The 144,179-nt window shown below is 40.9% G+C and overlaps 1 protein-coding gene and 1 non-coding gene across 6 annotated transcripts; one reads left to right on the top strand and one right to left on the bottom strand.

Annotated features, from left to right (window-relative positions):
* Positions 1-48,411: 48,411 nt before the first annotated feature.
* CLINT1 (clathrin interactor 1) lies at positions 48,412-124,942 on the top strand. 5 transcript variants are annotated; one of them, XM_021939915.2, is made up of 13 exons: positions 48,412-48,652; positions 90,165-90,269; positions 90,881-90,977; positions 93,393-93,501; positions 94,462-94,626; positions 98,278-98,455; positions 101,944-102,190; positions 103,999-104,068; positions 113,051-113,125; positions 116,070-116,362; positions 117,446-117,475; positions 118,565-118,715; positions 120,095-124,942. In XM_021939915.2, the coding sequence occupies exons 1-13, from the start codon at positions 48,612-48,614 to the stop codon at positions 120,439-120,441; spliced, it is 1,908 nt and encodes a 635-aa protein (XP_021795607.1). In that variant the 5' UTR covers positions 48,412-48,611; the 3' UTR covers positions 120,442-124,942. The 5 variants fall into 5 exon arrangements, with proteins under 5 accessions (XP_021795607.1, XP_021795608.1, XP_021795606.1 ...); XM_021939916.2 differs by lacking the exon at positions 117,446-117,475 and having other exon boundaries at positions 116,076-116,362; XM_021939914.2 differs by lacking the exon at positions 117,446-117,475 and having other exon boundaries at positions 116,076-116,362; positions 118,511-118,715.
* LOC116275062 lies at positions 98,883-98,989 on the bottom strand. Its single transcript, XR_004184034.1, has one exon. It is a non-coding gene; the product is annotated as a U6 spliceosomal RNA (small nuclear RNA).
* Positions 124,943-144,179: the final 19,237 nt, after the last annotated feature.

Below are 144,179 nucleotides of genomic sequence, written 5' to 3'. Positions count from 1 at the left end.
AGCAAGCTAGTTAGTGCCACTGCATTTCAGTCTGGGTGACAGAACAAGACCTTGTCTCTAAAATAAAAAATAAAGACAGTTGATAAAGCCCTGGATAATGACAGGAGAGATGGAATTCAGTCATTAGATTCAAGAGAACCACAGATGTACTACCTGCTGTGAGGGTGAAATAGGGGAAACACCTAAGGTTGCATAGCTGGTGAGTAGCAGAGGGAGAGTAAAGCAAAGCTTAGCCGGGTGTGGTGGCACGCACCTGTAATCCCAGCTACTTGGGAGGCTGAGGCAGGAGAATTGCTTGAACTTGGGAGACGGAGGTTGCAGTGAGCCGAGATTGTGCCATTGCACTGCAGCCTAGGCAACAAGAGCGAAACTCTATCTCTAAAATAAATAAAATAAAATAATAAAGCAGGCCGGGCGCGGTGGCTCAAGCCTGTAATCCCAGCACTTTGGGAGGCTGAGACGGGCGGATCACGAGGTCAGGAGTTTGAGACCATCCTGGCTAACACGGTGAAACCCCGTCTCTACTAAAAAATACAAAAAGCTAGCTGGGCGAGGTGGCTGGTGCCTGTAGTCCCAGCTACTCGGGAGGCTGAGGCAGGAGAATGGTGTAAACCCGGGAGGTGGAGCTTGCAGTGAGCTGAGATCCGGCCACTGCACTCCAGCTCGGGCGACAGAGCAAGACTCCGTCTCAAATAATAATAATAATAATAATAATTAAGCAAAATCTTCTACATCCCAATCTGATATCACTGCCATTCCTCTTCTGGGTGCAGTATTTTAAGTTCAGGGATTTCTCCATCCCTCTCCTATCAGTTGCAGTGTTCCCTTGGCCATTGTCTGAATCTGTCACCCGGAAACAGACACACCAAGGCCATTCTAAGACATAAACCTCATGGAGATATAAAGTTCAGTTTATCACAGCTAACAGTCAGAGACCTAATGCCTTTAGAGATAAGGAAATAACAATAAACACTAATAACTAGCATGTCTACCTGGTGCGGCTTGGAGAATCATTAACCATTGTTAGATAAACAAATCTTGGCTGTTACCCACCTAGATCTATGCTTCTCAGGGTTGTTTATGTGAGAAGCAGCTCAGTTGCAAATCAACACCTGTCATTAGGAGCATCCATTCTTTGACTTTCAATTTGGGCCTCGTATTTGAGGCCAGTTTGTTCACTCTGCCCACAGCATCTTAATCCTTTGGCACCTCCTCCCAGCCAGCCAGCTGTGCACCTCCGTTCAATTTCAACTGCTCTACTGAACGACTTCTCCAGAGTTCTTCACAGTGAATCACATGTTTGCCAAATAAATATTGCCTGTGTTCTATCTGATCATTGCAAACACACCTTCCAAATCAGATTAAATCTACCTAATTGATTTTACACATCATGATGACAAACAAAAACTACTTCTGTTTATAGTAGAAATTTGTACCTCCACCTTAACTGCACAGCACTTTTCTGTAAAGTGGCTCAAAACACTTCGTGAACATTATTTCACTTAATATTACACCTTTGGAGCTAGGCACGAGCCAGATTTCACTACTCCTTTTTATTCAGGTCCAGTGTGTTAACTGATTTGCAAAGCTGGCCTCAGTAATTCCACCCAGCCCGAGTATATACACAGGCAGAATTTGTTTCCCCACCTCTTGAATCTGGCTTGGCCTCATCACCTGCTTGAAGCAATAGAATACGGCATAAGTGACATTGGGCAACTCAATAGGCTTTGCAGCTTCTGGTGTGGCTCCTCTGGAGCTGCTGCTGTGTTAATTAATGAGAACCTGCCAGACATCAATAACAGCCTGTCAAGCCGGCCTTCTGGAAAATTAAGTAAGAATGTGCCTGCTAAGCACCCGGCACATAGTAGGTGTTAGTTGCTTGCCTCACTTTCTGTAGCAATCATTTTTATCTAGAGAAGGCTGGAACTAAATTAATAACTTTTGTATATTTTTTTAAAGAGTAAGAGAATAGTTTTTTCCTTTTCTTTGCTCAGAAATTTAGAACCTGGTGTGATGATGGCCAGTTGAAGTGTGTCAAATATGATTACCATCTGAAGGACAGCAGCAGGGTTCTTCAAAAACCCTCTGCCCCTTACTGGGAGAAAGGGTTCACTTTGTAATACATTCGCAAGCAATGAGAACAGAGAGTACTTTGAGTTCTGAATACTAAGTATAGTTCAAAAATTCAACTCATTGGAAAGGAGAAAGGAAAATCACAGGTTTTACAACAAAGTCACTTTTCAGGTTCTCAGAATCACTTGAAAAGACCTATTTTACTGTTTGCCTGCCAAACTCGAGTTTTTTGTCCTATGGCTGCTAACCACATAGGTCTCCATGGGTCACCAGGGCCTCAGAAGCAGAGGGACTGTGTTGCCTTAGCAGGAAAAACCAGTCAAGCTGGTGGAGGGCAGTGCAGCAGGTGGCAACTTGCTCCCTCCTTGGAGTTTTTTGAGGCTTACAAGGAGAAACGGGTGTGATAGGTGGATGGGGTCGTGCAAAGGGTGCGGTGACATTCTCTTGTGAAGACTGGGTGTGTGACAGTAGCAGCAGCAGAGTTGATAACAGCCAAAAGTCTGGATAGCCATTAATAGAAACAGATATGGTGCCTGCTAAAACATCCGGACCACCATCAGGAAATGCAATCATCCAGGCTCAGCAGCCTTTCAAAGGCACCCAACCGAGACTCTCCTTTGTGTGTTCCATTCTCTGGGACCCTGCCAGTACATAGGGTACTCTCGGTACTAGGGACTGAGCGTAGACAAAGAAGGAAGTGACAAAGTCGGTAACACCCACAATCAGGTGTTTCAGCTAGGGCAGTGGGGTGGGGAAGGTTACTCCTATGCCAGTTTTCTTTGGCATATGACTAGGAGCTTGCCAATACTTGCACTATAATTTATAAATTGAAGTCTATATGAAAGTTACTTTAATGAGTAGGTGACTCAATACTTCAGGTTTGAGCAAGGTCATATGCTTTTATTTATTTATTTATTTATTTATTTGAGACAGAGTTTCACTCTTGTCGCCCAGGCTGGAGTGCAGTGGCACCATCTCGGCTCACTGCAACCTCCGCCTCCCGGGTTCAAGCGATTCTCCTGTCTCTGCCTCCCGAGTGGCTGGGATTACAGGCACAAGCCACCATGCCCAGGTAATTTTCGTATTTTTTACTAGAGATGGAGTTTCACCATGTTGGCCAGGCTGGTCTTGAACTCCTGACCTCAGGTGATTCACTTGCCTCGGCCTCCCAAATTGCTGGGATTACAGGTGTGAGCCATCACACCTGGCTCTTTTTTTTTTTTCAGATGGAGTTTCGCTTTTGTTGCCCAGGCTGGAGTGCAATGGCAGGATCTCGGCTCACTGCCATCTCCGTCTCCCAGGTTCAAGCGATTCTCTTGCCTCAGCCTCCCAAAGAGTTGGGACTGCAAGCTCCCACCACCATGCCCAGATAATTATTGTATTTTTAGTAGAGACAGGTTTTCACCATGTTGGCCAGGCTGGTCACGAACTCCTGACCTCAAATGATCTGCCCACTTCAGCCTCCCAAAGTGCTGGGATTACAGGTGGGAGCCACCGTGCCCGGCCCATGTTTTTATTTTTCTAAATCCACCTTACAGCCCCACACACTGAGGTCAGTGAGAATTGCTACCATGCTAATTGCTACCATGTCTGTGACTTTCTCTTTGAGCATGGGTGCTGATGCAGTCCGGGAGAAATGGAAGCGAGAGTTCTAGTCATCTGTCCCTCACTGTCATTACTATCACCACTGCTCCTTCTAACTCACACACCACGGTTGAGAGCTGCTCCCTCCATGTCTTGGTGCTGGCTGCTCTGTGTTCTCCTTCAGCCTTCCTCTCCCTAGTTCCTAGGCCACAGGAGCCACAACATTTTTCCCAAGTGTGCCATCTACACCACTGCCCTCTAGCCAAGGGACTGAAATGCTCTGTATGAGAAGCAGCCTAGATTTCGAACACCCTACAAAGAAATGCACTATCTCTATCCCTTCCCAGTATCTAGGAACAGACTTCAATACAGCCTTCCTCCTCTCATCTGCAAAATGAAGAAAATTGTTGGCCAGGCGCAGTGGCTCATGTCTGTAATCCCAACACTTTGGGAGGCGGAGGTAGACAAATCACTTGAAGCCAGGAGATCGAGACCAGCTTGGCCAATGGTGAAACCCTGTATCTACTAAAAATATAAAAATTAGCCAGGCATGGTGGCATGCACCTATAATCCCAGCTACTTGGGAGGCTGAGGCACAAGAATCGCTTGAACCCAGGAGGCAGAAGTTGCAATGAGCTGAGATTGTCCCACTGCACTTCAGCCTGGGTGACAGAGCAAAGCCGTTTCAAAAAATAAAAGAAAGTCTCACACCTATAATCCCAGCACTTTGGGAGGCTGAGGCAGGTGGATCACGAGGTCAGGAGTTCAAGATCAGCCTGACTAACCTGACCATCTCTACTAAAAATACAAAAATTAGCCAGGCATTGTGGCATGCGCCTGTTATCCCAGCTACTCAGGAGGCTGAGGCAGGCGAATCACTTGAACCCAGGAGGCGGAGGTTGCAGTGAGCCAAGATCACGCCACTGCACTCCAGCCTGGGTGACAGAGCAAGACTCTGTCTCAAAAAAAAAAAAAGAAAAAGAAAGTTGTTGGCCAGGCGTGGTGGGTCACACCTGTAATCCCAGCACTTTGGGAGGCTGAGGCAGGCAGATCACCTGAGGTCAGGAGTTCAAGACCAGCCTGACCAACATGGTGAAACCCATCTCTACTAAAAATACAAAAATCAGTCGGGCGTGATGGCACATGCCTGTAATCCCAGCTACTATGGAGGCTGAGGCAGGAGAATCACTTGAACCTGGGAGGCAGAGGTTGCAGTGAGCCAAGATCACGCCATTGCACTCCAACCTGGGCAATAGAGTGAGACTCTGTCTCAAAAAAAAAAAAAAAAAAACACCCAAAAAAGTTGTCGGCCGGGCGCGGTGGCTCAAGCCTGTAATCCCAGCACTTTGGGAGGCCGAGACGGGCGGATCACAAGGTCAGGAGATCGAGACCATCCTGGCGAACCCGGTGAAACCCCGTCTCTACTAAAAAACAAAAAAATAAGCCGGGCGAGGTGGCGGGCGCCTGTAGTCCCAGCTACTCGGGAGGCTGAGGCAGGAGAATGGCGTAAACCCGGGAGGCGGAGCTTGCAGTGAGCTGAGATCCGGCCACTGCACTCCAGCCTGGGTGATAGAGCGAGACCCCGTCAAAAAAAAAAAAAAAAAAACACCCAAAAAAGTTGTCAATGTGTCATGCACCTATGGAGCAGAGAACCCAAAACTCAAGGTTGCCTGCCCTACCTTAGAAATGGAAAATTTACCTATTCGTGCCTTGGTCCTGATTCTACCACAACGAGTAAAGCAAAGCAAAGCATAGGTTAAATAATTATTGACAGTCTGCCAGTCTGCCAGATACAGAAACATGGCTGTCTCTCCCTCCTTCCATATATTTGTCTGTTCTCACATCCCTATAACGACATATCCAAGACTGGGTAATTTTTAAAGAAGAGAGATTTAATTGGCTCACAGTTCAGTATGGCTGGGGAGGCCTCAGGAAACTTACAGTCAGTGCAGAAGGCAAAAGAGAAGCAAGCACCTTCTTCACAAGGCAGCAGGAGGGAGAATGAATGCAGGAGGAACTATTAATGCCAAACAGTTATAAAACCATCAGATCTCATGAGAATTCACCTGGTATCAGGAGAACAGCATGGGGGAAACTGCCCCCCGTGATTCAATTTCCTCCACCTGGTCTCTCCCTTGACGCGTGGGGATTATGGGGCTTACAATTCAAGATGAGATTTTGGGTAGGGACACAGCTAAACCATATCATCCCACTTTTGGTAAATAACAGTAAATCTTTGTTGATAGGCATAGAAATGCAAAGTCGCTTACACAAGTTGTTCATGCTTTCTTTGCCCATGCCAACATGGCCTCTAAAATAGTAAATTCTCAAGGAATCACCATCACGTTTACTTTTTAGTATAATTACAATATGATACAAAGATAGGCTGTTGTTTATAATAACTAGTAACTATCATCATCATCTTATATTACCATTTATTGAGAGCCTATTTTGCAGTAAGCATTGTATCAAGATCTGTGCATGCGTTACCTTATTTATTCTCAACAACCCATCGAAGTAGGCATTTTTATCCCCATTTCCCAGTTGTAGACATACAATTCAGAGAGATTAAATTGCTCAAGATCATTAGCTAATATGTAAAAGAACTGGGGTCAAGAACATGTTGTCTGGCCAGCACAGTGGCTCATGCCTACAATCTGAGCACTTTGGGAGGCCAAGGCAGGTGGATCACCTGAGGTCATGAGTTCAAGACCAGCCTGGCCAACCTGGTGAAACCCCATTTCTACTAATAATTACAAAAATTAGCCAGGTGTGGTGGCAAAAATTACTAGTAATTACAAAAATAATTACAACAATTAGCCAGGTGTGGTGGCAAAAATTACTAGTAATTACAAAAATAATTACAAAAATTAGCTGAGCATGGTGGCACACACCTGTAATCCCAGCTACTCTGGAGGCTGAGGCAGGAGAATCACTTGATCCCAGGGAGGGGGAGGTGGCAGTGAACCAAGATCACGCCATTGCACTCCAGCCTGGGTAACAAGAGCAAAATTCCATCTTAAAAAAAAAAACATGTCTGATTCCAAAGCCCAAGCTTGGAACTTCTATGATACATAACACAGTCTTCCTGCCACATATAGGAGGTATCCAAATGTTCCTTACTAGGACCTAAGGGATCTAGCCCCTCCCGACCTCTGCAGACTATGTACTGTCACACATCATAGATGAGGTCCATCAAAGAACTTACAATGCCCTGAACATGCCCTGCTGTTTTACACCTCAGAGCCTTAGCATGTAGAGTCCCTCCACCATGATCACCTGCTCCCTACCCCTTTTGCTATGCAAATTATTCCCCTCACACAAATCAGCTGAGCCACGAGCTTCCCTAGGAAAGCTCCCCAATCCTTTCCCCAGGCTGCGTTTGTGTCCTCACTCTGTGGCCCCCTTGTACCCTAGGCATTCTTCAGTCATTGTCCTTACCACATTTTATTGTAGCATTATATTTCTTGTTTATTTATCTGTCCTCCTAGACTTTGAGAGCCTTCAAACACAAAATCACACACACACACATATATACATATACATATATATATAATCTCCAGCCCTTAGTATATCAAATGCATCACTATTACATGTTATCTACTCAATAAATACTTGCTGACTTGCATTACCGATGATGTGAAATATGTTTCCAATGTTTATGCTTATCTAAAAGTATCATCCACTGCTTTCAAACCATAGGTAAAAATGGTCACCATTTGACTTAACCAATATTTACTACCAAGTCACTAAGGGAGCAAGAAGGACACTTAGAGAAAATTTAGTTGATGAAGTATATAGATGAAAAACTTTGGATTGGGAAGCAAGGATCGGAGTTCAAGTCCCTCTTGGCTACTTTCCTGCTCAGGCAAACCTCCTGGTCTCTCCATGCTTTCTCTGGTTGGTTCATCTGTGAAACAGGGTTCATCATGTCTTTTCTACTACAAATGTTTAGTGTGAAGTTCGATTGAGATGATGTTTATGGATATTCTTTGCATACTGAAAACGTTATAAAAATAAATTTTTTTTCTTTTTGCTTTTCATAGAGTCTGGGACATAGTAAATGTTCAATAATTGCCATTAATATAAATTTATGATTATACTCTTCATTTCCTGGTTGAGCTACTGGAGAGCTGATTAAGTAACTTGCTTAAGATTCCTTATAACCATAAGACCCCAATTAGCAAAAATTTTAATTTTTTTTTTTTTAGAGATGGGGTCTTACTATGTTGGCCAGTTTGGTCTTGAACTCCTGGCCTCAACCCATCATCCCATCTTGGCTTCCCAAAGTGCTAGGATTATAGGCATGAGCCACCATGCCCAGCCTTAAGCAAAAGCTTTTAATCCCCAGCACCAAACACAATGCCTGGCTCATGGTAGGTGCCCCATGAGTGTTTGTGGAAGGAAGAAAGCGATGGAGGGAAGAAAGAATATCATACATCTGGGAGTGATCGAAAGCCCAGGGTGCTGATTTCCTTGTCATAGGTTTTTCCTATGATCTCTGCATTTGGTGCTGTAGGTCAGCGGTTCTCAAAGTACGGTCCTGAAGCAGCAGCAGCAGCATCACTTGGAAATTTGTTAGAGATGCAAATTCCAAGGCCTCACTCCAGATCTATTGAATCAGAAACTCTGGGGTGGAGCCCAGCAAGCAATATGTATTTTAATCAGACCCTAGTTGATTCTGATGAATGCAAAAGTTTGACAATTTTGCAGGAGGAGAAACTCTTCATTCTCTGCTTATATTTGATAATAAATGGACAGAAAAAATGTGAACTTATTAATAGCTTTTAAATAATTTATTACAAAAACCTAAAATATGTTAATTAGATTGTCATTTCCTGCTAACCCAAACGTTTATGATACAAGGGGGATACATTTCTGTAAAGATTGCCTCAATAATGCAGTATATTTTTGGTTAAAAAATAATATTTACTGAATTGTTTCCTAGGGATAGAAGACTACATTACATGTTCATTGCTAATAATATGGATAATACTAGAAATGTTAATGATACTTATATTGTGTGTACTATGTGCCTGGCACACTATTTTAGCACTTTTCCTGTTTTGTTTTTTTTGTGTGTGTTTTTTTTTTAGACTGAGTCTCACTCTATCATCCAGGCTGGAGTGATGTGGCACAATCTCAGCTCACTGCAACCTCTGCCTCCCGGGTTCCAGCAATTCTCATGTCTCAGCCTCCCAAGTAGGATTACAGGTGCCCACCAGCTGTCTAATTTTTGTATTTTTAGCAGAGATGGGGTTTCAGCATGCTGCCCAGGCTGGTCTCAAACTCCTTGACCTCAGGTGATCTGCCCACCTGGGCCTCCCAAAGTGCTGGGATTACAGGCATGAGCCACCACGCCTGGCCAGTTTTTCTGTTTGTTTGTTTGTTTGTTTGTTTGTTTTTTGAGACGGAGTCTGGCTCAGTCGCCCAGGCTGGAGTGCAGTGGTGCGATCTCGGCTCACTGCAAGCTCCGCCTCCCGGGTTCACACCATTCTCCTGCCTCAGCTGGGACTACAGGTGCCTGCTGCCACGCCCGGCTAATTTTTTGCATTTTTAGTAGAGACGGGGTTTCACCATGTTAGCCAGGATGGTCTCGATCTCCTGACCTCGTGATCTGCCCACCTCGGCCTCCCAAAGTGCTGGGATTACAGGCGTGAGCCACTGCGCCCGGCCTCAGTTTTTCTGTTTTAACTAACTTATTACTCAAAACAATTCCAGAAGGTGGGTACAATTTTTTTTTTTTTAGACAGAATTTCCCTTGTTGCCCAGGCTGGAGTGCAATGGCGTGATCTCGGCTCACTGCAACCTCCTCTCCCGAGTTCAAGAGATTCTCCTGCCCCAACCTCCTGAGTAGCTGGGATTACAGTCAGGCACCACCATACCTGGCTAATTTTGTATTTGTAGTAGAGATGGGGTTTCTCCATGTTGGTCAGGCTGATCTCGAACTCCTGACCTCAGGTGATCTGCCTGTCTCGGCCTCCCAAAATGCTGGGATTACAGGCAAAAGCCACCATGACTGGCCATGGTAGGTACAATTTTTGTCATCCCCATTGTGCAGAGAGGAAATTGAGGTATGTAGAGGTTATGAAATTTGAAAAAGGTCACAGAGCCAGCAAATGGTAGAACCAAGATTTGTATCCATGCAGGTCAGCTCCAGAGTCCTAAAGATAAACACTGATTACTATTATTTATGGAAAATTTATATTTTTTTCATGTTGGTAAATATATACATATATAAACTATACACTGGTAATTATTTTTATTTTCAATTTATTTATTTTAGGATGGGCATGGTGCCTCACACCTATAATCCCAGCACTTTGGGAGGTTAAGGCAGGGGGACTGCTTGAGCCCAGGAGTTCAAGACCAGCCTGGGCAATATAGCGAGACCCCCATCTCTAGCCATCCCCCTAAAAAACACACACACACAATGTATTTATTTTAGCGACAGGGTCTCATTCTGTCACCTAGGCTGGAGTGCAATCACATGATCATAGCTCGCTGCAGCCTCCAACTTCTGGGCTTAAATGGTGCTCCTACCTCAGCCTCATGCGTAGCTGGGACTACAGACATGCACCACCACACCCAGCTAATTTTTAAAATGTTTTGCAGAAACGCAGTCTCACTATGCTTCCTGAGCTGGTTTCAAACTCCTGGGCTCAAGTGATCCTCCAGCCTCAGCCTCCCAGAATGTTATGATTACAGGCGTGAACCACAGCACCTGGTCCACATGTAAATAATTTTTATACGGTTTTTACATTTTTACATATTTCTAACAAATATATTTATTTTTTATTATTTATTTGTATGATTTATTTATTTATTTATTTATTTATTTATTGAGACAGAGTCGCCCTCTGTCACCCAGGCTGGAGTGTGGTAGAACGATCTCAGCTCACTGCAACCTCCGCCTCCGGAGTTCAAGCAATTCTTCTGCCTCAGCCTCCCGAGTAGCTGGGACTACAGGCGAGTGCCACCATGCCTGGCTAATTTTTGTATTTTTAGTAGAGACGAGGTTTCACCATATTGTCCAGGATGGTCTTGAACTCCTGACCTCGTGATCCGCCTGTCTCGGCCTCCCAAAGTGCTGGGATTATAGGCGTGAGCCACTGAGCCCAGCTATTTATAATTTTAAAAAGGAAATTGAATCATATGCTGCTGTAACCTAATTCTTTTATTTAATAATATAAGCCCATTCTAATATTATTGCAACTCTAAAATAATTGTAATAGCTCTAATGAATTCTCTTCTAATTTATTTAATCAGTTCTCTATTCAGATCATATTTAATTTTTTGCTTGGCAAATACCACCGTAATGAATATCTCTAAACTTAAAGTGTGCTTATTATGCACTTCATTTTTTTTTTTTTAATTTTACTTTAAGTTCTAGGATGCACGCGCAGAACATGCAGGTTTGGTACGTAGGTATACATGTGCCAAAGGTATACCTATACCTAAATAGGTGTTTGCTGCACCTATCAACCCATCATCTAGGTTTTAAGCCCCGCATGCATTAGGTATCTGTCCTAATGCTCTCCCTCCCCGTGCCCTCCACCCACTTTGCGCTTCATTTTTTGTTTTTGTTTTTGTTTCTGTTTTGAGACGGAGTTTCACTTTTGTCACCCAGGCTGGAGTGCAATGGCGTGATCTCGGCTCACTGCAGCCTTCACCTCCGGGGTTCAAGCAATTGTCCTGCCTCAGTCTCCCTAGTAGCTGGGATTACAGGCACCTACCACCACACCCAGCTAATTTTTTTGTATATTTAGTAGAGACGGGGTTTCACCATGTTGGCCAGGCTGGTCTCCAACTCCTGACCTCACGTAATCCACCCACGTCAGCTTCCCAAAGTGCTGGGATTACAGGTGTGAGCCACCACACCCGGCCTCATTTTTTAAACTCTCCATCATTTCTTAATATGGGCCAGCCAGACTCGATGGCTCATGCCTGTAATCCCAGCACTTCGGGAGGCTGAGGCAGGATGATCACATGAGGCCAGGAGTTTGACAACAGCCTGGGCCATGCAGGGAGAACCCATCTCTAAAAATTTTATTTTTTTTAATTAGCTGGGGATGCTGGCATGCACCTGTAGTCCTAGCTACTTGGGAGGCTGAGGCGGGAGGATTGTTTGAGCCTGGAAGGTCAAGACATCAGTGAGCCGTGATTGTGCACTGCACTCTAGCCTGGGCAACAGAACAAGACCTCATCTAGAAAAATAAAAATAAAAAAAATAAAAGCCCACACAAGTAATGAAAAGGAATTCTTTCCAGATAGAACATGCAGGGTATAAACTTTCTCACTTCAATACTTTATGACAACGAAACCAAATTATACCCCACTGCCCAACAGCAGTGCTATCTTATAATTACACAGGTCATTTAAAAATGCTTTGACAATTTTATTAGCTTCATATTAAGGAAACCACTGGTACTATATTATCAGAGATTCAGAGATGTAGCAATGGAAGAACTGACTAGCAATAAAATGTCAAAATATTTATGAAGGAAAGCAAAAGCTCTCCTTGAATGCAGATTCATCTCATGGGCTAGACAGTATCTAGAACATTGCAAATGTCCTGTGAGTGAATGACTATCCAGGCCCAGATAAACAGATAAAAGATAAACAGGTAAATGACTATTCAGGCCCAGAGAAACAGATAAAAATGTGAGGGAAACCAGGGAAAGGGAGAAAAAGGCTCTTTTCTAACTTTGCTGAAAAAGGCTATTCATTCCATTGTGGCAAATAACTTGAATGTGATTCACATATTAACACTAGAGAGAAGAAATAGCAGAGTAATTTATTTGTACACTACCACATTCCTGAAGCAGCCTTCCAGGTGCCTTAGCATGTTTGGATCTGGCCTGTGTGTCTCCTAAATACATCTCCTGGAGAACTTAGTGGAAACCAAAATGTCTACGCCAAATTGGAGGGGCCCATGATGTCCGCAGTAAACTAAAAACAATAGGATCTCTGTGTCCATACCCATCACAGTGGGAAGCAGAGGTGTGACTCTAATACTCCAGACCCAACCAGAGTGTCAGTGCTTGGAAAAATGTTTGAGGGAGGAGATGGGTTGGTGGTGCCAAAAATTTCAAGCAACGCCCTCTTTCTCTGTGTGCTGTGTATATGGGGAATCTGGAAAATGACCCACCCAACAACTCCGAAAGCCAAAAGACACTACAGTACATAAGTGGGGTCTTATATTCTGCATCGATGTTATACACGAAATTGGAGAAGAAAAAAATAATTGTTAAAATAGATGTATACTCCTGGGAGCAACCAGGTCCTTTTAAGTCAGGATCTAAGGAGAATTCTTGCCGTAATTATCTCATTCCCTTTCTTGCCAAAAGAAGATTTCATATTGCAGAGACAGGTTCTTCTGGCATAACTAATCCTTCTGGATTCTGTAACTAAACTGAAAGGCATTTAAGTTGACTTAAATGCTTGAGAAGCCTAAGGTGCTGAAGTTGAAAGGACTTTAAGGCTTAAAAAATCTTATTCTAGTATTTCTCAGTCGAGGAGATTAAGGCCCAAAGAGATGAAGTGATTTTCCAGAATCTCCAGAGCAAGTTAGTGGCAAAGCCAGGACAGGGGCCACAGTCTCGGATTCTCACTCCTGCCCTCCAGCCATCCCTGTCTAGTGAATGGCACTGCCTAGACCTGCTGTCCCATGTCTGTGGCCTCATCTGCAGTAAAATTGTCTCCTTCAGACATTAGCCAACAAATATTATTTTACTCAAATGCTGCTAAATTCTTTAATTGAATTTAATTTATTTAGTTTTTGTAAAGACAAGGTCTCACTATATTGCCCAGGTATTGCTGGTATTGCAGGTATTTTGCTGGTCTCCAATCCCTGGGCTCAAGGGATGCTCCTGCTCGGCCTCTGAAAGTGCTGAGATTACAGGCATGAGCTACCATGCCCAGCTTTAATTGCTTTCCATTCCTTTAGTTAACATGTATTTTGCTGGGCACTCTCTACCTGTCAATATTCTAAACACAGGTAAGAAAGTAATTAGCAAGATAGGTGCTTGCCTTCAGGGAGGAGAGGGTGAAGGTCAGGGGGAGAACAGCCTTGAAGCAAGAAACACACATACAAGATAAATTCAAGTAGTGCTGGATGCTGTGAAGGCAATACAACAGCATGATGTAGCAAGGAGTGTGTGGATTTAAGAAGGCCACTTTAAGGAGGGCGGTCAAGAAAGGATTCTCCGGGCAGGTGACATTTGAGGTAAAACTTGAAATATGAGTAGGAGTTTGACAATCAATGATCTATGTGAAAATTATTTCAAGCAGGAAAGAAAATAAGTGCAAAATCCCTGAGGCAGCAGTTCCTGTTCCAGGTAAGACCGTGTAAGCACATTCCATCCTGTCTCTCCCCATGAATGTAACTATAAAACCTAGGCAGAAAGCATGGAGCTTTCTTAATTTAAGCACCAGAAGGCAGATTGGAGAAGACCATAACCTGAAATACCACTGAACCAGCTGTGGATTTCCCTTTTTTTTTGTTGTTCTGATTTCAAGACATCCTGATGGCCAGAGTTGGGCACTGGGCACTCAGAGGCAGGAGAGCCCCTCTAGTTTCAGCTTCAGGAGAGAGAAAGGAATGCCTAATGCTAAGTAGAATTAAGATTCTTCTTTTCATGACTGGGCGCAGTGGCTGATATCTGTAATCCCAGCACTTTCAAAGGCCAAGGTGGGTGGATCATGAGGGCAGGAGTTCAGGACCAGCTAGCTAACATGGTGAAACCCTGTCTCTACTAAAAATACGAAAATTAGCCGGGTGAGGTGGCACGCACTTGTAATCCCAGCTACTTGGGATGCTGAGGCAGGAGGATCACTTGAGCCCAGGAGGCATAGGTTGTAGTGAGCTGAGATTGTTCCACTGCCCTCCAGCCTGGATGACACAGCGAGACTCCGTCTCAAAAAAAAAAAAAAAAAAAAAGAGATTTGTCTTTTCTTTTCTCTGTTCTCTCATATGCCAGCCCAAGGCAACCCGATGGTCACAACAGTTGCAATGATAGCCACAGTAACAGCAGCAGAGGCGCCCGGGGCCTAACCTTCTGAAGAGGTGAACCGTCCTCTCCAATCAGAGGGGCTGTAGTCCCAACAACGTGGGGAGAACACCCGCTGCTTTTGTTTCTCTTGCTGTGCTCCCACCACCTGGTCTGCGAGGACAATAGCACAGTTGCAGGAAGTACACAGCTGAGTGTTGTTCTAAAGGCCTAAGGACTGAACAGGATGGCAGCAGGGACCTGAGAGGCCTGGAGATCACAGAAAGGAGCAGCCAGGAAAGGCGTCCACCACAGTTGTTAATGATGGACCCCAGTTTGCTGATCATTCACAAAGAAAGAGCTAAATATAGAGAAAAGACCAACCCTATAGCAAAATAGATGAGAGACAAGAACACAGGTTATAAAAAAGAGAAATGTGAATGACTTTTAAACACATGAAAAAATCAATCTTGCTCATAAGGAGAGAAATGTGGTGTGAAGCCATGATAAGATACCATTTCTCATCTATTGGATGGCCAAAAAAAATCCAAAAGATTGATAACATGTTCTGTGGTGGCATTCTGAAAGAGATCTTTTCATTTGTCGATGGCAGGAAGGCAAAAGGGTACAATTCCTATAGAAGATAATTGGCAAGATTTGTAAGTTTCCTTTGCAGCTGGGTGTGGTGGTTCACACCTGTAACCTAGCACTTTGGGAGGGCAAGGTGGGCAGATCAATTGTGACCAGAAATTTGAGACCATTCTGGCCAAAATGATGAAACCCTGTCTCTACTAAAAATACAAAAATTAGCTGGACACGGTAAAACCCCATCTTTACTAAAAATAAAAGAATTAGCTGGGCATGGTGGCACATGCCTGTAGTCCCAGCTATTCAGGAGGCTGAGGCACAAGAATCTCTTGAACCTGGGAGGGACTCCAGCCTGGGTAACAGGGTGAGACTCAAAAAAAAAAAAAAAAAAAAGTTTTTTCCTTTGCATTTTTTCTTTGACCCAGAAACCCAAGTATCTGTCCCCAAAATACACTTACAGAAATATGAAAAGCTGCACATATACTATGCTAAGTATAAGCTGGCATTAATAAGAATAGCAAAAGACTGGAAACTGTATAAACTTGACTGAATAAATAATAGCACATGCCTGCAATGGAGTTGTAAAAATGCTGTGAAGTGATATCTAAGGTATAACAACGAATGAGAAAGCAAAGCAGAGACAAATATTTTAATAAGCTACTGTTTAGATACATATGCACTTGGCAGGGCGTGGTGGATCATGCCTGTAATCCCAGCACTTTGAAAGGCCAAGATGGGCAGATCACCTGAGGTCAGAAGCTCAAGACTAGCCTGGCCAGCATGGTGAAACCTCATCTCTACTAAAAATACAAAAATTAGCTGAGTGCGGTGGCACATGTCTGTAATCCTAGTTACTTTGGAGGCTGAGACAGGAGAATCACTTTAATCTGGGAGGTGGAAGTTGCAGTGAGATGAGATCACACCTTTGCACTCCAGCCTGGGCAACAAGAGTGAAACTGTCTCAAAAAAAAAAAAAAAAAAAAAAAGATATACTTGCAAATATGTACGTACTTGTAAGTATTTTACATGAACCTACACACACATGTGTATAATATGCTTATATATATTTGAAACAGAGTTTTACTCATTGAGGAAGAAGGGATAAGTTTTACTCATTGAGGTAGAAGGGATAAGGTGAGAAACTAGTCTTCTTAATATAACTTATTTCATAGATTTGACTTTCAACCGTATTGTTTAAGTGATTAGCTAATAAATATAGAAGTACTCCCTTTTATTTCACAAAACTATTAGTTTACAAAAACTAACAGCACTTTGAAAGGAATTATTTCACATGGCTTTAGTAATCTGACTACATATCCCAGTGGAATATCTCAAAGGAGAGAAAAAACTACAAAAATAATCTTAAACTATTTTCAGTAATTACATTGTTAGGAGTAATTTTGCTATTATTATTCTGAAGCTGTTATGCTCATTGTAGGATAAAGCAAGTATGTCATTTTTGTTTGTTTGTTTTCTGGGTTTAAAAAAATTTTTTTTGCTCTGTCGTCTAGGCTGGAGTTCAGTGGCTTGATCATAGTTCACTGCAACCTCCACCTCTCAGGCTCAAATGATTTTCCCATCTCAGCCACCCAAGTAGCTGCCACTACAGGTGTGCACCACCATACCCAGCTAATTTTTGTATGTTTTGTAGAGAAGGAGTCTTGTCATGTTACCCAGGCTAGTCTCGAACTCCTGTGCTCAAGCGATCCTCCCCGTTCAGGCTCCAAAAGTGCTGAGATTACAGGTGTGAGCCACTGTGCCCAGCCATAAGCCACTGTTAATATTAAGAATCAAGATTTTCAGAATAGGAGAAAAAAATACAAATAAAAAATCAAAGAATTAATACCCTGTAATGATAAATTTTGAATTATTACAAACTCTTGCCTTTCCTCTTAAAAATAAAAAGTATTTCCAAGCTCCGTCAATGAAAAAGTCCCAGAAGTAATACTAAACCCAATGGAAATGAGCACTGCTAATACTCAGATTGTGGCATTTAAATACGATTTCCTTAGAGAAATTTTTGACTCAGCCGGGTGTGGTGGCTCATACCTGTAATTCCAGCACTTTGGGAGGCTGAGGGGGGCGGATCACCCGAGGTCAGTAGTTTGAGACCAGCCTGGCCAACATGGTGAAACTCCCACTAAAAATACAAAAATTAAGGCCAGACGCTGTGGCTCATGCCTGTAATCCCAGCACTTTGGGAGGCCGAGGCAGGAGGGTTACCTGAGGTCAGGAGTTTGAGACCAGCCTGGGCAACATAGTGAAATCCCAGCTACTCGGGAGGCTGAGGCAAGAGAATTGCTTGAACCTGGGAGGCAGAGGTTGCAGTGAGCCAAGATGGTGCCACTGCACTCTAGCCTGGGCAACAGAGTGAGATTCCATCTCAAAAAAAAAAAAAACAAACAAACAAAATGAAAACAAAAATTAGCCAGGTGTGGCAGTGTGCACCTGTAGTCCCAGCTACTCAGGAGGCTGAGGCAGAAGAATTGCTTGAACCTGGGGGGCGGAGATTGCAGCGAGCCAAGATTGCACCATTGCACCATTGCACTCCAGCTTGCACAAAAGAGCAAGAATCTGTCTCAAGAAAAAAAAAGAAGATTGACTAATGTTGGGGCCTGCCCAAAATGAAGATAAGCCTGGATATCATGTTGTAATAAAAAGCAAGGAAGCCATATATATATATATGTTGCTGTTGTTTGTTTGTTTGTTTGTTTTGAGACAGAGTTTCACTCTTGTTGCCCAGGTTGGAGTGAAATAGTGAGATCTAGGCTCACCGAAACCTCTGTCTCCTAGGTTCAAGCGATTCTCCCGCCTCAGCCTCCCAAGCAGCTGGGATTACAGGCATGTGCTACCAAGCCCAGCTAATTTTGCATTTTTACCAGAGACAGGGTTTCTGCATGTTGGTCAGGTTGGTCTTGAACTCCTGACCTCAGGTGATCCACCCATCTCAGCCTCCCAAAGTGCTGGGATTACAGGCGTGAGCCACCCGCCCGGTCTAAGGAAGCAGTATTAAAGAAGACTTGTGTTGTATCAGAAGGACTTAGCAGCTATGGTGAAAAATCTCCCATGGCAAAAACTGGGATAATGTAAATATCAAAAAGAGCAATAACTAATTGATTGAAACAGGTCAAATGTATTAAACATCATGAGTTCATTTAAAAAAAAAAAAAACAACACTACTCACTTTTGAAAGATACTAGGGAACCAACTCATTATTCTGAATACCTGTAAATAGACAGAATCAAGTATTTATCCTTGTTCTCAGAATTTCTAAATAATTGATGATGGAAAAAATCATCTTTAGAAAAGAATTCCAGTTAAAAGATATGAAAAGGAATGATAGATTTAGAGCATGACCGGCCGGGCATAGTGGCTGATGCCTGTGGTCCCAGCACTTTGGGAGGCTGAGGCAGGCCAATCACTGGAGCCCAGGAGTTTAAGACCAGCCTGGCCAGCACGGCAAAACTCCATCTCTATCAAAAATAAAAAAATTAGCCAGGGACCGTGGCATGTGCCTGTAGTCCCAGCTACTCCAGAGGCTGAGGTGGGAGAATCGCTTGAGTCCAAAAGGCAGAGGTTGCAGTGAGCTGAGATCAGGCCACTGCACTCCAGCCTGGGTAACAGAGTGAGACTTTGTCTCAAAAAATGTATATTATAATAATAATAATAGAATTAGAACCTGACCACTTTTGCAAACTCCAAATGAGATAATGGATCTAGGAAACAATGATCAATGGCAGCTAATATTACCATAGAAAGAGACATCCCACACTACGTGCCTCCTAATGGACATTCCCATCACCACCTGTACTAGTTTCTAGGGCTGCTGTAACACAGTGCCACAGACTGGGTGGCTTAAACAACAGAAATTCATTTTCTCCAGTTCTAGACGCTAAAAGTCCAAGATCAAGGCACAGGCAGGGTTGATTTCTTCTGAGGCCTCTGCCCTTGGCTTACAGATGGTCATCTTCTCTCTGTGTCTTCATGCGGCCTTTCCTTTGTAACTGTCTATGTCCAGATTTCCTCTTCTGAAAAGCACACCAGTCATATGGGAGTAGGACCTATCCTAATGACTACATTTTAATCAAATTACCTCTTAAAAAACCTCATCTTCAAATACAGTCACAGTCCAAGGTACTGTGGGATAGAACCTCTACATATGAATTTTGCAGGGGTACAACTCAGCCCATAACACCACCCACAAAATAGTCTTGTCAAAAACTAGAATGTGAGGCCGGGTGCGGTGGCTCAGGCCTGTAATCCTAGCACTTTGGGAGGCCGAGGTGGGTGGATCATGAAGTCAAGGAGGTTTCAAGACCAACCTAGCCAACATGAAGTAGAAATCCCGTCTCTACTAAAAATACAAAGTTAGCCGGGGTGTGGTGGTGGGTGCCTGTGCACCAGCTAGTCAGGAGGCTGGGGGCAGGAGAATCACTTTGAACCCAGGAAGTAGGAGGTTGCAATGGGCCAAGATCCCTCCAGCCTGGATGGCAGAGCAAGCCTCTCATCTCAAAAATAAAATAAAATAAAAAGAAAACTAGAGATAAGGAGGCGGGCATAGTGAAACATCTGCACCATAATCAACACTGGGAGAGCTTCAAGACGACAATTACCTAAAGATCAAGAGGTGCAGAGACCAGCATGGCCAACATGGTGAAACCCCTCTCTACAAAATACAAAGAGTGGCCAGGCATAGTAGGCTGGTGGTATTCAGCTGCTCAGGGAGACTGGGGCTGGAATCAGGGGCACGGGGGTGGGAGGTTGCAGTGAGCCAAGACTGTGCAATAGCACTCTGTGCAGGTGGCTTGGGAGTAGGATTCTGTCAAAAAAGCAAACAAACAAAACCCGGGTGTCAGTCGTCAGGCGTTTCTCCAGGAACTAAATGCCAGTTTACAGAGGAATATAGAGAGAAAACATGTTAAAACAACACAAAGGAATGCAATCAACAAATTCAAATTTGAGAGAAGGAGAAACTTTTCCATAAACAATTGACCTTTCTATAAAAAAATGAAACGCTACAAGGACAGAAAAAAAGGCAGGCAGTGGCTCCGCCTATAATCAACACTTGCTTAGGCAGAGAAGCCCGGATGGATCCATAAGAATAAAATTTGAGACCAGCCACAGCCAGCATGGTGAAACCCGTCTCTACTAAAATACAAAATTAGCTGGACTTGAGTCATGCATGCCTATAATCAGTTGCTCTGGGCTGGGGCCAAGAGAATGGCAGACCCAGGGAGGTGGAGTTGCGGTGAGGCCAGGGTCACTTCCCACACCTCCAACAAGTAGTAAAGGGGTCCCAGAGCTGTAAGAGAAGAACAAGAAAGAAGCGCGCTTGCGCCGCCGCAAAGATCGGAAAAGATCTCGATCGAAAAGATCAAACGCTCAGATCCTCGATCAGATCGATCATCATAATCTCTTGGGGCCAGTGAATTGGATCCATGAGGTCTGGGAGATCTGAGGACCATCCCATATTTGTCAGCATGGTGAGCCATCTCTACTAAAATACAAGAAGAAGAAAAACTAGCGAGGCATTAGTGGTGAGCATCCTGTAGTCCCAGCTTCCTTTCAGGAGGCTAGAGAGCAGAAGAATAGCCCTGAACCTGGGAAGTAGACTTACAGTAAAAGAGCCGAGATCCAGCGCCACTGCCTCCAGCCTGGGTGACTTACCATTATGAACTCAAATCTCAAAGCTCATCACTTTTGAACAGATTTTTAAGGTATAATTTCTCTTGCCTTGGGCTAGAGGTCACAATGGAGTGTGATCTCGGCTGACCTCCCTTTCCGCCTCCCCAAGGCCAGCGATCCTGCCTGTGCCCAAAATGCTGGGATGCCACCACCAGCAGTGAGTTGCTCTGTGCAGAGCTGCAAATTACAATAGACATCAGGCTTGCTGCAGCCTTGCCTCGGGTTCAAAGCAGTTCTTCTGCTCAGCCTCCGGTGGCTGGGATTACGGGCATCGCCACTATGGATAATTCTTTTTGCGTTTTTTTAGTGGGGGTGGGGTTTCTCCATGTGGTCAGGCTGGTGTGAACTCCCTGGACATCGGATTTGGTCAGCCTTGGCCGGTATCTGGGGAGTTGGCGGGTTGCAGTAAAACCCACTTCCACCCGGAAAAACAAATACTTTTTAAAAAGATACGCTATGAGACAATTGGGAAATCTGAGCGTTAACCGATTCTGAATTGTTTTACAATACTAAGGAATTATTGTTATTTTTAGATTGATAATGGCATTGTGGTTATGTTTTTTAAACCAGTCGTGGTCTTTTAGAGATACATATTGATACATTTACATGGATGATTTGATGTCTGGAATCTATTTCAAAGTAATTCAGTACGGGAGGAGACAGAGGGAGTATAGGTGAAATAAAAGCAGCAATGAGTCAGTGGTTGTATCTGGGTGATGGGTACCTCGGGGTCTGTTATACCATTCTCTCTACCTTTATGTTTATGTAAAATTTTCCACGATAAAATGGTTATAAATGAATGAATGAATAAATGAACAGAAGGATAGATGGATGATTATGTCATGCATCCCTTTGGGCAAAGGCAAAAACATTGAGATGAAAATAGGGAAGACTAATGTACTAAAGGAGCAAAATTGGAAATAAAGCATGGCTAACAAGTAATAGAAGTTACCCTTTGTAGAGAACCAGCGAGGTTCCAGGGCGGGCCCTAGGCAACATTATCCGTCTATATTTATAGTTAAAAATCTCTATTGCATTTCATTTTTATAACTTTCCTGGAGCAGGGGAAAATGGGTCATCCACATTTTACATATAGGAAATCTAAGACTCAGATGCCTAAAACTACAAGCTGGTGAGGACCTGAGATAGACCAGCACCCAAGATTTTGGTCTACAACGTGTATGTCCTTTCCCTTACCCCTTTCTGCATCTGGAGCCCAAAAAAGAATGAAATAATGGCAGATCCTTGAGTCAAGAGACAGCCTCAATCTGGAAAAAAACCTTCAGTTTTCTTTCTTTGTTTTAGTAGCTTACTTTGCCTTGTCTTCTGTTAGTGCTTTATTTATTTATTTATTTAATTTTTTATTTATTTGAGGCGGGGTCTCATTCTATCACCCAGGTTGGAGTGGAGTAGTCTGATCTCCACTCACTGCAACCTCTGCCTCCCAGGCTCAAGCAATCCTCACATCTCAGTCTCCCAACGAGTAGCTGGGTCCACAGGTGTGAGCCTCTCGACTCACTGCTACCTTCACCTCACCTCCTAGGTTCAAGTGATCCTCGTACCTCAGCCTCCTGAATAGCTGGGATAATAGGCATGCACCACCACAACTGGCTAATTTTTTGGGGTATATTTTGTAGAGACTGGGTTTGGCCATGTTGCCTAGGCTCGTCTTGAACTCCTGAGTTCAAGCTATCTGCCCACCTCAACCTCCCAAAGTCCTGGGATTACAAGTGTGAGCCCTGGCCGGTGCTCTTTATTTTTGAAAGACAAAAAACAAAAACAAAAACAAAAAACAACAAACAAACAAAAAAACCCACTTAAGAATGGCCCTCATCCAATAGAAGTGTTTACAGTCACATTTATTCTGCAGGTTTGTTTTTATAGCAATGAATACTAAACCTTCTCTATCCTCAAGATGACAAATGTTGAGTTATGATACTGACATGAAAATATGAAGGAAGCACAGAGCGGGAAAATATGTGTGCATTCTTACCTTTCGCTGTGTTTCTAGATGCTCCTCTACGTCAAATGAAACTACTCAGACATGATTCACCTGCACATGGTATCTCGAATAGAATATCAATCGTTTTCATTTGGAGAGTATGCTTTGGTTCTGTTTTTTTATTTTCACTACGCTCTTTTTAATAATACGGGGAAGTAGCTCCATTTTAGAAAGATTTCCATCAAAACAGATAAAAATGAAAGCTTCAGTCCAGGAAACTCAAGTTCAGCTCTCCTGAAATATTCCACAACCAGGCATTACTCAAACTACTAGAATGTCAGTATTTCTACCCCTCCAGATTGTTACCTTCCTCATGAATATTAGGAAAGGAGTTTGCCCTTTCCAGAATCATCTTGACACTGCCCCTTCAAGCTGCTTATTCTCTGGCCACTCCTCCATCTACAAATGTGGTGTGGAGGGGTCTGAGGAGTAGGGCCTCTGATTTCCCTTTATCAATCTGTGTGGAGGGGTGCAAAAGAGTTTCGGCCAGAAGCAGTGGCTCACACCTGTAATTCCAGCACTTTGGGAGGTCGAGGTGAGTGGCATGCACATGTAGTTCCAGCTACTCAGGAGGCTGAGGTGGGAGGATCCCTTAAGCCCAGGAGTTCTAGGCTGTGGTGAGCTATGATTGTTCCCCTGAAATCCAGCCTGGGCAACAGAGAGAGACTCTGTCTCAGAAAAAAAAAAAAAAAAAAAACACAAAACAAAAAAAACATGCAACTAATTCATGAAAAAACTAAAAAGTTCCCTTTAAAGTTATTTCCAAGCTGGGTGCAGTGGCTCATGCCTGTAATCTCAACACTTTGGGAGGCCGAGAAGGCGAATCACTTGAGGTCAGGAGTTCAAGACTAGCCTGGTTAGTATGATGAAACCTCATCTCTACTAAAAATACAAAAATTAGCTGGTCATGGTGGCACACACCTGTAACCCCAGCTACTCCGGAGGCTAAGGCAGGAGAATTGCTTGAACCCAGGAGGCAGAGGTTGCAGTGAGCAGAGATCATGCCACTGCACTCCAACCTGGGTGATAGAGTGAGACTCCATCTCAGAAATAATAAAAATAATAATAAATTTAAAACAAATAAATGAATAAAAAATAAAGTTATTTCCAAAGGAGGTCATATACAAAGATAGAAAGCCTGACAGAACTGGAAGATGTTGATGTTTAGCTTTAAGGTTGTATCTAATCCCTGAGCTACAGTGTTCAGAGTACGCAATTTGTATGCTGTGTAAATACCCTGCAAATAGCACAGTTTTATTTATTGCTTGTATCTTTTTGTGTTGCAAAGTATTAATTTGCTATATGTAAATTTTTTTTTTTTTTTTTTTTTTTTTAAAGCTCTGTCACCAGGCTGGAGTGCAGTGGTGCAATCTTGGCTCATTGCAACCTCCGCCTCCCCGGTTAAAGCGATTGTCCTGCCTCAGCCTCCTGAGTAGCTGGGACTACAGGCGCATGCCACAGCACCCAGATAATTTTTGTATTTTGAGTAGAGACAGGGTTTCACCATGTTGGCCAGGATGGTCTCGATCTCTTGACCTCATGATTCGCCCACCTCAGCCTTCCAAAGTGCTGGGATTATAGGCGTGAGCCACTAAGCCTGGCCTATGTAAATATTTTTAAAGCATACCACAATATTTTGAAGTCTTATTTTGTAATTTCCTTATTTTTTCTTACAAGTAGCCTCAAAAAATGAAAGTGGCCCTGGCTTCTCTCAATATCTGAAAGGCCTTGAGGAAGATACCTGAAGATAGCTCAATATCGGAAAGACCTTCCTGAAGAGGAAGAAGAGGAGAAGGTGTGGTTAACAGCTGCAACAACAGTTAGCACACACTGAGCACTTCTCTGTGCCAGGCACCGGCAAGTGTCCTAACTTAATTCACATTTATTAGCATATTTAACATGCAGTAATTCATCAAATCCTCAGGACAACCTTATTTAGGCAGGAGAATAAAGGGTCTGGAGGCAGGGAACCTAAGGCCTATTCGAACTGACTTCCTAGAACTGAATCAAAAGGAAAACCCCACCTTTCTTCATATAAGAATCCTCATATTCTGATATGAGAGCACTGCAAAATTCCACCCTTCTTCACAAGAGATTTTCTTGCCCCAGGCCAGCCCTCTTCCTCCACCAGGTGAAATGTGTTCCCCATAGGGGAAAATAGCCAAGTGTGAGTTAGTCTAGAATAGCACTGAGAAAATTGGCAGGGGGAATTGTTGGTATTCCAGTTGTCCGGTCCTCTTTGGTGTCTCTCTAACATGGTAGTCTCAAGTCACAAAAGGATCAGAGGCTACTCCTTTTGCACTGCCTTGCAGATGAAAAATGGAAAGTACCTCTGACTGGTCCCCTCCTGCAACCAATCAGACTGGTTGCAGGTCTAGTCTTCATTTGCGTAGGGGTGTAACTTTGTAACTGCAATTCAGCCTCTGATGATCACTTTCCACAAACAATCAGACTGCTCACAGGCCAGTACTTCATTTACACTGGGTATAAACCAAGTAACCCGTGGGAAACCTCTAGAGGGTATTTAAACCCCAGAAAATTCTGTAATCAGTGCTCTTGAGCTGCTAGATCATTCCCACTCAGTGCAGTGTACTTTCATTTCAATAAATCTGTGTTTCCATTGCTTCATTCTTTGTTCTGTTTGTGCATTTTGTTCAATTCTTTGTTCAAAATGCCAAGAACCTGGATGATGACTTGTAGTCAAAACCCTCCACTGGTAACACTATGAAGAAGATATCTCCAGTTTACAGATAAAGAAACTGGAAACTGAGGCACAGCTAGTAAGCAGCTGTGTATCACATTTTACTGAGAGGTTGTTGGAGGAAATTAAGGGGAATTGCAGACTATGGGGAAATACTTTAAAACTATATAGAAAGTATAACTTTACAGGGAAAGCACCTAAAAGTTTAAACAAAGGGAGTTTCCTTTTGGGAGCTCTAAGATCTTAACCTTATTTCTTGATCCTCATATTCTTTTATTTATTTATTTCATTTTCTCTCCTTTTTTTTTTTTTTTTTTTTGAGACGGAGTTTCACTCTTGTTGCCCAGGATGGAGTGCAATGGCTCGATCTCGGTTCACTGCAACCTCTGCCTCCCAGGTTCAAGTGATTCTCCTGCCTCAGCCTCTTGAGTAGCTGGGATTAGAGGCATGTGCCACCCACGCCCAGCTAATTTTATATTTTTAGTAGAGACAGGGTTTCTTCATGTTGGTCAGGCTGGCCTCGAACTCCCGACCTCAAGTGATTCACCCGCCTTGGCCTCCTAAAGTGCTGGAATTACAGGCATGAGCCAGCCACTGTGCCCAGCAATCCTCATATTTTTATATGAGAGCACTGCCTTCCTCTCTGCAAAATTCCACCCTTCTTCATAAGAGATTTTCTTGCCCCAGGCCAGCCCTCTTCCTCCACCAGATGAAATGTGTTCCCCACAGGGGAAAAATAGCCGGGTGTGAGTTAGTCTAGAATAGCACTGAGAAAATTGGCAGGGCGAATTGTTGGTATTCCAGTTGTCCGGTCCTCTTTGGTGTCTCTCTAACATGGTGGGTGACAGTTAAAGATCTTTATTCTATCATGGCCTGTCAATATTTGTTGGGTCATACTTGCATCTCCCAAATATTAACATTAATTGTCAGAGGCAGTTTCGTCTTAACCAACCCACAAGGATGTCAAGAAAGGTCCTTAAATACTTCATAATTTGCAAATGTATCTTCCTCAACAATGGAGTAGGTGCCATGGACTACTATGGTTAGTTTATTTGATTCACTGTCCTCTTCCCTTCAAATTAGGATTCCCTTGGGCAGACTGTCTTCCTCCCCATGACTGCCTGGGGTGGGAGGTGGGGTGGTCTTCCAACTCCACCACAATGTGAATAAGGTCATCTGAGATAATTTTTTTCTAACATACTTTCTCTACATTGTAACTGACCAATAAAAGAAAGACTCTGGTTAATATTCTTCCTGGTCACATTCTATCCCAGCACCAAAACTATTTATTAATAGAGAGTTCCCTGAGGGCCTGGTTGTTATTAAACCCTGCATAAATACTTTATTTGAGCCAAGTATCAGGCTCTGGTCCTTACCCAGGTAAAAGGTGAAAAATTTCATGTTAATGTTTTATTGTGGTAAACGTTACTTGGGACTGGCCCCAAGGAAAGGAATCAATCCAGCACTATAAACAATTCAAAGGCAATTTTTAGAATGAAAGCAAGCAATTCTCTATGAATCCTTTACAATGCCCAGAATAACAAGTTAAGTGTTCCAAACCACTTTTACACCTACTACATTGCTTCAATCTCACAATAACCCAGAAAGGTCATTAGACTTGGCATCATTACCTACATTAAATAGACCAGGAAATTGAGACTGGGAGAGTTTCAGTGATTACACAAGGTTACCCAGCTAATTAATCACAAAGCAAAGCTTGCTTTCGACATCCTAGTCCAACTTTTGCCAAAGCATTGAAGTTTGCCTTCTTTATATCTGTAAAACATTTTACAATTATTCCCTCTAATGCATAGTTCTATTGACAACCTTTTAAATTCCTTTAGTCCTCACAACCACCCGGTGGGCAAGTATTCTTTTTTTTTTTTTGAGATGGAGTCTCGCTCTTGTTGCCCAGGCTGGAATGCAATGGCGCAATCTCGGCTCACTGCAACCTCTGCCTCCCGGGTTCAAGCGATTCTCCTGTATCAGCCTCCCAAGTAGCTGAGAATATAGGTGCATGCCACCATGCCCAGCTAATTTTTGTATGTTTAGTAGAGACAGGGTTTTATCATATTGGTCAAGCTGGTCTTGAACTCCCGACCTCAGGTGATCCTCCCACCTTGGCCTCCCAAAGTGCTGGGATTACAGGTGTGAGCTACCATGCCCAGCCAAGTATTCTTATTATCCCCATTTTATAGATTAGGAAAGCTTACAAAGTTATTCACCCACACACCCTTATATAATCACACTTGGAGTGCCCTTCTGGCACCTTAGGGTGTTCAGTGTTGTGTTAATCAAGATTACAAATTTGAGATCCTGGAATGATCTCTGAAACAAATGTGCTCGAAGGGAAAGGAGCAAAGGTTCTTAATATAAACCAGGAGCCAGCAAAAATTCTAGTGATTATTATTAACATTAGGAATAACTCCTGAGAGTTATCAATTACTTTTTAACCGAGTACCAAAATAATTCATTGGAAAAAGAATAGTCTACTCAAGAAGTGGTGCAGGAACAACTGGATGTCTACATGCAAAAGAATGGAGTTGGGTCCCTACTTCACAGCATATATAAATATTAGTTCAAAATGGATCAAAGAACTTAATATAAGAACTAAAACTACAAAACTCTTAAAAGAAATGTAGGGCCGGGCGCAATGGTTCACGCCTGTAATCCTAGCACTTTGAGAGACCAAGGCAGATGGATTGCCTGAGCTCAGGAGTCCAAGACCAGCCTGGCCAACTTAGTGAAACCCCGTCTTTACTGAAAATACAAAAATTTGCTGGGTGTGGTGGTGTCCATCTGTAGTTTCAGCTACTTGGGAAGCTGAGGCAGAAGAATTGCTTGAACTCGGGAGGCAGAGGTTGCAGTGAGCCAAGATCTCATCACTGCACTCCAGGCTGGGCAAAAGAGCAGGACTCTGTCTCATAAATATATGAATAAATAAATAAAGCAGGGTGCATGATGGCTCACGCCTGTAATCCCTGCACTTTGGGAGGCTGAGGCGGGCAGATCACCTGAGGTTGGGAGTTTGAGACCAACCTGACCAAAATGGAGAAACCCCATCTCTACTAAAAATATAAAATTAGCTGGGCATCGTGGTGGGCGCCTGTAATCCCAGCTTCTCGGGAGACTGAGGCAGGAGAATCACTTGAACCTGGGAGGCAGAGGTTGCGGTGAGCTGAGATCACACCATTGCACTCCAGTCTAGGCAACAAGAGCAGGGGAAAAAAAAAAAAAGTACAAATGGCAAATAAGCACACAAAAAGATATTCAACATCACTAACCATCAGGGAAACATGAAAACCACAATGAGATACTACTTCATATCTACCAATAAAAAAGACAGATGATAGTAAGTTCTCTTTTCTCTCTTTTTTTTTTTAACCTCATGATGCAACAGTAGATAATATGTTGTAACCAGGATGTGGAGAAATTAAAACCCTCATACGTTACTGGGAAGAATGTAAAATGTTAATGCCACTTTGTAAATCAGTCTGGCAGCTACTCAAAAACTTAAATATAGACTCCAGAGGCTGAGGTAGGAGGATTGCTTGAACCCAGGAGTTTGAGGCCAGCCTGGACAACATAGCAAGCCCTTGTCTCTAAAACACAAACAAGCAAAAACACAGAGTTACCATGTGACCTATCCGTTCCATTTGTAGGTATACACTCAAGAGAACTGAAACCATTTCTGCAGAAAAATTTGTACACAAATGCTCAGAGAAGCATTATTCATAGTAGCCAAAAAGTAGAACCCAAAAGTATATCAATGGCTGCATGGGCTGGGTATGGTGGCTCGTGCCTATAATCCCAGCACTTGGGAGGCTGAGGCAAGAGGATTGCTTGAGGTCAGGAGTTCAAGACCAGCTTAGGCAACATAGCTAGAATATTTTTTAGAGATCTTGTTTCTTTCTTTCTTTTTTTTTTTTTTTTTTTGAGATGGAGTCTCGCTCTGTCCTCCAGGCTGGAGTGCAGTGGCCGGATCTCAGCTCACTGCAAGCTCCGCCTCCCGGGTTCACGCCATTCTCCTGCCTCAGCCTCCTGTGTATCTGGGACTACAGGCGCCCGCCACCGCGCCCGGCTAATTTTTGTATTTTTTTAGTAGAGACGGGGTTTCACCGTGTTAGCCAGGATAGTTTCGATCTCCTGACCTCGTGATCCGCCCGTCTCGGACTCCCAAAGTGCTGGGATTACAGGCTTGAGCCACCGCACCCGGCCTAGAGATCTTGTTTCTTAAAAAAAAAAAAAAAAAAAATTTACTTAGCCAGGTGTGGTGGTGGTGTGGGCCTGTAGTCCTAGGAGTACTGGGAAGTTGAGGTGGCAGGATTGCTTGAGTCCAGGATTTTGAAGCTGCAGTGAGCTATGATTGCACCACTTACTCCAGCCTGGGTGACAGAGCTAGACCTTGTCTCTAAAAAAATTTTTTTAATGAAATAAAATAAACACTGATGCATGGGACAGGGCACAGTGGCTCATGCCTATAATCCCAACACTTTGGGAGGTCAAGGTGGTAGATCACTTGAGATCAGGAGTTTGAGACCAGGCTGGGCAACACGGCAAAACCCTGTCTCTACTACAAATACCAAAAAATAAAAAAATTAACCGGGCACAGTGGCACAGGTCTGTAGTCCCAGCTACTTGGGAGGCTGAGGCAGGAGAGTTGCTTGAACCCAGGAGGTGGAGTCTGCAGTGAGCCAAGACTGCACCACTGCACTGCAGCCTGGGTGATGGAGTGAGACTCCATCTCAAAAAAAAAAAAAGATTCACGGATTAAACAAAGTATGGATATCATACAATGGAATAATAATAATCATACATAAAAGAGAAATGAAGCACTGATACACACTACAGCATGCATGAATCTTGAAAACATCACCCTTAGTGCAAGCCAGCCACAAAATACCACATATTATATAATTCCATTTATATAAACTGTCCAGAATAGGCACATCTATAGAGATAGAAAGTATACTAATGGTTGCTAGGTGTTTGGGGGGAAAGGGAAGGGAGGTAACTGCTAATGGATATTGGTTTTGAAGGGAAGGTCATGATAATGTTCTGGAATTAGATAATGAAGTGGTTTCATACCTCGTGAATACACTTAAAAAAAATCACGGAATTGTCACAAGAGTGAATTTTATCATATGTGAATTATGTCTCAATTTCTGTAAAAGTAATCTCGGGCTTCTCACAGGTGCTACATTAAGGAAAACAAATCATTAATTCAGGGCATCTAAGCTCATCATCAGAGACCGAAGTAAGGAAAGAACAATGCTCAGCAAATCATCAGGGAGACCAGATTGGTTCTTTCAACTCTAGAAGCATTCTAATAGCATCCATGCCAATCTCTAGTGAGTACACATTTACACTTTATACAATGACTAGCCCCAAAGTGACACTGTGGCTGAAATCTAGCTTCAGGACCAACCAATTCTCTTCCTCACTAATCTTCCTACTTCAGTCTTTCAGGCATTTCCTCTGCAGCATCAGAAAGAAGAAAGGTCAAGTTTATGATTCATTCACAGATAAGTGAACTTAATTCTGCATATTTTACTATTTTACTAAGCACTTGGGAAGTGCTGGACATTTGCTAGACACTAGGGAATCAGCTGTAATCAGCATGGTCATGCCTTTGCCTTCAAGGAGCTTATATTCTTATATGAAAGACAAAAACTATAGTAGGCTGGGCACAGTGGCTAGTGCCTGTAATCCCAGCACTTTGGGAGGCTGAGGCAGCTGGGTCGTTTGAGTCCAGAAGTTCAAGACCAGCCTAGGCAACATGGCAAAACCCAGTCTCTACAAAAAATACAAAAAATTAGCCGGGCATGGTGGTGCGTGCCTGTAGTCCCAGTTCCTCAGGAGGCTGAGGTGGGAGGATCACTTGAGCCTGGGAGGTGAAGGTTGCATAAGGCCTAGCCAGGTATTTGTTTTTCAAAGTCATTAGGTTTTAGGATGGTCTCTTTCACAACAATAGATAACTGAAACAGGAGGTAATGGCATCACAAGTGCCTCCACATCCTTGATAACACCCTTAACCCTAACCTTGCCTCCACAAATAGTTCCTTCCCTTCATTCTGTTCAATAAAACCCTTTTGAGTTCTGTTTTCTGCTGTGGCCCTGCCTAATATAAGCAAATTAATAAATTAATTATATAATCACAGATATCTGTTGGTACCAGGATGAAAATACACTAGGCTACTGTGACAGGGAATGACAGAGAAAACCAACCTCAGGCAGAATAGCTAGGGAAGACCTTTCTGATTCACTCTGTCAGAGCCAGTTTACATCTACAGCAAAGAGGCAGACGGAAACACAGTGCTAGAGTGAGCAAGGTGGTGGCAATCTCACTGGAGGAACCCACTTCCGATGTAAGTCACTCTTTTTCTTTTTGGTGTCTCTGCCACGGGCCACTGAACTAGGGTCTGCGACTGCTTTCGGATCTCTGGGTGTATCATTCATTTCATTCTATTAGGCAAAGTATTTGAAGCAGAAGAAAAACAATGGGAATGACTCCTTCCCTGGATGCCTGCCTTCCATCTCCCAATGCACCTAAAAGTGCAGTTTCGACAGGTCTGAGCTATCCTGACCAAGAAGAAATAGAACTGAAAAACAGGAGCGATATTAAAAGGGATTTCTACAGAAGGTATAAAAACACAGGTTTGCCTCAACTATAAACACTTTGAAATCAAAGCAACTTATTTTTATCAATCCAGTTGGCAAGCATTCCAAAGAGCAATGGCATCCAGTGCTCGTGAGGATGTGACAAAACAGGCTCTTCAATGTGTTGCTTGCTGAGAGTGAGAACTGCCCTATTACTTCTCTGGTATACACTCCGCCAATATCCAATTAAATAAACACAAATCTTCCCCATACCCTCTTTCAAGAATCTATTCTAAATACCATACATAAAGATGAAAGTAGAAACATCCTTTTTTTTTTTTTTTGAGATGGAGTCTCATTCTGTCGCTCAGGCTGGAGTGCGGTGGTGCGATCTCGGCTCACTGCAACCTCCACCTCCCAGGTTCAAGCCATTCTCCTTCCTCAGTCTCCCGAAGTAGCTGTGATTACAGGCATGTGGCACCATGCCCAGATAATTTTTGTATTTTTAGTAGGGACAGTGTTTCACCATGTTGCCCAGGCTGGTCTTGAATCCCTGACCTCAGATGATCCACCCATCTTGGCCTCCCAAAGTGCTGGGATTACAGGCGTGAGCCATTGCAACCGGCCAAGAAATATTTATTTTATTGCAACATTTCCACTGCTGTGCCAAAAATAGAAATACCTGACGTGCAAGTACTTCATACCCGCATCCCAGCACTTTGGGGAGGCCTGCGGGCAGATCACCTAAGCCCAGGCCCTGAGCAGACAGCCATAGCAAGACTCCATTCCCCGTATTTTTCATTTTTTTGAGACGGAGTCTCGGGTCAGCCTCCCAGGCTGGAGGCAGTGGCCGATCTCGCTCACTGCAGCCTCCGGTTCACGCGACATTCTTCTGCCTCTTAGCCTCCCAGGGCTAGATCACAGGCCAAGTGACCTCAGCTCAAAGCAGCTCTTTATTTTTAGTAGAGACGTAGGCTTCACCTGTAAGAAGGCATGCATCCCCCATCTCCTGACCAGGATCCGCCTGCCTCTCGCCTCCCAAAGTGCTGGGATTACAGGTTTGAGCCACCCAAGCCTATTTTTTCATTTTTAATAAATACAGATCTGATCTATCCGTCAATAGTGGCACACCCAATAAATTATGGCACATTCATATTGGGTGGTATTACACTCATTATTGAGATATGAGAAAAGCATCGAGTTATGATCTAGTATTTACTAAACCGGCGGCAGATCCATGATAAACTATCAAGTTTTTTTGAGACGAAAGCCTGTCACTCAGGCTGGAGGCAGGCACCATCTTGGCTCATTCTGCAAAGCTCCTCATCTCTGGGTTCATGCTGGCTCTCCTGCTCCTCAGTTTTCCAAGTAGTTGGGACCAGGCTCACCTCACAGCTAATTTTTGTATTTTTAGGAGACGGGTTTCACCCAAGCAATTAGGGATGGTTTCGACTCCTGACCTTGGATCCGGGCCTGCCACCGGCCTCCCAAAGTGTTGTTGGATTATGGCGTGAGCCACTGCTACTGGTAACTATCAAGTATTTTTAAAAGGCAAAACATTCATAACTGATCCCAAAACAAAATTTACATATGTGCATGTATTATTGTTTATATCTGTCTGAGCATGGATGGAGTGTGAAAAAAAAAATACTGAGATTTTAACAAAATTACCATATTAAATTTTTCTTTATACAGCTTTGGATTGTTTTGCTGTTAAAATGGATGTATATTACTTCTATTTATTTGTTTATTTTTGAGACAGGATTCCACTATGTTGTTCAGGCTGGTCTCAAACTCCCAGGCTTAAGAAATCCTCCTGCCTCAGCCTCCCAAGTAGCTAAGACTACAGGCTCATGCCACTATTCCTGCTCTACTTTTACTTTTTTTTTTGAGACGAAGTCTCGCTCTGTAGCCCAGGCTGGAGTGTAGTCGCGTAATCTCAGCTCACTGCAACCTCCATCTCCCAGGTTCAAGTGATTTTCCTGCCTTTCCCCCCTGAATAGCTGGGACTACAGGTGCATGCCACCACGCCCGGCTAATTTTTGTATTTTTAGTAGAGATAGGGTTTCACCACGTTGACCAGGCTGGTCTTGAACTCCTGACCTCAGGTGATCTGCCCACCTAGGCCTCCCCAAGTGCTGGGATTACAGGCATGAGCCACCGCACCCAGCCTACTTTTAATTCTCTTGTTCTCACTGCTCCATCTATCTCAAGCAAACATGGTTGTAATTTTTTTTTTTTTTTTTTTTACCTTGCATTGGTTTTTCCAGTTCTAGAATTGTACATAACTGGAGCCATAGCTTTTTGTGTCCAACTCTTTGCTCACTTTTTTTTTTTTTTTTTTTTTTTTGAGATGGAGTCTGTCTTTTGTTGCCCAGGCTGGAGTGCAGTGGCTCGATCTCATTGCTACCTCCACCTCCCAGGTTCAAGTGATTCTCCTGCCTCAGTCTCCCAAGTAGCTGGGATTACAGGCCTGCCACCACACCCGGCTAATTTTTGGTTTTAGTTTGTTTGTTTGTTTGTTCTCGTTGTTGTTGTTGTTGTTTTGAGACAGAGTCTTGCTCTGTCACCAAGGCTGGAGTGCAGTGGCGCAGTCTCAGCTCACTGCAACCTCCGCCTCCTAGGTTCAAGTGATTCTCATGCCTGGGGGCCTCCTGAGTGGCTAGGGTTACAGGTGCATGTACCACAATGCCCAGCTAATTTTTGTATTTTTGTAGAGATGGGGTTTCACCATGTTGGCCAGGCTGGTCTTGTACTCCTGACCTCAAGTGATCCGCCTACCTCAGCCCCCAAAGTGCTAGGATGACAGAGCCACCACGCCCAGCTTCTTTACTCACTTTTATCTGTGAGATTCATCCAGGTTGTGGTATATATCAGTCATTCATTCCTTTTTGTTGGTGAGTCATATTCCATTCCATTGATATTCCACAAAATTTGTTTATCCATACCCTGTTGATGGACATTTGGATCATTTCTGGTTTTTGGCTATTGTGAAAAAAACTGCTGTGGAACATTCTTACATGAGAATTTTGATATAGCTTTTTATTTCTCTTGGATAAATACCTAAGGGTTGAATTGCTACATCAAAGGGTAGATAGATGAGGATGTATGACCATATTTTATTTTTGTAATTAAAAAAACTAATAAAAACATTTCAAAGAAAAAATTTGAAGAAACTGAATAAATCTGTTTTAAAAATGATACCACTACTACTTGCTATCTTGCTTTCCACTCCCTCCCCTCCCCATAGGTATTTGAATCTGTCAGATGTTGGATTTCAATCAGTGACCCACCACTTTTCAGGATGAATCATCAAAAACGGGAAATTCTAATAAACCTTCCCAAGAGGAACTAGGTTTGAATACTACCCACCAGAGGCCATAAGACGCAAGTGATAATCCCAGAGAACTGCCAGCACACAGGAAAATCAGTTTCCAGGGGCAGACACCACTTGCAAACAAAGCAAAACAAAAGTCATGACACTTGTATTCTCTAATAACAGGGTGTCACCAGAACAGATACGTAGCATTAAAAAGAAGAAAAAAGTATGTTCTGAAATTAGTCAAATTAACACAGCAAAGAATGAGAATATCAAGAAGTAAGCTCACTGCAGGGAGGGCTTGTAAACGAATTGTGAACCAAACCTTGGTGACTTCCAAATCTAAACAGAAAGTCTAAAGTGCTACAAAAATTCCGTCAATACCCTGAAGACCGATTCTCAGGAAGGATTGGCTAGAACATAAATATGATATAAAAGAGAATGTACAGAAGTCCCTTCTTATCCACAGTTTTGCTTTCCATACTTTCAGTTACCCACGCTCAACTGCACTCTGAAAATATTAAATGGGAAATTCCAGAAAGAAGCAATACATAAATTTTAAATTGCTCAATGTTCCGAGCAGCCATTCTGAGTAGCATGATGAAATCTCCTGCCATCCAGTTCCATCCCGCCTGGAATGTGAATCGTTCCTTTGGCCAGTGGATCCACACTGTCTACCACTGCCCATTAGTCGTGGAGAGTGTCTGCTCCTGACATCCAACCATGGATATTGTCGTGGCTGGATGATCCAGGATCACCTGAAACAGACACTCCTCCTTCTGATGATTCATCAGAAGGTCAGTACTAGCCTAATACTACCCCACAAGGCCTATGACATTCACCTAACTTCATTTCATCATGTAGGCATTGTATTATCTCACATCATCACAAGGAGGGTGAGTATGGTACAACAGGATCTTTTTCTTAATTTAGTTTTTTTGCTTTTTTTTTTTTAGAGACAGGGTCTCGGTATGTTGCTCAGGCTGGTCTCAACTTCCTAGGTTCAAGCAATCCTGGCATTGTCCTCCTAAAGTGCTGAGATTACAGACATGAGCCACCATACCCAGCCAACAATAGAATATTTTGACGGAGAGAGAGAGAGACAGAGAGAGAGAGAGACTATATTTACATAACTTTTATTACAGTATATTGTTACAATTGTTCCCTTTTATGATTCAAATTTTTTGAGACAGGGTCTCATTCTGTCGCCCAGGCTCAAGTGCAGTGGCACAGTCTTGGCTCACTGCAACCTCTGCCTCCCAGTCTTAATCTATTCTCCCACCTCAGCCTCCCAAGTAGCTGGGACTACAGGAATGTGCCATCATGCCGGGCTAATTTTTTGTATTTTTTTGTAGAGACGGGGTTTCACCACATTGCCCAGGTTGGTCTCAAACTCCTGGGCTCAAGCCATCTTCCTGCCTCAACCTTCTCAAGTGCTGGGATTACAGGAATAAGCCACGACACCTAGTCAGTTATTCTATTTATTATTGTTGTTGTTAATCTCTTACTGCATGTATTAGTTCATTTTCTTTCTTTCTTTTTTTTTTTTTGGAGATGGAATTTCACTCTTGTTGCCCAGGCTGGAGTGCAATGGCACGATCTCAGCTCACCGCAACCTCTGCTTCCCAGGTTCAAGTGATGCTCCGGCCTCAGCCTCCCGAGTAGCTGGGATTACAGGCATGTGCCACCATGCCCATCTAATTTTGTATTTTTAGTAGAGATGGGGTTTCTCCATGTTGGTCAGGCTGGTCTCGAACTCCCGATTGTAGTTGATCTGCCCACTTCAGCCTCCCAAAGTGCTGGCATTACAGGTGTGAGCCACTGCGCCTGACCAAGTCCATTTTCATACCATGAAGAAGTACCCAAGACTGGGTATTCATAAAGAAAAAGACATGTTTGTTTGTTTGTTTGTTTTCTGACACAGAGTCTCGCTCTGTCACCCAGGCTAGAGTACAGTGGCGCCATCTTGGCTCACCGCAACCTCCGTCTCCCAGGTTCAAGGTATTCTCATGCCTCAGCCTCCCAAGCAGCTGGGCTTGTGGGTGCCTGCCACGACACCTGGATACTTTTTGTATTTTTAGTAGAGACAGGGTTTCACCATGTTGGTCAGGCTGGTCTTGAACTCCTGACCTCAAGTGATCTGTCCACCCCAGCCTCCCAAAGTGCCAGGATTACAGGTGTGAGCCACTGTGCCTGGCCTGAAAAAGAGGTTTAATGGACTTACAGTTCCACATGGCTGGGAGGCCTCACAATCATGGTGGAAGGCAAAGGAGGAGCAAAGGCATGTCTTACATGGCAGCAGGCAAGGGAGTGTCTGCAGGGGAACTGCCCTTTTTAAAACCATCAGATCTTCTAAAACTTACTCACTATCACAAGAACAGCACAGGAAAAACCCACCCCCATGATTCAATTACCTCCCACTGGGTCCCTCTCAAAACACATGGGGATTATGGGAGCTACAGTTCAAGAAGAGATTTGGGTAGGGACATAGCCAAACCATATCACTGTGTTTAATTTATAAATTAAACTTTATCATAGGTATGTATGCATAGGAAAAAACATAGTATATAGAGGGGTTGGTACTATCTGGAGTTTCAGGCATCTCTTGGAATATATCCTCTCAGGATAGTGGGGAATACGGTACTGCCACACTGTTAATGACCAATTTTTCAGGTAACTGCTGAGCCTATGGCCACCAGCCCCCCTCTTTCTGGGAACTGGCCTTGAGTCCCAATCCACAAGGGGTCACAGTATCAGGTATAGACACCTGGTAGATCAAGTTTGGATTCCAAGTGCCATGGGGAGCCATGGAAGTATTTTGTGCAGATAGTAACGTGGTCGAATTTGTGATTCAAAAGGCTTTTGGAGTCCAGGTGCAGTGGTTCACGCCTGTAATCCCAGCACTTTGGGAGGCCGAGGTGGGCAGATCACTTGAGGTCAGGAGTTCGAGACTGGCCTGGTCAACATGGTGAAACCCCATTTCTACTAAAAAACACAAAAATTAGCCAGGCGTGGTGGCGGGTGCCTGTAATCCCAGCTACCTGGGAGGCTGAGGCAGGAGAATCGCTTGAACCCAGGAGGCAGAGGTTGCAGTGAGCCGATTGTATGGCTGCACTCCAGCCTGGGCGACAGAGCGAGACTCTGTCTAAAAAACAAAACAAAACAAAACAAAAAAAAACGATTTTTGGAGAGACAAGTACAGGTATTTGCAATAGTTCAGGTATCTAGAGAGATGATTGTGGTTGACACTGGCAGCAAAGAAGGGGAAAAGTAAGCCATAGACACCCCACCCTACCAATATCTAGAAGCTGGGAGAGAAAAAAGGAAAGTTTTCCAAGGAGCCTGAAATACAAGAAGAACCAGAAGATTCTGGGGCCATGAAAGCTAAGAGAGGAGTTTTGAGAAGGAAGAAGTGGTCAACTGTAGCTTAGGAAGTAATGAAGAGAATGGCGGGTTCACGCCATTCTCCTGCCTCAGCGCTCGCCACCATGCCTGTTTGTGAAGAGGACAGTCTTCTGTTACAGGGAGCAGAGAAATGGGGCTACAGCTGGGAGAAGATAAAGGGACACGGAAGTGGCTATAGCATGTCTGTAGCTTCCTGTTTCACCTAAAATAATCTAAGAAGGCTGTGTCCTTAACTTGACTTACAAGTCCCTCCATGTTGTGACCCCTTATGTTAGTCAGCGTCCCAGCAGGAAACACTGGCATTCTCAAGAGTGTAGCCAAAGACCCCGTAGTAAGAGACAGTTTACTGCAGTGCCAGCAGGGTGAGGAAACCAACAGCATTTGGGGAAGCATTCAGGGGTTCGCATCACGGTGAAGACATTGCCACCCAAAGCCTGAAGAAACAAGGGAAGGAAACTTAGAAGGGGAGCTGCCTGATACCAGCAGTGGCCACAGAGGGCCCAATGCCAGAAGCATGTGACAAAGCAGCTGTGCAGGGGAAGAAGTACCATGACTTCTCTTTCTTCCATCTTTGGATCCCCTCACAAAATTGGCAGAACCCTCTGGAAGCCAGAAGCCATGGGAATGCAGGTCATGGAGCTCTTAGAGGTCAGAAGGGCAAGGGGCAGAACAGAGGATAGAGAAGGGATTGCACAGGCAAATAACCAGCAGGTCCAAGCTAACCTTCCGGGCTCATTTCTGCCCATCTCCCCACCCCCAGCCTCAGGGGCCTTCCTTCAGGTTCCAGAACATACCGAGCTGCATCCTCCCTGAGGCGTTGGTGCAGGCTGGTCTGTCTATCTGGAACGTTCTTTACCTCATCAACTCAAAATTATCCTTCCACTCTCATCTTAAATGTCACTTTCTCAGATAGGCCTTTCCTGGGTCATGCCCCTCCCCAATCTACATAAAATATCACTGTTATAGTCTCTCATAGCACCTTGTTCTTTTCTTCTATAGCATTCATCATGGTTTGCGATGATAGATTTATCATGGCATTATTTGTTTAATATCCATCTCCTCTATTAGACTGCAAACCCCATGAGAACAGGAATTATGTCTGTTTTTCACAGCACAATTCTTAGCAATGGGCAAGTGCCCAAACATATATATTTATTGAAATACTTAACGAACCTGCTCTAACACTCTCTCCCACATTGCTGACATCTCTGGATACAAACAGTTTAGCAGTAATGGATCTTTATTAGTCCCTGTTATACTCCAGGTGCTATGCTAGAAATTTATGTCATCTCATTCACTTCTCACAATAATCCAATGCAACAGGGACTCTTACTAGCCCCATTTTTCCGGTGGGGGAGCTGAGACCTGAAAGGTCAAGTTCACACTTGACCAAGGTCACACAGCTCTGTGGTAGAGCCTGGGTTTGAATCAAAGTCCTGCTGACACCAAAGCTAGTGTTCTGAACTCCTCCCCACACACTGCACTGCCTCCTTAAATATCTTACTGTCGTTTGGGTTTGCTTATATGACTATCTTCCATATTAGACTGTGTGGGGACCCATGTGGCCCCCCAGAGTTGGTATACAGATTATTTTAAGCTGAAGACATTTGAGATTCAACAGATGCAGAAAGAAGCCTTCTTGGAGCTTCTCTTGTCTGACTCAAGGCAGAAACTCTATGCACCTTGCACGTATAAACGAATTCTTCCTTGCTCATTGGTTATTTGTCTGAGTAATGAAGACTGCCGTAAATTCTTTTTCTGGGGCAGCTTCTACCCCTAGGAGAGAGACCAAGAATAAATCTACCAGAAAGCCCTTCTCTGGGAAGTTTCATGGCCCTAAAGGAGACAGAAACACTATTCATATCTATATAGAAAAACATGGTCGGGGCCGGGCGCGGTGGCTCAAGCCTGTAATCCCAGCACTTTGGGAGGCCGAGACGGGCGGATCACGAGGTCAGGAGATCGAGACCATCCTGGCAAACACGGTGAAACCCCGTCTCTATTAAATACAAAAAAACTAGCCGGGCGAGGTGGCGGGCGCCTGTAGTCCCAGCTACTTGGGAGGCTGAGGCCGGAGAATGGCGTGAACCCGGGAGGCGGAGCTTGCAGTGAGCTGAGATCCGGCCACTGCACTCCAGCCTGGGTGACAGAGCGAGACTCCGTCTAAAAAAAAAAAAAAAAAAAGAAAAAGAAAAACATGATCGGATGTGTTGGTTCACGTCTGTAATCCCAGCACTTTGAGAGACTGAGGCAGGAGGATTGCTTGAGCCCCGGAGTTCAAAACCAGCCTGGGCAACATAGTGAGAGCTGAACATAGTGAGAACTCATCTCTACCAAAAAAATATATATATATATATATTTTTTTCCATCTACATATGTTTTTTATATACATATATTTGTCTCTACAAAAAAATTTATATTTGTACTTAAAGAAAAACATGATCACAAACTTTCTTATCTCCCATTTGTTCTCCAAAAAAACCTATTTGTGTTTCTGGGAGAAACCTACTTGTTCTTCCCATAGGAATCTTTTCTCCCTGCTCCTCTTCCCCTACTAAATTAGGTATCTAAGCCTCACATTCTAACCACTGCTTTGAGTTACTCAAGTTACTCATCACTGAGCACTCCCTCTTGTATGCACACTGTACACATAAATGAATTCTTTTTTTTTTTTTTTTGAGGCGGAGTCTCGCTCTGTGGCCCAGGCTGGAGTGCAGTGGCTGGATCTCAGCTCACTGCAAGCTCCGCCTCCCGGGTTTACGCTATTCTCCTACCTCAGCCTCCTGAGTAGCTGGGACTACAGGCGCCCGCCACCTCGCCCAGCTAGTTTTTTTTTGTATTTTTTAGTAGAGACGGGGTTTCACCGGGTTAGCCAGGATGGTCTCGATCTCCTGACCTCGTGATCCGCCCGTCTCAGCCTCCCAAAGTGCTGGGATTACAGGTTTGAGCCACCGCGCCCGGCCATAAACGAATTCTTTCCTGGTAATCTGTTGTTTGTCAGTTAAATTCACAGGCCCCAGATACAAATATGAAAGGGTAGAGGAAAAGTTTTTCCTCCCCTACAACCATAAGTTCCTTGGGTAACAAGTGTTAGTTATCTCTTTAACCCCAATGCACATTGCAAGTGCTCAATAAATGTTAAATATTGACTCCCACCAACAGAGTATGGCTATGCTGACTGACCTCCCCACCCCACCCAAGTCTTTAGCCACACGTATTCTGTTTACTAAAGAGCAGTGGTCTGTGCATCAGTCTCTTTTGAGCTCCATTTTAGTAAGCTCTTTCTCTACAGCACAGTTCTTTTCTTACTTATATATTTTTTAAATATTGTGTTTTCTTTTTTCTTTTTTTTTCTTTTGAGACGGAGTCTCGCTCTGTCGCCCAGGCTGAGTGCAGCGGTACTGTCTCGGCTCACTGCAACCTCCGCCTCCTGGGTTTTCGCCATTCTCCTGCCTCAGCCTCCTGAGGTACCTGGGACTACAGGCGCCCGCCACCATGCCCGGATAATTTTTTATATTTTTAGTAAAGATGGGGTTTCACCGTGTTAACCAGGATGGTCTCGATCTCCTGACCTTGTGATCTGCCTCCCTCGGCCTCCCAAAGTGCTGGGGTTACATGTGTGAGCCACTGTGCCCGGCCTAGAGCACAGTTCTTTTGATGAACTGATAGAGTTCAGGTTCTGTTGGAGCTTCAGTGTGAACTTGGACACTTAGGAGTTTTCTGACCTTGTCCAGGAAGACCCTGCCTCAAAAACCAGCCAGCCCATCCTTTCTGACATCTACCCCACTCACCCCTGACTCTGACTTGACCACGCTGGATAAACTCCCACAGTCACAAGCGGCCTAGTTGCTTCACTGCTGGCACTTTCCTGTGAGTGGCATTTTCAGAGGCCTAGACTCTAGGAACAGCACATCCACTCCAGGCTCGCCTGTTTCAGGAGACAGAAGACAGAGCACCCAGGAGGCAGGGAAATGATTCTAAGAACATTTCTGCCTCTATCTCTCCTCCTGCTGGAGCGTGCCCATTCTCACAGAAGGAATGCAAACATGTTAGCCCTTTAGAGCATCTATCAAGCTTTCTGAATAGGCCCACCTGAGCCCCACTGACAGCCCTGGAAGGGGACTGAATGTCAGCCAAGAAGAGCCCAACTGTCGGCAGAACAGGAAGAAAGGCATGCTTCATCATCAGTCTACCTGCTGCAGAATGCCAGCTGTGCCACAGCAGCCTCAGCACCACAGTAGCCTCAGACCACTTCACTCCTTCCTTCTGCGTTGCTTCCTTTTCTTTTATGCTGTTCCTATTAGAGTTTTTTCTTTTTGTTCTTTCTTTCTTTTTTTGAGACAGAGTCTTACTTTGTTGCTTAGGCTGGAGTGCAATGGCACAATCTCGTCTCACTGCAACCTCTGCCTCCCGAGTTCAAGTGATTCTCGGGCCTCAGTCTCCCAAGTAGCTGGGACTACAGGCATGTGCCACCATGCCCTGCTAATTTTTGTATTTTTTGTACAGATGGGGTTTCACCACGTTGGTCAGGCTGGTCTCGAACTCCTGACCTCAGGTGATCTGCCCTCCTTGGCCTCCCAAAGTGCTGGGATTACAGGTGTGAGGTACCACACCTGGCCTCCCCATGATAGTCTTCTCTGTTTTGATCTTCCCAACCCAGCTACTTTTGTGGAATTCCAAGAGCTGGGAAGGACCTGTGTCATCTAGCCCAGGGCATCACAAACCTTGGCAAAATCACTTAGAAGGTTTTTTCAAAGTACAATTCCCAGACCCCACCTTACATTCAACAGTTAACAACTCTTGCTTTTGTCTGCCAGAGCATGACTCTCTTCAGAGTTCCTTCAGAGAAGTCTTCTTTCCCCACTCCATGTGGTTCTACTAGAGCTACCAATTCTGCAAGGCAGGCCTCTCTAGAGGTGATAGGACGCAAGATAGGCACATAGTCCAAACTGGGCCAATCAGAATTATGTTCTGAGATGTCTGAGTCAGTGTATGAAAGACCAAAGTGCCTCTTCCCCCTTGGATGCCTAATAGAAAATGTGGTTACAGCTGGGTGCAGTGGCTCACGCCTGTAATCCCAGCACTTTGGGAGACCGAGGCAGGTGGATCACCTGAGGTCAGGAGTTCAAGGCCAGCCTGACCAACATGGTGAAATCCTGTCTTTACTAAAAATACAAAAAAAATTGTCCAGGAGTGGTGGCTCACACCTGTAATCCCAGCACTTTGGGAGGCCAAGACAGGTGGATAACCTGAGGTCAGGAGTTCGAGACCAGCCTGACCAACATAGTGAAACCCTGTCTCTACTAAAGATGCAAAAAACTAGCTGGGCTTGGTGGCAGACGCCTGTAATCCCAGCTACTCGGGAGGCTGAGACAGGAGAATCGCTTGAATCCAGGAGGCGGAGGGTGCAGTGAGCTGAGATTGCACCATTGCACTCCAGCCTGGAAGACAGAGCGAGACTCCATCTCAAAGAAAAGAAAAGAAAAGAAAAGAAACGAAACCAAGTATTCTGACCTCTGGAGATGAGCAGTCAGGTAGTCAGGTGTGATCAAAAACAAGACTCATGAGTTCAATACTGAAACCAAGGTGCAAATGTTCACCTGCTGTGTCAGTTTGGGTACTACAGGAAACAGGAGCCAAGAAGGAATTAGAAGTGTAAGATTTATTAGGGGAAATGCCTATGAAGGAAAAAGGGAAGTGAGAGCAAGAGCAGGTGGGGATGGTCTGAGACCACAGGGAAGTTCTGACACCTGTCAAGGAAGAGAAGGAAGGAAGGAAGATTGGGTAGGAAGAGTATCCGATTGCAGCAAAGCTTTGAGGAAATCTGGACCAAGTCGACGGAAAGCCCAGGTCAATGATTGCCCAGTGAAGGAGTCCAGCACTGGGCAGAAATGGCCTGGCTCCAGCATACCTTTCTCAGTAATTGCTGGGAATAGCCCCACAGAGAGTCTGCCCTTGGCATAAATGATCCCAGAGGAAGACAGCAGGAAGCTGTCAATCAACCACACTCCTTGCAACTGGTTCTCTTGAAAGTAGGTCTGGATGGTGCTTTTCCATGGCTGCCATACCCATGTATCATGAATTAAACTCCCCCGAGGAAACTCTAGGGAGGTGACCACATGAGATAAGCAGTCAGTGTCCATTGTCTACACTGCTTTTCACAATACACATCATTAACGTAACTGAGTATATATAGAGAGAGAGAGAGAGACGGAGTTTCGCACATGTTGCCCAGGCTGGCAAGCAATGGCACAATCTCAGCTCATTGCAACCTCCGCCTCTCAGGTTCAAGTGATTCTCCTGCCTCTGCCTCCCGAATAGCTGGGATTACAGGCATGTGCCACCATGCCCAGCTAATTTTGTATTTTTAGTAGAGACGGGGTTTCTCCATGTTGGTCAGGCTGGTCTCAAACTCCCGACCTCAGGTGATCCACCCGCCTTGGCCTCCCAAAGTGCTGGGATTACAGGCGTGAGCCACTGCGTCCGGCCTTTTTTTTTTTTTTTTTTTTTTCCTTCAAAACATGTATTGGTTTGGCCTTACTAAAAGTGTCAGCTCATTTAGTAAAAAATATATGCTATCCTGAAGAGGAGTGGGTGGAGCATTTTCTCATTTATTTTTCTACCATGAACATACTTGAATTGCCACAAAGAAGTTACTATGGAAACTGCTCTCGAACTTGCAAGATAAAAGGTAAAAATGGAACACTTTGTTGACATGCAAATAGTCCCTGGAGACCACTTTTTAACAAACTCTCCTGGTCTGATTTTTCTGAATCTTTTAAAGGCTCTCTTGAAGTAAAAGTGGACAGGTAGATTTTTTGGTGTTACATTCCAGATGGCTCCAGCTGACTATGCAAATGTCACAGGTGACAACCCTAGGATGGGTCTAGACATACACAAACTTGGTTTTGGAATGAGCAAACAGGCTGACAGTGTCCTGCTGTGAACACCCAAACAGGCCCAGGGGAGGGAAGGTGGCTGTTTTTGGGCCAGGCCCGGTCTGCAGGTGTACTCTGGACTCATTTGTTTGAAAGTTAACTTGCTGAGCTCTTATTTATGCAAAGTAGTTTCTCTTTCTTATCTCCTCTGGCCACATTCCATCTCTCGGATCTTGAGCTGGATAGTCTTTTCAACAAAACAACACAAACTTCTTATTTGAAAGCCCTGAAGCCGGGCGCGGTGGCTCAAGCCTGTAATCCCAGCACTTTGGGAGGCCGAGACGGGCGGATCACAAGGTCAGGAGATCGAGACCATCCTGGCTAATACGGTGAAACCCCGTCTCCACTAAAAAATACAAAAAACTAGCCGGGCAAGGTGGCGGGCGCCTGTAGTCCCAGCTACTCGCGAGGCTGAGGCAGGAGAATGGCGTGAACCCAGGAGGCGGAGCTTGCAGTGAGCTGAGATCCGGCCACTGCACTCCAGCCCGGGCAACAGAGCGAGACTCCGTCTCAAAAAAAAAAAAAAAGAAAGCCCTATTCCTCTACCCATCTCTGCTCATCTTTTACCTGCCTCTCCCCATCCACCTCCATTTACTTTGTATCAGCCCAAGTACTCCTATCATTACAAAGCTCTGAGATAACTTTGGATTTCTGCTTGTTGTACTTTTCTGCCTATCAATTCCTTCAACCTTGCTTCTTTCTCTTGGGGCCTCAATCCGAAAGCCTTACTGAAACCTTTTTCAAAGCTGCTTTTGGTAATTAAGTGAATGCAACTTGGAGAGGGTTTCCTGTAGTCTCAGCTACTTGAGAGACTGAGGTGGGAGGATTGCTTGAGCCCAGGAGTGTCAGACCAGCTGGGGCAACAGAGTGAGACCTCCAACTCAAAAAAACAAACAAAAAAAAGAGGTGGTTTGACTTGAGGGACCTGGGTCAGAGGTTGTTTATTTGGGATTATTGTCACCTAGCTTCATGACTAGCAACTGTCAATTTCACTTCTTTGTGAATCGGAGTCTTTATCTGATCCTTTCTAGGGATCCTCCCATTTCAGCCTCCCAAGTAGCTGGCCTCACAGTTGTGTGTCCCAACGCCTGGTTATTATTATTTTTTTTTTTGTAAAGACGGGGTCTCACTTTGTTGCCCAGGCTGGTCTTGAACTCCTGGGCTCAAGTGATCCTCCTGCCTCGGCCTCCCAGCCTCCCAAAATGCTGGGATAACAGGCGTGAGACACTGTGCCCGGCCTGTAATGAACTACCGTAGAACCTAAGATTAGCCTTCAGGCTTTTGCATTTCTGACAAACAGATGGCCCCACCCAGACCAGCCACTCCTCTGCTGGTCCTCCACCCAGAAGCCGGCTCAGCAAAGGAGAACCATTTTCCACACTCCTCTCTGATTGCATCCCCAACCAATCAGCAGCACCCATGCCCTAACCCTCTGCCCACCAAACTATCTTTGAAAACCCTAGCTTCCAAATTTTCAGGAAGATTAATTTGAGTAACAACTCTGTCTCTCAAGTGGCATGGCCAGCCGCATGTCAAACTCTTCACTGCAATGGCTTGGACGCAGTGAATTGATTTTATCTGTAAAGCCGGCAGAAAGAACCCGCTAAGCAATTACCCTATATGCAATTACCTTAAATGTTTCCTTGATTATTATATGTTTCTTCCAATTACCTTTAAATTCCAAGAGAGCTGGGTCTCTAATTGTATTCCCCACTTCTGGAACATACAAGATGCCCAATAAATATTTGTAGAATGAAAAGAACTGTAAAATTTCATCAGACGGATCAAAGGAAACTTAAAGTTGCTTGAAGCTTTAACAGGAGCATTGATAAAAATGAGTAAGTGGAGAGGGAAGTGATGACAAGCATTGCAACAAAGCAATGAAAGCAACGTGCATATTTATCCTTAAAAAAACACAAACCAGTCACATATATGCGTATGTGTGCGTGTATATATAATGTTGGCTTTTTAGTTTCCCGTGGAGTGTGAACTGAGTTTCTGAGGTTTATAATAAAGTATTTAACAAGGATTTCAGGTAGTTGTCTAAATATAAAACATTGTATCATAGAATTAGAGCAGAAAAGGATTTAGAATACAAGTTCTTCAATTTTACAGGGGTGGAAACTAAGCCCAGGGATCTAAGTGTACATTGGGAAATAAATACAGCGATGTGTCTGTCGATGAGGAATACATATGCCAATCATACTTCTGTATAATCATTATTAATAACATAGCAATACTGCCTTACATTTGAAAAGTGTTTGAGTGTGACTAGATCCTGCACCAGTGGTTCTGAAACTTGAGCGTCATCAGAATCACCTGGAGGATTTGCAAAAGCACAGATCGCTGGGCCTCACCTCCAAAATTTCCGGCTCGGTAGGTCTGGTGCAGGGGACTGGGAAAGTTTGAGAAAAATCATCCCAACTCCTCTCAGCTCTCGCAACTGAACCGGCCCCGCTCGGCACTCAGGGAAAACTACAAGTCCCGGCGTGCCCCGCGCGCAGCGGCGGAAAGTCGGGCACTTCCGCTCCACGCAGCGCCTCTGCTGCCGCGTCTCGACGTGTCACCGGCGGCGCCGCTGCTGTGGCAAAGGAAGGAGCTGACTGGGGGAGTTCGAGGCGGTGGGCGGCGGTGACCCCGGCCTGGAACTGCCCCGGTACGGAAGTGTTCCAGGGTCCGTGGGGAGCAGGAGAGGGAGGCGGCGGCCCGTCCCGCGCGGGACACGATGTTGAACATGTGGAAGGTGCGCGAGCTGGTGGACAAAGCGTGAGTATCGGGGGGCAGTTGTGGCCGAGGCCCACGTGGGGGATGGGGTAGGGGGAGACGGAGCTGGCCTTGGGCTAGGGGTTGCCCACGTCACGCCCCCCGGCTCTGCCAGTCCCATCATGGCGGCGACCCGCTCCTTCCCGGCCCCGGGCCTCATCCCCGCTGGCGAGGCTGGGGAGGGACCCTCCCTCGTTTTAAAAAACATCATCTTGGCCACCCTTCTCTCCTTTCCAGGCCTTCTTGTCCCTTCCCCTATTCCAACCCCTGGGTGCCGACGCTTTGGTCATAAGGGGCGCGTTGTTTGACGCTGGGTCACTGCCCTGGCCAGAGGGCTGTCTTGGCCCCAGGCTGTGGGGTTTGCCTCCTGGGGAGCAGGGAAGGTTTGGGGTTGGGGGGCACAATGCACTGGTTCTCTGTGTCCCTCAGGGTGTAGTACGGAGAGACCTTAGACCTGGTTGGATTGTGTCTTTTACCTTCTTGGCCTCCTCTTAATTCCTAATGAACCTGAAGTGTTGGAGTGGGTGTTCGTAGTGTAACAAGTGGCTATTGTGGTCAGCCTGAAGTTACTCAAAAAGAGACTCATCCTTTGCTTTTCTAACACTAGTGAAAGTAGATCACTGTATAACTTCTTGCGATTTTTTCTTCTGTTTCTTTTTCCACTACACATCATTTTTGGTGTGCTACTTGTTCCATTCGATTAAATTAAGAGGTCATTAAGAAATTTCCCCTTAAGAAAAAAACAACGCAGGTTTATATCCTGTTGATCTGCTTTTAAAAGCAGGTAAAACGACCAGTACGTAGTTGATTTCCTTTAAGACTGAAATAACTTCAGTCTCTTACTTGCACAAGGAAAACCTTAACTTTTAAAATGAGTATAATCAGATATAACAGTGGTTAAGTAAGGTCTTCTAGGCCAGCAGGAAATAAAGTTTAAGAATTTAGGCAGTCCTCTTCCTTTTGGGTTTTAATGATTATGCAGTAAGTGTGGTGAGAAAAACAGTTCATTTGTGCCACCCACCTAACCTAAAATCAGGAAGTGTAGATAACAAACTGTTTTCTTGACACCAGGAAACAAAGTAATTTCCAGTGCCTTGTCTGATGCATGAGATAGAACTTAGAGCTTGATCGTATTTTTATATTTTCTGTGCTACCAAGAAGGCAATAGAGTGCCCAAGAAGCATAGGTTTCAGAACCTGCAAAGCTGGGTTCAAGCTTTGTAACCTTAGGGAAGTTACTTATCCTCACAGTGCCCTAGTTTTTTCTGGTGCAAAATGAAAATGCAACAATACCTACCTTAGAATGTTGTTGTGAGGGTTAAGGGATTGTATTGCATATAAAGCCCTTAACGTGTGTTTAGATCAGTGTACTTTTGAAACTAGCAAATGTTTTGCATTTAGAGATAAATCTCTTTAAGAGAGAAGCTTCAAGTTTGAAAAGTGATTTGCTTTAATAATTTTCCTTTATAACAACTCATTTGGCTATTAAGGCTTTAGCTGTTTATTTTGGACTATTTACCTATTTATATATTCTTTGCTTTTGCTTACCAAAGATGAAATAAACTAATAGTTCTTTTCCAGATCCAGATTCATTGGCTTTTTTTTAGTATATTGTGTAAAAATTAGGATATCAACTTAAATAGTTTTTTAAAGGCCGAAAGAAGACTAAAAGCTGCCTTTTTTTTTTTTTTTTTTAATTTTGATGGGGTCTCATTCTTTCGTGTGGTCATAACTCACTGCACCCTCCAACTCCTGGGCTCAAGTGATCCTCCCGCCTCAGCCTCCCAAGTGGCCAGGACTACAGGCATACACCACCGTGCCTGGCACTGCCTCTTTATTTCTAAGTCAGAGGTCAGCAGAATAAAACCATTAAGAAACACCTTGTTCTCTTAGAGGTCTAAATTTGTGGTACTCAAAAATTTGAAGAGGCTCTACATTGTTTGTAAGACAGAAATTGAGGCAATATTCCTACTATTGTTGTACCTTTCATATTTGCTTATCACACTTGTTACTAATCTTCATGTGCTTTAGATTAAATTTACCATGTAAGTAGTTATGTAAAGGAAAAGCTATTGTTGAAAAATATTATCTGTCTTTTTACTACCCAATTTAGGATGTAGACTTCAACCAGATTATTCAAGAACATAGAAGAATGTTGCCACCAAAAACTTTTTAAGGCTTTTGTGGGTGTCTGACACATTAAGATTAGAACATGAGGTTAATTTACTGATGAGTACTCGGGATTTTAATTTTCATCTTTCACTGGCAAGAAGAGAAGAAATTCTTCCCCCCAAATGTAAGCATCTTACAGAACTGTGGATCTGTTAGACTGTGTACCTTATAATGCCATAATAGATGTGCAGCAGATCCATAGAATGGCTGGTCTGATTATCAAAGATTTAAAATGATGAAGGAACTTGCAAATGAAGAAACAGTGAAGCGATTAAGGACTATTCAAATAGGTAGATCAATAGAATGAGGGCTTATATGAGAGAAAGGTTAGGGGGTTTAACTGTCTGGTTCATATTCTGGCATTACCTTTTTAATTAGCTGTATGTATGATTTGAAGCAGAATCATATGAATCTCTAGATGTTGCATTCCTTATCTGTAAAATGAGGGGACCTGGCTAGAGTAAGACTTTTTCCACCTTTAATGGCTATTGGAGAAATGCGTTTCCATCAAGGAGAAGTAGTTGGAACTAGTTTTTACAATAGCAGATAACTTTTGTAGCCATTATCCTCTGTAGGCAATTTAGGCTGAAAAGGGAAATTTTCTTAAAAAGTGGTAATAAGTGTTATACTTAAATATTTTATGCAGTAAATACACACCATGACTCAGGAAGACTAGGACTTTTAGTGTGTATTGATACCCAGTGAGGTTTTACTTCAGAAAAAAAAAAAATGTACTCTTTGAAAAATGTGTTTCCTGGAGCCACTCTTAGATTCAGTATGGTAGCGGCTCTTAAGTATGATGATATATTTATTTTATCTTATCTTATTTTTTTTGAGACCGAGTCTCGCTCTGTCGCCCAAGCTGGAGTGCAGTGGTGCGATCTTGGCTCACTGCAACCTCTGCCTCCCGGGTTTAAGCGATTCTCCTGTCTCGCCCTCCCAAGTAGCTGGAACTACAGGCGTGTGCCCCCAGACCTGGCTGATTTTTTTTATTTTTAGTAGAGATGGGGGTTTCACCATGTTAGCCAGGATGGTCTCGATCTACTGACCTCGTGATCCATCCGCCTCAACCTCCCAAAGTGCTGGGATTACAGGTGTGAGCCACTGCATCTGGCTCTTTTTTTTTTTCTTTGAGATGGGGTTTCGCTCTTGTTGCCTGGGCTGAAGTGTAGTGGTGTGATTTCGGCTCACTGTTGCCTCCACCTCTGGGATTCAAGTGATTCTCCTGCCTCAGCCTCCCTAGTAGCTGGAATTACAGGTGCCTGCCACCACAGCCATCTAATTTGTGTATTTTTAGTAGAGACAGGGTTTTGCCATGTTAGCCAGGCTGGTCTCGAACTCCTGACCTCAGGTGATCCACCCATCTCAGCCACCCCAAGTGTTAATGATCTATTTCAAACATTGGCTTTTGAGACCTTGAAGACTTTCTGGAAGTGGGGGGACATTTTCCACAATCGCTGCACCTCCTAGTGGCAGTAGAGGAATTTGTTTTGCACAACATTGTGGAACTGAGGGGAAGCAGATAAAACCATAGGCCTGCCAGAGCTCGGGATGCCAGTATCTTCCCACTCGTCAAGTTGCATAAAAGGCAATGTGGCAGGAAAGGATAAGTGGCACCATTCCCACCAACTAGGAGCACTAGCTTAACCACTGTCGTCCTATGACCTGTCTATCTTTACTTGTGGCTGTAATAAAATTGGACGTGTTTATATTTTGTCATCCTATACATGGTAAAATTGAAAGTTGCTGCAGTTCTATTTTCTCTCCAGATTTGAGGAATGTAATGAAGATGATACTTCATTACATAGTAATGGTAGTGGTAGATTAAAACTGCTACTTACTTGGTTAAGCTCAGCGAATCCTTCTCTTTCCTTGCAAGGAGTAATATTAGTGGTAAATCTATTTCATCAGTGGCCCGCCCCCCCTTTTTTTTCCGGAGACAGTCTCACTCTATCCCCCAGGCTGAAGTGCAGTGGCATGATTTCGGCTCGCTGCAGTCTCTTGTCTCCTGGGTTCAAATGATTATCCTGCCTCAGCCTCCCGAGCAGCTGGGATTATAGGTGTCTACATCCATGCCTGGCTAATTTTTGTATTTTTAATAGAGATGAGCTTTTTCCATGTTGGCCAGGCTGGTCTCAAACTCGTGACCTCAGGTGATCCACCCACCTCGGCCTCCGAAAGTGCTGGGATTACAGGCATGAGCCACCTTGCCCAGCCTCAGTGGCCATTTTTATGATAGTGATTCAGACAGCTCTGGCTTAGGTCCTAAGGCAACAGCTATAGGTAGTCCATTTTAAGTTATTCTCCTAAGCATAGCTTGCATATTCCCTCATAAGTTGATTTTTATTAATGTATATTTGCTTGGTTTTAGTTCCTAAATGTTTAGATAATGTAATAGAGTTGTAGAAACTACTGTTCTAGTCTCCTGCCTCCAGAGGGAGAAACTTTTGCTTTTATAAAGAATAGTACATTCATTTATTTTAACAGACAATACATTTATTATTTACTGGATTAGTACTCTAGTTTCTTTTTATTTTTTATTTTTGAGACAGGGTCACATTCAGTTGTCCAGGCTGAAGCACAGTGATGCAAACATGCACACTGCAGCTGGGACCACAGCCGCGCCTCCATGCTTGGCTAATTTTTAAAAATTTTTTTGTAGAGAATGGTTCTTGCTGTGTTGCCCAGGCTGGTCTTGAACTCCTGGGTTCAGGCAGTCTGCCTGCCTCAGCATCCTGAAGTGCAGAGATTACAGGCGGGAGCCATTGCGCCTGGTCTAGTACTCTATTTTCTGAACTTGAAACATTCAATACCTGCCTTAAAGAACCTTGCCACTATGGATATGCTACAACTTGAATGGATTATTTGTTTTTCTTTTCTTTCAGTCTTCAAATGTCATCCCCTTTATTTTCCTTATCTTACCAGTAAATCTCTGTTCAGTTTGCTTCTTGGAATTTGAAAGCAGAGATGGTAAGATAGTTGTCAGCTTTCTAGTCTTCCCATGTCAACTTTTCTTTGAACCAACTGTAAGTAATTGTTATTGCTGAAATAATGAATTAATTATTCTCCTCCTTTTCTAGTAACTGGACACAAGTAGATATTAAGAATTTAATTCCAAAGAAAGATGAGTTTGGTTTATTTCTGCTAGTATTTCTTAGGGGTAATTGTCTGTAGTTAAATCTATTTAGTACTACTGTCAGGGTGCTTTTAAAAAGTACTTAACTGCCTCTTAACATTTTCTTGCACGCTTTAGTTTTAGTTTACAAGCAGGTTTTCTTTTTTTTCTTTCTTTCTTTCTTTCTTTCTTTTTTTTTTTTTGAGAAGGAGTCTCGCTCTTTTTGCCCAGGCTGGAGTACAATGGCGTGATATCGGCTCACTGCAACCTCTGCCTCCTGGATTCAAGCAATTCTCCTGCCTCAACCTCCTGAGTAGCTGGGATTACAGGCACATGCTACCATGTCCGGCTGATTTTTGTACTTTTAGTAGAGACGAGATTTTGTCATGTTGGCCAGACTGGTCTTGAACTCTTGACCTCAGTTGATCCGCCCGCCTCAGCCTCCCAAAGTGCTGGGATTACAGGCATGAGCCACCGCGCCCGGCCTACAAGGCAGTTTTTCATCTGTTTACTGATAGGTCCATTGACAGTACTTAGCCTTTTTTATTTTGAGTGCCATTAGCTAGTACTCAAGGTTTCACAGTATGGCTCCACAGTTGAATCTTTTTCTGTACTTTTTTTTTCTTGAGATGGAGTCTTGTTCTGTCACCCAGGCTGGAGTGCAGTCGTGTGATCTCAGCTCACTGCGACTGGCCTCCGCCTCCCGGGTTCCAGTGATTCTCCTGCCTTAGCCTCCTGAGTAGCTGAGATTACAGGCATGCGCCACCATGCCCAGCTAATTTTTGTAGAGTTGGCGTTTTGCCATGTTGGCCAGGCTGGTCTCAAACTCGTGACTTCATGTGATCCGCCTGCCTTGGCCTCCCAGAGAGCTGGGATTACAGGTGTGAGCCATTGTCCCTGGCCTTCTGTATTCTTATGTTATTTTCCTACTTGTTTCCAATGTTTGTTTTAGTGAAGATCACTTTACAGATTCAAAGTACATTTTTAGTACTTTTGAAGGTTCTTATATACAGTTAACTTTTTAGTCTCAGCTACCTTTGGTGACAACATATTTTACTGTTTAGTCTTCAAGTTTTTCAAGTTAGCACTTCATGTGAGCTTTTCTTGTTTGGCTTAATTTTGTGTTTGTCCATCTATGTATTTTTATAATAATTTGCTAGCCAAACACACTTTGCCACTATACTTAGGTACCTCCAGATGGTGATTAATAAATCTGGGACTAGCTAGTGGTTCAGAGGTGAGAACTGGATTGAAATCTTAGTTCTTCTACTAGAAACGGTGATCTTATGTGTTGGAATGGTATCTTTATTTCTCTGTAAAATGGAGATGATATTTTACAGGATTGTGAAGATTAAATGTGAAACAGTATAGTACTTGACATACAGTCAACTCTTGAAACATCTATTACTATTATTACTGTTACACACAGAACAGTATAATAGAAAAATCAAAGGAATACAGTGTTTGAGAAAATAAAGATATTGTTGGCAGACTAGGTTATTTACAAGTATGTAGGAACTGTATCTTCATCCATGAAGTCATTATTTTCAGTGAGTACTCTCTCTTAAGACTCAGTGTAGCCTACACATAGGACAGCTTATTTAAATACCTCTGTTGTTTGTGTCTTGTATTATTTTTGCTAAATCATAAGTGGCTTCCACTTTAATATTGCAAAGCATATTGCAGAAATACCCTTTCAAAAGACATGTTGAGGAATAAAGTCTTTAGAAAGACACATTGTGAATTACATCTGCCAATTCTTAATATTTTGTTCAGCTTGTTTTGTGTATTCTCAAGATTTTAAAGTAACTGTTAATGTAAAACATTTCTAAAACCTAAAAAGATTTATTTTATAAATGCACATTGAAGCAGACAATTTATTCTTGAGACGGAACAATATCAAGAAAAAGAATCCTCTAAAATATGTGATACCAAATTCATGGTGTTTGACAATGGGCGAACGGTATGTACAAGGAAAGCACACTGGAGAAAGGGCCTTCCGGTTATTCAACCCCTCTTCCAAATTGGCAAGAAATTATTTTGGCTTACCAGGGCTCTTTTGCCTGAAAATTAAGTACAGGTAAAGGAACATAACATATTCCCATGTTAGAGCCAATTTATAGCTATTTATTACTCGTGGATAGATTTAGCTAACAAATTATTAAATGCGAGTGATTTTGTTAATGTGCAACAGTGCACATGAATGGTTTGTACTTCATTTAAGAAGAGTCTAGTTAGCCAATTTTAGAATATTTCATTTCTGGTTTTTTTTTTTGTTTTTTTTTTGAGACTGTGTCTTGCTCTGTCACCCAGGCTGGAGTGTAGTGGTGCCATCTCAGCTTCAGCCTCCCAAGTTTAAGCGATCCTCCCAAGTAGTTTAAATGATCCTCCCAAGTAGCTGAGACAATAGACACACGCCACAATGCCCAGCTAATTTTCATATTTTTGGTAGAAATGGAGTTTTGCCACATTTCCCAGGCTGGTCTCTAACTCCTAAGCTCAAGCAGTCTACCCACCTTGGCCTCCCAAAATGCTGGAATTGCAGGCATGAGCCACTGTGCCTGGCCTAGGATACTTGTTTTGACATGAATTTTATTTAGCTTCTCAATTCTTAGGACAGTGTTTAAGTTCTAGATAACTTTAATATAGGCCGGGCGCGGTGGCTCAAGCCTGTAATCCCAGCACTTTGGGAGGCCGAGACGGGCGGATCACGAGGTCAGGAGATCGAGACCATCCTGGCTAACACGGTGAAACCCCGTCTCTACCTAAAATACAAAAAATTAGCCGGGCGTGGTGGCGGGCGCCTGTAGTCCCAGCTACTCGGAGGCTGAGGCGGGAGAATGGCGTGAACCCAGGAGGCGGAGCTTGCAGTGAGCCGAGATCGCGCCACCGCACTCCAGCCTGGGAGACACAGCGAGACTCCGTCTCAAAAAAAAAAAAAAAAAAAAAAAAAAAACTTTAATATAAATAATCTTTTATAATTTTGCACGCACTCACCATTATGTGGTAAATATGCATGTATGCTTTTTCAACAATTATTGAATGAAGTGTTTCAAGAATTCTTATTCAAATAGCCTATATTTTTATAGTAGAAAAAAAGGCATGCATTGAAAATTCAATTTTGTTGTTTTTTGTTTTTGTTTTTTCCATTTGTTTTCATACATTTTTAGTAAATCAGTAAAGAACAGTGCAAGGCCAGGTGCCGTGGCTCACGCCTGTAATCCCAACACTTTGGGAGGCCGAGGAGGGAAGATCTCTTGAGCCCAGGAGTTCAAGACTAGCCTGGACAACACAGACTTTGTCTCTACAAAAAAATTTAAAAATTAGCCGGACATGGTGGTGCATGCCTATAGTCGCAGCTATGTGGGAGGCTGAAATGGGAGGATCACTCGAACACAGGAGTTGAAGGCTACAGTGAGCTGTGATCGTGCCACTGCACTCTAGCGTAGGCAACAGTGAAACTTTGTCTCTCAAAATTTTTTTTTAATATTAAAAGAAAGAACAATGCAAATAAGCATACTGAGCCTTTTTCTATTAATTTTTCTCATACTCATTTTTCATTTGTCACTTTTTAAAGTGACTTAGGTTATACGGATGAAATTACATGTCTTAATTTGTAGTTAAACTCCACGGTTAAATAATACTTTTTTTTTTTTTTGAAACAGGGTCTCACTTGTCACCCAGGCTGGAGTGCAGTGGCACGCATGCTCTTGGCTTCTGCAGCCTTGACCTCCTGGGCTCAATCCATCCTCTCGCCTTAGGCCCCCAAGTAACTGGAACTACAGGTGCGCACCACCATGCCCGGCTAATTTTTTGTAGAGAAGGGGTTTCACCATGCTTCCGAGCCCGGGCTCAAACTCCTGAGCTCAGGCAGTCCGTCCGCCTAAGCCTCCCAAAGTGCTAGGATTATAGGCGTGAGCCACTGCACCCAGCCAGTAATATCCTTAGTTTGATGTATTTGGCTTATAAGTTCAGTACTGAATGGGCTTTGAAGGATGGCCTGTTTCTCACGAAACCATGTAAAATGTTTAGCCCTATAGTCTGCTGTCCACTCAGCAGCGAGAGGGATTCTTTAAAAATACTAAGTCAAATGGGTTCAGAACTCTCCTCTCATCTCATTGTTTACTGGCCTGTACAGATCTGGCTCTTTGCTGCCCCTCTCTGATCTCTTCTCCCACCACTGTCCCTCACTTTCTCTGTTCTGTTCAGCGGACCTCCTATATTACATAGTATGCACTCACACTCGTGACTTTTTTTTTCTGTGCTTGCCTTCCTCTGTTACACATATTCATCTGCTGCCTCTGATATGCAAGTTCCTTGAGGGCAGGAATTTTGTTTTGTTTACTGCTGTATTACTAACTCTTAAAACAATTATGACACAATAAGTGCTCAAATATTTTTGAATGAATACATTACATTTGGTAAGTTGATATTTGTTACAGAGGATATCCTTTAAATCCAGATATTTCTTTTCTTTTTTTTTTTTTTTTGAGACAGAGACTCGCTCTGTCGCCCGGGCTGGAGTCCAGTGGCCGGGCTGGAGTGCAGTGGCCGGATCTCAGCTCACTGCAAGCTCTGCCTCCTGGGTTTACACTGCCTCAGCCTCCGGAGTAGCTGGGACTACAGGCGCCAGCCTAGTTTTTTGTATTTTTTTAGTAGAGACGGGGTTTCACCGTGTTAGCCAGGATGGTCTCGATCTCCTGACCTCGTGATCCGCCCGTCTCGGCCTCCCAAAGTGCTGGGATTACAGGCTTGAGCCACCGCGCCCGGCCAAATCCAGATATTTCTAATAATTAAAGCTAATAGTTATTGAGCATTTGCCATGTGCCAAGAACAAAGGTGACAACATTGTTATGTTCAATTTTCTGGTGAGGAAATTGAGCACAGACTGCCAAGAGCGTGCCACAGATAACATATCTAGAAAATAGTCTAGATTTAAATCTAGATGATGTACTTTCAGAATACATATTTAACAGTTTATGCTAATCTTTTTTTTTTTTTTTTTTTTTTTTTTTTTGAGACGGAGTCTTGCTCTGTCCCCCTGGCTGGAGTGCAGTGGCGCGATCTCGGCTCACTGCAAGCTCCGCCTCCCGGGTTCCTGCCATTCTCCTGCCTCAGCCTCCCAAGTAGCTGGGACTACAGGCACCTGCCACCGCGCCCGGCTAATTTTTTGTATTTTTAGTAGAGACAGGGTTTCACCATGGTCTCGATCTCCTGACCTTGTGATCCGCCCGCCTCGGCCTCCCAAAGTGCTGGGATTACAGGCGTGAGCCACCGCGCCCGGCTATGCTAATCTTTTACAAGACATCATGTAAACAAAAAATTGTTGTACAGGCATACCTCAGAGATATTACAGGTTTAATTCCAAACCACTGCACTAAAGTGAATATTGGAATAAAGCAAGTCATACAAATTTTTAGTTTCCCAGTTCATATAAAAGTTATGTTTCCGGCTGGGCCTGGTGGCTCACGCCTGTAATCCCAGCACTCTGAGGAGTTCAAGACCAGCCTGACCAACATGGTGAAACCCTGCCTCTACTAAAAATACAGAAATTAACCAGGTGCAGTGGCGTGCACCTGTAATCCCAGCTACTCTGGAGGCTGAGGCAGGAGAATCGCTTGAACGCAGGAGGCGGAGATTGCGGTGAGCCAAGATCAGGCCACTGCACTCCAGCCTGGGCAACAGAGCAAGACTCTGTTTCAAAAAAAAAAAAAAGTTATGTTTCCACTATATGGTAGTCTATCAAATGCACAATGGTATTATATTTAAAAATATTTTATTGCTAAAAACTACAGCCATCTGAGCTTTCAGCAGATATTTATCATTCTGCTGCTGGAAAACCTTGCCTCCATGCTGATGGCCGCTGACTTATCAGGGTTGTGGGATTGCTGGTTTGGAGTGGCTGTGGCAATTTCTTAAAATAACAATGAAGTTTTCTGCATCATAGATTCTTCATTTCACAGATGATTTCTCTGTAGTGTGCAATGCTGCTCGATAGCATTTTACCTAAAGTAGAACTTCTTTTATAATTGGAGTCAGGCTGGGCACGGTGGCTCACGCTTGTAATCCCAGCACTTTGGGAGATCAAAGTGGGAAAATCACTTGAGGTCAGGAGTTTGAGACCAGCCTGGCCAGCATGGCAAAATCCTGTCTCTACTAAAAATACAAAAATTAGGCCAGGAGCCATAGCTCACGCCTGTAATCCCAGCACTTTGGGAGGCCGAGGTGGGTGGATTACTTGAAGTTAGGAGTTCGAGACCAACTTGGCCAATGTGGTGAAACCCCATCTCTACTAAAAATACAAAAATTAGCTGGGTGTGGTGGCGGGCGCCTGTGATCCCTGCTACTCAGGAGGTTGAGGCAGGACAGTCACTTGAACCCTGGAGGCAGAGGTTGTAGTGAGCCAAGATCATGCCACTGCACTCCAGCCTGGGGGACAGAGTGAGACTCCACCTCCAAAAAAAAAAAGAAAAAAGAAAAAATTTGGAGTCAGTCCACTGAAGCTCTGCTACTGCTTTATCAGCTTAGTTGCCCACTGCAGCCTGGGCAACAGAGCGAGACTGCATCTCAATTTAAAAAAAAAAATTCTCAGGCCTTGGTGCAGTGGCTCACGCCTGTAATCCCAGCACTTTGTGAGGGAGTGGGGAGCGGATTGCTTGATTGCTTGAGCCTGGGAGTTCAAAACCAGTCTGGCCAATATGGTGAAACCCCATCTCTACTAAAAATATAAAAATTAGTCAGGAGTAATGGTGGGCCCCTGTAGTCCCAGCTACTCGGGAGGCCAAGGCAGAATTGCTTCAATCTGGAAAGTGGTGGTTGCAGTGAGCCAAGATTGTGCCATTCCAGCCTGGGGGACAGAGCGAAACTCCATCTCAAAAAAAAAAAAAATTTTTTTTTTGGCAGGTTGTGTTGGCTCACACCTGTAATCCCAGTACTTTGGGAGTTTCAAGGCATGTGGATCCCTTGAGCCCAGGAGTTGAAGACCAACCTGGGCAATGTGGTGAAACCCCATCTCTGCTAAAAATACAAAAATTAGCCAGGTGTGGTGGCGTGTACCTGTAGTCTCAGGTACTCAAGAGGCTGAGGTAGGAGGATTATTTGAGCTTAGGAAGTCAAGGCTGCAGTGAACAGTGATGGTGCCACTGTACTCTGGCCTGGGCAGTGGAGCGAGACGTCGTCTCAAGAAAAAAAAAAAAAAGTCTCTCGTCATTTCAACAATGTCCTTCACTGGGAGTAGAGTCCATCTCAAGAAACCACTTATTTTGCTCATCCAGAAGAAGCAACTCATCATTCAAGCTTTATCATGAGATTGCAGCAATTCAGTCACATCTTCAGGCTCCACTTCTAGTTCTAGTTTTCTTGCTGTTTTCACCACATCTGCAGTGACTTCACTGAAGTCTTGAACCCCTCAAAGTGATCCATGAGGTTTGGAATCAACTTCCAGACTCCTGTAAATGTTGATATTTTGACCATGAATCACAATTTTTTTTTTTTTTTTTTTTTTGAGACGAGGTCTCGCTCTGTCACTTCTCTTTTGCCCTGGCTCAGGCTGGAATGCAGTGGCACTATCAGCTCACTGCAGCCTCCACCTCCTGGGCTCAAGTGACCCTCTGGCCTCAGCCTCTTGAGTAGCTGGGATGACAGGCATGTGCGCCACCACACCCGGCACCTGGCTACGTTTTTAGTTTTCTGTAGAGACAAGGTTTCGATATGTTGCTGAGGCTAGCCTTGAACTCCTGAGCTTAAGCAGTCCTCCCGCCTTGGCCTCCCAAAGTGCTAGGATTACAGGTGTGAGCTGTGCCCAGCCACTAATATTCTTAATGGCAAAACTAGTATGGTGAATTCTTTCCAGAAGGTTTTCAATTTACTTTTCCCAGATCCATCAGAGGAATCACTAGCTAGGCAGTTACAGCCTTATGGAATGTATTTTCTTAAATAATAAGACTTGAAAGTCAAAATGACTTACTGATCCATGGAGTACAAAACGAACGTTGTGTTAGCAGACATGAAAACACTCATCTCTTTGTACATCTCCATCAGAGCTCCTTGGTGACTCCTCGTCCATGTGAAATAATATTTTGAAAATAATCTTTTTTTCTGAGCAGTAGATCTCAACAGTGAACTTAAAATAATCAGTAAACTGTGCTGTAAACAGATGTGCCATCATTCAGGCTTTGTTGTTCCATTTCTATAGCACATGCAGAGTAGATTTAGCATAATTCTTAAGGGCCCCAGGATTTTCATAATGTACAGTGAGCACTGGCTTACAGCTGTGTTAGCCCATAACAAGAGAGTGAGCCTGTCCTTTGAAGCTTTGAAGCCAGGCACTGACCTCTCTTGCTATATGTCCTGGATGGCGTCTTCCACTGGAAGGCTATTTCATCTCCATTGAAAATCTGTTTAGTGTAGCTACCTTCATTAGATGATCTTAGCTAGACCTTCTGGATAACTTGCCGTAGCTTCTATATCAGCACTTGCTGTTTCACCGTACATTTTTCTCTTGTGGAGGTGGCTTCTTTTCTTAAACCTCATAAACCTCTGCTAGCTTCAGCTTCTCTTCTGCAGCATCCTCACCTCTCTCAGCCTTGATAGAACTGAACAGAGTTAGGGCCTTACTCTGGATTGGGCTTTGGCTTAAGGGAATGTTGTGACTAGTTTGATGTTCTATTCAAACCCCTCAAATTTTCTTCATATCAGCAGTGAAACTGTTTCATTTATCATTCTTGTGTTCACTAGAGTAGCACTTTAGATTTCCTTTGAGAACATTTCCTTTGCATTCACAACCTAACTTTTTGGCACAAGAAGCATAACTTTTAGCCTGTCTCAGCTTTCAACATACCTTCCTAAGCTTAATCATTTCTAGCTTTTGATTGAAAGTAGGAGGTGTGCGGCTCTTCCTTTCACTTTAACACTTAGAGGTCATTGTAGGGTTATTAATTGACCTAATTTCAATATTGTGTCTAAGGGAATAGAGATACCCGAGGAAAGGGAGAGCAGCAGGAATGGCCAGTCAGTGGAGCAGTCAGGACAATTAAACGTATTACCAGTTAACAGCACGGTTCATTCTTTTTTTTTTTTTTTGAGACTGAGTCTGGCTCTGTCGCCCAGGCTGGAGTGCAGTGGCCGGATCTCAGCTCACTGCAAGCTCCGCCTCCCGGGTTTACGCCATTCTCCTGCCTCAGCCTCCGGAGTAGCTGGGACCACAGGCGCCCGCCACCTCGCCTGGCTAGTTTTTTGTATTTTTTAGTAGAGACGGGGTTTCACCGTGTTAGCCAGGATGGTCTCGATCTCCTGACCTTGTGATCCGCCCGTCTCAGCCTCCCAAAGTGCTGGGATTACAGGCTTGAGCCACCGCGCCCGGCAACAGCACGGTTCATTCTATCCCCAAACAATTAAAATAGTAACATCAAAGATCACTGATTACAGACTGCTATAACAGAAAGAATAATGAAAAAGTTGGAAATATTGTAAGAATTACTGAAATGCTTAATGCAGGGTTGCCACAAACCTTAAATATGTGTGAAGCACAGTAAAGCAAAGCACAGTAAAATTAGGTGTGTCCGTATTTCACTATCAGAAAGGTGAATTACTGGTATATACCTCACGCAAATTAAAAATTACTTGGTAAAAATTTATAGTACTTATTTTTTATTTTATTTTATTATCATTATTTTGAGATAGAGCCTTACTCTGCCACCCAGGCTGGAGTGCAGTGGCACGATCTCGGCTCACTGCAACCTCCGCCTCCCAGGTTCAAGTGATTCTCCTGCCTCAGCCTCCTAAGTAGCTGGGATTACAAACGTGCGCCACCTTGTCTGGCTATTTTTTGTATTTTAGTAGAGACAGAGTTTTGCCGTGTTGGCCAGGCTGGTCTCGAACTTCTGACCTCAAGTGATTCGCCTGCCTTGGCCTCCCAAAGTGCTGGTTTACAGGCGTGAGCCACCACACCCAGCCTACAGTACTTAAGATTCTGAACCAAATTTAGTTAGTGTGTGTTCTGTTTTCCACATATGCACCTATCATAGAAGGAAATTGTTCTGGCCTCTTGCAGTATTCTGAATAATGTCTGTGAGGTCAATGACCCTTAATGAGAGGGAAGCAAATAGATGTTTCCATAGGTGAAAAAGAAAATCTTCATTGTTGTTACAAAGGTGTTCTCTATAAGCAACTGTAAAAAATATTTTTACATTTGTTGAGCTGTATTATGTGCTTTAGAATCAGTAGTCCTCTGTGACCAACTTTTAAAAGTTTCATAACCCTGTGATCTTTATGTTGTGGTCAGTTTGACATGCCTCAGTGTGTGCTGTGTCATATGAATTGGATTTTATGCACAACTTTTTCCAATTTTTCTTATGTTCAGAGTGGATAATTTGGAATAATGTTCTTTAATCGCTTATGTACCATCTCAGTACCATATTTCTGGCATAGGGTGTAAACATCTAGACATTATACAATAACTCAAAATACATTATTGATATGTTTACTAATCTTGGCAGACCTTGTAAGGTCCTTCACTGAGTGCTTATTAAATAGCAACCTTGAGCCCTGTAGAGTACTATAAGACATGTGACAGATCGTAGGGTTCCAGTAGGCAGCTTACAGTTCTGTAAGGCATATGCACATGAAAACTGCGTGAAAAAGAAATACAAAATGACACAAGATGGCGTATCAGTGAGTGCTTTCCTAGAAGCTAGTTCTGTTGTAAAAGAAAGAAGGTCCCTGTTATACCCTAATCAAATAGTCCAAAATAAATAATTTGAAATATAAATGTGTCTTTTTTGAGAACTTGAGGGGAAAATACACTATAAAGGTCTTCAAAATTTCAGTAGACAGGTTCTAGAAACAGTTCCTTCATGTCAGAAAAGTCAAGTCTAGTTTTTGAGATTGGATAATACATCTAAGTTTAATCACTGGTGAAAAATGAAAAAAACTACAGCCTACTTAATTTAAACAGAATATCGAGTATTTGAGTTTACGAAGAGATGGTATCACTCTTACCACTGTTGAGATACAGGATTTTTCATTTTATCATTTTGTTAAGATTTTTAAGAGTTACATACTTTTGATTAGCATCTGATATTTGGCAATACATATGAATTTAATCAAGCAGGAGAAAATCTATAGATGATATAATGAGACTGTACAATATCAAGCCTGTGTCTGCAAAGACGTAATTTTCACATATTGTGCCAGTGCAGGATGTCTTATATTATCATTCTCTTAGAAGGATTTTATGCCTTTTTTAAAAGTTAACTGATTTTACTACTTTTTTTAGGTGTTGTCCTGAGGAGCAAGATAATATGATTCATAAAATTACCTTAGTAGAGTGTTTTAAGTGGAGCACCACCTATTTAAAGATAACTGGTTGTGAGTGTGCCACAGTTGATCAGATTTCTTTGGGTTTTAGTTTTGTTTTTAAATGAAGAGTGGGAAGGGTAAGTGGAGGAGGGACGTGAGTCAAGATACTTCCTCTACTACTGTATAAAATGAGGATGAGGGTCTACCTTCCAGGGCTGTTAAGAGAATTAAATAAGCTAATATGTTGTGAAAACATTTACCATTGTATTGTCAGTAAATTATTATTCTTTACTTTTGTTTTATTTCCTTAGTTTTGTCATTGTGAGGCATTTTCTGAAGTTGTTAAAAAGTTTAAAATGTAGATGAACAAAGGCCATTTTTAGGTTCTAATTAATAGGAATTAAGTTGGGAAATAAATTTTTATAAAATTTAAACCCCTTTAACAGAAAAATTTTTACTCTTAAAATTATTTTAGTGACTATTTTATACCTGTGAAAACTAGAGTTGGAATCTAAAATACAAATAAAACTTAGGCTCTACTCATTTTTGAGTACCTTGGATATTTGATCTTCTTGTGAAACCAGTCTAACATATGATACCTCTTAGCAAGAAAACCACCTCACTGTCCTTGCTTTTATAAAAAAAAAAATCGATGAACTTTAAAGAGCAAATAATCTGTGCAAGTGGCCTTAAGCAACTGCCAGCAATAGGAAAAAATATTTCACAGTTAAACTTACACACAAAACAAGGTGAGTCTGAAGTTGCTATAAGTACAAAATAGGAGTGTTTTGCTTGTTAAATAGAGATAGTATTTCTATACTTGGTTTCTGTAAATAGACCCTGGGAGCTTAAACTTTTAGAATTTATTGGATATTGCATTTGAGGAACTTGTACTGGAATAGATAATGTGTTCCACAAGATAGGCAGTTGAATTTGTAATGGCTAGTATTTGCAAAGCAACTTTCAAATAAATATTTTATGGTAAATATTTAATGAAGTTTTTCTAGCAAGTGGGGATGGATATTCTAGTTATTTAGAGTCATAAATAGTCTTTTACCATCATATCCAAATATAACATTTCACTAGTGTTTATTAACTTCTGTCATTAACTAGAACAATTATAAGAGCTTTTTAAAAGTGTCCTGGAGTCTCGCTCTGTCACCCAGGCTGGAGTGCAGTGGCGTGATCTCAGCTCACTGCAAGCTCCGCCTCCCGGGTTCTCGCCTTTCTCCTGCCTCAGCCCCTGGAGGGAATTTTTGCATATTGTTGAGTAAAATGGCTTTTAAGATTTTTGACTCATAAGTACTTAAGGCTGCTTGACATACTGACATGGCTTTGGAATATTTTTTATCCATATTCATCCGTTTTTAAGATTTTGCCACCTTTGCTTGTCATTCTCCCTACCCCACCCCCATCTTTTTCTGTTTACATACACACACACACTGTCTCTTCCCTCATCCATTTGAAAGTAGGTTATATACATCATGCTCCCTTTGCTTCAGTGCTTCAGTGTGCATTTCCTGAGAATAGGGATTATTCTCTTAGCCACAGTATAGTTTTAAAAAATACAGAAAATTTAACATTAAAACAGTAGTTTTACCTCTTCCATATCCCAGTTTTGTCAGTTGTCCCATTCCAGGATTTCGTTTAGTAGCATGTGTTGTATTTAATTGTCATGATTCTCTAGTCTCTTTTAATGAAGAATTTCTTAACCTTTCTTTGTCTTTCACAACAGGCATTTTGGAAACTACAGACCAGTTTGGTTTTTTTTAAAAATAGAATATTCCTCAGTTCTTCCTCTCTTTTTTCTTTCTTTTTTTTTTTTTTTTTTTTGAGACAGTCTCACTCTGTTGCCCAGGCTGGAGTGCGGTGGCACAATCTCTGCTCACTACAACCTCTGCCTTGTAGGTTCAAGCAATTCTCCTGCCTCAACCTCCTGAGTAGCTGGTACTATAGGCCCACCATGCCCAGCTAATTTTTTTTGTATTTTTAGTAGAAACGGGGTTTCACCATTTGCCCAGCCTGGTCTCAAACTGCTGAGCTCAGGCAATCTGCCCGCCTTGTCTTCCCAAAGTGCTAGGATTACAGACATGAGCCATGGTGTCTGACCTCCTCTTTTTTCTTTTGAGCACCCTTAGCTTCTGATACAAAGATGTTTTAGGCTTATCCTGTACTTTGACTGCTTCAGCCCTGGAATCAGCCATTTCTCTGAGGACCCCTGGTTTTGGTTCCACTTAGTGGTAAAGCATATTTTTAAAATAGAGATTATACTGTTGATTATATGTACATATAGATAGATAGATAGATAGATAGATAGATAGATAGATTAATAGATAGATTTTTGTCGTAATTAGAAGATTACTAGAACTTCTTGGTATGCAGGATCACGTGTAATTCAGAGTTGGCACATGGGACAAAGTTCTTTTTTTTTTTTTTTTTTTTTAAGACTGAGTCTTGCTCTGTCGCCCAGGCTGGAGTGCAGTGCACGATCTCGGCTCGCTGCAACCTCTGCCTCCCAGGTTCAAACGATTCTCCTGCCTCAGCCTCCTGAGTAGCTGGGATTACAGGTGCCTGCCACCATGCCCAGCTAATTTTTGTATTTTTAGTAGAGATGGGGTTTCACCGTGTTAGCCAAGCTGGTCCCGAACTCCCGATTTCAAGTTATCCATTGACCTCGGCCTCCCAAAGTATTGAGATTATAGGCGTGAGCCACTGCACCTGGCCTGGACGAAGTTCTTTGAAAGTGTGGTGATGATACTTTTCTTTTGAGTAAAGCTTAAGGTTTTATTTTCATTTTTTGACTGTTTTGTTTTGAGGCAGGGTCTCCCTCTGTCACCCAGGCTGGAGTGCAGTGGGACAATCATGGCCCACTATAGCCTTGACCTCCTGGGCTCAGGTGATCCTCCCACCTCAGCCTCCCTGGTACCTGAGACTGCAGGTGTACGCCACCGCATCTGGCCAATTTTTGTACTTTTTGTAGAGGTGGGGTTTTGCCATGTTGCCCAGGATAATCTCGAACTCCTGGGCTCAAGCAATCCGCCCACCTCCCAAAGTGCTGGGATTGTAGGCATGAGCCAACACACCTGGTCTGTTTTCATTTTATTAAGTCTAAAGAGAATAAGAGTTATGAAGAGCACTACATTTCTGTTCTTTCTATTCTCACTACTTCTAGCAATGCTATTTGGTTTTGTAAAATTAGTTAAGTATGAATAGACAAAAAGTGTATTGCAACACAAGTGTATGTATTGTAGATAATGGTTGTGATTATGGCAATAACATGCTCCCATAGAATGTATTCTTCCTAACAGTATTTCTTGTTACAGCCTTTCACCCATAATTCATAGTTCTGTTATATTGTAACTGCTTTTGGCTTTTGAATTGTTTATACCAGCAACTGATTACTGAGTAATTTAAGAGTCTGGCTTAATTATGGCAGCACTATTCTAATTAGATGTTGGCACTTTATTTTGCAAATAGAAGTGTCAAGTATCCACATTTGCAAAATTTGTAGAAAAAAGTATTGAGAATTTATAGATAATCTTAAGATGTACATATTAAGCATATAATTAGGCTGGCTTTACTCACAGAATAAATATATAATTCATTTGAAAATATGAAATCCTTGACTTAGGCTGGGCGTTGTGGCTCACACCTGTAATGCCAGCACTTTGGGAGACCGAGGCAGGCAGATCACTTGAGGTCAGGAGCTTGAGACCAATCTGGCCAACGTGGCAAAACCCAGACTCTACTAAAAATACACAGATTAACTGGGCGTGGTTGTGGGCACCTGCAATCCCAGCTGTTTGGGAGGCTGAGGCAAGAGAATTGCTTGAACCTGGGAGGCAGAGGTTGCAGTGACCCGATATCGTGCCATTGCACTCCAACCCCTGGGCAACAGAGCAAGACTCCATCTCGGGGAAAAAAAAAAAAAAAGAAATCTTCGATTTAAATTGGATTAAATTGGCCATTTGTTAAAAGTGGCATTTTTCCAGCAGTTAAGAAAAAATTTATACAAAGCTGAAAAATTACATAATTTTAAGTAGAACAAATAATATGTTCTTAATTTGAACATTAAGAGGTAAAAGAACTTGGCTGGGCACAGTGGCTTACGCAATGGCTGGGATTACAGGATGCCTATAATCCCAGCACTTTGGGAGGCGGAGGCCAGCGGATCATGAGGTCAAGAGATTGAGACCATCCTGGCCAACATGGTGAAACCCCGTCTCTACTAAAAATACAAAAGCTAGCAGGGCATGGTGGCACGTGTCTGTAGTCCCAGCTGCTCGGGAAGCCGAGGCAGGAGAATCGCTTGAACTCGGGAGGCAGAGGTTGCAGTGAGCCAAGATTGCGCCACTGTACTCCAGCCTGGGGACAGTGTGAGACTCTGTCTCAAAAAGAAAAAGAGATTAAAAGAGCTTGAGAAATTTGCTGGTGAGACAACATGGATTTTGAATTTAATGTAAGTAGTATCCTTGTAGCCTTTTTCAGACTTTATAAGGAGTAATTGGAAAATAACACATAATTGACATTTCTTTTAGACCGATTGCATTTCTCAAGTATGAGTTTTTAGAATACATGATGATAAACATCTTTTAGTTAGTTATTGTGTGTGTGTGCGTGCGTGTGTGCGTGCGTGTGTATATATTCCATCCTTCCTTCCTTTCCTTCCTTCTTTGGACAGGGTCTCACTCTGCCATCCAGACTGGAGTGCAGTGGCACAGTCTAGCCCACTGCGGCCTTGACCTCAACCTCCCATGTAGCTGAGACCACAGGTGTGGGCCACCATGGCTGGCTAATTTTTTTATTCTTTGTAGAGGCAGGGTCTCTCCATATTTCCCAGGCTGGTCTTAAACTCCTGAGCTCAAGCAGTCCTCCCACCTCAGCCTCCCAAAGTGCTGGGATTACAGGTGTGAGCCACCACACCTGGCTTCCAGTATATTCTTAATGCTTACATAATCTCTGATAAAGAAGACTCAAATAATAGGTATGCATCTAATGTCAGATACTCATATCCCAAGGGGAATAAAGTGTTATAACCAGAAGTAACAGGAAGCCACAGGATAACCTGGCTTTTTTTTTTTTTTTTTTTTTTTTGAGACGGAGTCTCGCTCTGTCGCCCGGGCTGGAGTGCAGTGGCCGGATCTCAGCTCACTGCAAGCTCCGCCTCCCGGGTTCCCGCCATTCTCCTGCCTCAGCCTCCCGAGTAGCTGGGACTACAGGCGCCCGCCACCTCGCCCGGCTAATTTTTTTTTTTTATTTTTTAGTAGAGACGGGGTTTCACCGTGTTAGCCAGGATGGTCTCGATCTCCTGACCTCGTGATCCGCCCGTCTCGGCCTCCCAAAGTGCTGGGATTACAGGCTTGAGCCACCGCGCCCGGCCAACCTGGCTTTTTAATATAGCGAGGATTTATTGATCATCTGCAACTCTTGCAGGTACTTGAAAATACAACTGTAAACAAGTTTTGGTAGAGAGCAGTAAATAAAAAGAACAAGTAAACAAAATAATTTTACGTTCTGTGTTACGAAGAAAAGAGACTGCAGTTGAGAATGATGAGTGGAATTATTTTAGATAGAGTGGCCAGAGGAGGCCTTTCTGAGGATGTAGCACCTACATTAAGACTGAAAAGCAGAGTGAATAAAGTCAAGGAAAGTGTTCCAGGGAGAGGATATTTTAGAATGAGCAAGGTCCTGGATAGAGAAAGAGCTGGTGAGAAAGTGGCAGTGCAGTGTGGCAAGAACATGGAAGAAGAGGGGTAGCTTCAGAGGTTTGTAAGTCACTGTGTGGAGTTTGGGTTTATTCTAAGGGTCATAAGCAGCTGATGAGGAATTTTGATAAGGGAGCGAAATGACACCACTTAATGTAACTTACTCTTGATGCTGAGTTGGATAGTGGATGGGAAGGGAGAACAAGAGTAGAAGGGGATAGTGGCTGAAATCATGATTATAACACAACAATTAACAGCATGGTCTCTGGACCTTCATCTGTGGAATCAGGCTGCCTAGGTTCATGTTTTGACACTTAATGGTTACATGACCTCTAGTGAGATACTTAACCTCTTTGTGCCTCAGTTTTCTCATCTGTAAAATGGGGATAGTGATAGTAGCTGCCTCATAGAGTTGTTAGGAGGATTAAATGAATTGTCAGTGGCTTAGGACAGTGCCTGGCCCTTTAGAGTTATGTGTATTAAAAACCAATAACCAAACAAATATGGCTGTATTATGGAAGAGAGTGTGAAGTATGAGAAAAGTGTCCTATACAAGAAGTCTTGGCTTTGTACAGTTCTTCTGTGGTAACAGATTGTGCAAAAGAAGGAGAGGGTTCCAGTGTGTACAAGTTTCAGTTGACAACCTGCCAGAAAAGTGGACATTGCTTATGTAAAAGAATTGCTACATCTATAGAAATGAAATTTGTGATGGCTCCCAAATCCATAGTTTACACTCACCCTGGGTAAGAGGAGTTTTTATGTTTTTGAAGTATGTTTTTTAACCTTAGGTTTCATTTAGTTCTTCACATCTTTCTGTGGGACACAGAAGACTTGTGCCAAGTTATCTTAACATTTTAAGTCTTGGCAACGGATCAGTGAGTTAATTTCAGGGGATATAGTAAATTAATAAATCTTTCTAGTCATGCCCCCAAAAGACCTGGCTTTGTGTGTTTGTTGAGTAGAGGGTGTTTATTTTAGTTCCCTTGTTCATATCTTGGCCTCAGCTCCCCTTTCTTCCTTTCTGCCTCTCTCTTCTCTGTTCCCAAGATATCATGGAGTTCACTTATATATTCATTAGTCAGTTTTTCACAACCCATTTTTTGTCAGACATTCATTGTTAGGCACCAAGAGGGAAAGAAAACTGCATAAGATATAGTGTAGTCAGTTCTCGTTATTTGAGGTAGCTATGTTTTATAAAGTCACCTTGAACAGAACCATTGCTCCTAGGGGAAAAGACAGGGGGAGGTTCCTGTGAGCCTCTGGTGACAACATTTTCTTTAGCCAGTCCATACATCACTTTGTTTTTTATGTGTGTTTTTGTTTAAAGACATCTTTTTTTTTTTGGAGATGCAGTCTTGCTGTCTCCAGGCTGGAGTGCAGTGGCGCTATCTCGGCTCACTGCAAGCTCCGCCCCCCGGGATCATGCCATTGTCCCGTCTCAGCCTCCCGAGTAGCTGGAACTACAGGTACCTGCCATCGCGCCTGGCTAATTTTTTGTATGTTGAATAGAGACGGGGTTTCACCGTGTTAGCCAGGATGGTCTCAAATTCCTGACCTCGTGATCCACCTGCCTCAGCCTCCCAAAGTGCTGGGATTACAGGCGTGAGTCACCGTGCCCGGCCATCTTTCTTAATATATATTTAAAAATTGCTGATTTATTAACATTGAACTCACTGCCAACAACACTATAACTTATGCCTGAACGAAGCTTATCTCGCACACATTTGTTTTTTCTGTTAGGTATATCACAATCTTCCTGAGCTTAGGAGCACTTGAACACTATGCTCAGGGCCATTTTAAACAGTGAAATTGCCAATACAAAGCATAAAAATGTGAAATACATTGCACCAAATAGTTTGTAGAAAGGACACTTGTTTATGGTTTGAGAACTGAAACAAGAAGGCAAAGTGTCACCTTGTTTGACCGCGGACGGGAATGTGTGCTCTGGACCCCTCAGGTTTTTTGCTCCTCTGCTTATGTTCATGAACATGAAAGCACCATGAATACAGATTTTGAGGTTACATTTTAGTGAGTAGGCAAATTTGCGTATATAGAGTCCATAAATTATGAGGATCAACTCTATTTGCTTTTTAAAAAGTGACAGTATATTAAGGTAATTAAGATAAATTCATACATAGCCGTTGTACGGGCAGAATATAATGCATATGAGTTTAAAAATGTAATGTTGGATTTGATCAAAGGAAGGGCAAATTATGGGTTGGAAAGAACAGGAAGGCTTCATTTTTGCATCTTTGTTGAAAACTAGGTTTAAAAAGAGGTGGGGATTCTGGAAGCACATAGAGTCACTGAGATAAGAAAGTAAAGGGCGTGTTATTAATGAAGTAATGCTAATCAGCTAGTAAAGCAGTATAATTATGCCACAAAGGAAATGAAACAGAAGGAATGAGAGAAAAGGCTAGATAGGTAAGTTAAGGCCAGATCATGCAGGTTCTGGTTACCAGTTCAATCAGGACTTTTTTTTATAGTCCTAAAGAAGCTATTTAAGAATTTTTGTCCTTTTGTTCTTTTACCCAGTAAATACTCATTGAACATCTGCTGTCACCAAGACTAATCCAGGAACTGGAGATTTTTTTTTTTTTTTTTTCCAATCACTCTGTTGCCCAGGCTGGAGTGCAGTGGCGCAGTCTTGGCTTACTGCAACCTCTGCCTCCCGGTTCAAGCAATTCTCCTACTTCTGCCTCCTGAGTAGCTGGGACTATAGGTGCACACTGCCATGCATGGCTAATTTTTTTTTTTATTTTAGTAGAGACAGGGTTTCACCATGTTGTCCAGGCTGGTCTCAAACTCCTGAACTGAGCTCAGGCAATCCTCCTGCCTTGGCCTCCCAAAGTGCTAGGATTACAGGCGTTAGCCTCCGTGCCTGGCCGGAACTGGAGATCTTTAAGAGAGCAAGATTATTTTGTGTCCCCAGGTGTATGGAATCCAGAGACGGAGACGGGCAAATAAACAGACATGCATGTTACAATACACTGTTTTTGAGGCAGGGTCTCACTTTATCACCCAGGCTGAAGTGCAGTGGCGTGATCACAACTCACTACAGCCTTGACTTCCCTGTGTTCAAGTGATCCTGCCCCCTCAGCCTCCTGAATAGCTGGGACTGCAGGTGCACATCACCTTGCCTGAATAATTTTTGTATTTTTTTGTAGAGACGAGGATTCACCATGTTGCCCGGGCTGGCTTGGAACTCGTGAGGCTCGAGTAATCCACCTCAGCCTCCCAAAGTGCTGGGATTGCAGGTGTGAGCTGCCACACCAGTCTAATACACTGGTTTTAGTTGTATTTCTAGCTAGTAGAAAGCAAAGGGTGCTATGAAGAGTGTGTACACAGACTCCCAACTGTTTTGGGAGTTAAGGAAGGTTTTTTGGAGGAAGTGACATTCAAGCTAAGACCTGATGATCAGGTGGAGTTAGCTGCAGAGCAGGGACAGAGATAACAGCCTGTGCAAAAGGCCTATTCTTCAGGTGAGAATGACACATGAATGGGACTGAAGAAGTAAACTGGTATCTCACATGAAGGATTTTTTGTATCTTGTTAAGGATTTTGGACTTCCTCTCTTTTTTTTCTTTTCTTTTCTTTTTTTTTTTTTGAGACAGAGTTTTCTCTATGTCACCCAGGCTGGAGTGCAGTGGCGTGATCTCGGCTCACAGCAGCTTCCACCTCCCAAGTTCAAGCTATTCTCCTGCCTCAGCTTCCCAAGTAGCTGGGATTACAGGCATGCGCCAGCATGCCTGGCTGATTTTTGTATTTTAAATAGAGACAGAATTTCACCATGTTGGCCAGGCTGGTCTCGATTTCCTGACCTCAAGTGATCTGCCTGCCTTAGCCTGCCCAAGTGCTGGAATTACAGTAGTGAGCCACTGCGCCTGGCCTGGACTTCTGCTTAAAGGCAATAAGGAAACCTTTACTAGATTTAAAATAGGAGCTCAATTAGTTAGAATTTATCTTTCATCAAGAGCTCCCTTTGGCCCTAGTCTGGTAGAAGATGAGTCGAAGCAGAGAGTCGAAGCAGAGTTACAAAGTTGTTCTCAGTAATCCAGGTGAAAAATAGTGGTGACCCTGGATTAAGGTAGTGTTGGTGTGGGTAGGGAGAAGTGGATGGTCATATTTGAGAGGTACCTAGGGAATAGAATTGCAAAGACCTGGGAGTAGATTGGATATTCAGTGGGAGGAAGGGAGAGAAGTAATCTCTCAAGTGATGCTCAAGCCATAACCTTGGATGGTACTGTCCACTGATACAGTAGGAGGAAAATGAGGGAAAGTGGTGATGAATTTGTGGTGCACTAACATGGCCAACACTAAATATTAGGAAGATTAATGTGGTCATGGTTTAGAAGATGAATGAAAAGAAGATGCCCCAGAAGTGGAGAGAGAGTTAAATGGCTTTTGTAGCAATCTCAGCTAGAAGTAAGGGTCTGTATTCTTAGTGCAGAACTAACAGGTTTGGGAAAGTAATGGGAGGTAAACACCAAGCAAATAGTTCCCCAAAGATGGTATCAGATATCCCAGTGATGGCTTGCAGCCTGCTCAGCTTTATGATATGCCCCTGAGATCATTTTTCAGGACGAAAAGTAGTGAAACTACCTTTATATGTTACTTCTCAAATATACATAGAAAGTAATGTTTAAAAAGCAGCTCTGGCTGAGCCTGGTGGCTCAAGCCTATAATCCCAGCACTTTGGGAGGCTGAGGCGGGTGGATGACTTGAGGTCAAGAGTTGAAGACCATCCTGGCCAACATGGCAAAACTCCATCTCTACTAAAAATACAAAAATTAGCATGGCAGCACGTGCCTGTAACCGCAGCTACTGTGGAAGCTGAGGTATGAGAGTCGCTTGAATTTGGGAGGTGGAGACTGCAGTGAGCCGAGATCCTACCACTGCACTCTAGCTTGAGGGGACAGTGTGAGACTCTGGCTTTAAAAAAGTGGCCTGGTGCAGTGGCTCACACCTGTAATCTCAGCACTTTGGGAGGCCAAGGCGGGCGGGGGCAGATCACAAGGTCAGGAGATCAAGACCATCCTGGCCAACATGGTTGGCCCGTCTCTACTAAAAATACAAAAATTAGCTGGGCATGGTGGTGTACGCCTGTAGTCCCAGCTACTGGGGAGGCTGAGACGGGGTAGGCTGAGATGGGAATCTCTTGAACCTGGGAGGTAGAGGTTGCAGTGAGCTGAGATCGCACCACTGCACTCCAGCCTGGTGATAGAGTAAGACTGTCTAGAATAGAATAGTATAGAATAGAATAGAATAGAATAGAATAGAATAGAATAAAAATTTTCACCCTTGGGACTTGATAAAGCTAGTTTCTTTTGATTATCTCCTATACATATTTAATTGGCCTCTATGAACAATGTTACCTCTTTATGAGGGGACCCGAAGAAGTAGCTGCTGGTGTGAGAGTGAGAGATCATCCGTCTTTTCTATTGTGCTTTTTGCTGTTTCTTTGTCCTGCTATGTGTTATAAGTAAGGCCGGGCGCAGTGGCTCATGCTTATAATCCCAGCACTTAGGGAGGCCGAGGCCAGAACCCTGAGGTCAAGAGATGAAGACCAGCCTGGCCAACATGGTGAAACCTCGTCTCTACTAAAAATATAAAAAAATTAGCTGGGTGGGGTGGCATGCGCCTGTAGTCTCAGCTACTCGGGGAGGCTGAGGCAGGAGAATCGTTTGAACCCAGGAGGCAGAAGTTGCAGTGAGCCGAGATCCTGCCACTGCACTCCAGCCTGGGCGACAGAGGGAGTTGCCATCTCCAAAAAAAAAAAAAACTAAAACATGAAGAAAAAAGAAAACTGTTTAACATAAGGTTATTAAATGAGGATTATTAAGAAATTAAAACTTAAAGCTAAAAACAGGTGAGAATTTTGAAAGGATTGCAATAAAGTTTAAACTTTTTTTTTTTTTTTGAGACAGGGTCTTGTTCTGTCGTCTAGTCTGGAGTGTAGTGAAACTATCATGTTTCACTGCAGCCTCAACTTCCCAGGCCCAAGCAGTCTTTCCTCCTCAGCCCCACCCTCCACCCTCACCTCCAGTAGCTGGGACTACAGGTGTGTCCTACCATGCCTGGCTAATTTTTAAAAATCTTTTGTAAAGATGGAGGTCTCACTCTGTTGCCCAGGCTTAAATGTGTTTGTATGTGTATGTATATATAGAGAGAAAGAGAGAGAGAGAGAGAGAGAGTGTGTGTGTGTGTGCGCGCAGAGACAAGTTCTCTCTATGTTGCCCAGGCTGGTCTTGAACACCTGGACTCAAGCAGTCATCCCACCTTGGCCTCCCAAAGTGCTGGGATTATAGCCATGAACCATCTTGCCAGCCCTTAGGTATTTTGTTTAAACCCAACGAAAACCCATGTTTTTGAAGTACCGTATTTTTAAAAAGCAATGTGAAGCATTTACTCTTACAAAAATAATAAAGCAGATGACGTTTAAAATAAGCAAAGTAGGAAACTAAGATTTACAGTAAAAAACAAGAGTTTCAAAAAATGAGATTTAAAGCAAAATAAAAGGCAGAAAGCTAGCTAACAAGAATATAAAAACATAAAAATAAAAGACTAAAGGAAAACCTATTCATAAAAATAAAAAATAAAAAGAAATAACAGATACCAGAAACAAGAATGGCAAGATGAAAGTATAAACTAAAAATATTTTTGGAAGTTTGAAGAAAAGGACAACTGGTCGCAGTGGCTCATGCCTGTAATCCCAACACTTTGGAAGGCAGAGGTAACGTTGGGTCAGTTGAGCCCAGGAGTTCGAGACCAGCCTAGGCAACATGGTGAAACCCCCGTCTCTACAAAAAATACAAAAACTAGCTGGTGTGGTGGCATGCACCTGTAGTCCCAGCTACTTGGAAGGCTGATGTGAGAGGATCGCTTTAGCCTGGGAGGCCGAGACTGTAGTCAGGCATGATCGCACCACTGCACTCCGGCCTAGGTGACAGCAGGACCCTGTCTCTAAAGAAGGAAGAAAAGGGTAATTTTTTAGAATAGCATATACCAAAATGAGTTTCTTGGGATACTAACAAGATAGTAACAGGAAAAGGATAAATTGTCACAAAAGTTTTAGAAATGTTTAATATTGGCGGGGGCACAGTGGCTCCCGCCTGTAATCCCAGCATTTTGGGAGGCTGAGGTGGGCAGATCACTTGAGTCCAGGAGTTTGAGACCAGCCTAGGCAACATGACAAAACCCTGTCTCTACTAAAAATTACAAAAAAAAAATAGCTGGGGGTGTTGGCGTGCACCTATAGTCGCAGGTACTTGGGAGGCTGAGGTGGCAGAATCTCCTGAGCCCAGGGAGGTCGAGGCTGTAGTGAGCTGAAAAATCACACCACTGCACTCCAGCCTGGGCAATCGGAATGAGACTCTGTCTCAAAAAAAAAAAAAAAAAAAAAAAAAGTATTATCTCTGTTGGAGACTCAAAATGCACCATTAAAGTAATAGTCTCTGAGAATTGTTACATGAATAAAGTTGCCTTTGTTTAAACATTTTCCAGACCTTCCCTGAAACCCTTTTTTGACATAGCACCTATTATATCTTCCAGCAGAGTACTTTTTACAAAACATCATTTAGACTACTGTTATTAAAAAAATAAAAATGGAAATCTTGGAAGTTTTAAAGAAACATGCTAAGAGAAATCAGCTGGAAATAGAAATAGTTTGAGTTGGGACTGTCATTTCCAGTCTTTCCTGTTGAGGGCACAGTGTTCCACAGCTAGCCTAGGGGCAGAGAGCAACTTGACACCCTTACCTTCTGGCCCCTCCTCCACCCAAAGCTGTCTTTTTAGTTTAGTGTTTGTGTGTTTTTTTTGAGGCGGAATCTCGCCGCGATGCCCAGGCTGGAGTGCAATGGTGTGATCTCCACAGCCTCCCAGCTTTAACTGATTCTCCTGCCTCAGCCCCCTGAGTAGCTGGGACTACAGGAGCACTCCACTATGCCTGGCAAATTTTTTTTTTTTTTTTAAGTAGAGACAGAGTTTCACCATATTGACCAGGCTGGTCTTGAACTCCTGATCTCAAGTGATCCGCCTGCTTCGGCCTCCCAAAGTGCTGCGATTACAAGTGTGAGCCACCGCCCTTTTTAGTTTTTATCTGTGCAGGTGGTGCAGTGATAGAATACAGACTGCTGAGTCAGAGGAGTTAGGGGTGATCCCCAGCAAAATTAAATCAGCCCAGGGATACTTCCTTAGCAATTTGAGAGAAGTTTTACTACAAGTGCTATTTTAGTTTTCTTTTAAAAAGTCAGTTTTAAAAATTGTATAAATAAAAAATATTTTTAAATTTTTAAACAGATGCTCCCCCTTCACCCCACTCTAGTTATTACCACTCTAACACAGGTGTTTTCATATGGTTTTCTTGGTTCTTCCAGGCTTTGCTCACATGTACATGTGTTTTTATATAGTTGTTAGAGTTCATATACTTTTGTGTTATGAGGCCTCTTTTTCTATGGCCATGGAAGGAAAGGAATTTTCTAGTGGTGACTGTCTCTGCCTGCTCTGTTGCTTACATTGTTCCAAGTACCATTGCTGCCACATTTTGGAAGCTATTTTTCATCCTACTTCCCTTAATGTCACAGTTTGTTCTTCACTTTTGCCAGCCACAAAACAGCCCCTCCTGCAGTCTTACTGGTGCCAGAGTGCCTCTCTGGAAAACAAAAACGACTTAGCATTGTGGGACTAGCCTGTCTTAAGACAGTTTTTCTGTAAGCCTGTCATCTGCCCAGGTCATAATAGCAGGAGCACCTGTGCTAGAGAGGGAGTAGAAGGGCTTCCATATGCAACATAATAAATAATAACAGAAAACTAAATGCTTTACACATGTCATTTCATTTAATCTCCGTAATGGTAATAATACATAGGGGCCTTTCAGATGAGGAAGCCGAGGCACACAGTGGTTGATGTGTCCAGGGATCAGGTAGTGTATGCCAGAGACAAAATTCAGGCCCCAATAATCACTCAAAAAATTATTGATTAACTAATATACAATATTACTTTGCGTTTGCCACAAAAATAGCCATAAAAGATGAAGCAGTTTATGAAAAATATGTAAGTGTGCAATATTTTCCTTTAGCATGGCCTTGTCTTTTGAAACAGTTTCTGGGGTCTAGGTTCATTTTAATATCTGAAAATGGGCAAAATCTGAAAATTTGGTATTGGTAACCATTGAAGTTGTAAGGAAGGGGAAATGGTTTTATAGTTTCTTCCTTCCACAGGTCATAATTTAGTTATGGACATTAGGATGTTTTTCTTGGCTTATCTCATTCGTGTAGTTTTCTTTGCACATCTGTTATATAAATTACTAAACTATTTCCTTGAAAAGTTGCCAGTTTAAGTCATGTTTAATAGCAATCAAGAGTTGTTGCTTTTGGGGAAGAAGAATTAAATGACAGACTTTAAGGGGCAGAAATCCCACCACTCTCCTGGTTTAATTTTTTTTTTTTTTTTTGGATCAATCCCTGTATTTTTTGAGGCATTAAAATAATTGTGTGGTTTTGGGTGTTTCCCAAAAGACTTTATGTTGGACTAAAACATTTAATGACCTTTTATATAAAATGAGTTATTTTAGTCCTTGCTTCTATAAGTTCCTATCTTTTCAGTTATCCTCTTATATAGACATTTTGATCTGACAAATTGTCGTTTGAAACTAAACTTGAAGGATTGAATTCTTTAATGATTGTTCATATTACGTAATCTTTTCTGACCTTGAATTTTTCATAAAATAATTATTTTCTGTGGCTTGCTTTTGGAAAAAAAATTTCAGATTTATTCTTCTAGTTATATTTTAGGACAAACATACTGGTTGTTGGAAATCTCAGAAATTTAAAAGTGAGTTTGGTTAATTTTACCCCATCCAAACTGATAATTGAATGAATACTGGAAATTTTCCTGGAATGTTAGGTAAACTCTTCTGTAAGCAAGGTACCATGTATTTCCTAAATGTACAGTTTGCAGTTGTCAGGATTTGGAAACTGGTTTTTAAGCTTGAAATTTTTAGATAAAGACTATTTGTAATACTGATAATCTGTATTGGGTATTTTTAGAGATTAGAAGAGCAAGTATGGTATAAAATAGGTTAATGTCAGCTACTCATCAGATTGCTCAGATTAAATTTCTTGCGTTACATTTCCTGCTATGAAACCATTCTTTGTGAAATGCAGTAAGTTTTTGGTAGATTTTTCTGTACAAAGTTTTGACTTTTTAAAACATCTGGAAGGATTGTCACAGGAAATTTATAATTATGTTATGATCTCACATGCATGTATGGAAACATGTCACTTGGCTAAACCAGTCCCTGACATCCACCTCACAACTTAGCTTTGTTCTCCAGCTTTGAGGCTGTGGTACCAAATTATTTCTGTATTTAAAAAAAAAAAAAAAAGTGACTCAAAGCCAGCCTCTTGTGCTGGTAGTTAATGTGATAGGGTCTAAGAAAATGATAATTCATGGGCAGAAAATAAATACTTTACATATATTTGAGGAACACATCGAGTTAGGCAATAACTTGGATTGATGACACAGTCAAATCTATGTGGAATCAGTAAATTTATGAAGTGTTCTGCTATGCAAAAGTTTCTTACCTGAGAAATAAGACTTTGGTGACAATGTGTATTCGTTACTCAGTGGTGAGGATAAGCACAGGATCTTTAGTTTATGGATGAATGTGGGAGATTGTTAACAGTCTGTACAGACATTTCCATTTTCATAATTTTGAAGATACACACAAAGGTCTTTAATCTTCCTTGAATGTTAGGAGTTCTTACAGCTTTTTGAATTTTCCTACTTGCAGAATATTGCTCCGTGTTTCACTTGCTCCCCCTCCTCCTCTCCCCTCTTCCTCAAACTGAAAAATACTTACGTATAAAACAGTTCTATAATATTTATCTATTTTATCTATAAGTAGTACAAATGCAGTCTAAAAATTTGAATTACGATTACAAGAATATTGAGCCATATCAATCAGCAGTGTTCAGTGGTATTAAAACACCAAGAGTGATTAAAATTCTGTGGTTCATTTCTCTGCCTTCATAATACTGGACTCAACGATTATTGAAATTGAGGGCCAGCATTAGTCAGAATGAAACAAAGAATTTGGTAGTAGAATTGATGTAAGAGTAGGATTGGTTTTAAAAAAAATACAGTCCTTAATTTTCTGGCAACTTAAAACAATTATAATTTTAAAAATAGTTGTACCAGTTTCTATGGTCTTACATCATGTGGGGAGGAAACAATTGGAAGTGATGTTTTTGAACATTAAGACAACATTTTCTGTAATTTTAATCTCATACAGACAGGCAGCTAGAGTTTAGACTTAGGCAGTTTGCCATGTTTTAAAGTTGTATTAGGTACTCAAGTAACTATCTTGATCTTTCTTTGAGTATCCAGAATTATTTTAAATAGGTTTAAAAAGTATTATGGGACTCCTTCAAAGCCTGGTAGTAAGTTGTTCTTTACTTATTTGATCGTAATTTTTTTTTTGACTGAGAAAGCTAAATGCTAAAAGATGGGATATAATATTTTTGTGCAAATTCCTGATGGTTACTTTTAAAAGCAAAGTTTTGTGTTTCAGCATTTAGGAATTTAGTGTTCCCTCTTGAAAAGTAAGAGGAAACAGAAGATGCATAATCCAGCGTAGTCTTTTGTGTACATAGTTGAAGCCATAAATAATATGCATCCCATATACATATGATATCATTGGATTGAATAGGTTATATGTTTTCAGTATTGATAACTAGGTGTACTCTTTTCTGAAATCCTGTTATTGCAGAATGGGTGAAAGAGCTTCAGATTTTAGATGTCTCTCATTTCAGTTTTTCCCTAATCAAACTGGTATTTTCTTTACTTTTAAGAGTACATGTATAAGAGGGGAGACATAGGTTTCCTCCCTTTCAATTAGATGGTTTGTTTTTAATATTTACTAAAACCAAAGAAAATGTGATTTCCGTGACTGAGAATATATCTTTTTAAATATTTATTCAGCATGTAGCTCCTTTGTAGGATAATTTGTGATGCTGCATTTGATGTCATCTTAGACCAGAATATATTCTATGATTACAGGACAGTGTGACGTAATAGAAAATGGGCTTTGGAGTGAAAAGACCTAATAGTTTTTAAATCTGCCATTTACTAGCTATGGGATTTCGAGTGAGTTTATTTAGAGGAAGCGTCCAGGATTGTGATATTTGTTTCTTCTGTACTTTTCCATACTTTATTTTATTGGAATTCTTGCAATATGAAGGGAGTACTATGGTTTCTTATTGCTTTAACAGTATGCCTATTTTATAACATGTTTACTATAGCAAAATTATCTCTTCTACTGAACCATGTTGTCATTTGTGTTAAGACTTTTCATTGCATTGTATTTCATTTGCATTTTCAGATCAATGAGAGGCTTTTTTTTTTTTTTTAATGGGTGGTGAATATCCCACCATGTGGACGAATCAATTTTTCCACCTCCCCACATCATTTCTGTAGAGCCCCAGATATTCTGTTAACAGTGAAAGTAATCTACCGATTGAATTTAGGAATAGTAGACTTCTTGGCCGTTGACAGTACATTTGATACTCTTCACAGGACTGTAATGAGATATAACTTGGTATTAAAATATGAACATTGAACCTATAAAATGTTCAACTTGCAAGTAAGGGTAATGTGGAGGCTGTCTCCGCTGATAAAAAATAAATATCACAAGGTTCATTATCTAGCTTCTAGAGTTATTCTTAAAACAATTTCTTTAATGTTATGGATGGAAACATAAAAAAAAGAGCAAATGTTTCTGGCTTAAGACTTTTGTTACTTGAGGAAACTGTCTTCTATAGCAGTGGTCTCCAACCTTTTTGGCACCAGGAATCAGTTTTGTGGAAGACAATTTTTCCACAGACCAGGGCTTGGGGAGGATAGTTTCCAGATGAAACTGTTCCATCTCAGACCATCAGGCATTAGATTCTCATTAGGAGCACACAACCTAGGTCCCTCATTCACAACAGGGTTCACGCTTCTGTGAGAATCTGATGCCACCGCTGCTCTGACAGGAGGCAGAGCTCAGGCAGTGATGCTGGCTTGCCGCTACTCATGTCCAGCTGTGCAGCCCCATTCCCAACAGGCCGGTCCGCAGCTCTGGGGGTTGGGGACCCCTATTCTACAATGTTAATTTTATGGGTGTTTTATGGTTTAAAAAATTATCAAGAAGATTGATACTTAATAAGAGCATAACTGTTCTACAACACTTAATTTATAAAAGTATCTTTTCTGAAACCTTTGTGGCATTGAGGTAAAAGGTGACTTTTAAATACAGGTTTTGTTGTCAAGAATTATTCATCCCTAATACAGTTTTTAAAAATCATATTAATTCCAAAATTGGGTACTTAAATTGTTCTCTGTGGTTTTGCATACATAGCACTTGGTATACATATTTTAGTGTGTATGCATATATTTTAGTTACTGTTTGCTGCACTTATTAACCTGATAAAACAAGATGTTGGAAGTACAAATAATATTCATGTGGTCTACTATGATGTTTACTTGCCTATAAATAGTTAAAAATGTAGCTAATGATGATACAGTACTTGTATTTTTAGTGGCCTTTAGTAGTTTAACCTTGGTTACAATATAATACTTTGAAAAAAATTGGAAAATACAGGAAAATATTAATATAAAGAAAAAAAATACCATTATTTAAAACTGTTGCTTGGAACTAAGTTATGTTTATTTCTGTCTCCAGATGTTTCTGTCTCTTATTATCTTAGTATGAGTGTGTGTATGCATGCATACATCAAAACACATTTAGAGGTCTCAAATAAAAGACTGCCTGATCTCAGGGTGAGTGAAGTCTTGACAATAAGCTTAAAACAAAGAAGAAACCATATTAAAAATATAGATTCCTTTGACTTCAGTTTTTTAAAAAGGAATGAAATTTAAAAGGCAAACTGGGAAAAATACTTCTCAATCTGTTTCAGTTTCCTCCTTATTCCTTTGTTAGCAGTTAGTACCACATTATACCTATACTTTACCTTTTCCCTTGGTGTATAGTTCTGTTTTAGCAAAGCATATTCTTGAACTTTTAAGAGGAAAAAATATCAATAAGGACTGCTCAAGTTCTTGTTAATTATTTTACCGATGATTCTTAATGTAGATAAGAAGTATTGACTATCAGTAAGTAAAAGCCTCGTTGTAGCTTTTAACCAATTATACCTCTAAAAACTGGACTGCAACTTACCAAGTAAAATAATTTTATATTATATGAGTGTCAAGTAGTCAAATAAGTAGAAAATGGGGAATAAAGAGGAGGGCTACAATGAACACTAATAATTTACAAACTGAATAGTTGACCCTTGACTAACTGAATATTGGCTGTGTTTACATAGCTGTGGAAGCATATGTTAGTCCATTTTCATGCTGCTGATAAAGACATACCCAAGTCTGGGAAGGAAAAGAGGTTTAATTGGACTTACAGTTCCACATGGCTGGGGAGGCCCCAGAGTCATGACAGGAGGTGAAAGGCACTTTTTACATGGCAGCGGCAAGAGAAAATGAGGAAGAAGCAAAAGTGGAAACCCCTGATAAGACCATCAGATCTCGTGAGACTTACTCACTACCACGAACAGTATGAGGGAAAACGCCCTCATGATTCAAATTATCTCCCACTCGGTCCCTCCCACAACACGTGGGAATTATGGGAGTACAATTCAATATGAGATTTGGGTGGAGACACGGAGCCAAACCATATCAAAGCGTGTGTGCAAAAGTTGAGGACGGTAGCTTCTCACAGTTGGCACTAAAGATCTAGTGAGTCAGTGTTGCTGAGTTGTACAGAGTTAAGTTGCTGGAGTATTCTGAGAAGCAAATGTGAAAGTGGGTAAAAGACTGTGGAAACAACAAACAGTTTTATAAATATAAACAATAATGATTGTGTCTATGGATTTTATTCTTGTATTCTTCATTCTTTGGTGATTCCATCTTTCATTCTCTCTGTTAACTTTCTTTTTGGCCTAAGATTAGAGTCCATTAAGATTTGATATTGTTAACCAGTTATACTGCTGAACTACCCAGTAGTTGTAACTGTTAAATTTAAACAGTGTGATCCTAATAATTACCTATCTTTATCAGGACAGAGAAACCTACTTTTCAGGTCACTCATTTTCAAGACTTTTGTTTTAAGCAAAGAGAAAGTTAATATATTGAGTAAGCCTAGATAGAACACATGTGAGAAGGGCTCGTTTTGTACTTTCTGGTGACTGTTAGATTGTTCTCAAAATTACAGATACTTTTTAATACTGGTGAAGAAATGTCAAAATTACAGCAACATTTTTTTTTCCTGGTTTACATTCTCTTGTGAAACAGCAGCATTTCTTAAAAGTTATTTTTCTTCTTTTACTTTCCCTCCATTATTACATTCTCATGTCTGTTTATGTTTGCAGAGATTAAATACAGACAAAAATCTGGAGATAAAAGGTTATTGATGGCGACAGCAGAAATGTTAAAAATCGTTAGATATTTTGTGGGTCAAGTTTTCTTTTGATAATATTGTCAAACTGGTTTAAAATAATATACAGAAAAATTTTTTGGTGTTATCAAAGTATTCTTGGTTACTTTTTTAAGTGTTATAATGATAATTACATGAAAGGAAATGTAAGTAGAAAAGCCTGTATCCAAAGACTTTTACCCTTCAACAGAAGGTCATAATAATGGCCTATACTTTAAAAAAACAAGAACTGAGTATAAAGAGATAACTTTTTAAAATTTCAAATTAGGAATCTCAATTTAGGATTGGTGAAAATCCATAAGTCACTTGTTTGACTGTAGTGTTAGTTTAAATGGTATGAAATTTATTGGGAAGGGGGGTGTCTTTTTCTGTAATTTTGTTTGCCGTTCAAATTCTAGACCTTTGTCTGGAGGATTGTTTGTGTGTGTGTTTAAGAAACCGTTGAGAGTGCCCCCTCTAGCGTCTGTGATATATTCTTAAAACATCTGTGTCAGAAGTTTGCAGAATTAAAAAGCTGTTTTTTTCCTTTCAAATCTGGACATAAATTTTTATTTTTATTTTTAGCACGGAAGAATTGTTTTTTTTTAAAAGGTCACTGGAATTATGGGTAGGGCATAGATTGAGGGCAGTAGAAAACATGAGAAAGGAAGGATCAAAATGCCATTTCTACCTTTTTAGAAATAGTTATTTTTAAATGACCTGGAATAAGGCCAAACCATACAGTGTTGTTTTTAGTTTACGTTTGTTTCTGAATTAATTGAAGCTTAAAATACTTCGTTTTGGAATTCTTTATGCCATCAGATCTCATCTTGAGGGGGGTTCTTTGCAGTTTCTGAAAGCAACAGCTTCATTGGAAGATAGCTTTTTTCTGGGGAGGGGAGTAGGGGACAGGGTCTCGTTCTCTTTCGCCTCAACCTCCTGGGCTCATGCAGTCCTCCCACCTCAGTGTCCTGAGAAGCTGGGACCACAGGTAGATGCTACCACGCCTGGCAAATTTTTGTATTTTTTGTAGTGACGGAGTTTTGCCATGTTGGCCAGGCTGGTAAGTGAACTTCTAGACACAAGTGATCCACCTGCCTCATCCTCCCAAAGTGCTGGGGTTTACAGGTAGGAGCCACTGCACCTGGCCTGGAAAATAACTTTAAAATAGATCTGGATTCTTCGTGTAAGCGTTCTGTTATTTTTTTGTTTTATATTTGCCATATCCTTCTGTGGATATACTTAATAACTGTATTGTGAGTATGTGCTGATGGCTCCCATTGTTTTTCAACCAAAGAAATGAGATTCTTAGATTATTGGCTCTCTGCCACCTCTCCCTCTAAACACAGCGCTCACACAAGCCTTCAGCTAAGAATCTTGTTGAAGGGTTACGGAAACAGAACCTTTCTTATTTGACCCATGGGCCTTTGTCGGTTGAACAAGGAAAGTAGTGTTCTGAAAGCTACAACATTTATGAAGGCTCTGGTAAAAATATTTCATGTACATGGACTGGAGATTAACTTCTTTCATCTTGTTCTCCAACAAATTAAACAATGCAAAGAGATTTCAAGTGCATTCTTGGTAATGAAATGCTTGGGTGAATTATAATCCTAATTGCCATTGTTCATTTTCACAGCTGCATTTTGACACTTTTAACTGCCTAAGCCATGCATTCTTCAGCCACCAGGATAAACAAAAGCATTCTGAAATTCATCTTTTTGTGGCATCTTAAATTGTGAATCTGTTATTGGCTGCCTTAGTTTTATTTTGGTTCCATGGTTAATAAAATTAGGAGGAAACTTATTCTTCTACATTTATACATAAAACTGTTGTAATAGAACCATTACTGGATTTTAACGAAAATGTATTCCTTAGTGGTCTTAACATTTTTAAGTGGGGGTGGGCATTGGAGATCATTAATTTATTTTAGTCCTGGGGAAGGAATTTGTATTTATTTTATCACATTAATTGGTATCTCAGGAGGCAGTTTTCTCCAAGATTTGAAAGAAAATAATAGGATTTTGCTTTTCTTCCATAGAAGAACAGTGTCCTGAATTTAAATCTGAAAGCCAGATTGATTCAGTTTTTTGGCAAGTCACACTTACTTGCATAATGGTTCCTTTAAAATTTGACCCAAACCTGTTTGTTGGTCTGTTCTTTAAACATGAAGACATTGAAGTGTTTGCAATAAATTTGAAATTTATATTTAAGAGATTTGAGTGCCAATTTCAACCAAACCTTCCTTATTCTAAAAATAGAACTTTTTGATGACTGAAAAACCATATAGCAAAAGTGGGGTATATGTATGTAATAGTTACCAAATTCTGATTTTTCACTATTTCTAAGACTTAATGCTAAGTGCAGGAATTGAATTACTATATTCACAGACACCTGTTATAACAATTGTTTGGTAATATTTGGAGCTTTCGATGTCAAATGAATACTACTACAGGATGTCACAGTTTTGCAGTATTTCTTTATTCTCAAAATGTCTTTGAATCCTTAAATTCATATAAGCATGAGAAATTCCATTTTGACGACCAAACATTTTGCCATCTCATATCTTAAATCTTATTTTTTCCAAAGTAAATTCTTTCATATAAAAATATTACATGATGTTTTGAAATTCTCCTAATAGATGGTTATTTTATATATATTACCTTTTGTGTTTTGGAGACAGGGTCTTGCTCTGCTGCTCAGGCTGGAGTACAGTGGGTGGTCATGGCTCCCTGAAGCCTTGACCTCCTGGGATCAAGCAATCTTCCCACCTCAGCCTCCCTAGTAGCTGGGACTACAGGTGCACGCCAACACGTCTGGCTAATTTTTAATTTTTTCTTTTTGTTTTTAGAGACCAGGTTTCACTGTGTTGCCCAGGCTGGTGTTGGTTATTATATTTAATATAATAATAGCTAACATTTACTGAGTACTTCCTGTATGTCAGACACTGTGCTAAATAAACGCCATTTGCTGTGCTAGCCTTTGAGGTAGTATGCTTATTTATTCCCATTTTATGGTTGAGGAAACGGAGATTAAGATAATTAAAATAATTTTCTAAAGGTCACATAGTAAGTGACTGGAATCAGATCTTTCTGACTCCTGAGGCCCAGATCATTGCCGAAGTCCTAAGGGAAAGTTAAGTGTGCATCATACAATCTCCTGATGGAATATTATGCAGCCAGTAAAAGTGAGGGTTACAGTGAATATATGACATAGAAGTGCACATGACAGAGTAAACGAAAAAAGACTAAGAGATTATAGTTCAACATTTATAGTGGTTCTAAACATCTGTAGGTATCTTTGATTTATTCTTTTTAAAAAATGTGATATAGATACTGTTTAGCTGTTACATAATTTTGCCTAATTTATAGGATTTCTGTAAGCAGGAAACATAAGCTTGCATTGCATGTAAACCAGATCTGGTCAAGAAACTGACAACTTAGTTTTATAATAGACTCTAGCATGTTCTTTTTTTTTTTTTTTTTAATTTGACCCTCAGCCATTTTTTACTGGACTTATGCCAGCTCTAATGCAGTCTCTCATCTGTATTCTTGAAGACTAATGGAATAGTAAAATCTGCTTAAAGATAACTTAAGTGTGTTACATAGTGTCCTTGGGGTAGCTTGTGCACAAAAGATGTTTTCTCTCCCACCCTGTAGAGGTAGCTCATTAAGACACCCCGTAGTGTCATTATTAAGTTTTCATGTGTTTCTCAGTTTTGATGCTAATCTTTGTGCGTATGTGCGTGCATTTTTTTCCTCTGCAGCACCAATGTGGTTATGAATTATTCAGAGATCGAGTCTAAGGTTCGAGAGGCAACGAACGATGATCCTTGGGGACCTTCTGGGCAACTCATGGGAGAGATTGCCAAGTAAGTGATAATTTGACTCAGCAGTGCAGAAAAAAATCAAAGTATCTTAACACAGAAATGTGAAATTTGCTTTCAGATTTAAACTGTTTGGCTGCCAGAATATAAATTTTGCATAATCATTCAGATAGTAATGTAGAAAGTTTCAGATAGTAATATGGAAAGTTTTATGCAGTCCATTTCCCTTAAAAATTTGGCTCAAAAAAGAAACCCACAATGTATCTTTTTCAATTAAGTTTTGAGATAATGCTGTAGCTCACCATGTAAAATTTTGACAAATACATATAAAATAACTTGAAGTGCAAGTTCGAAAAATTTTTTTCTGTGAACATCTGGGACACCGTACCAGTGAATGAAGAGCTTGCAAAATATGATATTAATTAAATTATTAATTGCAAAGTATTGATTAATTAGCAGGACTTACATATGTGCCAGGTAGTGTATAAAACATAGCGAAAACATTTTCAAGGAAGTACATAATCTTCTAAATTTTTTGAATTATGTTTATTAATTTTTAAAAACGCTTCAGGGAAACACCAAATTAGAACAAGTCTGCCATCTACTGTCAAAATTAATATATTGCAGACTCTTAAAGAAAATGATTCTTTTTTCAGGGCTACATTTATGTATGAACAATTTCCAGAACTTATGAACATGCTTTGGTCACGAATGTTAAAAGACAACAAAAAGAATTGGAGAAGAGTTTATAAGGTATGAAAACAAATCTGCTTTAATTGCTTGACATGTTGAAAACACATACTGGAAATTTAAAGTGTATATACATAGGTGGTTTTAAAGTATATTAAATCCTAGAATAGAATAATCGAAAACACATGAAAGAAGTAGATTTGTTATTTGTGTTCTATTTTCTAGTCATCATGAACAACTGTTCTGAATGAGAAATTCTTAATACTTCTAAATGTTGATTATTTCTTAAAATTTTTCCTACTAAAATGTTTATGCATGTCAAAAATAATGCATCTATAGTAGTGTGCATGTTTAGTGTATGAGCAGTTAAGATGAATACTACAGTCTGAATGGTTTGTCATCTACGTAGACATTTACCTAATTTATGGTAGTATTCTCACAGTATTCTGTATCACAAATGTTCAAAATGTAATTCTAATTTTAAATTTGTGAATATGAACTTTTTATCAGATTCCTTTTGTTCTGATCTCATATAATGAAGAATTCTATAGTAATATAGTCGTCTGTGCTTCTATACCTACCATATTTTCTTACTTCTTCAGAATGTTTTTCTTTGCTATCCAAAATGACATAATTTGGCTTTTAGGATTGAAAATCTATGTGTTAGTTTCATGTTTTTTTATGTTATTCTTTCTGAAAACATTCAGTGTCATTCCCTTAGGTTGCATGGTAGGTGTGATGAAATAATTGAAATATTGTAAATTAAATTTGCTTTTAGTTTTTTGTTTTTTTTTTAATTCTTGAGTAAACTCCTTTTTTAAAGAATATAGTCATATATACCACATAAGGACATTTTAGTCAGTGATGGTCTGCTTATTTGACAGTGGTCCCATTGGATTATAATACTATTTTTTCTGTACTCTTTCTATGTTTAGATACAAAAATACTCAGCATTGTGTTACAGCTGCCTATAGTAGTCATTACAGTAACAATGTTGCACAGGTTTGTAGCCGAGGAGCAATAGGTTGTCCCATAGATCCTCAGTGTGTAGCAGGCCATACCATCTAGGTTTGTGTAAGTATGCTCTGTGATATTAGTACAGTGATGAAATTTCCTAATGGCACATTACACGAACATATCCCCATCGTTAAGTGACACATGGCTGTAAATTACTGGTAGGAGGAGGTTTTGTGTCCCTCAGTTTTACCAACCTAACTAGATTTGTTTTGTTTTTGCCGCCCCCTCCTCTCTGCTTAACTAGATTTTCATATACCTAATCAAGTGAGGTTTGTTCCAAGCAATGTTAAGTTCAAAATGTACAATTTATTATATAGTATATTCACAAAGTTTTGTAGGAATAACTACTATCTAATTCCAGAACATTTTTGTCACCCTATAAAGAAACCCTATACCCATTAGCAGTCATTCTAAATTTACATTTTAACAAAATTTACTTTGGGGCTAGGGGTTGGTTGTTGGTTGGTTGTTTTTGAGACAGTCTGGCTTTGTCACCCAAGCCAGAATGCAGTGGCGTGACCTTGGCTCACTGCAGTGGTGACCTCCTGGGCTCAAGAGATCCTCCTGCCTCAATCCCCTAAGTACCTGGGACTACAGACATGTGCCTCAATCAATACCCAGCTATTTTTTTGTTTTGTTTTGTTTTGTTTTTTGTAAAGACATCTCACTATTTTGCAAAATTTTCTACAGGTTTTATTATCATCATTATTATTATTATTATTTGGTAACAACTTTTTTTTTGGAGACAGTCTCTCTGTCGCCGAGGCTGGAGTGCAGTGGTGCGGGCTCAGCTCACTGCAACCTCCACCTTCTGGGTTCGAGTGATTTTTGTGCCTCATCCACCTGAGTAGCTGGGATTACAGGCGTGGGCCACTGTGCCCAGCTAATTTTTGTATTTTTAGTAGAGACGAGGTTTCACCATGTTGCCCAGTCTGGTCTCAAATTCCTGACCTCAAGTCATCCGCCCACCTTGGCCTCCCAGAAAGTGCTGGGGTTACAGGCATGAGCCACTGAGCCTGGCCACAACCTTTTAAAACAAAAGCCACATAATTAACCTCAAAATTAAATTTTATCTGGGGAAAATACTATAGGATTGCTTAATTACCAAATAATTTCTGGCAATTCAGTTCCATAATGCTCAGATAAAAGTAAAAACTGAGTCAGCTTTCTAAAACCTTATTGTCTATTTATATCATACATTCAGATATTTTGAACAACAGAGTCTAAGTCTTTGACACATAGTATCCAGATGATTTATAATTATTTACTATGCTTAATATAAGAGGAACTTCAAATTGATTATGTAAGTTCTAGATTATGTGTTTAGAGTCTAATGTAAGGAAACCTCACCACCAGCATGAAGATTCTTTATTTGCTATGTTAGAATTATTTTTTTAACCATTCACCAAAGCTCTACTGACTTTATTTCATTAAATCATTTAGTGCTTTGTATTTTTACAGTCGTTGCTGCTCCTAGCTTACCTCATAAGGAATGGATCAGAGCGTGTTGTTACAAGTGCCAGAGAACACATTTATGATTTACGATCCCTGGAAAATTACCACTTTGTAGGTGAGCAATAGAAAAACCTTATAAGCAAATTAAAACAGTAGTTGGAGTTGTCAGTCACCTGAACCAGCTTAGAAGCTTCTCTGCTCTAATTAGAATGTGACTGTTGCTGGTTGTGTGACGAGTGCAGAATCCAAGACGCGGGGCCCTAGAGTATTAATTAGTGAAGACAAGAACTTGCAGAAAAGACTGGCTAATAACAACAGAACCAACACAACATGAGTGTTCGGGTTTATATTAAAATATGCACTGGAGACTGGTCCCCTGTGGTGTCCATAAAGGAATAGCTTTAATCATATGGGAAGAAAAGGTTAGAGCTCCAAAACACACACATCTGTTTGAAGCTGGGTTTTTTTTCCCTCCCACCAAATAATATTTACTGTGCAAAGGCAGCAAGGCCACAGTGTGTTTTGAATGTGAAAGAGGCTGGAGAATGAAGCACATTTCATTTTGTAGCATACCCCAGTTGTAAGCACTTTAAAAATTCAGTTTTTGAGCTACACTAAAACCTGATAATTAGTGTTCCAGACTTGTACTGGAGAAACCAAGACATTTGTATGCTTTTCAGTTATTAACATGCTAAAGTGATTCTTCCTTTGATTTGTTTTCTTAAAATATGATAGAAAAACACAATAGCACTTATGGATATGTCTATTTTGTGTGGTCATCATCAGTAATCCTTTTTAGTGAATCTTTAATTGACCTTGCATAGTACCGTTATCTGTGGTCCTTTTTAGTTCATCTTTACATGCTCTTATAAGCCAAAATTCCATTTTAGAACTTATAATTTGCTGAGAAGGAAATGACAAAGTTAAATAGCACAACTTGCTTCTTTTTATTGTTTTTTAAATATTGAAGTTGGTTTCTTATGTTGAAGTTTTTGTGTCTGTTTTTTTATCTTAAAGAGCTTGATACATATTAAGTGAATTCTTAGGTTTTGCTTCTCTCTTACCATACTCTTAGATGAGCATGGCAAGGATCAAGGTATAAATATTCGACAGAAGGTGAAGGAACTGGTTGAATTTGCCCAGGATGACGATAGACTTCGTGAAGAGCGAAAGAAAGCAAAGAAGAACAAAGACAAGTATGTTGGGGTTTCCTCAGACAGTGTTGGAGGATTCAGATACAGTGAGTATCAAAGACAAGCTGACACCTAAGCATCAGCTTAACATCTTGAGTATATTTTAAGAATCAGTGAAATACCAAAGACCAAAATGCTAATTTTCTTTTCTAGGAATACATAGAATACTAAAATACACACAGTACTAATTTTGGCTTCTACTATCACATGAATCTTCCTAGTTTTTAAGTTGTGGGTTTGGCAATAGGATTTTAACCGTTAATGGCTAATTAAATGACTGCGTACTTTGTGGTGACATACAGAGATTAAAACAGATGTATACCCTTCCCTGTTAGGATTACCATTCTTTTAAAAAGAAGGGGGAAGAAAGTTTCTATAACTTAGATTTTAGAGTATAAAAATATAAAGTTTGATCAGGAGATTCATCTTTCTAATTTGAAACCCCAATCTAGCTGTATTTTTGGCCCAAACCAGATAAGCTTCCTGTCAGTCATTCCAGCCTCAGTCTCTCTTTCCTTATTTAAGCATTGCATAATTTGACATATAAAAGATGACTGACAGTACTCTCAGATTTTCATCTAGGCCTATTGCTTTGTTTATTCTTCCCAATACATTTAAGAGCAGCTAGAACATTCATCTTTCATGTTTATTTTTAATGTAATAATGTAGTTTCTCTAAAATAGGGCATAGGTGCTTGAAGCAGATACACAAAATCAGAACTGTCTTTCACGGCATGTCCCTTTGGACTTGTTCTGTCTTCTGTGAGCTCTGACAATCTCTTGGTCATTTTGTGTGTATGCAGACAGGCCAGTGCTGTGTATCTTAGCAGCTGTTCACTGAGGCTCTCCAGCTCCTCCCAACTATATATGTTTATATTTGGATTATATTGAGGTCTCGTATCTCCTTCAGTGGAACCAAGTAAAAATCTTAACATATAAAATATACTTACCAATTTGTTCCTCTGCTTTCCGCTCTCAAAAAATACTGCATTTAGTTAGCTGTTTAAGGATGTTTCTAACAGTAGAAAAATTCCCTTTTTTATATTGAAACATCATATGCAAGTCAGGTTTTTCTTTTTCTTTCTTTTTTTTTTTGACAGGGCTAATTCATAGGCAGTGCCACCAGAGTCAGCCACAAGTCAGTTTTTGAATTGGGCGAAAGTATTTCTCCTAAAGCGTATAAATAATGTTTTGGAGTTTCTATTTGGGGAAGTCTGAAGTTTTTGGATTATTTACCCAAGTAGTAATTTTATTCTTTAGCTTTTTGAAAGTAGTTATAGCAACTTAATGTGTTTTTAATAGAAATTGCTATTTGAAACTTATTTCCACACTATTCTTGCTTGTATCTTTCTTTTTGCCAGTATGATATATAATTATATCAGCTAAACTTAGAAAATTGAATACGTTTTCAAACTCAAGTCACAATGCACTAACTGCAGTATCTGTATTAAAGGTAGAGTTGGATATCCTGTGTGTTTGCATCACATTCTTTTGCTAAGTTATTGTTCATGGTTTATATTATTCAGACTTAACTAATCACTATTAGCAGTTTTGTGTTTTTTCTTTTCTTTTTTTTTCTTTTTGAGATGGAGTCTCGCTCTGTCGTCCAGGCTGGAATGCAGTGGCACCATTTCAGCTCACTGCAAGCTCTGCCTCCCAGGTTCACACCATTCTCCTGCCTCAGCCTCCCGAGTAGCTGGGATTACAGGCACCCACCACCACGCCCAGCTAATTTTTTGTATTTTTAGTAGAGATGGGGTTTCACCATGTTGGCCAGGATGGTCTCGATCTCCTGACCTTGTGATCTGCCCGCCTCAGCCTCCCAAAGTGCTGGGATTATAGGCGTGAGCAACTGTGCCCGGCCTGTCTTCCTTCCTTCCTTCCTTCCTTCCTTCCTTCCTTCCTTCCTTCCTTCCTCTCTCTCTCCCCTTCTCTCTCTTTCTCTCCCTCCCTCCCTCCCTCCCTCCCTTTCTTTCTTCTCGATCTGTCACCCAGGCTGGAGTGCAGTGGTGCAATCTCAGCTGACTGCAACCTCCGCCTCCCAGGTTCAAGTGATTCTCCTGCCTCATCCTCCTGAGAAGCTGGGACTACAGGCGGGAGCCACCATGCCTTGCCAATTTTTGTATTTTTAGTAGAGACAGGGTTTCGCCATGTCAGCCAGGCTGGTCTCAAACTCCTGACTTCAAGTGATCTGCCCACCTCAGCCTCCCAAAGTGCTGGGATTAGAGGCGTGAGCCACCATGTCCGGCCAGTTTTGTGTTTTTTCATTCTGACATTAGATAATGTCTTGCCAGTATCCAGTATCTTTAGCACTAATTCAGTATGATACTGACCATGCTAATCAGTTTGGTTTTCATCCACTTCCATTTTTTGCGCAAATGTGTTTCTTTCCAAAGTCTAGTTCATCACACTGTTGTTCAAATGTACATACACATGGTTGGAAAATCACTTATTTTTAAAAAATCATCCTGTTTTAAATTTTGTCTAGAAAACTTCATTTTGTCGTGTTTTCTTTAAGTTGGTGGTCACTTCCAGATTCAGTAAATATGTTAAAATCCTTAAACACTTACAGAAAATTTTAGCCTTGCAATTTTAGCAGGCAATTCAGCAGAATGATTTTGTTCAATCTCCAAAGACTGTGTATCGTATCCTTTTAGATCCTAAAAGCAAAAGTTCAACACAAAAGCTTCATTAGCCACTTTTCAGTTATTTTGTTGTTCCTCATTGTCCTTCTTTTCTTCCAACCTGCCTTAATTTTGAATGTTTTCTTTTTTTAAAAAACCTCGCGTGCTCTCTGTACCTTCTACTCTTGCTTCTTAAGTTGAATTTGGACATGGAAATAAAAGAATTTCATTTTGTGTCCGTAATTCCTATGTCTCCTTCAGGGCCCTAAGGGCAAGGACTAAAACAAATCTTGACATTTTGGGTTTTTTGTTTACTGCCAGGATCTATTCTCTGCATTCGCAAATTCACACAGAGGCTCTAGTTTCGCCAGTCTCTGCATATGTTTGGAATGGATGTTTGAATTGGTTGACACTGTTCTGGACTACTGTTTGAGCATACTTCCTGATTCTAGCGTGTGTAGTTTTTGGTAGTTAGAGTAATCCTTTCTTTGTACAGTAATGACGGAATGCTTTCCCATCCTTTGAAAATTCATTGAATTATTATTTTAGTTTGATACTGAGGAATGACAGTTATTGAGACCGTTTAGGTTACTGGGACATGTGGCATTCAGAGTGGAGTTCCCTCAGATTGTATTTTTTAAGACGCTGTTGCTATCCAATACTTTTCTGAAAATTGGGAAACCATTAAGGGACAGGAATAAAATATAACATATTAAGTGGCTTTTGTAAAAACAGAAAGATTTTCATTTCTCTTTTGCTTATATAGCTTGTGTTGGTTTTGTGTTTTCCACTGCTCCTTTCAGTAGCCTTTAAGAATTTCCTGATATGCCGTGCTGTGCATTAAGGTTGTGTAAGTATTCATAAACAAAAGCTTTTGAATCTGCATTCCTGCCACTTAATGACTGGCATTACATGCTATGCCTTGCTGTAATTGTGTTGATTCAGCACTGTGGGAGCTTTCTGTTTTCCTTTGAAAATGATTTTATTATGAGGAAAAGCCTGAGAAATAAGGACTTGTAGATACCTTTTGAATTTAATGTCCTTAGAGTTGCTTGTTTTTTAATGCTCTATATAGGTGAAAGATATGATCCTGAGCCCAAATCAAAATGGGATGAGGAGTGGGATAAAAACAAGAGTGCTTTTCCATTCAGTGATAAATTAGGTGAGCTGAGTGATAAAATTGGAAGCACAATTGATGACACCATCAGCAAGTTCCGGAGGAAAGATAGAGAAGACTCTCCAGAAAGATGCAGGTATTTTAACACTTTGTCTCCCAGGTCTCTTAGAAAGAGTCCTAAATTTATGCCACTGGGTTTTTGGTTTTTTGTTGGTTTTGTTTGGGGTATTAACATTATCTGAAATTGGGCCTTTTTTTTTTTTTTTTAAATAGACTTCATTTGTTTTTAGAGCAATTTAAGCTCACAGAAAAATTGTGCATAAAGTACAGAGAGTTGCCGTATGCCCATTTCCCCTTCATAACAGGTTCTGTGAACATCTTGCATTACTATGGTGCATTTGTTGACAATTGAAAAGTCAGTATTGATACACTTATTAACTAAAGTCTGTAGTTTACATTGGGGTTTCCTATATTGTACACTTGTATGGGTTTTGACAAATGCATAATATTTCTCATTACTGTGTCTTATAGAATAGTTTCACTGCCCTAAATATGCCCTGTGCAGAAATGTGGAACAAGTCTTAAATGTGCAAGTCATCCTTGCACAGGGGGCTTGCTAATCTTCCCTGTATTGTTCTGGTTTTAGTATGTGTGCTGTCGAAGCAAGCACTGTGTAACTATTTTTAAGATGCTAGGTTATACACTACTTGCAATTAGTATTGACATACTTTCCATGTTGCCAGTGTCTACTTATTTTTGAAGTTGATCCTGTGTATTTTTATTCAGGCTGGTAGTCTTCCCTTGGATATTTTTTCCCCGGTAAAAACTTGTATAGATTATTTTGCATTTGGACCTTAGATGATCCAGGGACCTAAGATGTTGAGGGATAATGAAGTTTATATATTAAGTTTAATTAAACATAAGTTAAAGGATTTGAAATTTAGTGCTTCCTTGACATTTCATTATGATTCTGTGTTAGTGTGTACCAGAAAAACAATCCAAATGGATTTTGAACTGGTTTTTGAGAGCAGATCTGTATTTTTATAAACTACATTTTCTGATGGTAGGGCATTCGTATTTCATTTTACATGGAACAATACTTTGAACTTTGCAGCAGTCCCTTTTGTTCTTACCTACCAATATAGTTATAAACCAATTTTTCTGACAATATAAAGGGTAATGCATATAGCACTTAATTTACAAAGCAAATTTTACTTTGTAAATTTGACCCTTATCATTTGTGCCTCACAATATCTACTAGAGTAGCATAAGAATTTTGCCTTTATTGTTTATAAGTAAAACCTAAGATCCAGTCACACTGTGTGGAATTGCCTAAGTAACACAGTTAGTGATGAAACCAAGCCTTCAAGTGAGTTCTCGTAACTAAATACCATCTCTTTTTTTTTTTACCTTGTGCCAAAAATCTTAATAATTCAGAATTAGGGATCATTAAAAAGAGGCCCAAACAAAAATACAGTCTAATTAGTGTATTTTTAGGATATTTTCCTATCTTTTAAATCCCTGGAATGTCTCTTCAGGAAATACCAACAGAATAATGACCATAATTTCAATAATGTTTTCCAAACCAAGCCAAAACTTATACAGGCCACAAAAACATTAATGAAGAAAACAACTCCATATATTTGAAATGGGCACCATTTCCCTCCCAATGTTTAGTGTTTATAATTATCATATGCATACTTTTTCAGTATAAAAAAGCTAGATATATAGTTGTAAAATAGTTTTATTCAAAGTGCTAAAAATAAGTTCTGGCTCTTCAAAGATCACATTCCAGTTTTTCAAACAGTCTTGAAAAAGAGGCATTCCAGGGCAGGCTCAGTTCCATCACTAACTGTGTTACTTCAGGCAGGTCCACACAGTCTGATTGGGTCTTAGATTTTACTTATAAACAATAAGGCTGTGTAGGCTGGTTAGAAATCTCTGTGGGTTCTGTATTGTTACTTTCTCTCCTTTGCCCTTCTATCCTTAGTTTTTTTCTTTCTTTGTCTCCCTTCTTTTATTTCTGTTTCTCCCATGATTTTTATTTTTTATGTTGCCTCTAAGACAGGATCTCCTAGAGCTTCTAAATCTTTAATGAGTATTTAGGTTTAAAAGAGTGAAAATGCAGGGAACATGATTTATCATGATAATGATAGGACACACCAGGAACTTTTGATCTTAAAGTATGTGTGAAAGAAGAGTAGATTTTTTGACAAAGTTGCATGTGACCTCAATCTCAATGGCACGTCACCTGAATTTCATACTTACTGGTTCACTATTACATTCAGGAATTCTTGAACATTGATCAGATATGGAGCTTCCATTTATTTCATTGTGTGCTAGTCAGATTTATATTTTCAACTTGTAAACAAATTATTTTGCACTGAAATAAAATTGGGCACCAAAAAAGTAAGAAATTTCAGTTTTACTTATAGGACTGATGGGAATCTTCAGGTCATTTGTTGTTGAGAAATTAGTAAGGGCTTTTGAATGCGTATCAGAACTTGTAGGTTCCTATTTAACCTCTTTGCTCTGTGTGGGAAGTCATTCTTGTTGATCTTTCATTTATACAAGTTCCAAGTTGGTTTATATTTAAGTACAAGTTGCTGTGGTTCAGTCTGAGGTAAATTGTATCAGCAGTAGTCATAGTTTAAAGGAGAATTTTAAATATTATATTCCAGGATATTTATAAATTAAACCACCTGCTCTAAAATTAAGTAGTATAGGTAATGGAACATGTTTCAAGTAATTTTTTTCTTTCTGTCTCCTACTTACATCATAAAAAAACCCAATGACATGTTCCTGGAGAACAGATTAGGGCTGATATTTTCATTCCTAGCATATGAAAAACCCAGCTTTTACTCTTTAGTTTTTAAAATCTTTTTCACTATTAAAGAAAAAGGAAAGAAAATTTTTTTGAATGTGACTGAAGGATAATTATCTTTGAAATATTTTAAATATAGTTGTTTTCTATAAAGCATTTTCCATAGTTATGTAAAAGTTTGATCTCCTGATACCATAGTAAAATAGCACAGTTGTAAAGTGCATTCCCTTATATTTTCATGCATTTACAGATAAGAGTTTAATTATTTGAATTAAGACGTATGACTTTTTTTAGCATCCATTGAAATTTTAATATTATGTACATATATTAGTCTTTGAGAGTTGATGCAGAATTGTATTATAAAAGTGGAACTATAGCTATTTGCACACAATCCATGTCAAGAAAATAATCATCAAATTCAAGTGTTTGAACTCTCAGGGTCTTATCGTGGATTCTGATACCATATCCTGCTATTTTATTTTTAAATTAAGCTTAAATCTGTAATAAACAAAAACTTGAGTTATTTTGACATTTTTTATTTATGCACATTTATGTAAATACTTTTTTGTAGCAGTGTTTTAGACTTATATAGGATATTCTCTGTGTTCCCACTTCCCCTCCCCAGCACACACATATCATTATTCAGACAGCTTAGATAACATTCTGTTGATCCCTGTCAAATAGTCAAAGTTTGAAATTTTGGAGTTACTGCATTTGAAATTCTTTAGCTCAGATCACTAAGGGACCCATTTTAAAATAATCCCATCTTATTATTTTGCTTCATTTTTAATATCTTTTAGCGACAGCGATGAGGAAAAGAAAGCGAGAAGAGGCAGATCTCCCAAAGGTGAATTCAAAGATGAAGAGGAGACTGTGACGACAAAGCATATTCATATCACACAGGCCACAGAGACCACCACAACCAGACACAAGCGCACAGCAAATCCTTCCAAAACCATTGATCTTGGAGCAGCAGCACATTACACAGGGGACAAAGCAAGTCCAGATCAGAATGCTTCAACCCACACACCTCAGTCTTCAGTTAAGGTGGGAATGGCGGTAGTTTACACATTATACATGGTTTTATTTTTATAAACCACTCTTAGAATTTCTGCATTAGTAGGCTTGGGCATTTCTAGGCAATCATATTAATTATATATTATCTGGCATGTATTACCCAGAGACATTAATAATAAGAAATCTCTTTGAGGGAAGAAACCTGTCCAATTGCTGAATAATTGTCTGGGTATTTTCTATGAAAGTAGATATGGCACTTTTGGTACATTTGGGGAAGGTTGTGAATCAGAATGTAGTGCATCTGTTCCCTTCTAGACAACACTGGTTACCAACCACAAGTAGATTCACTAAAGAAAACATTGGAAGTATTTGGAAGTTTTAAGAAATGACAAACGAGGGAGTAAGAAGAGATATATAGGAGCAAGTTATCTCATTTAATGTAGAAACACTGCCTATAAAGGGAGGTGTGTTTGCCTCACAGTCATTACTGATTGGCACCAGAAGAAGCACTGCCGCTTGTACCATCTCCGTTTGTTTTTATTTACCATAGACATGAAATCCACCTACTAGACCAAACCCTAGTCTTTTCAGCAGAAATCTGCCAAAGGGGGAGATTTGCCTCAAAAGACTAGATTATTGTTTTTATCACTTTCCCCCACTACTGTTTCCCCAGTTTGTGTCTTTGCAAGAGAAATAACTACAAGCTGGGAAAAACAATTTTCTAATGTATCCAGCAAATTGTAGGTGACTCTAAAAATAAAACCAGGCCTACTTAGTTGCAATAACAAATACCATGTCAGCTTTTGCCAGATATCTGTATAATTTTTTTAATAATAGATTGAGACTTTTATCACGTATCTTAAAGGATTTTAAATAAGTTTGTAGTATAGCCTGAATATATGACACTGTGCAATAAATATTTTATATTTGTAGTACAAGCTTCTTTTTTGTTTTCATTTACCCTTCTCCCCCACCAAAATGTCTAGAAGGTTGAAGTTACTCAACTCATTTGAATCTCTTTTTAAAGGTGTTTTGGAATCACAGTATATAGTATTTTAATCTTCCAAGTTCAGATCAACATGCCTAGGATCTTAGTGTTTCCCCATTGCCTAATAATTGAGTTCTAATTTAGCATGTATGTATCGAACATACAGGACATAGGTATTTTGGTATCAGGATGCTTATTAGCTCTGTGGAGAAGACAAAAATAGTATTACAGGTATAGGCCTCACAGTTTAGTTTGGGAACTAAATATGAAACAGATTCCAGAATATATCGGATAACATAGAATTACACTAACTTGTGTGATACACAAACAATAAGTATTGCTAAGATTCATAGAAATTTAGAGCTGTTTAGGATCTTGACCTCTAATCCAGTGGATCTCAAGCCTTGGAATTATCTAGAGAGCTTTCTTGTAAACAGGCCAAGGTCTTGGCCTTTTTATTTTATACCTGGGCAATTATGACTCAATATATTGTATGGGACTGGTACATATGCTAGGGTATTTTTTTTTTTTTTAAATGAACTGATACATAGCATTAAGATTTGAGTGGGATCTGGCACTTAACGTTTTCCACAGTGAAATGCAGTCAGAAAAGTGAGGTAGGAAACAAAGTGTCGATGTTAAGAGACTTTTCACTGCTGGGAATGGAGTTACTTAAAGGTGCTTACTGCCTCTCCATAAGGATTCAGGGTCAGTACTCTTTCTCCAGAAAACCCTACCCTTATTAAGCTAATTACAGGTATTTATGTCTAAATTGAGAATTAGAGATGGATAGAGCTGATTTTAGAAAAACAATCTTTTCTAAGCTCCTGAGTTATGTGTGTGTTTTCAGACTTCAGTGCCTAGCAGCAAGTCATCTGGTGACCTTGTTGATCTGTTTGATGGCACCAGCCAGTCAGCAGGTAAGCTTCTACATTGGCCTTTTCTTTTTGGTAACCTTGGTTTCGAGAGTCATTTTTTAAAATGCCAAATAAAAGATAGATTGAAAAATGAAATTATTTATTTGCATTGGGTTCATTTTTTATGTGAAATTAGTCTTGAGCATTACTTGGAATTATTGTGTTGTTACTTTTGCTTATCTTTTTATATGTACACCCATTTCTCTAAGTTATCCCTAATTTATACCTTTTTCTGACTGACCCTTAGACTAGCAAAACTTTATTTGTGGTCAGTACTTATTGGTGGTTAGTAATAGTATCCTCAATTCATTATCATACTTACATTTTAATGACTCCTCATAACCTGATGTAGTGCATCTTCCCTAATTAATAATAAATAATATTTCAAGGCATCATGTACTTTTCTGAAATTTTTCATCAAAGATTTTGGAATCTGTAGTTTCCATTTTTACTTTTTTAAGATTAACTTGGAGAAACAAAAAAATTGCATTTAAGCTGTTGCCTTTACTTTCTTTATAAGCAAAATGTACTGCTCTGCACATTTTACCATCTTTCCCTAAATTTTAATTGCCGCTGCCTTGGGCATGCCTAGAGATCATTTAACTTTTTGTTCTTTTAATTCAACAAATATTTGTTGAACCAGACACTGATCTGAGTGCTTGTGAATGTTAAAACAGAGTAGTTGTTCTCATGCAAAGGTCAAGTGGAGAAAATAATTATTAATCAGTTACAAATAGTTATCTAGTGATAAACAATGGCAAGTGCTTCAGTCAGAGGAATGACATTCTCTGAAAGTATGTAATTACCAAACATATTTAAAGAGGGCGGCTAGGCGCGGTGGCTCAAGCCTGTAATCCCAGCACTTTAGGAGTCCAAGGCGGGTGGATCACCTGAGATCAGAGTTCAAGACCAGTCTGGCCAACATGGTGAAACCCATCTCTACTAAAAATACAAAAATTAGCCGGGCATGTGTCAGGCACCTGTAATCCCAGCTACTTGGGAGGCTGAGGCAGGAGAATTGCTTGAACCCGGGAGGCGGATGTTGCAGTGAGCAGAGATCGCGCCATTGCATTCCAGCCTGGGTGACAACTGCGAAAAGCTCCATCTCAAAAAAAAAAAAAAAGAGGGATACAGCAAAAGAACTGTTTACCTTGAATTCTCATAGATGGGAAATCATCAATCCCATCTATGGTTTGGGATTTCTTCAGTTTGATTTCTAGTGTGTGCTAGATTTTGAGTCATTTCTGATCAGTTGTTTTCAAGAAAATTGGTATTTTTAGGGTTGCATTGGATGATTATGGAGTTTTAATGAACTATTGTATGACATGTCAGAACAGCTTAACAAATACAACTTCTGTTTAAAGACAGTCTTTTCCAAGCCTAAGTTCATTTTGCATTAAAATGTAGACAGTAAGATTGGAGTATGACTAATGTGCAAAGTAAATTTATTATTCCCAGTTGTGTGTAATGATTTTTCAAAGCCAAATTGTGGCTCTGCACAGTGGCTCACACCTGTAATCCCAGCACTTTGGGAGACTGAGGCAGGCAGATCGCCTGAGGTCAGGAGTTTGAGACCAGCATGGCCTACATGGTGAAATCCTGTCTCTACTAAAACTACAAAAATTAGCTGGGCGTGGTGATGGGCACCTGTAATCCCAGCTACTCAGGAGACTAAGGCAGGAGAATCGCTTGAACCTGGGAGGTGGAGTTTGCAGTGAGCTGAGATCACGCCACTGCATTCCAGCTAGGGCGACAGAGCAAGACTCTGTCTCAAAAAAAAAAAAAAAACTTTAAATTAACATTTAAGTGTAAGTCTATGATGGAAATTAGTTTTCATTGATAGTTTAGTATAATTAATATAATATAAAGCCCCCTGTTATTTCCTCCTCCTCACATACTATGTTAAAATTATTGGATTAGGCATGAACTTTATTCAAGCAATTCTCCTGCCTCAGCCTCTCGAGTAGCTGGGTTTACAGTCACCTGCCACTGTGCCTGGCTAATTTTTGTATATTTAGTAGCATTTCACCGTGTTGGCCAGGCTGGTCTCGAACTCCTGACCTCAGATGATCTGCCTGCCTCAGCCTCCCGAAGTGCTGAGATTACAGGCGTGAGCAACTGCACCTGGCCCAGATATCTGGTTTGACCCCCTCCCCTCCCCTCCCATCCCCACAACCTCTGCCTCCCAGGTTCAAGCGATTCTCCTGCCTCAGCCTCCTGAGTAGCTGGAATTACAGGCATGCGCCACCACGCCTGGCTGATTTTTGTATTTTTAGTAGAGACAGGGTTTCTCCATATTGGCCAGCCTAGTCTCGAACTCCTGACCTCAGGTGATCCACCTGTTTCAGCCTCCCAAAGTGCTGGGATTACAGGCATGAGCCCCTGCGCCCGGCTGGCCTACTTTCTGAAATTCTTCAATTCCCTTTCCCTTTTTTCTGTAACTGCCAACTGTTCCTAAAATTATTCTTTAAACTTGATTGGACTGTAATGCCCAAGGTTACAGACAGCTACATTAGTCGTTTAACAATTTATGTGATATATTTTTATATGTTTAAGATTTGAACTGTAGAATTAACTGGTAGTTAGCATGTAGTCATATAATACAAATATAGTGTCACAGAATATCAACTATTTTGGACTTCCTGGTGTGAAATATTTAAAGGGCCCCTTTCATGCATCTGTAGAAAGTTTTAATGGAGCAATCAGAGAAGAATTAACTAGGAAGGTCAGATGGGTGGATATAACTTTTCCTCCCTGACATCAAGATTGCTTTGAACAGAGAGAATTATTAAATACCAACATGCTTCCTTTACTTGGCAAGGAACCTTTGAGTGGTTTTTCTTCTCTAGTGCAAACAGTAGTTTGACTAATTAAATAGAAGTAGCAATTAATATTAATATAGTAACTGAGAAAGTTTGAATGAAATCTAGAAGGTTTCTTGCCTTTATTTTGTCTTAATAAAAAGCAACTAATAAGATTAATATTAGAAGGATTTTTAAAAATTAAAGTTATCTCCTATTTGAAACCATATGTTTAACCAGTTTGTGCAGTTCCCGCTTAAATCACTACATAAATTTAGTTACTCCCAATCTCTATTTAAATATTTTAATAATATCTTTTAAATTGAATTCAGCAGTGAAAGGAAATTGGACATTAAATCTTTAGCACTTACACATGAGAAGGTATAAGAATCTACCATATTAACATTGGTATTTGGTATGTCATTTGGGGGTCATTTACCAGATGTGCCCATATTTATAATAGTACCATCATGCGAGTAATGTGGGCACTAACTGTAAAGCTAAGCAGATATGGCATCTGTACCACTCACCAGATAAATATATCCTCTGAGAAAATGCTTAGATTTTCCTGTGTGTGTCTGTGTGTGTGATTACATGTTCTTAGCATTCTCAAAAGTATATATGGTAAAATCATTGTAGAATATCTTACCAAGTTTAAAAATATATATGTAAAACCTATCAAGATTTACTTGAGACTATCTTATATCTCAATAAATATCCCATTGTGGTGATATTTTTTAAAAATCTGTACTCAAATAGTGTTTCAGTGGCTTTTACATAAAGTACCTTTCTAAGTAAACATTCTAAGAAATGAAAAATAATTTAAAGTATAGTCATGAACTGCATAGTATGTGACCATGGTTCCATATACAATACTATATTTCTACCATACCTTTCTTATGTTTAGATGTATGAACACTTTCTATTGTGTTATAGTTGCCTACAGTATCCAGTATAGTGACATGATGTACAGATTTGAAGTCAAGGAGTGATAGGCTATACCTTATAACCTAGGTATGTAGTAGGCTAAGTAGGTTTGTGTAAGTACACTCTATGATGTTTGCACAATGACAAAATTGCCTAATGCCCTAATGCAGTCTGTCATTAAGAAATGTGTGACTATATTTAGAAAATAAGCCAATTGGAAATAGAATGCCAAAAACTGTGCCATTTCTTTTTTTAGTTGATCTCACCTCTTTAAAAAGAAGTCCAACTTGTCCCTTTTGTCCTTTTGTAATTAAGAAATTTAGGTCTTGATTAACATACTGTTACACAAGATATTTCTAGTACAATAAATGAGGTTGAAGAGAAAATTCAGCATAATCAATACAGATAGAACTTAAATGACTTGCAGTATGTCTTGATTTTTTTTAAGTTAAAAAGAAACATTTGAAAGGATTAAGGTATATCAAATCCAAAATGTGTATTACATTTACATTTGAACCAGCTACTTTGTACCCAGTAATCACTAGTTAGTTGAAGACATTTACATGAACATGTAAATACTCACCTTGTTCCACTCTTAGTACACCAACTTATCATTTGGGTAGGTGTTGTCTCTGGTTTTAAACTAAGTTTACTGAAAATAAAATTTTTTCAGTATATTCTCTTTTTCACTGATTATCAAAAGTAATGCATGCTCAATTTGGTGGAAAACAAGTGATTTGCCATAATTTAGACACATCAAGTATTAATCTGCTGAATATCTTTTTAAAATACATTTTCTACATATTCTATGAATGTAGTTACTTAAGCATTTATTATGTGGCCAATCTTTTTCAGGTTTTTAGATATGACTTCATTTGTTTGGATTTTTCTGGGTTTTATTCATTTCTTTATGTATGTTGATAAACTGCTTTTCACCTAAGATCTCACGACCATTTTCTTATGATAGTTGGTATTCTTTTATAATGCTTTTCATTGCTTTATAATCTTTTTTTTTTTTTCATTGCTTTATAATCTTACATTGGGTGGCTGTATTATAATTTAGCCAGTTAGTCCCTTGTTTTCTAGACGTTCTTTTTTTATTTTTCCAAAATTTTGTAGCACAATAGCATCTTTTAAAGCTTTTTCAGTTTGGTAAGAGAAAACAATATTTCATTTTATTTTGCATTGATGATTGAGTTTGAACACTTCATATTTTTATAGGCCAGTTGTTACTATCTGTTCATGTTCTTTGTTTGTTAGGAGTATTCATCCTTATTGATATTCTAAAACTGTGCATTATAGATAATAACTCTTTGTCATGTATTTACATATTTTATTGTACTTTGCCATTGCTTTGATGTTGTGTGTATTAGAATTCTTCATGCAAAAGTTTGTCTTAATGTGATCTAGATTAAATTTTTTTGTCAAAGAAAATTTCCATTTGTTGTTTAAGTACTGTCTAGTTTAGCTGTATTTTCTTGTTCACAATATTGCTTTGGGAAATAACATGTTCCCAGCTGGTGACTGTAAATAACCTCCTTGCTGCCCTGAAAAGGCAGATGGAAATGGCTCATTTATAATGACAGTTCTCATGTGGGAATCTTGAAGGATAGCACTTGTTGTGAAAATCAGCAGTCTTCCACATGCAGCAATTTTTGGTAGAGTCTTATTTATATTCCTTTAGAATATAAATTTAGATAGAAGTTATCTGGGAAAATGCTTAACTATAGAAAATGAATGTGGAATTTGGTATGAGTATCATACATATAGATATGGATAGTCCTAGGAGAGAGAAACATTTTCTAAATAAAGAGATTTTTAATTTTTGAGACAGTTTTCAAAGTTGAAGATCACATTTCTTTTTTTTTCTTTCTTTTTTTTTTTTTTGTGAGACAGAGTCTCGCTCTGTCGCCCAGGCTGGAGTGCAGTGGCCAGATCTCAGCTCACTGCAAGCTCTGCCTCCCGGGTTTACGCCATTCTCCTGCCTCAGCCTCCGGAGTAGCTGGGACTACAGGCACCCGCCACCGCGCCCGGCTAGTTTTTTGTATTTTTTAGTAGAGATGGGTGGGGTTTCACCATGTTAGCCAGGATGGTCTTGATCTCCTTACCTCGTGATCCACCCGTCTCGGCCTCCCAAAGTGCGGGGATTACAGGCTTGAGCCACTGCGCCCGGCCGAAGATCACATTTCTTAAAGTACCAGTAAAAGCATAGTATGTGGCACTTTAAAAGATTAGAGAGAAAAAACATTTTCAGAGAAAGACAACTTCTATTTGTAAAACAGTTACATGCATCTTTCCATTCTTTGCTCCCAGTATTCTTAAGCTACTCATGTTGAAATCAAAATCCCTGTAATATGGATGGAGAGGAATACTATTTGCGATAGATAAGTTATGAACATCATATAATTTCTGTTTTGGTGATAGAAGGAGGATAATTATCTGAATTACTAAATACAGGATATGTCAAAAATAACATTTCTTACCAGTTTGAAGTTATGATCTACAGCTTTTATCCTCAACGTGTATTTTCTTTGTAGCCTAGACTGAATAAGATTTGAAAATCCCTAACACCGCCAGGCACGGTGGTTCATCCCTGTAATCCCAGCACTTTGGGAGGCTGAGGCAGGCAGATCACCTGAGGTCGGGAGCTCGAGACCAGCCTGGCGAACATAGCAAAACCCCATCTCTATTAAAAATAAAAAAAATTAACTGGGCATGGTGGCGGGCGCCTGTAATCCCAGCTACTCGGGAGGCAGAGGGTGGAGAATCGCTGGAACCTGGGAGGCGGAGGTTGCAGTGAGCTGAGAGCGTGCCATTGCACTCTAGCCTGGATGACAAGAGTGGAACTCCGTCTCAAAAAAGAAAAAAAGAAAAGAAAATCCTTAACTCCTAACTTGTTTGGTATAATAAGTTATATATCGATGTTTATTTACTGCTTAAATGAAGCAAATTAAAATAATCTTTAATTTTTAAATCCCTTAATGTTGTATTAATTGATTGATTATCATTCTGTTACCCAACAGTATACTTGACCAATGTTTTTAACATGAAGGAACTTTACAGAAAACAAACTTATGAATACTAAGCAGCAACTGTTTGAAGCATTCATTTACTTGCTAGATTTTATTAATATGTGTGCTTGTTTAAATGGTTTAAACATATAACTCATTGAACTTTTGTGTTCCTTGTCACATTTTATCACAATGTTTGTAACTTTAAGGAAGAGAAAACCAGATCACTGTGATACTCTCTTTTAGATGAAGTAAAAATTAGACTAAGCTGTAGTGTTGATAGAATTGAAGCACCTTCACATTGGTTGGCATTAGTCAACTGGTGAGGGAGGATATATATATATATGTGTGTGTATGAGCATGTACATCTGTGCTGAAGCAAAGAGGAATTAGTTATGCCTGCTGATAGTTACCTACAGTAAATGTGCATTAAACAGAAATACCAAGTACACACATATCAGAAACTGATTTGTTCCTTTTATTACTGTTGGCCATATATTAGGAAGGGGAGATGGTTCTAGTTTAATTAACCCAGTTGAGTGTAGCAGATGGGGCAGAATGTCTTGCAGCGATAAGACAATTCAGAAATGGCACCAGATGTTGGAAGCTGTCCCTGGTGGTGTTTGAGTGCAGCCCAGATGTTCCAGTCCCACCTGGCTAGTTTCTAAGCACTGCAGGCTAAGCAGCTGTGATGTAACCTATATAATGTTCACATAACACTAAAAGCACCATAATTGAACTGCTGTAGACTTCTAAGTTGTGACTATTAAGAGGTGAAATCTTTAAGGACAGACAAAAGTAAGGACAACTATTTAAAGTTTCAGATATTGGGCTATTTCACTACCTAAACTGAGAAAAAAAGGAGTATTACTTGAAATAATGTTATAATTGAAATTATAGGTAAAAGTAAATATTCTTACCCATGTAGTATTTACAAATATAATTTTATGTCAGAATGTAATGTTACACACACAGAGGTTGATTTGCAGACTTATAATTTGGGTCTTACCCTTTTAAAAACACCTATCTAGAAGTAGCAAAAAAGCTATTTTTTTTTTCCATGCGTTAAAATTACAAAACACAAGTATTTACTCTTTTATGGAGTAAACACTACGGGGGGAAAACATCCACCAAAACTATTGTATTGATATTTCTCCCTCTCTCTGCTTAAAATAATTTTTTTGTTTTGTTTTGTTTTTTGTTTTTTTGAGACAGTGTCTCACTGTGTCACCCAGTCTGGAGTGCAGCAATCTCGGCTCACTGCAGCCGCTGCCTCCTGGGCTCAAGCAATCCTCCCACCTCAGCCTCCTGAGTAGCTGGGGCTACAAGCACGTGCCACCATGCTCAATTTAATATTTTAAGGTTTTGTAGAGACGAGGTCTCACTATATTGCCCAGGCTGATCTCTCAACTCCTGGGCTCAAGCAATTCCCCCGCCTCATCGTTCCAAAGTGCTGGGATTTACAGACATGAGCCACCACACCAGACTCTAAAATGATTTTATACAAGTGGACTTTATCTTTCTAACTTTTTATTTTTAAAAATTCCAAACGTACAGAAAATTTGCCCCATTTTCTTTATCTCTCTCTCTGGTTCTTTTTTATTTGTTTGTTGTGTACTGTTTGTTTCATCCGTATCATTTGAGAGGAAGTCGCAATCATGACATTTTGCCCCTAAAATACTTCAACCTATATTTCTTTACAAGGACATTCTCCTTTACGATCGTGATATAATCATACTTGGGATTTAACATTAAAACAGTATTAATGCTAATATACAGACCACATTCAGATTTCCCCAGTGTCTCAATTCTGTCATTTCAGGATAGCAATTAGAAAAAAATTTGGGGTCCAATCAAAGATCCTGCATTTTATTTACTTGTTTTGTGAATATCTTATTCCCCAGCAGCATTTTACTCAGGTTTTAGAATCCATCGAAGACTCTTATAAAGAGCATAATTGGCTGGATAAGTTGTATTCTTTCTACATTATGCTCGTGAAATATTAGATAATTTTAACCACAGATACAGTGTCATTTATCTTACTAGATACGGGACTGAGGAACAGAAAAGAGTCTATGGTAGCTCATAGGGAACATAGTGACATGAAAATCTAGGTCAACAGACTAGCTTTTATGAGGCATCTGGGCCTCTAATATTAGGTACTTTTTGTGGCACTAAAATGCCTCCAGAAATTATTTACAATTGTTCTCTAGTTCTAACAGTTTTACCTTTTTCTTAACTTCTAGGAGGATCAGCTGATTTATTCGGAGGATTTGCTGACTTTGGCTCAGCTGCTGCATCAGGCAGTTTCCCTTCCCAAGGTATGATTCTATTTGATTGGCCAGAAGTCTGGGGTGGTAAAAAGGTTATTAAAAACAACTCCCATTCCCCCCAAGTCAGCTTCTTTCTGTCATTTTTCTACTTGTAGTATTCATAATTCATAATTCCTAAAGAACTTATTCACAAGGTGTTTTATTGGGCAGATGCCTTAAATGTGCCAAATGAATTATTTTGGTCACAGACTACTCCAGTACATCTAAAGAAAATTGCCCGTATTCATAGGTGACTCTTGTTTAGCTTTTTTGAAAGGGAAAGGAGGATGTGAGTCTCTCTAACTAATCTCATTTTGTTTAATAGCAGCAAGAATATCATGGTTTATGTTTAGTTTAGCTTATGATTTTCATGAATGAAAGTTAGGGACATGGGGATCAGACCAACTATCTTACTGAAATGTATTCCTTTTTTAATTTAGATATGTTAAAAGTATTTATGTGAAAAATAACCGAACTTCGTTTTGACATATCCTAAAATAATGAGCAGTTGAACCTCAGGCAAAACTTTCTCATTCTTTATTAGAATAGAATTTTAAAACAAAAAGCAGCATTCAAACAGGATATGGACTTAAACATCAAGGATTGAGGTGAAAGGCCTGTTTCTTTTTTTAATTAATATTTTTATCTTATTACCTACCCCTGCCATATGGTAACTGTTTAACTTTACGAAAGCCTCTGAACCTTCAACTTTTAAAAACTAGGAACTGTGTTACTTGTCTTGGTTCTTTTTGAGGATAGTGTCTATAGAGGTATGTATTAGGTTGGTGCAATTATCGCAGTTACTCTTGCACCAACCTAATAAAATAGGGGCTACATTCATTAAGTGTCTTTTTAATTTTTTTTAAGGTTGTGAACTGAAGAGGTTGTGTTATTTGTTTTATAAAATCTGGTCAGTCTGAAGTTTGAGAGAGAATATTTTTAAAATTTAGCTATGAGAATCTTAAACATGAGGTGAGGCAGGGAGAAAAGATGTAATTTAACTGAGCTAGTGTTGTTACTGATCACAAGTCAAATATTGCCGTTATATTAAACTGGATTAAAATTTATATTTAGTAATATTTAGTAATATCTGGTTAGGTTTGTGAGGAGTTAGGAAAAAAGATACATAGCTTGTAAAATGGTTTGGGGTTATTTTGACAACTTATTTTTGTAAATTCCAAGTATTTTCCAGAAACTAGAATTGTTGAGTGATTTTCTGCTTCATTTTTAAAGTGTGATTATGCCCTCTAAGGGTTGATGCCTTACTTTAAGGCAAACCAAAGTGGAAGGTAAACATTACCCTTATTTTACAGCTTCCCTGTCTAATTCTCAAAGTTTTTATGTATATAAAGTTGCCTACTTTGCAAATAATTTGAATATGTTAATGTTGCCTAAGTGATACATCTCTTCATCTGTATGCATGTGATTAATATGACCTGACCACCATTATGCAGGGGGCTGAAACCATTGCAACAATGATTAATCATTTCTGAACAATACATGCCCCACTAGAAATCTTTTCCTCCCGTGATTAATCATTTCAGATATGAAGTTTTCAGGTGGGGCAACACATTTTGCCCCCGTTTCCATTCATATTCTGCATTATAGATCAAACAAATAGAAAATCAGCATAAAGTTTACATTGATCCAACAGCCTTACTTAGTTTAAATTGTTTAATATCTAGAACTAATTGTAAAACTCTTAATGCGGTCTCTTTAAAAAAAATAAAAAAAGAAGATCAAAGACATGTATTAGTAAAACCCTGAGGTAAAGAATATTAGTCCAATTCTTATATTAAATTGTTAGTAGAACTTGGAGTTTCTAAGTGAATTATTTTCTCTTTCAAGGGTGCTTACATTTTAATGTGGTAATGGAAGAATGTATTTTTAAAGACTTCACATTATTATTCTCTTGATATTTAGCATAATGAGACATGATATTGTAGTGGTTGGTCACTTTTTAGGCTAGACAAAATGTATTTCCAAGTTGTAAATGAACATGGAGTGCAAAGAGATGGTGTTAATTAACTTGGAAGGTACATACTTACTATTTGCTTTCAGATGACAGTTTTTATGTAGCTCTTTCTTCACCTTTTGCTTTTTCAAATTCCATTTATTCATATTTATCTATTTGTTCCTTTCAATATAAGAATTGATTAGAGGTTAATTGATAAGACTATAGCGATTAAGAGTATGGATTTTAGGCATTCAACCTTACACTTGCAAAGTATAGTGATAGGGTTTTGCTTGTTTCTGGCTTGGTTGTGTTTTTTAATATTACATGAGTTTTCTTCCTCTCTTTTATTGTAAATAAACAGTCCCAGTTGAAGCAGGCAATGTGCTAAGGTTATAGCCCTTGTGTTGTCAGTAGAAGTATGGCCAAATAAGTGAGAAATTCTTTTTTTTTCTTAGACGGAGTCTTGCTCTGTCACCCAGGCTGGAGTGCAGTGGCACAATCACTGCAGCCTCCACCTCCTGGGTTCAACCAATTCTCGTGCCTGAGCCTCCCGAGTAGCTGGGACTACAGGCGCGAGTCACAATTCCCAGCTAATTTTTTTGTATTTTTAGTAGATACTGGGTTTCACCGCGCTAGCCAGGATGGTCTCAATCTCCTGACCTTGTGATCTACCTGCTCGGCCTCCCAAAGTCCTAGGATTACAGGCGTGAGCCACCAGGCCTGGCCATTTTTTTTGTGGTAAATTCAGTATGTCACCTATAGAGCTGCCAAGAGATGGATTTTCCTTTATATTTGGAAGGATTTTTTTTTCTTTGCCACCTTGTTAACTCTCGTGTAATATTCATGAGGAAGAATACTGTCCAGATGGAGATGGTACCTGCAGATGTTAATCTGGGTGGACTCAGATCAGCTCTAATTTGTTTCAGTTCATAGATTGCTATATTCGTTCTGTGCATTTCATGAAGTTTCTTACCCTTAGAGTTATTTCTGTCTTAGTAACAGCAGCAAGTGGGAATGGAGACTTTGGTGACTGGAGTGCCTTCAACCAAGCCCCATCAGGCCCTGTTGCTTCCAGTGGCGAGTTCTTTGGCAGTGCCTCACAGCCAGCGGTAGAACTCGTTAGTGGCTCACAATCAGCTCTAGGCCCACCTCCTGCTGCCTCGAATTCTTCAGACCTGTTTGATCTTATGGGTTCATCCCAGGCAACCATGACATCTTCCCAGAGTATGAATTTCTCTATGATGAGCACTAATACTGTGGGACTTGGTTTGCCTATGTCAAGATCACAGGTAAGTTGTCTGGTTCCCTTGGAAGTTGTTACTTATCATCTTTGAGATGCTCTAACTCATCTAATAATAGATTAGTGTAAAACAGAAAAATAGGCAAGTCCTTTTTATGTGTATGAATACGTGTCTGTGTGTATATATATATATACATGCATCTGCACATTTCATTTACCTTAAACTCTTTCCCCTAGCATAGTCATTTGCATTCTGGAAGGCAAGACCTTCTCCCCCATCTTGTAGTCACTGTAAAGCCAAGCATGGTGCCTTTGTACAGAGGAGGAACATGGCAAAAATTTATTCTTATAACAAATTGGTGTTTGATAGTTTTTTTAAATTGTCTTTAAGAAAAAGAAATAGGCCAGGCGCAGTGGTTCACCCCTATAATCCCAGCACTTTGGAAGGCTGAGGTGGGTGGATCACGAGGTCGGGAGATCAAGACCATCCTGGCTAACACAGCAAAACCCCGTCTCTACTAAGAATACAAAAAATTAGCCAGGTGTGGTGGCGGGCACCTGTAGTCCCAGCTACTCCGGAGGCTGAGTCAGGAGAATGGCGTGAACCTGGGAGGCAGAGCTTGCATTGAGCCAAGATCGCACCACTGCACTTCAGCCTGGGTGACAGAGTGAGACTCTGTCTCATTTTAAAAAAAAAAAGGAAAAGACATAGAGATATTGTTTCACTCATGGCAAGTATCTGTTTAGTAAAATTTCTGGTCATGTCCCTAAAGAAATATCACTGATTGGTTGTAAATAATCAGTGCTAATATGGAAAATTATTCTGTCAAATGGTGAATGTTCTTCCCAATTCTGGACCTGCTGTACATTATGTAAGTGTTTTATAGGCTCATCTTTCAACTTTCATTTTCTTAAAGAAAACTAAAATGGGAGCTTCTTAATTCACTATTTTATTTATAGTTAAATCCAAATTACCTAGTACTAGCTTAGAATTCAAACAAGTGCAGGCTTGGAAAATATGTGTCTGAGTGGTACCAGGAACTTGCTATTTTTGACTCAAACTATTGAGAATATGTGTTTATGATGCTAATTACTCATTTTAATGTGTAGATTCTTGTCTTTGGGGTATTAGGATGAAGGAAAAGAAGAAAGAAGCAGAAAGGTGACTGCTCTGTGTGTAACAGAAATAAGACCTAATGTATGAGTTAAGCATAAAGCCAGTCTACTTTATTTGCAGTCTTAATTGTAACTGTCGTAATTCTTTGCATTGGTACATTTTTAATTATTCTTCCTCTTCTTGTTCCTTTTTTCTGTCCTTTTTACAGTTATCCTCAGTAACCATTAGGAACCTCTGCTTCTTTCTCCTGAATTTCTTCTTTCTCCTACATTGGTCCATATACATCAAGTTCATTTAGTGTTGCTCACTTTAGGTAGTAAAAGTATACACAGAGCAGGGAAATGTCAGTCAGGATATGTGAAATATAAATTGCTTTTTCATGGTTTTGCCTTATATCCTTGTATAATGTGAGATGTCATATCCTGAATTCTCTGTTTTGTTGTGTTGTTTTGAAACAGTCTTACTCTGTCGCCCAGGCTGGAGTGCAGTGGCACGATTTCTGCTCACTGCAACCTCCACCTCCTCGGTTCAAGCGATTCTCCTGCCTTAGCCTCCCAAGTAACTGGGACTACAGGCGTGTGCCACCATGCCTGGCTAATTTTGTATTTTTAGTAGAGATGGGGTTTCATCCTGTTGGCCACGCTGGTCTTGAACTTCTGACCTCAGGTGATCCGCCCACCTTAGTCTCCCAAAGTGCTGGGATTACAGGCGTAAATCACCGCGCCTGGCCTCTGAATTCTGTTTTGAAAGGATAAATTTCCACTTGTGTATCTCCTTAAAGCTATACTAACCTAAGTTGGTAGTTCCCCTGGGCATTTGCCAGGAATGGTGGCTTCTAGACTTTGAGTGTTGGGAGAATAATTGTTAGTGTAGGTAAATTGTTGGTTTTATCCACCTCAAATCTGATTGGGACTTCAGAGGAACCTCTTTGGGAAGCTAATGATTCAGGGTATTGAAGGCATTAGGATAGAACATTTGTGGTTCTCTTTGTTTCAGAAGTGCATTGTTGTGATTAAATTGCCATCTGATAATTTTTATAGAACAGATGCTTAATTTTTAGAGCACTTTTCTATTTTCCAGCCTTTGCAAAATGTTAGCACAGTGCTGCAGAAGCCTAATCCTCTCTATAATCAGAATACAGATATGGTCCAGAAATCAGTCAGCAAAACCTTGCCCTCCACTTGGTCTGACCCCAGTGTAAACATCAGCTTAGACAACTTACTACCTGGCATGCAGCCTTCCAAACCCCAGCAGCCGTCACTGAATACAATGATTCAGCAACAGAGTAAGTTACCTTAAGACGTCCCACTTCTTTGTGTACTTGCAGTCTTTTGCCTTAATGCCAGGACTACTACAAACTATGAAATAAAAATACATCACATAAATTGTAACTAACAGCTAACCAAATGCCTGTTCACTTAAGATATTTTCACATAATATTTACTGGATATTCCTCCTGGCACATTGAATTACTTTATATTCTATTCTTGGCCTGATAACATTTATTGTATTGTGGAGAGTTTTGAGGACCTGATCACTAAAACAAAAATTTGCTATACAGATTTTTAAAAAAAAAATATAGGCAAATATGATGGACAAACAAAAATCGTCTGATTCTGCCATTGAGGGGTAATCACCATTCATACATATTTCTATCTTTTCTTTTTTCTTTTTTTTTGAGATGGAGTTTTGCTCTGTCGCCCAGACTGGAGTGCAGTGGCGCAATCTTGGCTCACTGCAGCGTCCACCTCCCAGCTGTAAGCGATTCCTTGCCTCAGCCTTCTGAGCAGCCAGGATTACAGGACATGTGCCACCACACCCAGCTAATTTTTGTATTTTTAGTAGAGACAGGGTTTCACCATGTTGGCCGGGCTGGTTTTGAACTCTTGACCTCAAGTGATCCACCTGCCTTGGCCTCCCAAAGTGCTGGGATTACAGGTGTGAGGCACCACGCCCAGCCGCTTTCCATCTTTTCTAAGCATATTTTTAATACTTAGGATCATTCTCTCTATGTTGGTTTGTTTCTTGCTGTTCTTATTCAACATTAAGTCATCATTTTCCCTGTGTGGAGTAATATTCTTAGGAAAAATGATTGTTAGCGCTTGATAGTTATCATATTAGTGTATGATTTCCCTTGCTAATTATTTCAGTTGTTTCCAGCTATTTGTTATTATAAATCAAGATTTTATATAAATCTTCATACTTCGGTTTTTTTCCTTAATAGAATGTTCTAAAAATAAGTCAATGGATATAAATTTTTAAAACATTTTTGTATAAATCTTCATACTTCTGATTTTTTTAATAGAATGTTCTAAAAATAGAATATGTCAAAGGATATAAACTTTTTTAAGATTTTTGATACACACTAGTTCTTGACAACTTGTTAAGTAGGATTTAACAGAAGGTTTTGTAGGAATGTTTTTAAGTTGGCTGTTTTTCCCCAGTCTACTCTTACTGTTTCTACATCTCTGGGGAACCACAGCCAATAGTCACTGAATATATTTCTCAAGAGGAACCAGTGCAGAGTAATTGACTTCTAATAAAATCACTGTAAAGGAATTTTAATGGGGCTAAAGAAGTACAGATGCTCAAGAAGTTATTAGTTCTGTGCTCTGTGAACCTAAGAATTTATTGTGGTAAAGTTCTTCTGTTTTCTTCCGGTAGATATGCAGCAGCCTATGAATGTGATGACTCAAAGTTTTGGAGCCGTGAACCTCAGTTCTCCATCGAACATGCTTCCTGTCCGACCCCAAACTAACACTTTGATAGGGGGACCCATGCCTATGAGCATGCCCAATGTGGTGACTGGCCCCATGGGAATGGCCCCTCTTGGAAATACTCCAATGATGAACCAGAGCATGATGGGCATGAACATGAACATAGGGATGTCCGCTGCTGGGATGGGCCTGACGGGCACAATGGGAATGGGCATGCCCAACATAGCCATGACTTCTGGAACTGTGCAACCCAAGCAAGATGCCTTTGCAAATTTCGCCAATTTTAGCAAATAAGAGATTGTAAAAGAAGCAGATTGAAGAATTTTTAGCTGTGGAGATAGGTGATGTCGGGATGGAAAATGCTAATCAACTACCCTTTCTTTTATCAATTAATTAAAATCTACATAAAGAACCAAAAAGGCTGTTTTATAAAAGTGAAATATCCAGTATTTCAGAGGGCCAGGCAAGAGCACTTCAGATGAGGCAGTCAGAATCATTTTTTTTCCAGTGAGGATAGACCACAAGTGGGTGGTGAGGCCATTGAAAGCCTTTATCAACTGAGGAGCCCATTTAACAGCATAATTTGTGGGAAGATTGGAATAGGGCTGAATAAATGTGTTTGAATCTCTAATTTTATACTTTCTTTTCCTGAGGAACTTGATTTTTCTGTCCCTGGATCGCCTTGTCATAATTGGGTCTGTTCCTTTTACTACCACTCTTGAGTCCATATATGAAATCATTAAAGTTGGATGATCAGTTTTTTATAAAAATATATATTTTTGTCCAAAAAAGGCATACATATGTGATTATGGCTAAATCAAAGGTAACTGGAATGTATATACTTTTGCTAATGTTCCAGCAACACTGCTATTATACTATCCAAATTTTTATTGTAACGAAACCTCTTTAAGCAATTGGTGATCGCTATGGGACTTTTCCCACGTCTTCTGCTGTAATTATCCTGTGCAGAACTAGGAAAATTTTTTTTTCAGGACTGCTCTATGGTTTCCTTTAAAAGAAAAAAAACTTCTGTTTGTTTTTAGTTATCATTATTTACAATTTGCAGTGATTAACTTGGCAAGGCTTCCTTCCGTGTTTATCCCTGTAGCCATCCTTTAAGTCAGGAACACTCAAAAGAGAAAAATATTTATTTTTTGGGGGGAGTGTCTGAAAAGGTAAAAATCCATTAAAACCTTAAGTTAAATATAAATGTTACAACTCAAATGTTTGCTTTTAGATTTTATACAGTATTTGTTTCGTTTTGGTTTTGAGTGTATATAATACAGCATTAGCAGTATGGTTCCAGTAGCGGAGTTAAATATATATTATTAAAGGAGACCTGTAGCAGTCAAAGATTTTATTGATTTAACGACAGAGGAAATTAATTAAAATGTTTTCATTTTTCTGCTGTAATTCTGCATTAAGCTCACATGAAAATCATGATTCTAGAGTTTGGAATGCAAAATTAATTGTTTTACCCTCAAGCTGGGAATATTTTTCAAAATAAATACTATAATATAGATATCAAATTATTGCCTCCCCATGTTATGTTGAAAATTTTTTTATTAAATTGATAAAACTTTATTTCCATTATATTCATAATGGTCTGTTATACATAACATTAAAATGTTCATTAAAATCAATGTTGAACTGCTTTTTCTTTCATTCTGTTAGACATTTGAGACCATTGTATAATTTGGGCAAAGTAATTTTTATAAATAATTTAAAATTATTTAATGACTTCTCTATTCTTTCCTATCAGAGTCTTCTGTTAGGAATTAAAAATGAAGCAGCAAAGATATCCTGACCTGCTCCATTCTTGCTAATGTTCCATCTACAACATTTCTAATTAGGCAGAAATTCATGTACTTCAGCTAAGTGGTAATGAAAAGTGATTCATTTGCTGAATAAGAGATGAGAGAGAGTGTAATTAGCTGACTGCGGTTTTTAATCTTTCAGCAATTCAATGTGTTTAACTTAGTTTGAAAGAATAGGAGCTTTCAAGTGTTGTTACTTCAGAGCAATCAAGCCACCCTCTGGTGGCAGCAGTAGAATATGGTCCCTGATGTTTAAAACCTAGAATCTTAAGTAAATTTTTTCTTTAAGAAGTGTATCTTCACTTTCTCAAATATGTGGCAAATTCTTAGACGAAGTAAATGTTTATCTGAACCTTTGTGTTTTAATTCTTTTTCTAATCAGATTGACCTCTAAAGCATTTCCTGTATCATGCCCTCCTATGTTATCTTTTTTCTTGAACGTCAACTTAAGAGTTTCTTATCAATATTTTTCTTTCAGAGCCCATGAAAGAGAAAAACAACGGTTGTTTCACTGTCTGTCTGTCCAGTGTAATGATTTGTCTCCGAAGGGGTTACTAAGTTATACTTGAAGAAAGGCATAAATACCCCTAAATCATTTGGAGTTGGGAAGAAAATACTCTTCCTTTCTTTCACTATTGGGTTTCCTTCAGCCCATCCTCTATACCCTTTCCTTCTTCAACCAAAGTTTTTCTGCTTGTATCAACTTTTTATTCTGCCTAATGGTGTGAGGGGAAAGTTAATACTGTTCCAGCAATTTTTGTATGGTGAGTCTACACAGCCACTCCAGATTTATTTTTGTCTCCTTCCCTCTAGGGTTTTTTTTTCCCCTCCACTTCTCTGATGTCTTCAAGAACCACATACACTGTTTTTAAATAGTACTTTGGTTAGATGTTTCCTTTTTTTTTTTTTTTTTTTTTTGAATTGCCCTAATCACTAGCTCACTAACGAGTTGAGGCCTATAGTTACGTTTGGAGGGAAGGGTTTGTACTTTTTTTCCCTCAAATATTTATGAAACAGTTTTTCTTTTTGGCAGATGAATTAAAGAATTTGCCATCTTTCTGAACTTTGCACTGTCTCATTTTGAAGATAAAGCATGGTGGTATAGTTTCCTAGCTGAGATATTAGGAAATACAGCTAAATCTATATACTAAGCATGGAGCACACCTTATATTAAGTGGATTTCTGAGGTAAATGCTGTGTGTTTCAGCTCTCCTGGAAGACAGCACTGACTGCATTGTGGAAAGACCATGTGCTGGGAATCTCATTTTAATCACCCACCATCTGTGTGACCTTGATAATTTACCAGACCTCTCTGGGCCCTCATTTTTTCCAAAATGAACTTAAGTCTTGAAATGTTGGATAATTAAATAAATGATGAGATCCACCAGCACTGACATATGTGCAGTACATGTTTTCCTGCCTCCCATTCTTTGTTTGTGTAAATGCTTACATATCAACAACTTTCTTTGTGCCAGTCACTGTGCTAAACACTTCACGTGTCAGTTTACACAGCAGATTCAAAAGTTCGTATTCCTGTTTTATTCCTAAAAGCAAAGTATAGTAAAGAAAGCCTGAGAGACTTGTAAGTTGGTTTCTAATTAAGGGGTTTTACTAGCTGCATGAATTTAACTCCACTTTTTTTTTTTTTCCAACTGTCAAGGAAATTGTAAATGAATTGTTCTGTGAATGTTTTGAGTCATTTCTTGCCACATTGGTTTAGATATGAGGCAGAGAGCTATTAAAGTGGTCTCCTGGTATAGGATTTGCCACACAATTCTCATCAGAATGTTCTCCACTTTTACAAGCTTTAGAGATCAGTTTTTTAATTGATCAACTTGCAGTTTTGTTGACTAGGATCTTGCTATTCTTCTAATACCCAGATGAGCAATCAGATAAAAAGACTAAATGAAATCCATGAAAGGATTTTTTGTTTAACTTACTATGACCTTAATTCCTTTTTTTGTTGTTGAAACAGGGTCTTGCTTTATCACCCAGGCTGGAGTGCAGTGGCACAATCATGGCTCATTGCAACCCCAACCTCTTGGGCGCAAGCAGTCCTCACGCATGAGCCTCCCAAGTAGCTGGGACTACCAGTGTGTGCCACACACCTGGCTAATTTTTTAATTTTAGTAGAGACGGGGTCTCCCTATTTTGCCCAGGCTGGCCTTGAACACATGGGCTCAAGCAATTCGTCCGCCTCAGCCTCCCGAAGTGCTGGGATTACAGGTGTGAGCCATCCTGCCCAGCCTATGACCATAATTCTTGTGTCTTCCTTCTTTGTTAAATGACAGCCTTGTCTAATACATTGTTCTCGGGCAGCCATGAGTAGCTACTGCAGCCCTTTCCTCTGGGCTGCTTACCCCTGTGGGCGGCAAGTCAGCACATGGCCAATTCAAGGCTTACCTTCCCAGGGATTTGAAGCCCCGAAGGGCAAAAGTGGGTTTTGTTTCCTGTTCTTTAAATGTCATTTTAAATAACTGAATTACGAACTATGAAATCCTAGTTTTCCTCTCCCTTTGATTTTTCTTTATTTTTTTTAATAGGAACAAAGTCCCACCATGTTGCCCAAGCTGGTCTCGAACTCCTGAGCTCAAGTGATCCTGCCGCCTTGGCCTCCCAAAGTGTTAGGATTACAAACATGAGTCACCACACCTGGCCTGATTTTTCTTCACTGTACATCCTGCAGTTGTGGTCTTTAAATGCTCCAAGCACACTTTTTTCTACTTTGTAATGAAGTAAGAGTGCTTACAGTTGGTATATGGAGCATTTTGGTCTCAGATCCCTCTTTACACCCTTAAAAACTGAGGACTTCAAGGAGCTGCTGTTTATGTGGGTTGCATCTATCAGTATTTACTGTATTTGAAATATAAAGTGCAAAGCTTTGAAAGTATTAATTGGTTTCACAATAACCCATACGTGTTAACAAACTGCAACTTTATAAGCTATATTTTCCAAAATAAAAATTTCTGAGAACAGCGGCATGGTTTTACATTATTGCGAATCTCTTTCATACCTGACATAATGCCAGGTTGGTGCAAAAGTAATTGTGGTTTTTGGCATTTCAATGGCAAAACTGCAGATACTTTTGCACCAACATAATAGAATGTAGCTGGGCTCTTGTTTCTGCATTCAATCTGCTGTGATAGGTTATTTTGGAGGAAGTTTGTGAAACAAGTCTGGTCTCAGGTAGGTGGCTGGAAAAGATGGGAACTTGCAACTTCTGGGAATGGTCTCAGGGCCCCTCAGTGGTCCCTAGCCTGGGCTTGGCAACTGCAACTATGAAGAATTATCAGATAAGATGATTCCCTAGTATACTATATATCATTTACTTGATTTTTTTCTGGTTATAAGATGACCTGCTTGAGGTACAAAGAATTTAGCTTTGCCTTTCACCAGTCATCAGCAAAATGCCTGTCACATGAGATTTGCCCCCTTGGATTCTGAATATGAAAAATTGGTGACATCATAATCTTTGTTCAGTTTTCGAGATGATTTTTTCTGGTACACAGTGCATGTCTACTGATTTTATAGTTTTATAGTTGTGTTATGTATTATGCTAACTCTAAGATAACATGGAAGTGTGGACAGGTGGTAGGTGTTCTGAAGGAGCTAGTCATGGTGCTGTTAGAAAAGAATAGGAGCAGAGGCCTAATTTAGGTGGGATCACTCCAGATGCCCCCTCTGAGAAGGGAGCTTTTCCACAGAGATCTGAAGAATGATGAGAAGGGGACAGCCATGCTGAACCAGAAAGAGTGTCGTTCGACCACGGAGAACTCCATGTGTGAGGACTCCTTGTGGAGAAAGAGCTACCAGAGAAGCTCATAGGTGTAGCTGGAGCTCCGCATAAAAGGAGTGGAATTGGGGAGATAGGCAAGGACCATGTTAGTAACTGGCATTTAGTGTGCTGAGGTAAGTACTTACTTTATTCTCCTCAAAAGTTCCCAGAGGGGGGCTGTCACCACCAGAAATGGAATATTCTGAAGGCCCCTTTTGCTTTCCTTGCCATACTTGTCATATAGAATAGGAATCACTCTACTTGGGCTTTAGGAAACTTGAATGGAAAATTGGTAATATCGATTTGATATATTCACTACCCCGAAATGCATTAATAGTTCATTTATATGTGAAAGATATGAATTGTTTGTATCTAAGGGACCTTTTTATATGCAAATGGAGTATTTCAAATAGTGATAACTTTGCATTTGCACATTACAGCTTACAGAGCGGATTCACACTCTTTTCTTGCCTGATTTTCACAATAACTCTAAGCCAAAAAGTTAAGACACTTATTATTTCCTTGTTACAGATAAGGAAACTGAGACTCTGAGAGATCAAGGTAGTTATGAAAGCCACATTTCCTAGGACAGGTCCCTGGAATCCAAGTTCAGTGTCACTGCACTGTCCTCATTCCCCTCTATTAATATTTCAGATCTTTGAATTTAGAGATTGTACATGCCACACAGATAAATTGTCAGCTTTTTCTTGCATATCCCTGCACTCTAACCACGTTGTCCCCAGATGCCATGTTAATGCTCCACACATGGTAGACAGCTAGTAAAGGGTTGTTAACTAATGTTTTTAAAATAAGTGCTGAAATGTTTATGCAATCTATTTGCATTTTCTAAAGGTCAACAGCAGGAGATGGGCCACAGAGCAAATAAAAACTGACCTCTTCTGAAGGGTAAGTCTTTTGTCTTGTAGAAATGGTGATATAACTTAGCATAAGACATTAGCCAAATCCAATAGCAGAAAAATCCAGCAGATTTGGAGTAGTAATACAACACAAAGGCACCTCAAGGGATCAAAAGATATGTTAAGAGTAAGCCGCAGGCTAAAGGTGGATGGCAAGGAATTGCTTGACTGAGGAATCCATTTCAAAAAGTGCACTCAAGAATTGGAAACATTGTGTGCTCTTGGCCATTTTTCATCTGCTCCTGTGATTCTTGCACTTCAGAAATAGAATTGAGATGTCCAGCTACCAAATAAAAGTAGAAATGGAATTTCTAGATTTAAGTTCTTCTTCAGGGAATATTTGAGTAGGGGTTTAAAGAGCATTTAGAAATACCTGGCAATTTGAAAACCCTATTTGGATTGCCAATAGCTGAACTACCTTATTTTTGATGGAGGAAAAAAATAATCTGTTTAATGGGAAATACACAATGAGGTTTCAGGCATGGGTTACACAAAGAACCATTTGTCAAGTCCTCTTTTACAGGAAAAGTATTAAGTTAGATAAAAGAAATATTATTGAAGTACTTTAATTTTAACTAATTTACTAGGTTTATCAGTTTTATCCCTTAGACCTAATTCCTGTGATGAACCAAGGAAAAGAATTTGTCAGTTGTTAAGAACTTTGCACATACCTTTTGTCTACCCATATAGTATCTATCTATATATAAAATACATAATAAAGATTGGCTGTTAAATACTGTCTCTTCACCAAAATTTTTAGATGTCCCAAGAGTTATCAGATTTGAATGATAAAAAGGGTGGCATAAGGTACCGCTTTAGTAATTAACTGGTTCTTTAATAAGGCCTCAATTACTTTGTTTCATGATAAGGAAAAAAAAATACGTTCCAAGACAGAGTTACATTCGACATCTGGGAACCTCCTAACAGCTGGCTACCTAATGAATATGCATCTGCTTAAGAGGCTGTAGACCATTAATAAACCAATAGATGTAAAGCAGAAACAATCTTTGTCAGCTTCAAATGAGATCGGATGCAATGTGCTGTGAAGTGTCACTGTCACATTGAATTGAGTTTGGGAGGTTAACAATCAACTCTTAGCTCCTCATGTCTTTGTATCTCTACGCTCATGCTGACACTCTTCCCAAACTGGTGGCCGTGTTTCTGATGTACAACTTATTTTTCCTGAGAGCCTGATTTGAGGCTTACATACGTCTGTGTCTCAAAAATGTCTTCCATTTTGTTCCACTGAACCACATGTTCACCAAGACTTCTTAAAACAAGGGAGTCATCTCCAGGTGGAAAAGGCAGGAAATGTCAGCATTAAATTGGTACAAGACGGACTTCCAGTGAATTTGAAGATTCTTAGGATGAAATCCACAGTTAAGTTGGAAACATCATTTGTTGGGTCCTTCAGAAGAAATTCCTCACTCCCTGTGCAGACAGCGATTCTGGTGTTAATTAACTGTTCTAAATGGGCCCTTAGAGTGAGTGGTGCTACCCTAACTGTGGTGTGGTGATGAGCACACTTCCCCAGTTTCTTGGTTGAGATGTCTTGAGGGACACTATATCCACAGAAGCCTTGTTTGAGAGGATATCCTGTGTGAGGGGAGACTAGACCAAAGTGAGCCTACATTTCCACAGCCAAACACGTACCCATCACTGTTCTCATCCGAGCGCTCACAGATGTTTTAGGAGAATATTATGGTTAAGGGAGAAAACTGGAAATTCAAGCCCTCGGGAGTTCTTTTAACCACCTTCTGTATGCCATTTGGCTTATCTTTTCAAATTGTGGTAAAATATACATACCATATGTGTAGAATGTGGTAAGTGTATAACATGGTAAATATGTATGTGTATAAATGAGGTAAAACACATGAAATTTAACCTTTTTAACCATTTCTAAGTACAGTTCAGTGGCTTACATTCACATTATTGTGCAACCATCACCACCCTCCATCTCCAGAACTTCCCATCTTCCCAAACTGAAACTCTCTACCCATTAAACACTAATGCCCCAGCCCTCTCTCCTCCATCCCCCGCTAACCACCTCTCTACTTTCTGTCTCTATGAATTTGACTACCCTAAGTAGTTATATAAGTAGAATCATACCGTGTTTGTCCTTTAGTGACTGACTTATTTCTCTTAGCATAATGTCCTCAAGGTTCATCCATGCTGTATCATGTTCTAGAATTTCATTTTTCTTTTCTTTTCTTTTTTTTTGAGACAGAGTCTTGCTCTGTTGCCCAGGCTGGAGTGCAGTGGCGTGATCTCGGCTCACTGCAACCTCTGCCTACCGGGTTCAAGCAATTCTTCTGCACAGCCTCCTGAGTAGCTGGGACTACAGGCACCTGCCACTACACCTGGCTAGTTTTTTGGGGTTTTTTTGTTTGTTTGTTTCAAAACTGAGTCTGGCTCTTGTTGCCCAGGCTGGGGTTATCTCGGCTCACTGCAAGCTCCACCTCCCGGGTTCAAGTGATTCCCCTGCCTCAGCCTCAGGGACTACAGGCATGTGCTACCATGCCCGGCTAATTTTATTTATTTATTTATTTATTTATTTATTTATTTAATTTATTTATTTAATTTTAGTAGAGATGAGGTTTCCCCATGTTGACCAGGATGGTCCCAATCTCCTGACCTCATCATCCGTGTCCGCTGGCCTCCCAGGTACTGGGATTACAGAGGCATTGAGCCACCCGGCAGCCTGGCCAATTTTTGTAGTTTTTTTTTTTTTTTTTGAGAGGCGAGGTCTTGCTCTTTCACCCAGGCTGGAGTGCGGTGGCGGGATCTCAGCTCGCCTGGCTCCTCACTCACCGAGGTTCCACGCCATTCTGCACCGGCCTCCTGGCTGGGACTACAGGCACCCGCCACCAGCCCGGCTAGTTTTGTATTTTTAGTAGAGGCGGGTTTCACCATGTTAGCCAGGATGGTCTGATCTCTGACCGTGATCCATGCATCTCGGCCTCCCAAAGTGCTGGGATTACAGGCTTGAGCCACCCGGCGCCCGGCCTTGTATTTTTTAAAAGCAGAGACAGGGTTTCACCAATTTGTCCAGGCTGTGGTCTCGAACTCCTGACCTCTGGTGATCACCCACCTCAGCATCCTAAAGAGCTGGGATTACAGGCATGAGCCACTATGCCCAGTCTAGAATTTCATTCCTTGTCAAGTCTGTGTAATATTCCATTGCACAAATACACCACTTGCATTTTGTTTATCCATTCATCCATCAATGGATATTTGCTTCACTTTCTGGCTATGGCAGAGTAATGCTGCTATGAACATGGGTATACAAATATCTGTTGAAGTCCCTGCTTTCAGTTATTTTGGGTGTACACCCAGTGGAATGCTAGGTCATATAGAAATTTTTTCATATAGAAATTTTTGTGTTTAAGGTGTGAAGAACTGTGTTTGGCTGGTTTTTTTGTTGTTGTTCTTTTTTTTAGATGGAGTTTTGCTCTTGTTGCCCAGGCTGCAGGTGCAGTGGCCGCGATCTCGACTCACTAGCCTCCTCCTCCTAGGTTCAGAGTGATTCTCCTGCCTCCAGCCTCCTGAGTAGCTGGAATTACAGGCATGCACCACTATGCCTGGCTAATTTTGTTGACATTGTAGTAGAGATGGGGTTTCTTCATGTCGGTCAGGCTGGTCTTGAACTCCCGACCTTGGGTGATCGCTGCGCCTTGGCCTCCCAAAATTCTGGGACGGAGTCTGGTGGTGATCACGCCCAGCCTTAGCTCATTTTAAATTCTGTTCTGTTTTACCTCGACACAGAAGCGTCTTTAACAGATTCCATTTTCTCACGTGGCCTTTTTCAAGGGGAAGCTCAGTAAGCCCCTTAGACTTCATTATTTTTTTATTTTATTTTTATTCATTTTTGCATTGGCTGAAAACAAGGAAAAATGCACACCATGGGGTAAGTTAAGAAAATAGAATTCAAGCTCACCTACTCACAAGAGGCAGTTTATAATAACCAATGTGGGTGCTATCTGAGCTGAGGAATTGCGGTTGTCTCAAAGGGAGCTAGGCATCAAATGTGTAAGCATGAGAGAAGCTCGGTTATTAGTAATGACTCCTTTGTTAAATAAAAGAAACATCACCTTGAATTCTACACAGAGATTATTACTGTATTTATGGGATGTAAAGATCCCATTTACCTAAAACTATATAAAAATTACCACCATGACTACCTCATCTAATATGCTCATATTACAGATGGAGTCAAACATAACAACTTAAAATGACAGATTATTTCAATGACAGAAGTGGTTCGTAGGGGCAGGGAGTTGTGAACAATTCATGTAAAATGGACAATATTCATAAAAATCCAGCAGGAGCTGGTGCGGTGTGGCCTGTAATCCCAGCACTTTGGGAGGGAGCTGAAGCGGGCAGATCATGAGGTCAGGAGTTGAGACCAGCCTGGCCAACATGGTAAAACCCGTCTCTGCTAAAATACCAAAATTAACCAGGCATGGTGGTGAGCCTGTAATCCCAGCTACTCTGGAGGCTGAGGCAGGAGAATGGCTTGAACCCAGGAGGCAGAGGTTACAGTGGGCGAGAGATCATGCCATTGTACTTCCAGCCTGGGCAACAGGTGAGACTCCATCTCCAAAATAAAGCCAATAAAATATCCAGAGTCGGCTCAGAAAATATAGGATTATCACTGCCCTGAATCAGCCAGTATCTTTCTATCCCTCTGCTTCTGCTCTCATTTGAGCTCAGGATGACTTCTCCACAGTTTGTGGCAGCCTCCTCACTGGTTTCCATGTCTCTAGTCTCTCCATCTTTTTCATATGTCTTGTTCATCACTCCCCAGCTCCTGGACTATCAATGGCTCCCCACTCCCACCTGAATCAAGTCCAGGTATTCAAAGATCATCTAACCATGGGCTACCTTTCCTGGCTTTTTATTCTCCAGCTCCTCTCATGTGCCAGCCAAAGGAACCTGCCTTCACCCTCTCAGCACATCTAGTGCCTGTTTCATCTCCTAGCACCAGCCGAGGTTGTCACCAGGGCCATGGAGGTCTTAGCCTGGACTCGGAATTCTGTCAGTTGAAAACCCATTTTTCTCTATGAAAACTCGAAGTAACTCTAGGGGAGAGAGGGATGGCTCTCTCTCCCTCCACTTGGATGATGGTATCAGTAACAACCATAGGTAGAGAGGCCTCCCTTGTGATAGCTCCCTCCTGGATGGAAACAATAATAGTAACATTATTACTAGGTTACAATGCTTTTATGCGTCAGCCGTGTGCCAGGCTGTGCTCCAGAGGATTTTACCATTATCCATCAAATTCTCATGATGACTAGTAAGAGACTGGTATTAGAGTGAAGTTGCAGATTCTGTGTGGGTTTGATTGTAGAAGCAGGAATATGGCAGGTATTGGGTGGGATTAAGACTGCCTTGAATTCCTTAAATTGCACGTGTGGTTTTGCATTAGTAACTCACGTAATATATATGTATAAGCGATGCAGTTATGTTCAATATACACTAAAGTGACTCTGAGTAGAAATTACAATTTTATGACACTGGATCTGAGTTTGTTTTGTTTTGTTTGTTTGAAAGGGGTCTTACTTGTCTAGGCTGGAATGCAGTGGTGCAATCTTGGCTCACTGCAACCTCCACCTCCCAGTTCAAGAGATCCTCCACCTTAGCCTCCTGGTAGCTGGGACTACAGGTGTGCACCACTACACCAGGCTAATTTTTGTGTATTTTGTATGTACATATAAATATATATATAAAAAATATATATATTTTGTTTGTTTGTTTGTTTGGTAGAGACAGTCTCACCATATTACTTGAGCTGGTCTTGAACTTCTGGGCTCCAAGTGATCATGCCTGCTTTGGCCTTCCAAAGTGCTGGCTGAGGCGTGAGCCACCGTGCCCATACAGCATACATTTACCCTTCTCCAAAAAATAAAATAAAAAGAATGGGCTCTCTTCTCACCATGATGACAGTTGCACTAGGCTAAGTAGTAAGTATGTTAGTCTCATTTACCAGAAGAAGAAAGTGAGGTTTATAACCTGGTTGATGAACCGAGGGGAAAAGCAAGGGCTATTTCCAGAGAATATGAAGGTAAATTTTTCAAATATTTAGCACCACTAACACCAGATGAGATCATCTTTCTTAACACAAAACAGAGATCTGTGGTATGGGAAGAGGGTCGGGGCTACATCTCATTGATTTAGATCAGTGGATGGGTGGAGGAAGCGAGGCCTGGCCTGCACATCAGAGCCCAGGAACCCAGGCAGAGTGCCCAGCCCTGTCAATCTGACCCGCCTCCAAATAGAAAGAAAGCACAGCATGGAGCTGAGGATCCCAGTCTGTGGCTTGATGACAGGTGTCATCAGGACAGCCTGCACAAACCCACTACAGGAGGACCTGCGTGGGGTACAGTGCTGTGGTTTCAGTAGCTGAAGGCAACGTTCCCCCAGTGACTGGCACTTTGGGTTTTGGTTGGTTTGTTTTGTTTGGTGTTTTTGGGTGAATAGTATTCTTAAATTTAATAATTACACTGAACTTTCTTTTCTTTTTCTTTTTCTTTTTTTTTTTTTTGAGACAGAGTCTTGCTCTGTCACCCAGGCCTGGAGTGCAGTGGTATCTGCATTGGTATCATTATATAATCTCCCTCTAGCCTCAACCTCCTGGGCTCAAGTGATCCTCCTGCCCCAGCCTCCCAAGTAGCTGGTACCACAGCATGAGCCACCATACCTGGCTAATTTCTTTTTTATTTTTTGTAGGGGCTAAGGTCCCACTATGTGCCCAGCCTGGTCTCAACTTCCTGGGCTCAAGCAATCTTCCTTCCTTGGCCTCCTGAGTAGTTGGGATTACAAGCATGAGCCACCACACCTGGCCCCACCTAACTTTTTGATTACTTTTTTTCTTTTTGAGGGTGGAGTCTCACTCTGCTACCCCGGGCTGGGTGCAGTGGGGTGAGATCTCAGGCTCACCAAACCTCCACCTCCCAGGTTCAAGTGATTCTCCTGCCTCCGCCTCGGTAGCTGGGATTGCAGGCGTAAGCCACCACACCTGGCTATTTTTCTTTTTTCTTTTTGTATTTTGAGTGAAGACAGGCTTTTGCCATGTTGGCCAACCTGGTCTTGAACTCCTGACCTCGAGATTGCTCCACCTGCCTTGGCCTCCCAAAGTGCTGGAATTACAGGTGTGAGCCACATTACCCCGACCTTTAGGTACTTTTTGTTCTCAGCAAGTGAGGCTGGCATTTGATTTATCGTAGCAATAGATAGGATCCTTTTGAAATATATATCCATCTAAGTAACCATGAAGCGTTTAAATAAAATTTTCAAAATACCAATACTGCGGAACTCTGACCACGGCAAAAACTGTGCTGGGAATCTGAGAAAGGCAGAACTGTGGGGACACTGGCCCGTGAAGTGACTGCTCGTCTCCTGGAGACGTGACCAGTACTCCCAAGGGAAGCTCCAGGGACCGTCAGAGAGCCAGGCTTTTTCTGTTAATCATTTCTATCCAGCTTCTTATGCGAGAAATGCCTTAAATGCTCTGCTGGTGCTGCTGGCAGTAGGTCTGCTCCCCATCAATATGGGGCACATCTTCTGCAAGAGCCCAAGGTTTATAATCGGTTGCCTCAGTGGTTCAGAGCAGTGATCTTCACATGAACCCTTGATGAATGACCAGATGACCCACTGGGAAACAACGAGGAGTGAATATTTATTTGCACCTATTTTATCTGAAATATGGGAACATATATACGACTCATGATTAATATACAGCCTGACAATGGTACAGGTATCTATTTTATGCCTGGGTATCTATTTTATTTTGTATTTATTTATTTTTTGAGACTCTGCAGCCAGGCTGGAGTGCAGTGGCACAATCTCGGCTTACTTCCAGCCTCCACCTCCCGAATTCAAGTGATTCTCTTGCCTCAGCCTCCCAAGTAGTTGGGATTATGAGCATCAGCCTCCACCTGACTAATTTTGTATTTTTTTTTTGTAGAGATGGGGTTCAGCATGTTGACCAGGCTGGTCTCGAGACTCGGGACCTCAGGTGATCTGCCCACCTTGGCTTCCCAGCGTGCTGGATTACAGGCATGAGCCACCGTGCCCAGCTGAGGTATCTATTTTACATACATACATACACACACACACACATATATATACCATATGTGCTTTTTTTGGGGGCCGGTCTCATCTATGTAGGCTGGGTGCAATGGCTGGTTTCCAGCTCACTGCAAGCTCCGCCCCTCCCGAGTCATGTTCTCTCCTGCCTCAGCCTCCCGAGTAGCTGGGACTGCAGAGCCGCCACCTCGCCAGTGGTTTTTGTATTTTTTAGTAGAGACGGGGTTTCACCATGTTAGCCACGCTGGTCTCGATTTCCTGACCTCGTGATCCGCCCGTCTCGGCCTCCCAAAGTGCTGGGATTACAGGCTTGAGCCACCGCGCCCGGCGAGGTATCTATTTTATACTCGGAGGTGGTACACTAAAAACGATTTTCCTGATAGGATGTTCAATCCAAAAGGTCTGGTCACTACCAGACGTGAGAAACGAGTTGCTGAGCCCCAGCACGTGCACTGCTGTTTGCGGCTCTTTCCTCTCCACGCACTTGCTTTCTTGCGCCCTAGCTGCACCAGAAGGAGGGCAAAGAGAGAGAAAGCACAGGACCCTGACGAATCCACTCTTGCATAGAAGATGTGTGTCCAGGGGTCACCCTCTCATCTGAGGGCTCGAAGGCTGTTTTATTACAGTCCTTTGGAGATCCTCAAGACCCAACCATCTTGATCCAGTTCTAAATTTTAAAAAGGAAAGATCATAGATGGAGTGTGATCTCCAATTTTTCTTAGTAGTTTTTGATAATTCAGAATTTGTTTTTCTAATAAAATGGTTTACAAGGCCAAGCACTACAGCTCACGCCCAGCATTTTAGAAGGCCGAAATGAGAGGATCGGAAGTGAAAAGGATGGAAGCAGGAGGATTGCTCGAGCCCAGAAGGTCAAGACCAGCCTGGGCAACAAAGTGAGACTCCATGTCTATAAAAAAATACAAAAAAAATTAGCCAGGTGTGGTGGCGTAGGCCTGCAGTACCGACTACTCGGGAGGCTGAGCTGGGAAGATCGCTTGAGCCCTGGAAGGTCGAGGCTGCAGTGAGCCATGTTGGTGTCACTGCACTCCAGCCTGGGCAACAGAGCAAGACCCTGTCTCAAAAAAAAAAAAAAAAAAAACAGGTTTACAGTACTTCATTTTTCTTAGACAAGACCTACTTAATAATATTCAAAGTGGCAGACACAGAGATTTGCAATGACAATTTGTAGATTATAATGCTGTTACAATACCAGTGACCCAGTGATCAAATGAAACAAAAGTAGAATGAGAATAGTTTATTTTGGGCCAGGTGCGGTGGCTCACGCCTGTAATCCCAGCACTTTGGGAGGCTGAGGTGGGTGGATCACGAGTTCTGGAGTTCGAAACCAGCCTGGCCAACATGGTGAAACCCCATCTCTACCAAAAATACAAAAATTAGCCGGGTGTGGTGGTGCACACCTGTAGTCCTAGCTACTCGGGAGGCTGAGGCTGGAGCATTGCTTCAACCCGGGAGGCGGAGCTTGCAGTGAGTGGAGATCACACCACTGCACTCCAGCCTGGGCAACAGAGTGAGACTCTGTCTCAAAAAAAAAAAAAGTTTATTTGATTTTTTTTATTTATTTATTTTTTATTTTTTTATTTTTATTTTTTTTGAGACGGAGTCTCGCTCTGTTGCCCAGGCTGGAGTGCAGTGGCGCAATCTCGGCTCACTGCAAGCTCCTCCTCCTAGGTTCACACCATTCTCCTGCCTCAGCCTCCCGAGTAGCTGGGACTACAGGTGCCCGCCACCTCGCCCGGCTAATTTTTTGTATTTTTAGTAGAGACTGGGTTTCACCGTGTTAGCCAGGATGGTCTCGATCTCCTGATCTTGTGATCCGCCCACCTCGAAAAGTTTATTTTAAACCTTCTGGTACTTAGAGAAAACTATGACAATGAGAAATAGAAGCTTTTGTGAAGACTTTGAAAGGGCCTTCTCGTCTCTTTTGAGGACATGAAAGATGTACAGAACTAGCTTTTTCTTGTCCAAGTTCACTGCAAAACTCACAGCTCTTCTCGTCCTAATGCTAGGGAATCACTAGTACACTCCTTTGACTTGGATCCTTGATTAGCATCCATTCTGGGTTGGTGAACAAAGAAAGAACAACTACAGTCGTCCTCAGTATCTATTGGGGATTGGTTCCAGGTCCCCAGTAGATACCACAATCCACAAATGCCCAAGTCCCGGATATAAAATGGTGCAGGATCTGCACATACCCTATGTGTCTCCTCCCATACACTTTATTATTTATTTATTTATTTTTGAGATGGAGTCTTGCTCTGTCACCGAGGCTGGAGTGCAGTGGTGCGATCTCAGGCTCACTGCAACCTCCATCTCCCAGATTCAAGTGATTCTCCTGCCTCCGCCTCCTGAGTAGCTGAGATTACAGGCACGCACCACCATGTTCAGCTAATTTTTGTACTTTTAGTAGAGATGGGGTTTCACCATGTTGGCCAGGCTGGTCTCGAACTGCTGACCTCAAGTGATCCGCCCCCCTCGGTCTCCTAAAGTGCTGGGATTACAGGTATGAGCTACCATGTCCGGCTTGTTATTTATTTTTTATTTATTTCTTTTCCTCAGAGATTCCTGTTCTGAAACTCCCATATACTTTATGTCATCTCTAGATAATTTATAATATCTAATATAATGCAAATGCTATGTAAATAGTTGTACTGTATTTTTATTTATATCATGTTTGCTGTTGCAGTTTTTTTCCGGAATATTTTCCATCAGCTTTTGGTTGAATCTGAGGTTACGGAACCCGCAGATACGGAGGGCTGAGTGTATTTATTTGAATGTGATAGTAACTTTATTCACCAAAGTAGTTCATTTATTCATATAGGGATCTGCTTATATTTAATCTTTTCCTGTCTCATTTGAAAAAAATGTTCTTAATCCACCTCTGAGACATAATTCAGCTTGTGCTCAGAATTGCATACAAATATCGGTTCCTAAGGGTAAAAAAGAAAAAAGTGCCAATAAGCCCACCAGATAAGGGACCCATTCAAATGTTGCTGGAATGCTGTTTAGTTCCCAATTAAGAGATGAAGGGGGTCTTTTCTGATGTTTTCCCTTTGAGACCCAGGAGAAACGATATTTTTCTACATATTCAAGCAGCACCTATGGGTCAGATTTATCACCTAGGCTAGGCTGCTCTACCAAAGAACTTAGCATCCGTGGGGCAATGTAGAAATTTATGAATATTTTAAGTTCCATCAACACATCGCAAAGGTGCTGAAACAGATTGGGAATACATAAAACATAGCTGTTACCACTTGCGGAGCATGACAGTGATGGGAAAGAAGTAACAGAATGAGAAATAGCTCTCTGCAGTTTTTCACCTACCTGAACACACACTAACAGCAAAACGCACACCCATTCATTTTATAGGCAGACTGCAAGCAACTAATAATAATGAAAACAACAGTGACATCATAATGCTATGAACCATTTCCCTTCAGTCTCTCTTTTTCCTGCCACTCTCACCACACCCGGCATCCCCGTATCTCTCCCCTCACTGCCTTCTGCATCCACCCACTCGAAAAGGACACAAGGTGGAAAACAACCGGTAAAACTGGGAAGAACAGCTTTCGGTCGTTCGAGACCCTGCTGTTCATCTGCAAAAGTCACTTTCCTTGGAGAGACCTTCCCTGATGACTTACAAAGAGCTACCCCAGACACTCTCTATCACATTGTCCTGGTTTTTTTTTTCTTTCTTCCTTTTTTTTTTTTTTTTTGAGATGGAGTTTCACTCTTGTTGCCCAGGCTGGAGTGCAATGGTGAGCTCTTGGCTCCCCGCAACCTCCGCCTCCTGGGTTCAAGCGATTCTCCTGCCTCAGCCTCCCAAGCAGCTGGGACTACAGGCACCCACCACCACGCCCAGCTAATTTTTGTGTTTTTAGTAGAGACGGGGTTCACCATGTTGGCCAGGCTGGTCTTGAACTCCTGACCTCGTGATCCACCCGCCTCTGTCTCCCAAAGTGCTGGGATTACAGGTGTGAGCCACTGCATCCGGCCTCCTCTTTCTTTTCTTTTTTTTCATGGCACTTTGCATCATCTAAAGTTCTTATTTATATTTTCTTTCTAAGTGGATGGTCCGTCTCCCCCAGTAGAATGTAAATGCCATGACAGCGGGAACTTGTCTGTCCCGTTCACCCGGTGTCTCCAGGTTAGAACACTGCCTGGTCTTAGAAGGAGCTTAGCAAATCAATGTTGACGGGATAAATACTGCGGAATATGCAAAACACAGGGAAAATAAGAGCAGAAAAAAATTACAAAATTTAGAATTGGAAGGAACCCAAGAAGAGCTGTTTGGTAGATTCTGATGTTTGCAAGGATATACAAGGAGACACTACAGGCAATCCACAACAGTGTCTAGTAAGTAGATAATAAGCACTCAATAAATGGTGGCTAGTATTTTATATTTTTTGAGTTAGGAATCTTGCTGTGTCACCCAGGCTGGAGTGCACTGGTATGATGACAGCTCACTGCAGCCTTGAACTCCTGGGCTCAAGCAATCCTCACACCTCAGCCTCCCAAATAGCTGAGACTGCAGGTGCGCACCACAGAATTCAGATGATTTTTTTTTTTTTTTAACTTTTTGTAGAGATGGGGGTCTCACTATGTTGTCCAGGTTAGTCTTGAACTCCTGGCCTCAAGTGATCCTCCCGCCTCAACCTCCCAAAGCACTGGAATTATGGGCATGAGCCTCTACACCTGGCTGGCTATTATGTTTCAAAAAATTTATTATGTGGCCACGTGCGGTGGCTCATGCCCGTATTTCCAGCACTTTGGGAGGCCAAGGCAGGCAGATCACCTGAGGTCAGGGGTTCAAGACCAGCCTGGCCAACATGATGAAACCCCGTCTCTACTAAAAATACAAAAATTAGCCAGGTGTGGTGGCGCATGCCTGTAATCCCAGCTGCTCAGGAGGCTGAGGCAGAAGAATTGCTTGAACCCCTGAGGCGGAGGTTGGAGATTGTGCCAGTGCACTCCAGCCTGGGTGACAAGAGTGAGACTCTGTCTAAAAAAAAAAAAAAAAAAAAAAGTTATTATTCTGAGCCAGAAAAATGACCTGGCCTCAGAATTTGACAGCGTTCTTTCCCAACTCAACACAAGGATTTGGTTCCTCTTACTTAACCCTGATCCCAGAAATAAAATTCTACTCTGAGCCTGAAAGCTGCCCCAGTCCCACCCCCAGCAATAGTCCCAGCAGCTCTGTGCATTAGCAATACAGGGCTAGTGCTGCGATCCACAGTCTCCTTTGAGAATATTCGGTGGAAAATCCCTGCAGTGCTGGCCCTGGCTGTCTTTGTTCGCATTGTTTGCTTTGAAGACCTTAACTCGGTGCTGAGAAATCAATAAGCAGGGATGCTGCTGCCCCGTTATGTGTCTCCTTCTGAGTCTCCTGTGGGAGGCTCACCTTACTCCAACACACCGATAAGTAGTGAAGTGCCCAACTCTGTCTGCAAATTAGGGCTCTTGTAAGTAATCAAGGAAGACCAAGTTTTGCTTGCTGTGGATTTTCCATCCAGAGTGTCATTAGATAAAACGAAAGTACACATTACAGGTTTGGGTAATGAACGAACCTCAAGTTAGCTTTGCTGTGATAGGGTTATCAGTCATTGCAAAATTAATTATTTAGGAAAGCACTCTTTACAGGGGATTTTCATTTAATTTTTGCTCCTTGATGTTTGTATATAAAAATGACTAATCCATTGGACATTGCTATTGTATTTGTGCATCTATCACTACTGGGCCTTTTTTTTTTTTTGGTAATTGGTTTATTAATTATAGCATCTTAATGATCTGTTTAAAATAAATAAACCATTTGCACCATTTCAAAGGTATTTTGTGAGGCTCAGCTGATATTAAAATAGCACCAGCCTTATGTGCTTTTTCAGCAAGTGACCTAATTAGTTAATAAAGTAATTGAATATTAAAAAGGATGTTGCAAGTGATTAAAATTTAAGAGCCTTCAGAATGTTATTAAAGCTATAAATCATACATCACTGTTTTAATTTGCATAGCTACAGAATTACTAATGGCCCCACGTGTACACAGGGCTTGGCAATTAGTCCTTTAACAAAATGTTGGTGATGTCGAGGTACCAAATTCTTTCAACCTCTTTTGATAGCTAAATAGAAATCTGCTTTTGCCAAATTACATATCTAACTGTTGAAATTGCTTCTTGCTCCCTTCGACAGGTATGTACATTCATTCATCCAACAACAAATATCGGTGAAAACCTTTCGTGCTCAAGTAACTGTGCTGGGTATCGGGTAGAACAGTGAGAAAAACAGACACAATCCTTGTGGAGGTTGCATTTTGGAACTGGTTGGGCAGAGACACTAGTCGTGTAGTCCCCAAATTCATGCATAATTACAAAAAAGGCGATGAGGGGTTGTGAAAAAAAGTGTCAGATTCTTCAAGAGGATTTTTCTGGGAAAATATGACCTTGTCTGATAGATTAGGAACTGAACACTTAATTTCAGTCGAGGGGACTGGGACTTTACACAGTAGAGGACTCTTGTTCAAGCAGGAAATGCTTGATGAATCTGCCAAGGTGTAGGAAGGACTGGCTGGAGTAGTTTCTTACCAACAGCCATCATGCCTTCCTGCCTACGGGATTCCCAGTTTTGTTTGGGTACAGGGGCAGGGCTAGGGCAGGGCTATGCCTAGGGAATGTAGGCTGAGGCCCAGGGATGAATGATGAATGCTTTTACCAGTTATTTTAATCCCATTCCTCTTTGCCTGTGGCTGCTTTAAGGTGGATGTATTCTGGGAAATCTAAGAGGCTTTGTGGAATAATTTCCCTTCCTGGTAAAAAAGAGATACACAGGGAGGACACTCCTTTCTTCCATACCTTTGGATGTTATCATGAGTGAAGGTGATGACTGGAGCTATGGCAGCCTTATTGAGACCATGAAGGGGAAGACAAAACAAACCAACAAAATGCCACACCCAGTTGGGTGCGGTGGCTCACACCTGTAATCCCAGCACTTTGTGAGGCCGAAGCAGGCAGGTTGCTTGAGTCCAGGACTTCGAGGCCAGCCTGGCAACATGGCAAGACCCCTGACTCTACAAAAAATACAAAAATTAGCCAGGCATGGTGGTGTATGCTTACAGTAGCAGCTACTTGGGAGGCTGAGGCAGGAGGATCACTGGTGCCTGAGAGGCAGAGGCTGCAGTGAGCCATGATTGCACCACTGCATTCCAGCCTGGGTGACAGAGCAAGACTCTGTCTAAAAAAAGAACAAGAAAACAACCCCCGCCCTCCCCGCCCCCCGCCACACACACACATTCCCTAAACCTGAGCCTTGATATTGTTTGGTTGCTGAACCAACTATGACAACTTTGGATGTCTTAATGTATGAAATAGTAAGTTTTAGTTGGGTACTCTGTTTCTTGAAGCCTAAAGCATCTCAACTGAACCAGATAGGTCAAAAATGAAGACTCTAACTTCTTCTTCAAGTCACTTAAAAAAAAAAGACTCTAGAAGCTAAAAGACAAATAAGAGGCTCATATAATTGTCCAGGTGAGCAGTAGTAAAATAATAAATTATGGTGGGGTGGGACAGAAGGAATGGAAAGTCAAGTCAAGAGCAGAGCGAAGGCATCGTGGACACAGAATCAACAGAATTTGCCGCTTTAGCTATCAGGGTACCAGGTAATAGCAACTCTCATTCACTGAGTATTTCCTACATGCCAAGCATCATTCTGAGTGCTTTTCAGTTCAGCGTCTCATGGAATCATTTCAACAGCTCTATAAAGTACTACTCATTGTCACCATGATTGAATTCTGTTTTTGTCGTGGCTTGATTTCCCAAATCAAACCCCAGTAGCCTCTCCTACCACCAGTGGGCAAAAGCAGATGAGTTTCTCCATAGTCTTCAGATTTCCTGAGACAGCTGCTGGCTAGAGTACTGCTGTCAACATTTTTTGCTTCACATGGAAAATAATAACATTTTAAGCCACCCACTGGAATAAATTGAAGAGGACTTGGGGTATCTATATGGGACTTGGCAAAAGCCTTCACTATATAAGAAAATAAAGCTCAAAATGTAAAGAACACATTAAACACTAAAGTTTTACAAAATCCTCCCAAAATAACCTCTTCAATTTTTAACAAGAAATTTGCATTTACTTTAATTTAATTTATTATTATTATTTTTGAGACGGAGTCTTGCTCTGTCATCAGGTTGGAGTGCAGTGGTGTGATCTCGGCTCATTGCAATCTCTGCCTCCCAGGTTCAAGCAATTCTCCTGCCTCAGCCTCCCGAGTAGCTGGGAATATAGGCGCGCGCCACCACGCCCAGCTAAGTTTTTGTATTTTTAGTAGAGACGGGGTTTTACCGTGTTAGCCAGGATAGGCTCAATCTCCTGACCTTGTGATCCGCCCACCTCGGCCTCCCAAAGTTTTGGGATTACAGGCGTGAGCTACCACACCCGGCTTGCATTTGCTTTTATGAACATAGCTTTTTTTTTTTTTTTTTTTTTTTTTTTTTAAGATGGAGTCTTGCTCTGTCACCAAGGCTGGAGTGAGTGGCATGATCTCAACTCACTGCAACCTCCGCCTCCCAGGTTCAAGTGATTCTCCTGCCTCAGCCTCCAGAGTAGCTGGGACTATGGGCACACTCACCACCATGCCTGGCTAATTTTTGTGTTTTTAGTAGAGACAGGGTTTCACCATGTTGGCCAGGCTGGTCTCGAACTCTTGACCTCAAGTGATCCACCTGCCTCAGCCTCCCAAAGTGCTGGGATTACAGGCGTGAGCCACCGCACCAGCACATAGCTTTTTAATATCTGATTTTATGTTTAAAACAGCAATTCCTAAACAGACTTCTTTTAATCCCATCAAGACTTTTTAACAATGGTCTCTTCAAGCTCTTGGTAGTCACCACTAAGATAAACTTTGTTCACACAAGTAAGTCATGTAAAAAAAGTAAAACATTTTTTGAAATCATCTCAAATTTTACAACATCTGAGTCATATTTTAAGAAACAAAGAGTTCTTCCTTTTCTTTCATTGACAACTGCAGTGTTGAAATTCCTGCAATCATGTGAACGACTTTCAAATCGAATGGAACTTTCTGAAAGTATTTCAAAATCATGACAATGCTTTAATGTGTGGACCACTCACACATAGTTACTAAGCACAGCCAGTTTGGACACCACAGAAGGGCACGCCAGTCACAAACAGCTGAAAGAATCTGATATATGTGGTGACAGGTTCAATGCTGTGCCTGCCAAGAAGTGTCCCCATCCCTGGCACAGTTGAACTTCCAACTGGTTCCACGTTGGCCTAACGCTGTGCTTCTTGGAGGGCCAGCTTCACTGACTTGCAACCTAGACAGCTGCGCAGGACCCTGTGCTTGGAAAGACCCTATGCTTAGTTTAATGTTCTGATGCCACCATCTTGAAATTCTTAATAATTTTTG

This window comes from Papio anubis, chromosome 5, assembly GCF_008728515.1.
Source record: "Papio anubis isolate 15944 chromosome 5, Panubis1.0, whole genome shotgun sequence".
In the NCBI taxonomy this organism is placed as follows: Eukaryota; Metazoa; Chordata; class Mammalia; order Primates; family Cercopithecidae; genus Papio; species Papio anubis.
Note: the sequence above shows the minus strand (reverse complement) of the source record. Positions and strands in the feature narration are given on the sequence as shown.

Coding starts and splice junctions, on each gene's coding strand:
- CLINT1 (XM_003900446.4), top strand. CDS start 48,612: ATGTTGAACATGTGGAAGGTGCGCGAGCTGGTGGACAAAGC. Junction 102,191..103,998: donor CACCTCAGTCTTCAGTTAAG/GTGGGAATGGCG, acceptor GTGTGTTTTCAG/ACTTCAGTGCCTAGCAGCAA. Junction 116,363..118,510: donor TGCCTATGTCAAGATCACAG/GTAAGTTGTCTG, acceptor TCTATTTTCCAG/CCTTTGCAAAATGTTAGCAC.